At 42.4% G+C, this 123,602-nt stretch overlaps 1 long non-coding RNA gene across 2 annotated transcripts; it reads right to left on the reverse strand.

Moving 5' to 3' along the window:
* Positions 1-18,573: 18,573 nt before the first annotated feature.
* On the reverse strand, positions 18,574-118,837 carry LOC116557450. 2 transcript variants are annotated; one of them, XR_004271525.1, is made up of 5 exons: positions 117,779-118,836; positions 116,521-116,630; positions 23,132-23,591; positions 21,157-21,260; positions 18,574-19,001 (listed from the first exon to the last, which is right to left on the reverse strand). It is a non-coding gene; the product is annotated as an uncharacterized LOC116557450 (long non-coding RNA). The 2 variants fall into 2 exon arrangements; XR_004271526.1 differs by lacking the exon at positions 18,574-19,001 and adding an exon at positions 19,925-20,427 and having other exon boundaries at positions 117,779-118,837.
* Positions 118,838-123,602: the final 4,765 nt, after the last annotated feature.

Consider the following 123,602-nt stretch of genomic DNA (forward strand, 5'->3'; position numbering starts at 1 on the left):
TTTTAAAGTTTTAATTTTAGTTGACAAATAATTGAACATATTTATACGGTGCAAGGTGATTTTTCAACACATGTATATTTAATACTGCCTGCTACTTTCCAGTAATTTCCCAAGGAATCCCAAGGAAATGACAAGCATCTTTATTCTTAAGACATTTAAACTAGAGCTGGGGAGACCAGATATCTGTTAAGTGAAATTCCCAAGGCAGAAGAGCAGGAGTCCTGAGAGAGAGAAAGGGTTTTATAAATAAGGCCAGTCCTAAGTCTTCCCACTGTGCCTGGAATCTTCTCCATCTCCTCCCACCACTATCCCATCCGCCTTACCTAGCGACTTTCATATTCTCCTGCAACACTGAGCTCCCAAGTCAGCTGCTGGATGACACCTCCCTGAAATGTGGCTGCACCACCACACACACGTTTCCCTGCTCCTTGGGCACTTAACACAAATTCTTCCACACATCTGCTTTTGCCACCAAACTATCACAATTTTTGGCATGTAATGTGTGCTCAATTAATATTGGTGCCCGTGAAATGAAAGTCTGGGCTTTAGTTTATCTGAAGGAGCTCAAGGGGAAAGTCATTTCCATAAGGGAATAGGGGAGAATATGAGCAACGTGGAGCTGAATGAAGCAAAAGCAACTCTTTCTTACCATGTGAGACATTAGCCAAGTGTTTTTCATGATATATGGAATGGGAAAAAAAAACCCTAAGATTATTCAAAATGTAACATTTTTATAAAAGCTGATTTTTAGGGGCCATGGGAGAGGTGAGATCCACGGAGGACGGAAGGCAGGGGCAGGTGTGGGAAGCTTGGAGGATTTAAAGGAATTCAGTTCCAAGACATGAAAGGGGAGGAGAGAAACACTGTGTACCAGGTATGAATATCTAGAACATTCTCTGGGCAAAACTCAGGGCGTTCATTATCTGATGTGAGATTATTTCAAGAAAGGCATTGTCATCCTAGAATCAAGGGGAAACCTAGAAGCCGTGAGATAGAATAGGGAGCTCTGAGAAAGATCTTCTCCAGGAATGAGGCTATAGAAAAAAGAAAAAGTGAGGGAGGTGAAGGAAGATTAAAAATTAAAACAGCCTGCTGTGTAGGGTTAACCTGGGCCAAGCTAGAAGATACAAAATGGCCCTGGACAGCAGTGGGGATACCTTGTCCTCCAAAAAACTTATACTCAGCACAAAGGGGGTTTGAATTCTAAATCTCAAGTACTGGCTTTGAGAAGGAAAAAGTGATAGTGAATTACCACAAGAGCACCTGAGGAGACTATTCACTCACCCATTCATTCATTCATTCATTCATTCACAGAACAATTTTTTTTTAATAGCAAATATGTGCAAGATACTCTATTGAGTGCTGTGCGGGCGGAAACATGACTCTGCCGGTATCCAGACCCTCAGACCCTACAGCTAAACACAGGATATCAAGAATGCTTTATTAACTAGGCTACCAGGTAAGAAAATCAATGTCCTAGGCCATATGCCAGGAAAGTCCAGAGGAAGGTGAGGTTGTTCCCATGAAGAGAGGTCAGGAATGACCCCAATGACACTACTGGGGGGAATATCATTGGGACTGGGTTTTGATGGATAGAAGCATTTTTAAAAAGCTTGAACAGGGCCTTGCACGTAGTTAATTCTATAGGGGTTGTTAGTAGTATTATAATTCAAGCTGATATACTTGTAATTACCCAAGCAATATGATGCCTTTCCTCATAATGGTCCTTCTGCTGGAATGTATGTATTTTGAACACTTGATAAAAATAAAATGCAATTATTTGTTCAAGTGTTTCTTATTACTTTTGTTATTTTTAAATCCATTTTTTGAGGTCTAGCTATACACAAATGCCTCCACTTTAAGTAGACAATTCAATGTGTCTTGACAGTTGTGTACACCCGTCATGTAACTATCATCCCAATCAAGAAATAGACTATCCTATCACCAAAAAGTTTTCCTGTGTACTTTTAGAGTGAGTCTCCCCCATCTCTAACCCCAAGAGACCTGCTCAGCTTTCTACCACTGTAGATTAGTTTTACCTTTTCTATGAGTTAATGTAAATGAACTCATACATTAATATTATGTAGTCTTTGGTATCTGGCTTCTTTCAGTCAGCATCATGAATTTGAGATTCATCTGTGTTGCTTCAGGCATCATGAGTCCTTTCCATTTACTGCTGAGTAGGAAAAGGACATCCATTGTGTAGAATCCTATAATTTGCTTCTCTACTCAGTGGTTGATACCCATCTGGGCAAACTGGAAACATCCAGTTTGTAGTGATTATCAATGAATTCATGCATAAATTTTTGAGTGGACATATGTTTTGGTTTCTTTTGGTTAGAACTGTAGTGGAATTTGAGTAATATGGTAACAGTATATTTAACTTTATAAGAAATTACTAAACTGTTTTCCAAAGCAATTGGACCATTTTTGCATCTCCACCAACAATGTATGAGCATTCTCATTGTTCTACATCCTCACCAATACCTGGTATTGTGAGTCTTTTTAAACTGTAGCCATTCTTAGGGTATGTGGTGATACCTTGCTGAGGTTTTAATTTCTATTTCCTTGATGACTAGTGATGCTGAACATCTTTTCGTGTGCTTTTTGGCCATGTATATATTTTCTTTTGTGAAGTTACTACATTAGTCCATTCTTGCATTGCTATAAATAACTACCTGAGACTGGGTAATTTATAAAGAAAATAGGGTTAAGTGACCCACAACTCCGCAGGCTGTACAGGAAGCATGGCTGTGGAGGCCTCACAAAACTTACAATCATGGCAGAAGGCACAGGGAAAGTAGACACATGGCCAGAGAAGGAGGAAGAAAGAGATAAGGGGGAGTGTGATATACTTGTAAACAACCAGATCTCTTGAGAACTCACTATCATGAGAACAGCAAGGGGGAAATCCACCCCCGTGATCCAGTCATCTCCCACCAAGCCCCACCTCCAACATGGGGACTATAATTCGACATGAGATTTGGACAGGGACACAAATCCAAACTGTATCAGTTACTGTTCATATTTTTGTCTATTTTAAAAACTGAGTTATTTTTCTTATTATTGAATTGTAAGAGTTCATATATTCCGGATACATGTTTTTATCATATATATGTTTTGGGAATATCTTATTTACCTATTCATTTTCTTATAAAGTCTTTCAAGCAATCAACATTTTTAATTTTATCAGGTTAAATTTATCTTTTTACAAAAATGATTAGTGCTTTTTGTGTCCTAAGAAAACTTGACATAAGACATGATCGTGGAGATTTTCTCCCATCTTTTCTTCTATGAGTTTTCTAATTCTGACTTTTACATTTAGGTCATTTTGACTAACTTTTGTGTATGGTGTGGGATAAGAGTCGAGATTCTTTTTTCGAAAATAGATATACAGTTGTTTCTGCACCATTTATTGAATAAAACTGTCCTTTTCCAATTGGTTTGCCTTGACACCTTTGTCAAAACTCAATTGACCAAATGTATGTTCAATTTACTGAATTTTAAAAATTAAATATTAAACTTTGAATCTGAACTTAATTTAAAAAATTAAGTTAAATGCTATTTGAGATGGATCAAAGAGGGGAATATGTTCAGAACATTTGAAAAAGTAAAAATAACCCTGAAAAAAACACTGCCTGCGTGTGTGTACACCCTCACCAGGACCCCGGCCCTCAGAGAGCTGAAGCTGTGCCTGACTTAAGCTTGTCTGCCCAGTGCCTGACATATAATAGGTTCTCAGTACAGGTAACTGAATAAACCAAAGAATCAATGGATGAAGGAATGAGATCACCTTTTTATGGGGCAGAACCAGGAAAAACAACAAAGCATCAGAAATATCACTGCCTTCTTCGGAGGGACTATTTATTTCCAAAAATTTATTTGCATTCACCACAGTTACCAACTGATCCTTTCCTTAGATGAAAGAGCAACTTGAATAGAATGAGGAAGCGCTCACTGCCTCTGGGAGAGGACAGAATCTCAGCAGAGGGGCTCCTGTGTGACTTCCTATCTGGCTCCACTACTTTACCTGCTTTTACCTCCATTTTCCAAACTGCACGTGACAGCACTTCGGTGCAGACTCACTGAGCTAATAATGCCTCCACAATCTTAGGTGAGCCAGAAAAAAATGCTCATAACTCAAGTCACTTTCTGTGAAAAGACGGCACAGCAGGCAGCTAGCTCACCCCACATAGCCTGCAATGTCGCTGCCCGAGGGTCTATATTCTTGCCCAAATGGCCCATCTGGACCTGGCTGCTCTGGCTCTGAGCCATGCAGGTGGCAGGAGTCTCTGTGGGGATTCCCCAAGCCACTCCCCTTCTGGGCTGTGGGACACGCAGGCAGTATCTCTGCCTAGGAAAGCAGGTGCATGGCCCCGCCCTTGTCCTCCATCCTGTCCACTCACATCGCCTCTCACAAAACTTCTTTCTCATCTGAGGATCGAAGCCTCTTCTTGTTTCTTCCAAACATTTGCCCATGACCCCACATCCTCTGCACTCTATCCCTTTTGTCCCCAGAGGCGACCAACACAGCTGTTTAAAAAGAAATGTCTGGGGCTAAAAGAACAAAGGAGAAAGATTAACCTTATCTTAATAAGACAAAGTGTCATGAACTTGTAATCAATTAATGTAAGTTGTTGTTGTTGTTGTTGTTGTTGTTAGACGGGGAGCCAGAGAATGAGGAGCCCAGTTTGTGATGGGAATTAGAACAAGGCTCTGCCACCATGCTGGCCACAGCCAGGGCCGCCTTCCTCCCCCTGCTGCTCAGGGAGTGAGTGCCAGCCAAGTTTCACCCATGTGAGCACACTTCCATCCAAAACAATTTGAATTAATTTTGTGCATGAAATTTGGTGGGATGCAATGCCAAATGTTTAACTGAAATCAAGATGCAAACTTCCCTTCATCTACTCGTTTTGTAAATCCTGTCAAAAATAAAATAAAAGCCATTAAGCTCGTCTGGCAGATTTGTCCTTTATGTACCATGCTATTCATTGCCGCTGCCTCCCTGTCCTCTGCACGCCCCTCCTGCTCTCCTATATTTGTTCTGGTATATTTACGGTCCCTGGGCAGGCCCAGCACACTGTCAGCTCTACTGACTTTGCCAAGTCTAAGATCCCTTTTAGGGACTTATTTTATTTAAAGAGCACCCCATTAATGGGTTTAATGGCCTTTCAATCACTTAGGATGCATTGTCAATGAGGGAGAATTGATTTTCTGAGAATTCCCGTTCTGGGAGGAAAATAAACAGCCCTTCCTTCCCATTGCAATTTGGCCAATGAGCAGATGACATAGAACTCAGCTCTACCCCAGGCTCACAGGGCTCTTCTTGCAGCGGGCCTGTGGGGGTGCAGGCTCACCCAGCACCACGCTGAGTAAGATGCACTCCTTTCTGTGTGGCTGTCTCCTTTTAAATTGTGACCTATCAGGTCATGGGGACACCCCGCATATGCTGCCAATGAACTCTGAATGAGCACGACTGTTGCTCTCAGAAGACCCACTTCTGGGTTTGTGCCACCTTCTTTGGTCAAGAATCAAACCATTACCCATGGAGATGTATCAGGTCCTCCTGGTTCACAGTAATGGGTGGGAAAGAATGGCCGGCATTGCAGAGACTCCCCCCACCCCATACCCCCATCCCAGAGACATCAACATTTTTTGGAACACCAGTCTTGAGTTCCAGAACCTTGAAGAAGTGATCAAGCACATATATTCTTTCTGAGGTAACTCTAATTCCATCAATATCTGTTGATGACCTCTGTAAAAGACATTATGCTTGGCACCGTGGAAGATACATTCAGGAGACACATGAAGGGTAAAGGCAGTCTCAGTCAAAACTGAGGGTTATCTTTTCCAAGTCAGGATCTCTATTAGGTGGTGTTGAGCAAAACTCTCTACCCAACCCGTTCCCTCCTCCCCCATCTCTTCAGCTTTCTCCCAAGAATGCTGCACTAACCCCCACCCCATTCTCAATACCAACAGCTACAGTTAATGGGGACTGAAGGTGTGACAGAGTCCCCATCTGGGCACTCAACATGCACAGTGGGCCTCACTACAACTCTGCAGAAGGGCTATTGTCATTGCAATCCTCATTTCACAGAGAAGAAAGCCGAGTTGGAGGGAAGTCAGGTCATTTACTGGAAAACGAGGTCCGTCTGACTTGATCTTTTCTCTTAAGCTTTAAGCTGACTTTGTCTTTTCTAGCTTTTTTGGGCATACTTGGCTCTCCAGGGAGCCCTAACCCAACTTCCTAAGGTATGTGAAACAAATGTATTTATATTCAGCTACTTATAATAATAACAGTAATAGCTAGCACCTATGAAGGGCCCATAATGTGCCAAACACTTCACAGGGTTTTTTACTTAATGCTCACAAAACCACCTCCAAGAGATGGAGAAAAGGACATCATGGGGCTAAGTGACTTGCTCAAGGTCTCACAATCATTCAATAACGATAATGGCGAAATCGCTAGCATGGATTGAAGGCTTATTATATATCATACATTGGACTAAGGTTTTTATATCTATGCATTTTAAACTCCTAACAAGATAAGTATTATTTAGAGCTTACAGATGAGGAAACTGAGACTCAGAGATGTAAAGTAATTTGCCCAAGGTTATCCAGCCCGTAAGTGGTAGAGCCAGCATTTAAAAGGAGGCAGCTTGATGCTTGTGCTTGTATTAACATGGCCATGGTCACACCCCAAAGTCCATGTTATTTATATTGCAGTGAAGCTACTTCTGACCACCCTCCCCTACAGCCCCTTGGAAAATGGTCCATGAGTTTCCCCAAAGCAACAGTTGAACACAAACTGGGAGATTTCAGGTGTTGTGGCAGGGCTGCCTCTTAACAAGCTCCTGCCCTGCACTGGAATCGTATTTGCATTTGTCCTTCTGCAGTAGTTTCCAATTCCCAAGCAGAACACAATTTAACTGTAAAATGTGCTTTAAATAGGCAGCTGTCTGCTGCAGTCAAGCACCAGGCTCAGGTGCGAATTCCCGTAGGCTCTCCTGAGTCAGCCCACCAGCCTATGTAAAGCAAAGTCAAGTTACCTTCAAGAAATCAGATGCCACTTGGAGGAGGTGTGTGCTGCCATGCACACTTGTTGTCTGTTCGGAACACTGCAGGGGGTGCCAATCATGACTCAATTACTCCCAGGATTTCTATCCTGAAGGCTTCGCTGTCATTTATGAGAACTGGCACAGGGGAGACTATCAACTGTCCCGGACCAGGACTGTTTCTTGGGACAGCATCTTGGAGGGGAGGGGTTATAGATTCACTTGGCTTCCCTTCACTACAATGTCAAGGGGCCATCAAAACAAGGGATCCCACTGGGCATGGTAGTTCACACCTATAATCTCAACACTTTGGGAGGCCTTGGCAGGAGGATCACTTGAGGCCAGGAGTTCAAGACCAGCTTGGGTAACACAGCAAGAGCCTATTGAAGCAGCGTCACTGTCTGGGTTAAATATCCAAGGTTCGTTGTCTCACACCAAGGGAATCGAGGATGCAGACACACAAGAAGTGAGTTTAAAAGCAGCAGTTTAATAGGCCAAAGAGAAAAGAGAAAAACTCTCTCTCCTGCAGAGAGAGGGGCACCTGAGTGGGTCTTCTAGCTTTGTGATAAAATGCATGAGGTTTTACAGACAAGCTTGAGGAGGCAGTGTCTGATTTACACAGGGCTCAAGAGATTGGTCGGACCAGGTGTGACATTTCATAGTGCACGAAAAAGCCGGCCATCCCACCCTAATCTTTTATTATGCAGATGGGGTCTCTACCTGGCTGGTGCCATGGTACCCACTCCTTACTGTACACATGATTGACAAAGAAAAGGGAAGATGGAGCCGCCATGTTGAACGTGCCTGGCCCTCAGGTAGGCTTTTCCTATTGGCACAGCTGCTGGCATTCACCCATGCAAGCTTCCAGCCTGCTTATCTACGTCTGCTGCTTGACTTTACAGGCTGCTCTTAGAAAAGAAATGATTTGGGGGCTGCTTTCATTAAAAAGAACACTTTACTGAGGACCTCCTTACCCTCGCTATCTGCCTAAATAATTTCTTTTTAACTCCTATATCACTATCTCTACCAAAAAAAAGACCAAAAAATGAGGGATCCCAACATCCCACCCTCCATAGGTTGGGGATATAAATGCTATTCAACAAGTATCATCTACCTTATTTAGCACATTATGCTAGGGGGCACTGAGGTCAATCAAAAGCACAATCTCAGCCTGACATGACCCCACAACTTAGGCACCTCAGAAAGGCCTGACCAATGAAGCTCAACGACATCTGCTTAGAGGCTTCGGCTGAAACAGAGGAAGCAGATGAGACTATTGGAAGCAAGACTATACACAACAGGAAAGAAGAGAAAAACGCCCAGGAGGGAACTTCTGCAGAGGCCTAAATCTGTGGGGCAGAGGCAGTGGCAAAGATGTCCCAGAAAAGGAGAATGGGAAAAGAGTAACAACGCAGAACCCCAGGAAGTACGGGTGACACAGGGGAGAGACGTGTCCACAGTGTCCAGCACAACAGAGACGATGATCCAGGAGAAAAGGCTGGGGCACAGCGATTGGGAGGGCGCTGGCGGCGCTCAGGCAACAGTGTTGGGAATGCGTGGCTGGCAGTCGGCTCAAGGTCAAGGAGACAGGTCGGTGGTGAGACTACTCTTTTTACTAACAAAAGGAAGGCGGGGTTGAAGTCAGGAGGGTGACTGGAGAGCAGGCCTACGGGATGCGTTTTGAAGGAAGAGGCCATCCGAGCATGCTTACCAGTCCCGGAAAGGAGAGCCAGAAGATCCAAGGGGAGCATGCGTTCCTAATGGAGTGAGACTCTAGGGCAGCAGGAGGGACCAAGGGCACAGGGGGATGGACTCACAATGGAAGTGGAGAGATTCTTCAGAGACAGGAGCTCGGAATAGGCAAAGAGCCGGAGATGGAGAAGGGGATGTGGAAGGAACTTACAGCGGGTGCCCTTGACTTTGCTGTAATATCAAAATGATCTCCAAAAGAGTGATGGTCCTGTCACCATCATATGGGGACTGCCCTAAAATTATCATCTGAAAGATGATAAAGGAAATGGGGAGAGATTCACTATATCCATTTATCATCAAGCTAATTTTCATCTTGTTCTTTCTCATTGGTTATTTTAAAAATCACATTTGTCGTTGCAGTGGATTTCATTCCTTACCCTTCCCCGCCTTTAGGACTGTCTCATAACCTTTACCTTCAGGATTTGCTTCCTATCGTTACCATCAGCTCCAGAGCCCGCAGGGACTGGTTATCAAGTCTGAAGATCACCTGGGTCTTTCTCCGCCTACCCTGACTCCCTGCATCTTAGCTGTTCCATTGCTCAGCCTTTCCCCGACCAGAGATGGGCAGTGGAAGCACAAAAAGCTAAAACTAAAACCAGTCCGTTTCATTATTACTTGGACATCTAGCCAATTATTTTGAAGCTATTAGCTCAAGTGAGATGGGGGTCCACAGTTATTTTATTCTCCGTGAACAGAACCACCACCCATGATTACTCCTCAAGTCAGAAAGACAGAAACGTCTAGGTGAGAACAAGTCACGCGGAGTGCCGGTCCCACTGGCAGAGGTCTAAATGAATAACTCTTGCTTTTGACCATCTCCTTGCCCTTCACTCTGCATCTCACTTTCTCATCAGGGACTCTTAATTTGAAATTCCAGATGCAGCATTTTCAGGTTGGAAGCACTAAGCGTGGGTGTTGCCAGTATTAACGGATCAGTGGTTCTTGCGGTCCCTGAAATGGGATTCTCAGAGTATTCATCCGCATTGTGGTTAGAACAACTTCTGATGCTTCGGGCTCTACCTGTCTCATTGACAATGGAGCACAAGACATGATCTGATGGTGCCTGTTTTCTGTGACTTCTTACCAACTTTGAGAGGTGTGTATTTTTAAAAAGTCTCCAATAGGTTGTGATATTCTACTATAGGTTTGTGAAACGTTACCTTTGAGGGAAAGTGGGTAAAGAGTATACAGTATATCTCCGTATTATTTCTTACAATTGCATATATATTTATAAGTATCTCAAAATAAAAAGCGTGATTTTAAAAGGCTCCTGGCAAAGGTGAAATGAGGCGTTGACTCAATGGGTATGGAACTTCTGTTTGGAGGATGAAAACATTCTGGAGAGCTGTTGTAGAATAATGTGAATATACTTAACCCTGGTGAACTACACTCAAAAATGGCTAAGATGATAAATTTTATGCCATGTGTTTTTTATTACAATTAAAATTTTTTAAAATATATTTTTTAAGGCTTTAAGATCTTGCTACCAACTAAACCTAACAATGACTTTTCATATACTCAACACAGCCACTAAAATGGCTAAAATTTAAAGGACTGACCACAGCAAGTGTTGGCAAGGATGTGAAGGAAGTGGAACTCCCATATGCTGCTGGTGAAAAACACAACCACTGTGGAAAACAGCTTCTTATAAAATTATACATATACTTACAATATGATCCAGAAATTCCACCTGCAGGTATTTACTCAGGAGAAATGAAAACTTATGTCCACTAAAGAAGACTTGAACTTAGCACCTTTATTCAAAATAGCCCAAAACTGGAAATAGCCCAAATGTTCAACTGGTCAATGGATAAACAAATGATATATACAATGAAATACTGCAGTGCAATATAATGCTAAAAACTACTAATACAACATGAATGAATTTCAAAAACATTATGCTAAGTGAAAAAGACTTAGACACGGTAGCATATACCGTGCAATTCCATGTATTTGAAATTCGAACACAGGCAATACCAGTCTATACGACGGGAAGCAGATACGTGGTTGTCTGGGGCATGAGGAATCAAGGGTGGGGACTGGCTACAGAAATCACAAAGGAAATTTTTGGCTCAATAGAAATATTCGATATCCTGATTGCGATAGTGGTGGTTACTCAGGTGTATGTGTCTGTATGTGTATTCGTCTGTTATCACACCACTACAAAGAACTGCCTGAGACTGGGTAATTTATGAAGGAAAGAGGTTTAACTGACTCACGGTTCTGCAGGGCTGGGGAGGTCTCAGGAAAGTTTCAATCAAGTGGGAAGGCGAAGGGGAAGCAAGACACCATCCTCACACGGCAGCAGGAAAGAGAATGATCGCCGCAGGAACTACCAAACACATAAAACCATCAGATCTCGTGAGAACTCACTCACTATCACAAGAACAGCCTGGGGAAAACAGCCCCCATGATTCAATTACTTCCACCTGGTCTCTCCTTTGACACGTGGGGATTATGATGATCATGAAGATTACAATTCAAGATGAGATTTTGGGTGGGGACACAGCCAAACCTTATCAGTATATTTTATTTTATTTAAATTATACCTCAATAAAGTTGATTGAGAAAAAAGAGAAGGCTCCAAGCATCTCTAACCAATCAGGAAAAAAACAAAATAAAGCGTAGCTAAGATTTTCTTATTCTCATAGCTTAACTTCTTTATCTGAAATGCATCTTCAAAAATTGTCAGGTACCTGAATCAACAGACTCTGGCTTAGATCTGCCAGTAGAGGGAACTCTTTCTCAAACTGAGGCTCCATCATCTTGATGACCTACTAGGTTAACCTCAAAGCTGTGAAGATGGAACTCTTAATGTCTCCACATCTGTGCCCTCTCCAAAGGAACAGCTACTTAGCTCCAAGTAGAAGGAGCTCAGAGTATCCCAGTTGAGAAACCAACCCTGTTCCCTCTGAGTGATGGGAAAAAGAAAGATTTCAGACCAGCTTGTCAGAGCTTCAGTATCCAAGCTTCCAATGGTTGTTCCACCGTGATCTTACAGATGAGGCCAGTCGTTATTCAGGACGCTTATAAACATGGCCTCCTCCTATTGCCCAGCCACAGCAGCAGGATCTCTGCCTTAGTGCTTGTGTCTGTGCTGCCACCTCAGGTGCCTGAGAGTGGGGTCCTTTGCCAGTTGTTCTAACCTGGAGGCCCTGCACTACCCTAGCCTTCTGGACTGCCACTCATCTGCCACCAGGTTCCCATCATACAGAACTTTGCCCACCTATGGGACCACACCTGGGATACCATCTGCAGGAACTCCTGGAATCAAGCCTTGCCCACCTCTGCTCTGCCACATCCCTGGCATGCTACCTGTCCATCCCGAGTCCTATCACCAACTCCTGAAGCTTCCTCAGATTTATGAATGCCACATCCATCCTCAGGGATGCCGCTGATTACCAACTATACTCTGATTCTCAAAGGCATTTCTTCAAGTCATTATTCACCAGGAAACATCTTAGTGAGACACCATTATTAAGTTCTTAGAGGGCAAATTCTAGGTCACTGTAAATTAATTATATTGCATCTAGAATCATGGAACTTTGGGTCCAGAAGGGTTTCAGAGCCCATCTGCTCAAAGTACCCCACAGCAGAAATTGCTCAGTGGACATAGAGTGCTTACTTATGAGCATTTCCAGTAGGGGAGACTCACTAATTTTCAACACTGCCACTATTAGGTAGATGGGGTTACTAAAATCTCCTATATGTGAACTTCAATTGTATCTCCTTGGAAACCCACCTGCTATTTTGGTTTCTACGTTTTTGTGAGGAACACAGAATTTCCTCTTTTATGTAATAGCACTCTCATTGTTCAGAGTCAGCAACCACGTGGTCCTCCCTCTCCTGCTTCTCACATTATTCTCCTGGCTGAGGAAAAAGTCAATTCAATACAATTCAGTTCCCACTGTTCTAGGCAGCTTCCTGGGTGCTTGTGATACAAAGATGAGTACATCATGATTCCTGCCTTGAAAGAGCTTATAGGATGGAAGGGAAGAATTACTGGATCTGGGATGGACACTCAAAGGAGATAGCAGCAGTGGATAGGGAAGGAGAAAGTGAGAGGCTATTCCAAGCACTGGGAACAGTAGGTGCAAAAGCCCAGTGGCATTGCTGGAGAGGTTTGGTGGTGGGGGACAGAGGGCATAGGGTGGTGGTGTAATAAGAGATAATGCTGGAAAGGAAAGCCAGAACCAGATTGCCAAGGACATTTGAAAGTCATGCCAAAGAGTTTTAAGCAGGGAGATAACATAATAATATCTCAGCCTGAGAAAGATTTTCTTGACTACCGGGTACAGAAGCAACTCAAGAGGGACAAGTTGACAGGGTTGTCCATGAGGAGGTCATGCTGAGAGCAGGGGGAGAGATGACCCTGGCCTCACCAAAAATAGCAGCTAGGGGGAATGGCAAGAAATGGATGCACTAGAAATGTGCTGAACATATTGAATCAGTAAGACTTGAATCTGGGTGTGCAGGAGAGGGAAATTCATCCCCATTTTTCTGGCTTGAGTGGATGGTGACATCCTAAGACGAAAGACAAGGAAAACCAGTTGTGGAACAGGGAGCTAGGGAGTACCACTTTGCATGTGTCAAGTCTGCAGTGTCTGTGGGACACAAGTGATGTTGAGCGGGTGGTATCAGGCCTCAGAGGAGAGATCTGGGCACGAGACTTGGGTGTATGAATCACAGTCCCATAAATGCCATTAAAAGACATGGGTGTAGGCCTGGTGTGGTGGCTCATGCCTGTTAACCCCAGCACTTTGGGAGGCTGAGGTGGGTGGATTACGAGGTCGGGAGATCAAGACTCTCCTGGCCAGCATGGTGAAAACCTGTCTCTACTAAAAATACAAAAATTAGCTGGGCGTGGTGGCGCATGCCTATAGTCCCAGCTACTTGGGAAGCTGAGGCAGAAGAATCGCTTGAACTCGGAAGGCGGAGGTTGCAGTGAGCTGAGATTGTATCACTGAACTTCAGCCTGGGTGATAGAAAGAGACCCTGTCTCAAAAAAAAAAAAAAAAAATATATATATATATATATATACATATATATATATATGGATATGGATGTGGATGAAGTTAGCCAGCATACAGGGACTGAGGACCAAATCCCGGTAAATAGCATTTTTGTGATGGGCACAGAACAGGAAATCTAGGGAGTGGCCAGGAGGCATGAGAACAAACAGGATGCAACTGTAGCAAAATAAAGTTTCCAAACACTTGACCATCCTGGGCACTTCATCCTTTGTGCTTTCTGTTGTTACTGTTTTTTGTTTTTCAGTAACCTTCATTAGGTAGGGAGCTCTGAATGGACACAATATTCCACATGTAATAGAGAGGAACCAGCTCCTACAGCTGAAACCTATACTTCTAAAAATGCAGGCAGCATGCCTTGATAGCTCATTTTAAACTTGTCAAATAGAATAATCCAAAGTATTGCAACAATTAATCAATCAATAGTTATTGAGCCTGATTGTGTCGAGGTTTTATATACAGGGGTATAAAACCACCTTTTCAGACCTTTCTAGAAACATACACTTTGGTTAAGGAGATCAGAGATAGATAGATGTGAATGACCTTCTTCTGGTTGTCAAAATAAAAACCTGCCACTCCCAGAACCTGACACATCCTCTCATGCCTTCTCGCCTTTGCACATGGTATTCCCTCCACCTGGAATTCTTTGCTTTCTTGTGCTGGTTATCAATATATTGCCTCTCTGCTCCAAATTCACCCTTTTTGCATTCTCTGTGAAAATAGATCTGAGCCCTTTGATGATTTTTTTTTCTTTGTCAGCCCACACGATGTTAAGCTTTGTCAGTAGAGGGTGCTGGAGAGACACTGCAGAAGGAAAAGGGTTTGCTTCCTGCTTCCCATGAGCTTACTCAGCAGGCCTCTCTAGCACTTCCCAGTGCCAGGGCCCAGCTCCTGCATGCCCTGTAACCAGTAGCTTCCCCTAGCATCCCTCAGCTTGGGGCAGTTTATATCAGAGTGCCTCCTGTGAGACACCTTCTCATGAATAGCCTTCCCCAATACTCTGCATGGGGGGATTTCTGGCAAGTTCCAGGTTCCAGAAAGTTCCACCAGCACAGCAACATAGCATCTTCTCTGCCAATCTGTAAGCCACGGCCATGTCCCCTCCAACAAGATCTGAATTTCAGGTCTGGGGGCAGTGGCTTCTCCTTGGGTCTGCTATGCTTATTTATTCAAATTCTCTTTACTTATTTCTAGCCAATAACCTGTTACTCCAATTCCTGATATAGTGAACAATTCCTCATTTTAAGCTTCTCCTGTTCAAACTATAGTGTAGCTTTGCTCTCCTGATTGGGCCCAGATTGATAAACCTCCCTTGTCTACCTGACACACTGCTACTTATTCCTTGAGACTGGACTTAGGCATCATTGCTATACTTTGGCAAAAAGCTCAATAGATACGTATTAAGGTTATTTACTCAGGCATAAATGCAGGAATGAATGAATTCTACTACTGCTTGGAAGTTACTTAGGAGGCAGGCTGGCAAATGAGACTCACCTTTTAGTTGATTAATGACCAGAATGCCAGAGAGGCCATGGTTGGGAGACCCTGGATTTGGCATCTTAGAGACAGAGTTTGGCCCTCCAGGGGTCTGCTCAGGCTGAGTCTTATCATCCACCCAAGCCAGGCTTCCTGACTATCTCCCCACACAGACAACTCTAGCCTGTCACCCTGCCTGCTTCAGAAACATAGTGAAACTCAAGGCCCCACACCCCAAGCTGGATTTTATAGTCTAACATCATGGCACAAAGATGGGAACCAAAGGAAAAGGCCCCCAAAACATTTATCTTTGACTTGCTCTGAAGGTCTTAGTAAGAAAATATCTTTAAATAGTCAGTTTGAATATCAGCCAGGTAGGTATTTTGTCTAATAATTCTCAAACCTTGGTTTCCAATACACTTGGGTGTTTCCAGGCACCTCAAAAGGTTTTGCAAACCTCTCTAAAAGATTATAATGGAGAGCCTTAATTTACTTTATGCTAAAAATTAAATATATGCTTGGTGGCACTTTTAGGAGGCGTGAAATAGGAGTGGGAAGGTTACAAAAAGGAAATAATAATAGGGTAGGAAAATTTCAAAGTGTGGGAATTATTCATCTACATTATAGCAAAAGGCATAAATCAATTCACATTATCCTGGTATGTGCCACACCTTTAACCCCTCCCAAAACAAAGGCATAAAAAATAATTAAACACAGACACACACACACACACACACATTTACCTTGCTTTATCTTGTCAACATAGACTGTATATATACATAAACATTTTTATGTGTTGACAAACATATTTCTCCGATTATATTATTCAGCACAGTATTTTATTTACCTTTTTGCTACACCTTTATTTCTATATTTTTACCTCAGTTTCTCCCATCTGCAGAATGTTGTAAGGATTGAAAAGTTAATATTTGTAAAGTTTTCAAATAAAACCACACACAAATTTAGCGTTTAGTGTTAAAAATAAATTAAATAGGAATAAATTTAACCAAGGAGGCAAAGAACTTGTATACTGAAAACACAAAATGTTGCTAAAAGAAATTAAAGACATAAATAAATGAAAAGATATCTTGCATTTGCGGCCTGGAAGACTTCACATTGTTAAGATGCCAATAATACCCAAAGTGATCTACAGATTCAGTGCAACTCCTATCAAAATTCCAGCCACAGTTTTTATAGAAATAGATAAACCCATCCTAGAATTCATACGGAATCTCAAGGGGCCCAGAATAGCCAAAACAATCCTCAAAAATGAAGAGCAAAGTTGAAGGTCTCACACTTCCTGATTTCGAAACTTGATACAGAGCTACAGTAATCCAAACAGAGTGGTGCTGGCATAAAGGCAGACACACAGAACGATGAAATCAGAAACAAACCTTAATATATAGGGTCAAACAATTTTCTACAGGGGTGCCAAGACCACTCAATGGAAAAAAGACAGTATTTTTTTCAATGAATAGTGCTGGTAAAACCAGATATCCACATGCAAAAGGATGACGTTGTACCATTACCTTACACATATACAAAAATTAACTCAAAGTGGATCAAAGACCCAAACATCAGAGCTAAAACTATCAAACTCTTAGAAGAAAATAGGGGCAAAATTTCAGGACATTGAATTTTTCAATGATTTCTTGGAATTAACACCAAAACACAGGCAATAAAAGAAAAAATAGATAAACTAGACTTCATCAAAATTAAAATCTTTTGTGCATCAAAAGACATGGCCAAGGCAACCCACAGAATAGGAAAAAAATTCAAATTATCTATTTGGTAAAGGATTAATATCCAGAATAAAGAACTCCCACAACCCAGCAACAACCTCCATTTAAAAATGGGCAGAGAACAATGGTTCCCAGAGGCTAAGGGGAAGCAGGAATGAAGAGTTATTGTTTAATGAGTAGAGTTTCAGTTTGGGATGATGGAGAAGTCTGGAGGTGGACGGTGTTGACGGTTGCACGGCAATGTGAGTATATTCAATGCCGCTTACACTTAAAAATAGTAAAACGGCAAATTTTATGTTATGTATATTTTACCACAGTAAAAAACCTAAAATAAAATAAATCAGAAACATGAAACAGAGTACTTATTATGTGCCACTTGTCACCTGTTACTTGAGTTGATCCTCTCAACATTCCTATGAAGCAGTCACTTTTACCATTATACCCATTTTCTGGATGAAGAAATGGAGGCTCAGAGAGGTCACGTTCTTTGCCTTTGGAAATGAAGAAAGCAAGTGGTAGAGCCCAGAGAGTCAGGCTCCAGCCTCAGTCCCTGTAACCGGTACCCCACACATATTCCTTGCTGGCTGGCAGATGATGAACATGACCTGCGTTTGGGTGGGGTGAGGCAAAGCAAGGAGAGGCAAGGGCCAGGCCTCCTCCCAGCCACCGGCCTTAATTGTGGGTTTCTGACTCAGCACTCACTCAGCCAAACAGATCCGGTGTGTCCTGCGCCAGGGCCTTCTCCTGACTTTTACTGCTGGTAGCAGAGCACTTGAAAGAGGTGTAGCCCCAAATACCTTCACTGTCAACATAAAGGGAAACCTGGTTGGCCTCTGATGGGAGGGAAGAGGTTTCTTTAAACTTTCTCCAAGAAAAGGCCTGAGGGAGCGTGTGCCCTTTCAAGATGTCTGGTGATTACCTGACCCCTCATTCAACTACAAATCCAGTGAAGTTTAAACAAAAATGTAATAAGTAATGCTGTGGGGTGACTCATTCACTAAAATACCTGCACAATCTGGATTCGGGGGAAGTTCTTGGATTGGAGATTTGAAAATGTTAATGTTTTACCAATGTGTATGGTGGTTTTCCATATAATATTAATTAATAGTATCCTGGTTTTTGATATAATAGTATATTGAATTAATACATTATTAATTAGCAGTATTATGCTTTTAATATATTAATATATTTTTCTTTTCTGTAATCTTCCTTTCTCTCTCTCTTTCTGGCTATAAAAGAGAACAGTGCCAACACAAGAGCTCTGTATTATTCTTTTTTTTTTTTTTTTTGAGATGGAGTCTGCTTCTGTCACCCAGGCTGGAGTGCAGTGGCATGATCTGGGCTCACTGCAAACTCCGCCTTCTAGGTTCAAGTGATTCTCTTGTCTCAGCCTCCTGAGTAGCTGGGATTATAGGTGCCCACCACCATGCCCAGCTAATTTTTTGTATTTTTAGTAGAGACTGGGTTTCACCAACTCCTGACTTGAAGGGATCCACCCACCTCAGCCTCCCAAAGTGCTAGTATTACAGGTGTGAGCCACTGCTTTCGGCCAGTATTATTAATGTCTGTTGAGAGCTTACTATATGTAAGCTCTCACACCATTTGTATGTAAGCTCTATGTATTTATGAGAAAACACACAGGGCTGAATAACCTATCCAATGTCAAGCAGCAAGTACAGGGAGAGCTGAGGGTCACACCCTGCTGTCTGATCCAGATCCTTGCTATAAACCAGCCTCATGACCTCAGGACATCCCCACTTCATTCTTTGGGGCCCATTTTCCTTACCTATGAAATGAGGGAATTGAATCAGACAAATAAGATTTCCTTCCAGCTCATACATCTCTATTTCCTTATCTCTGCATACAAATGGTCCTCCACCAGGTCCTCCTAGGTGTATCCACCAGCACTGCCTGCCTGGATTCTGGGTACCATCCATGCCGTGAGCCTGGGAAAGAGAGCTGGGCCTGGCTGAAACTGACAGCGCTCCTGAGCACTGGCCTGAACTGCAGGGCTTTGACTCGGCACTCACTTACGCTGGACAGATGAGGTGTCTCTGTGCTAGACCCTTCTCCTGACTTTTACTGCTGGTGGCGGAGCACTTGAGAGAGTGCTACTACTCTTTTGTCCGCCCCAAATAGCCTTTACTCTTCAACTGCACTCACCCCTCTACCTACCTAAATACCTCAACTGTCTTAACAAAGTCTACTCACACTCTGAAACGACCCGATTAAAAAGGCAACAGATAAAAAGATTCAAGTTGATATTCTCATTACACTTCCATCACCTGGAGTCACAGAATTTCTTCTCACTTGTGAATTTCCTCACGAGTCTAGGCAGTGGTATGCTGGTAAGTGCTTAACACCTAGCTCCAGGAAAACAAAAAAAGCTCTGTAATGTGAATCATTTTCTGAGTTTAAATGTTCCCACCATGGCTGATGTCACCTTTGCCAGTGATGGCAAAGTCACTGAACACAAGTGGAAAAGAGATGCAAGCCAGTAAGCGCTGGTGCCAGCACAACACTGAGTCTGTTTCACACGACTACGTCCTCTGAAAGCCTATAGCCAAAAGCATTGCTCATTCATTTGTTCTTTAATTCATTCAATGAACTTTTTAAAAAGTATAGGAATTGAAATGACATTTATTAAAATAGTTATTTATTACAAATCAAAAGCCCTACTAGGCTTATTACAAAGCATTATTTTTCCAGTACTTCCCTCAGAGGTTCCTTAGGTGGAAGGGTAATTCTTCTACTTTAAAATAATTGGCTTACCCAAATCAGATGCGATTATTTGCTTCTCCTGGATTAGCAATTCTCATTAACATCCTTAACATTGGGAAAGGTGACATCAGAATAGCTTTGACTGATATAAAGTCCAACCTGCTTTATTGTTGAAAGTTTATAAACCCAATGCAAAAAAAAAAAAAGTCACCTCTGGAAAATGCTTACCTAGACATGTACTTTCTACAATTCATTTTCTCTATATTGTTATATTCAAGATACATGTGGTATGTGAAGAGTATGAACTCTGGAACCTGAATGCCTGGATCCTAATCACAGTTCCACCAATATTAGCTGTGTAATCTTGGGCAAATTACTTAACCTCTCCATGTTTTGGTTTTCTCATGTTAAAACAGGATTCATAATAGTAGCAATAGCTGTTGTGAGGGTTAAGTAAATATACATACATACATTTGTATGTTTGTATACAGCATATAGAAAGTTCCATGTAACTGTTAGCAGCTATGTGTCATCAAACACAATCAGTGTTCCTCAAATGCTGTCTAGGCATCTTTCCAACAAGATGGTGCAGCCCTTGAAATCTTTTTGCAGTCCTCCACAGTGCCTAGCATACATGACTTTAGTAAATTCCTGCTGAAAAATTAATTGATTAAATGCAATTGATCAATGCAAAATATCCTTGCCACAAATAAGCCATCTATTCTATTAACAGGATCTTAGGCATACTTTATGTCTCTATAACCCCTCCAAAGGCAGGGAAGCTGATCAAGAATAAGGGCATGGCTGGGCACAATGACTCACACCTGTAATCCCAGCACTTTGGGAAGCTGAGATGGGTGGATCTCTTGAGGCCAGAAGTTTGAGACCAGCCTGGCCAACATGATGAAACCCCATCTCTACCAAAAAATGCAAAAATTAGCCAGGTATGGTGGCATATGCCTGTGGCCCCAGCTACTTGGGAGGCTGAGGCACGAGAATGGCTTGAAACCGGGAGGCGGATATCATGCCATTGTACTCCAGACTGGGTGACAGAGTGAGACCCTGTCTCAAAAAAAAAAAAAAAAAAAGAATAAAGGCATAGAGTAATTTCCAGAGCTGTTAGCATGTATTTATGTTCAAGAGTGCTTATTTTATACAAGCAAGAAAAAAATAAAAGCAACCTAAATGTTCATCAAAAAAGGAAAGTGAATAAATTATGATGTAACCATTAGATATTAATGTTTTCAGGAAGTATTATTAACATGAAAAAAGTCCTAATTGTAATAAGTGAAAAAGCAGCATTTAAAGCTGTATAAACAATATAATACTTTACATTCTTTAAAAATGTGTTTGCATAAAGAGAGAAATAAAGAAACTTACAATAAATATACCACAATCATTAATAGCTGTCTCTGGTTGGTGGGATTCAGGTTGATTTTTAAATTTTTTTCTTCTTGATATATTTCTGTATTTTCTAGTTTTTTCTAAAATGATAAACAGAAAAGAATTGCTGTTAAATAAAGGAATTGCTGTTAAAATGGGGACACTAATTCCAACTTTGGAATTACATATCCACCCAATTTGATGTTACTCACTGCCACCCATCCCCCTCCCATTCCCAACCTCCCAAAATGTCCCAAATCTGACATGATGGCGTAATCTATGCATTGCAAATATGACACCATCATCCAGCTATTTGGAGGCATTAATAATTACCTTAATTTTTAACACTCCATTCAGGTATCTGGCATTGGGTAAATACAGTTAACCTCACTAGACATATTTTCAGCTATTAAAAACCAAGCACATTTGTGTTATCTCCTGCCCTGGAGGTGCCTGATACAAGGGAAGCATGATTGAGTACCTTACTGATAAGGCTGAACAAATATGTCTTTTGAAATAGACTATGGGAAAACCTCAGATTGGAGATGCCTGATGCACAGTAAAGTCTAGCAAAATTTGGGTAAAAGGTGGGTCTCGATTTAATGAAGTGCTCATGCTGGAATATTTGTTTTTAAAAAGCCACTTTTATTACTTTCAAATCCAATAGGCTTGAAGCACAATATTGTCGAAACAGAGGTAGCAAGTACACAGCAGCCCCCACTTTTAGGAATAGGTGAGAACTATTTATAACGAGCCAATCAGTCAACTATGATTTGGTCCCTCTGATGCGTTTAAGAACAAATTATTCAAGATAATGAAAAAAGCAACTTATTCCCTTAAGTGGTGCAATTTTTGGCAATCTTATTTTTATTCTTAATTTGCTTACCTGCACCATTCTTCAAGGCAATCTCAGGCCAAAGCCTATCTAAAGCATCATAAATCTCAAACAACTGAGCTAAATCAATAAGGTTTTATAGGACATCTTAAAGAAAAAGAAGAAAAGGCATTACTTCACTAAATGTAGCTAGAGAAATGCACAGAAGTTATTTCTGTCCAGGCTCCCTCGCTATGGATGGAGGAACCAGACAGTTCTATTTTCATTCATAAGGAGCATCTCAAAACCTGGGGCGCATCATGGCATGCAATCAGCTCCAAGGAAGAGGAAACAGGAGAGCCGCTTGGCAGCCCCTGAGATACTTTAGGAGAAGAAATTATTAATAACAAGGAATATTTTACTGTGGACCAAAATGTGTTCCCTCTGTTGGTGAGTCAGCGATTTCATGGAAATAATTTATTTACATTAGATTTGTTAATTGCCTCATTTACCTACTGGGTATTGTTCTCCATGGCATGTATCATGAACACATATATTTGACTTTATTATTTTTATTTTGTCTGTCTCCCCCAATCCAAAAGCAATCTCCTTGAAGCAATGGGTTTTTTGTTTGTTTGTTTGTTTGTTTGTTTCACTATGGTTTCACTGGATGCATTTAGAACATGCCAGTACATTGGAGGTAGACAACAAATATTTGTTGAATCAAGCTCCCACATACTCGAGGGGCATATGTCTATGGTGAAGTAGAAAGAGCACTGGATTCAGGGTCCAAAGTAGAGAGCACTTTGTTCGGCTCATACTAGACATGAAATGACCATTTTGGAAGTGGACAAATCAGTGGATGGATGGATGGACAGATGAGTGAATGGATGAGTGGGCGATGGAGCAATGTTATAATGGTAACTCTGTATCTGTAAAATGAGTATAACAACTCATTAATAAAACTGCGAAAACAGTTGTGACATCCTAGTTGCTCAGTAACTCCTTTATTTTTCTTGTAGCTGATATAGAGAAAGAATAAACAGGGTGATGAAAACCCTAGCAGTGTAAAACAAGGAAAGAAAGCATTTAATCTGAGTGAATGAGAGGAGACAGAGGTATATGTGGGCAGAGGTGTCTGTTTTCACTCTGTCTTACAGTGTTCCCAAACCATGGTAGTGTTTGAGTGGAGGCTGCAAGAGGCAGGGAAGTGGGGCAGGTGGACAGGCTGCTGGCTTCCAAGGAAAACTAGACTTCAGTTTCACCTCAGTGGCCTCCTGGAGCTGAGAGGCATTAGATGTTCAGGAACAAGGTGATGAAAGTCCTCCATAGTCACTCTGGTTTCGGGGGTCTCAGCTCTGGTCATTACATCTCCAGGGTAGTCCAGCCCTGCGTATTTGTTAACGTTGCTCTTCCTGCTACAGGAGAGGAAGCCTTCACTGAGCAGGCTGCCTTGCTTGATCCTTCCAGACCTGCAGTGTGGCTGGCTCTGGCGTCTTCTGAGTGCGGCAGCATCTTCTCTGGGGTCAGGGGCGGGGTGGGCCAGGATGCCTCTAAGCATATCCACTTCGGGTCCAGATAGCTGGGGTTGCTGGTGCTCTTGGAGATATTTCTGGTCCTGGGAAGCAGAGGAGAAGGGAGATCATTATTAACCAGCGTGGGAGCGGGTCCCTGGCGACTTGACTCTCTTGGTTGGCCATCCCCCTTCCTAGTGATGGTGTCTTAGGCAAACAAGCTAGGGTGAAAGGGCAGAAGAGAACCACAGGCCGGCAGTGGGGTGGGCCTGGACCCTTTCAATAGTAACAGATGGGTCTGCAAGGTGTCCCAGGGCCTAGGGACGCAGTCCCTCCAGAGGAACTCTGAAATCCCCATTGGTAGCACACTGGGGTAGCCTGGCTGAGACTGGAGTTTTTTCCCTGCTATTGTTGCCTCAGGCCTATACCTAAAGTGCCCCAGAGCTGTGCCCAATGCTGCGATGTGCTAAAAAAAATCCCCTCATTTGGGGACCTTGGCCCATGCTTCCTTATTAATTGGTTCAAGAAGCGAACTTTCTTCTGCTACCGATAAGAGACTGTCAGGCTCCCCTGGGCCCCAGCCATCAGTACTGTGCATGTGGATTGCTCTAAATATCTATTGCTGCAGGATATTTGGATATCTAAATATCCAAGCCCTGACACAGGAGCTGCTGGGAAACTCCAAATATGCCTTTTTCTCAGAGATCTGCTAACACAAGCTCTCCTGTGTCAGGAGGTGACATTCCTGCCTCTGTCCACAGGAATGGGAAAGCTGCACAGATGTCCTAAAATACAGAAAGGATGAGAGAACAGCACTGAGCTTGGCTGGTTTCCCACCTGTAATCGACATGGAAACTACACCTCTTAATCTCCAACAGGCAAAACGACTCCTGTTGCTGTGTGCAAGATCTGTGGCTCCTGCGTCCTCTATGCCTTTTTGTGGTTGTCGTCCAAGGAACCGTTTGTGGAAATGAATGCGCCACCCTAACTTCCACAGGGTCACCTCTGTCCCTAAGTCTCTTAGGTGCTCAAATCTTGACCCCTGGGAGCAGTGGCTAGCACCATGGTAAACCAGACAAGGCACATGGAAGGAAAGGGTGAATTGAGGAAGAGATCTGAAAACTGCTTACAAGTGAAGCCTGTGTATAGTTCCATGCCTAACTAAACCCATTCTTCTGGCAGTGCTACTGAAACCCAGAACAAGAAGAGAAGGCCCACAGCAGATTCCAGGGAGAGGCAGCTGGGGCCAACCTGAGCTTGGGGGAGGGGTGAGGGAGGCTCTCGACCACATCACTGGGTACCCCCCTATCCCATGAAAGGACAGGGGACCCATGCACTCGACTCAACTGTGGGGTTTTGTGTTCCAGCTACCAATGGGGAAGGGACCCAGGTCTCTCTGAGGGTGTGGGCAATCATGTGACCCCCCCTCATTCTCCCTTCCCACTGCTCACTCTGAGGTTCAGTAGAAATAGTATATGGAGATACCCTATCACAAGCTCAGCCACGCTTCTCTCCAACCTCACACACAGCACACCTCACCAGGATTCAGGCTGGCTGGGTCCCATAATACTAGCCACCATTCACTGATGTGGCCCAAGTACCTAGAACAATGCCTGGCACATAGTAGGTGCTTAATAAACAGTTGCTGAATACATGCTCCTACTGAACTCCTCCTATGTGCCTGACACTATGCTAAAAGCTTGACAATTATTATTCCATTTATTTTTCACAAGAATCTTGTGAGGTAAATGTCAACTCATTTTCAGATGAGGAAACCAAAGCTTGGAGATGTTGAGCAAATTATTCAAGGTCCTACTGCCTGGTGTAACAGGAAGTTAAACCTGTCTCCTGCCCTTCCCCGCTGCTGTCTCCAAAGACTGAGCTCCTAAACATAGCATTTTTCTGCTTTTCTCTCCCATTATTCAAGGCCAGAAACAGGAACCAGAACATGCAAAGGAAAGAGGGACAGAGAGTGAGCTGGATTTTCACACCCCCAGCCCTGGCAGTTGCTGGCCCTGGGGCAAGTGGCCTGGAGGAGGCAAGTCCCCTGCAAGGCTCCAGTTGAGTGGCCCATGACCTTGAGATTCTACCCATCAAGATGCTCCCCTCCCTCCTCTCTGACTCTTGGCCCCATCTTTCAAAAGAATAGGGTCAGAAGGGATGGTGCATGGAAGTATAATTTCAAATTATAGTTCTTAGGTGAGGATAATGTCACAGATCACACCTCATCACTTCATTTACGGGTTTCTTCGTTTATCCAAGATGGTTGCATACAGCTGCCTTTAAAGTGGGTCACTAAGTCCTTCACTATGAATAATCTCACTCTGTGTGTGTGTGTGTGTGTGTGTGTGTGTGTGTGTGTATGCGTGCATGTTCCTTCAGAGTAGATTAGCTGAATCCACCTGGAATTATGCCAGCAGAGCTTTTAAACAAATTTCTCTGTGCAGCAAGTTGCTTCAGCATATAGCAGGTGACACTTATGGGTGGGAATGTCCTATCAGGAGAAGATGCTGCACCTCCAGGGAGTTTTCCACTGTGAGGCTTGAAGAAATCAAGCCCCTCTTCAGTCTCTGGAAACCTACTTGTGATCCAGTCTGTGAGCCTTCATGGGCTGGATAATCCCAAAAAAAGCATATGGATCAGGAGAGAACTGGAAATGGAGCATTCCCAGAAGCTGCAAGGTTTCTCAGTGTCATTCAGTCAACCAGGTGTCCTTAGGGAGCATCCCCTGAGAGGCATGGAGAGTGTGAAATTGTCGAAGACCCCACCCTCCCTGTCATGCCATCCAGTTACGGAGACGCCGGGTGCATATCCAGCGAGCCACCCAGGCAGGGATCAGCCATGAGGACGAGGAGTGTTCAGGGGCCGGAGAGGTTCCCCAAGGGCTGGGCTTCTGGAAAAGCTTGGGGAAGAGATGGAAAACACCCGCTGCCTTGAAGAATGGCTCAGGGAGGTGGAGAAAGGAAGAGCCCCGGGAGCGATGGGGACACTTTGTACATGTATGACAGGAGCAGACTCCCAGCCCCGTGACTGAGGCTTGGATTGGGCAGACTTAGCAGGGCAGCTGTTGGGCACGCAGCTACTCCTGCCTGCTCCTCCATGGCATGGGCACCCAGAGCTGCCCCACAGGCTGCTGAGTTATGTGTTTTAAGCCAACACTTGGCTTCTGCCCTGAGCTAAGCTTCTGACTGGCTTTGGGAAGGATTACTGTGGTATTTCCAATCCTTCATACAGCATCTTTGTGATCCAAACCAAAAGTGCTTTAGGATCAAGTCTCGCAGGTCCCCAAACCCACCCATCACTCGTATTCTTTCTTCTCTGGGCATCTCAAATTTGCATTTGCTTTTCTATGTCATTCGCCACTGTGGCCCCAGCTGGTCTTCATAAGAAACTCATTCACTAAAAGATTTGAAAATGTGCACACCCTTTGACCCGTTAATTCCATTTTTCAAAATTACTATTGACTGACTTTTCTCTTCTTCTGTTTGTTCACTCAGTGTGGACAGATTTGCTAGGTGCTGGGCTACACAATGATGAGCAAAAAGAAACTCAAGGCCCTGACAGAGCTTGTAGTCTAGGTCATTTGTTTTTCCCCTAAATACATAGATAGAGGCTCTACAGGCAAGTCTGTTGTACTCTGGGAGAGAGTATACAGTCACTGTATCATCCCATAAAATAAAATCCCATTGACCACACTGCAGACACAAAATGACAGTTGTAGAGGGAATAAAAAGGAAACTTTCAGGTTAGGTTTTGAAACAGTGTGCCACACCCCAAGAGCCTCAGGGGTGGGCTGGAACTGGGTGGGGTGTGGGCACCAGCAGAGACAAGAAGGAACATTCATTTGTGTATCCCCTGAGGGACTCTCCTGTTCCCAGCACCCCACCCACCTCTCCAACCAAGCAGTTATTTGTCATTTTCTCCATGGCACTGGGGGGTTTCCTAGTAAGATCTACTACTATTTGAACAGAATATTCTGTGACTGAAAAAGTTTGAAACCACTAGTCGTCTCAAGGTTCTTAAAGTGCTTCTATATTTAGTCTGGAAATCTTCCAGACTGGACGATTCCCCTCACCTTACCCCAATTCCCTTTAAATTCTCTAGTTTTTTATGTTTCATTAATGGGCTTTAATGATACCTGATACATGCTGGGTGTGTAATTAATGGGCAATAATACATGGACATGGACATGATAAGTAACAAAATCTCATCAACCATGCAAACATGCCGGACACTCAAGGTCCTCAAATAATTTTGCTCTATATTTAGCAGAGGGAAAAACTAGCTTAGCTAGGAACACATCAAAAACAAAAAAAAATGTAAGCAGTTTTACCAGTTTGACATGCATCCTAGATGGTGTTATTTGGCACTTTATGTACTGTTTGCTAAGTTTCCACAATGTGCTAGATAGCAATCTCTCTACTCTAATTCTTGAGCCAATAGATTCTATAACTACACTTTTGTCGTTCACATACCATCACTGCAATGATTTTTTAATAATATCTGAAGGCCATTTGTACTATTAAATATTTAATTTAAACAGTTATATTGTATTTAAATAAGTTTACTTTAAAAGAAAACTTTTATATCACTTTATATCACTACCTATAAATAGAAGACCAAAAACTGTAACAAATTCATAACAATGAAAACAGTAATTTTTCTGTGTAGCATTTACTATCCCCTTTGGTTTCACCAGGGATATGGACACTGTGTTTTTGAAACATTGTTTGAGCTCACACCATCACAGTATTCAGCTAAGAAACTAAAAGTAGGTGTCGTTTGTCTCTGTTCCTCCACCTAAGCCTACAAACTCCCTGCTACCTGCAAACCCACACCCCCACTCCCCTGTAAGCATTCCCTTGCTCTAAGCTATCCCACAACTAGTCCTTGTTAAGGTATTAAACTATCACCTTATCATTTTTGCATGTGGATAAGAGAAGAATCTTTCAAAGCTCAAAGATCAGATCTTTATTGGAATTTTGGATATAATGCAAGAGAATTGTATCATTTAATTCAAAGCACATGCAACAGGTGATCAACTAGCCACTCCTATTCACAACCCAGTCCTCATGCCTCCCCACAGGCTCATTTTTAGATTTCCCTGCAGAACACAGAAATTTGCCCAAGAATGGATTAAAAGGCTTTAGGATTAGACAGATAATGGTAATTTCAGATTGTGATGACATTCTAGAAATATATATATATGGCTCAACCATCTCATTAGCCTACACCTTATTGCAACCACATCTATAGCTACCTTCTTCCTCCAACCCACCTGGGAGAGCAGGAGGGGAAGCTGGTCATGGAGACTGAAGATTGAATTTACATCAGTGGTGTGGTTGGCACACATTGTTCTCTCTTACATTCCAAAAATCTTTTCTCCCTGGTCGTTCATTAGGAAAGCCCCCTCCCAAGGGACTTTGGGGGCATTGCGGCATGTCAGATTTTCCAGGAAGCAGACTCTGAGATGAGATTGTGTCCAGGGGGCCTATTGGAGAGTTGTTCTGGACCACACCTGTGAATGAATGCAGGCAGCAGGGTTGGGCTGCAGGAGAGGTCTCAGCCAACCACACAGGGATTGTCATGGCCCCTAGAGCTGGCCCAACTGAGGCAAAGGGGTCCAGCCTTTGTACCCCCGACACTGGCCAGTCATCGAATGCAAGATACCCCCAGGTGGGGTCAGAAGCTTGAGCAAGGCAGCCCTCTTTGGTCAAAGGCCAAGAGATTCCACTATAAACCACCAGCAGGCAGTGCTCCTGGTAGCTAAGGGAACGATGCCTTGGTCCTGAGGGAGAATCTGGGTAGAGCCCCACAGCATCCACTGCAAGAGTAAACCCACTAGCACCTGGCTTCCTGGACCCTCCAAGTAGTGGCAACATGGATAAACCATAGGGCCTGATTTCTAGGCAGCTCCTCACAGTGATAAATGATGGATCAGCAGGCCTGCTGGCTGCAAGAGAAGCTAAGAGGCAGGTAGTGTTGGTGTGTATGTGGGGGTAGGGCAGGGGATCAGAACATCTTTCGTGGACCTTGATATTGTGCTCTACCTTTCTGCATTCATCCCTCCTCCCCCAAAGAAATCATGGGCAGGAAACAAATGTAGTCTTGATGCCTACTGAACCATCAATCTTGAGATACAACATTCAATTTCAAAGTTATTTGACCAAAGCCAAGTTACAAATCTTGAAGGAAGCTGGCTTTGCAGAGAGACAAGGGCATTTGAAGGCATGAACTGGGGTGAACCTTATAAGAAAAATCTCAGAAGTCCTTGGTCGCCAACAGTTAGCCAAGCATTTCTGGACTTGCTTTCTTTCCTGGGCCAATGGAAATTTTACATGCCGGTGGAATTGCCCATGCAAAAGCCTGAGAAGTCACCCTGGAGGAGAAGAGTGGCAGATTCCCTCCCTGGTCTGCTTTCTTCCCCTACAGCCAAACCACGCAAGGCAGTGATAAAGCCAAGGTCATGGCTTGTCTCCATTCACTCTGCTCTTTGGAAAAAGGGAGGAGACTGGAGCATTTCCCCTTCTACATCTCCTTAAATGGGTCTGACTCAGGTAGAGAGGAGACCACCATTGTGTAGTAAGACAGGGTGGTTGTGATGAGTCTTCCATAGTTACCATTTGCTGAAGCTTACAGTGTGCTCAGCACCAAGCTGAATCTGCATATATCTTCTCATTTAATCCTTACTAGCACCCACAGAAGTAGATTATTCTCTTTTTCCCTAGAGAAATCAAAGATCAAATAAAGTAATTTGCTACAAACTCACAGGCACACACCTACTGAAAGGCAAAGTTGGGACTGAAACCCAGGTCTGCCTTGCTCCAGCCCATTTCTGTTAATGCTTAAGAAGCCCTTCCCAGAACTTTGGGAGGCCCAGCCAGGTGATCACCTGAGGTCAGGAGTTTGAGACCAGCCTGGCCAACATGGTAAAACCTCATCTCTACCAAAAAATACAAAAATTAGTCAGGTGTGGTGGTATGCACCTTTAGTCCCAGCTACTCGGGAGGCTGAGGTGGGAGAATCGCTTGAACTCAGTTGCAGTGAGCCTGGGCAACAGAAAAAGAAGCTCTGGTTCTCCCAGGGCCATGGTACCACTCTGCAGTTGTCCTTTCACATAAATAGGACATTTAATGGCAACTTTTGGTGCATCCAGAATTCCGTCAATCTCCACACCCAGCGCAGATCCCCTGGGCTCAGTTTGCCTCAAGGGGTATCCCTGCATCTCGTTAACTCGCCCAGTCACCCACTACAGCATCCTCAGCACACCAAGAACCTGACTGTGTCACTGACTGACTGGTTGATGCACAAGCGGGCTGAAAGATAAATTAGCCAAGAAGAGAGCCAGCCCGTATCTTCACAAACCGTCAGTGTGCCATTCCAAATAAAATGCTTGTACGTACCCTGTTGGTTCTCTGGGCCCAAACCTCCTATACTTGCTCTGAATATCTGGATCACCATTTGCTTGTGTTATACTGATCATTTATTAAAAAACAAACAAACAAACAAACAAACAAAAAACAACTTTGTTGAACTCAGGGAGAAAATGTCACTGGTAATTGAGCCTGAGATGATAATTAATTCCTATTACAGATGAGGCTCTTCGTCCTGGTGGAGGCATGCTGACCCGTGTAGACCCAGGTGTGAGTGGTCATACCTGTTTATGTATTGCTTGTCCCTCTCCATATTTCACAGATGATAGGATACGGCTCTGCATCTCTTCATGTTAATTCTATTTGAAATACTCCCCACCAACATCTTAGGGCTCTGCCATCTAATAAGTGCAGCCAATTTATTGATAGTAAATCTAGGGCAAGACAGACTCACATTGATGTGGGCCACAGGGCATTTAAATTAAACAGGAACTCTCCAGCCATCTGTGTTTTAACTTTTTTATGCCTTGATAATAAGCCCTGTTTAGAATAATTTGCTGTGGAAACTGGGACTTCGTGACTGACAGAGAAAGGCCGGGGATAAACAACCCAAGCAGGCCCCTGAATTTGCGAGAATGTCAGGCGAATTTAGACTCATCATAAAAGAATTCTCAGTGACTGTATTTCAATATGACACTTTTATGGTTTTTTATTTTCTAGCCCATTGCAGCCCCAGAGCCCTGGCATGATTTATATAGCCTGGCAGTGCATAATCTTTTGTATAAGATATACAGGCCTCCGGAGGTTTAATTTCTTTCCTCACCGCCACTGACAGCATTTGTGCTTCCCTTCTCTTCTATTTTCATTTCTAATGAGATATTGGACTTTGCTCAGTGAGAGGTGATATTTCCACATTTGCAGCCTGACAGGCTAAATCACCAGATCTCAGTGGTGAGGATACAAACCCATTTAAACTGTGTCAAAATATTCATGGAGCCCCATTGATTTGGGCAACGGTTATTAGGAAGCTATTTGGAAAGTTCAGGTTTAATTTTTGGAGCTTTCTGCTGCAAAATCACTCAGTTACATCACAGAGAAAATGGTATCAAAAGGATAAAGAAGAGCGGGGGTATGAGTGTGTTGCTTTTATTTTGTTGGGATTATTTTTAGTACATAGATGACCTTTGTTAAAAAAAAAAAAAAGAGAGAGAGAGAGAAATCCCAAAACGATGTATTGGTAAATATGCAGCATGAAGCAAAGTAAGTTTTTCCTATTGCATATAAATGAATAATATGTCAAGCTATTGAAATGTTTTTTTTAAAAAGCAACAGTGAAAGCATCTGACATTGGAGATTAATGTTTTGCATTGCTACACTGACTTTTACCTCTGCCTTTGATCTTAAATCTAGCTGAAACTATTGCAACAGGAGTTTGGCTTCTAAGTGGGATGGGTTCAAAAAGCACTGGTTCACTTAGTGTTCAGAAGTGTCACAGAGGAAAATTCTCATGAACAAGGGAGGCAAACGTGGCTATCCCTGGGAGGGGTTGTCAGGTTAGAAATGCAACAAACGGTCAACGGAGGGAATTTAGGAGCTCCTAGCAGAACTCAGGGAATATATATGGCTGAAGGAACCCTTAATATGGGGTCATTGGAACCAAGTATTGGGATGTCCTTGGACACTGCAAAAGATCTAAGTCCTTTGATGGAACCGAGCACATTCGACCTCTATATGGTAAGGTCATTTGCAATTGTTGCTTGATTTATGACATGGGACTTTATATGAAGTTTATATTTACTAGGGTTCCCAAGTTCACAGAGACCTCATTAAGTGATACACACAACATACATACACACAGGGAACCTGCTTTGGCAATTTACGGGCAATAAAGTGTTTTCTGCACCACTTTACAATAAGTGGACATTAATGAATGCTAAATTATAGCAGAATTCCTATGGAACAGCATATTACATTCACATTAATAGCAAATGAGTTCATTGTGAGACACATTATGGCAGCAAACATCATAGGAATGAGAAGGAATTAGGAAATACCACTGCAATTAGACCTGGGTGGCGAGAAGCAGCCACCCATCCAGATGGTGGGCTACTCACACAGCAACACTTTCTGGCCTGGCTTGAGGGAACGCTTGGGTGCCAGGAGGCTTGCAGAGCCCTCTGGGACCACAATATTTCTGTGCTACCACGCTTGAGAACGTCTCATAACCCAAGATCCACAAAATCCCCAAGGGCTGCGGCTGTGCGAGTTCTCTAATCTGGGAAATACACTCAAATACAGTGAGAAAATCAGAGAAGATGTAAATTGGAAATTCCTGGAAGTAAAATTTTTTAAACAGTGGAACAAGCCACTTGAGGAGCGTTCCGGAGTCTCCTTCTCTTGGGTGCTTTAAGGACAACTTTGACACGGAACAGGCTTCCTTATGGGCCCCTCTTTCTCAAGTGCCTGAGGACTTGACCTCCATGAAAGAAGCCAGGAAAATTCCCAGCACAGGCACCATTAAGCCATCTCCAGAAGAGCAGAGCGCTGTAACAACTCCAGAAAAGTCCCCAATGTGCTGGTGACACAAACAGCCTCAAAAAAGTCCAGATATCCCCGTGGGGCAGGCTTGTATACATATATACCACAATATAATCCCAAACATTATCCATGGCCAGGATCATGGGCCATGAGAAAAGAAAGGTCTATATTATTGCCAAAGCTCATTCAGTCAGGGAAGCAGCCCACCAGGCACGGCCAGTACCAACCCTCCTCTGAGCATCCCAGCTCTGCTACAGACTTGTCTGCTTATTTAACTTCTCTAAGCCTCAATTTTTCTAAACGTAAAATGGAGTTGATAATATGGCTTCACAAGGTTGATTGTGAGGTTTAAACAAAACACTGTGTGTCTAGTGTGCAGCATAGTTGCTGGCACCTGACAAGGAAATGAGCTAGTTGCGTAATTAGTATCACCTCCCCGCACCTTCTCATCTTTCTTGTCTCTCCTTCCTCATTCCAGCGGCAGTCTTCACCATGCTCCAACACATTGGCACTGCATACCAAACACAAGGTGACTTTCAAAGACCGCACCATAAATAGAAAAGATGGCTGAGGGATGGAGAGCCTGGCTCAGCTACCATCCCAAATGGAAACAAGCAGAGAGCTTCTTGCAAATGAAGCGGCAATTGCATTCTAATTGCTAGTCCCAAATTATAACGGACCAGGGGGCCTAGTGTTTTACTCTTGCCATGGGTATTTTATGGAATTAACAATTAGTCGACATGCTCCTATTGAGATATACTATCTGTTCAGCATTTTTAGCACTTACTGAGCACAGGCTCTGTGCTAGGCAAAATAGCAGACAAAGGATTGAATCAGACATGGGCTCTTTACTCAAGAAGCCCCTCAACCAGTAGGTGAGATAAGACCCTGAATAAGTTTGCTCCCTGCTTGGGGATCATTTGTAAATGTGATTAAGGCAATGACAGGCCAGCAAATGTTTAACGATTGTTATGGGGAGGGGAAGAGGGAGGAAGAAGGAAGCTGTCTGTATGTGGAAGCTGTAAATTAATGTGCACATAAGTTTATTATGAATTTTACTGATTTGAAGGATGTGTACTACATAATTTACAAATAAAAATAAAATTAGTGGACTCTCTATTGTAATTCCTCATAGCCAACTGAATCTCTTTAAAAGCTTTGGAAAATTTTTGACAAACTCTTATATCCGTACCGATCCTAGGATGCGAGTAATAAACAGTATAATTCGGACATGAATAGGGGTTGATATTTTCATTTACATCAATGAGTAGAACAAAGGTGAAAAATGAAGACATATGTCAGAACTACATTGTTTCATCAATGACCTGAGTGACGTCTTTGCTGAATCAGATAATAGTTTCCATGCACTGGAAGAATATTCCCTCAAATTTTTACACTATTTGTAATGTAACAGCTACAGACATGACAGCCTTTTAAGCTTAATCTGCATCATTAAACATTTTCTTCATCACTTTTTTAAGTCTAGTCAACAAAATAAATCAAACACTGATTTGCAACATATGCTGATTTCAACAGTGTAAATACTCCTACCGTGGTCAATCACAAGTTGCCAAGGTAATGTCACTGAATGCAAAACTGGGATAAGACACATAGTAGCCCACTCTTATATATTTCCACTGTGCAATTATCATAGATGTAAATAACCTCCAGACACAGATGAAAGAAAAATACAGTATAATAAGTAGGAATCAGACAGTTTGGGGTATTTATCATCTTCGTTTTTAATATAATTTATTTATTTGTAGGTGTTCCATGAATTTTCTTCCCAGTTTCCATTGGGTCCTCATGGATCTGCCCCATTCTCTTCTGGGCCCGCCTTTCAGTGGGTGTTACCCAAGAGCAAAGGGAGTCTGTGGAGCTGTGAACCGAGGAAAGTGCCTCCCACGGCAGCACCTTCTTGCATCTGGCCCTCCCTGGATGCCTCATGGTTTCTCCCAGTATCACAGCCTCGCAGAGGTCAGTCTGTTGCTTCCTTGGAAGTGACATTTTCCTCAGGTCCTGGAGGGCTTTGTTACTGAGCAATGGTTTGCATGTCTTTATTCTAGAATATTTTTCTTCTTCCTCCCTTCTCCCTTCTGTCTCTTCACCATAAAATTGTATTATGCTGCTAATTCTTTTGGAAGGAAGAGAGCAACATTAATATCAATTCTGATTTGGGCCTTTCTCCTGAGTGGTTATATTCTCATCTGAAATACCTCTTGAGAGCAGAGCCAAAAAGAGGGAGTACAAGAAGAGAGAAGACTGGGCAAGGGAGAGGCCAGGAGAGGACCTGGAGGGAGGAGGGTGGAGTCTGAGTCCAGGGACACAGTCTGTGGCCTCCTGCCAGTGCCCTCATCGCAAACCACCTGACCCCACCCCCACTGGCATCCCAAGCCTTTTCCTGAGCATCACCCAAGTGATTATTTAAAAGGCAGCTTCGTGGGCCCCAACACTACACCTGCTACATTTCTGGGGTTGGGGCTCAGGAGTCTGCCTTTCAATAAGCTCCTGCAGGTAATTCCCATGCACACTCAAATTAAAGCCACTTAAAGCTTAAGATTCTGTGCTCGGAGACCAACTGACTTCTGGTTACCTTGCAATTTGGGAGTTTTCACATGGCAAGTGAAGATGGCCTTGATTGGTTGGTTCACAAGGTATCAGGCACCTTCAGAAATTAATAGTACAGAATGATGGGGCAATTCTATCTGTAGGCCAAAATTGTAGATAAAAGAAAGAAAACCTGGCCTAAATGACAGGGGAAGGCAATAATCAATATAGTAACATAAAACAATAATGCAGCTGGTACAATCAAGCCATCCCGTCGGGAGCCGTAGAGTGCATCATTAGTGTCCCGTTGTAATGAAGCCCACAGAATGCAGCTCACATTAGCCAGGGCAAAGCCTCTTCAACACTGAATATTCTGCCATGCTGCAGGCACATCTATTTTATTTGAAAGAAGAATGGTCCTGTTGCCAAGCCATCAGATGGTAAAAAGAGATATATTTGATGGATAATAAAAAAGGGTCTGCCACAGCCTCACAAAATACGTTTCTAATGGAATTGTTTCTAGTACGTGGAATTCATAGCCCTAGTGTGTAGAGCTGCAGACGAGATTCCTGCAGACGAGGTAAGCAGGGGCGGGGAGAGCAGTGTGGGGTGAGTCAGGAATATAGCCGCAGAGATCGGGCGGGGGGGGGGGGCACATTATTTTTAACAATAACAAACAACAACAAAGAGCCCACTTGACAAACATCACTCACTCTTTCTCAACCTGTTCCCTTGATGCAGATTGACAGCCCTTTTAATATGAAATAAATCAGGCAGGAGAAGGAGTGTCTGGAAGAACATACAGATTGAGGGCTGACTGACACAACGCCTCCGAAACACGCTACATTTGCATTTGCCTTTGTAACAGCCAACTTGAAAGGATGTCAGACGCTTTGAAAGGCTGCGAGGATGCGCTTTGAACTTGGAGAGTGAATGTGTGGCGCCTTGTGATGCCAGAGCCCCACAGTGTGCTGCCAAGAACGGGAGCAGGCAGACCCCGCAAATACAAGTGGCCCTTCCAATCTCCCTCCCGACCTTGGGGTAAAAAGACATTTTATCTAATAACTGGTTTCATACTTAGTTAGGACTAACAAGTCCTCCTGAGTCAGTGGGCTCACACCAGAGCATTAGGATCAAGTCACTTCTCACCAAGAAAACTGGCTGGTAATGAGCCACGACACCTTTCAAGGAGGCGTGCGGTCAGCGACCATCCCTGTCAAGCACCCCCCCACCTCAGTCCAGTCTTCCAGATGCTGAAGTCCCTTTGGTTAGCTGCCTTCTTGGATTTCCTGGACTGTCTGGTGTTCACAGTGACCCTGCAAAACAAACGCCAGTCCCCATCAGTCCTGAGACAACTAAAGTCAGTTTCAACGTCTCTCCTGGCACAGGGAGAAGTATTTCCACTGTGAGCAAGAAAATGCTTGAGGGGTGTGGGGTGCATCTAGAGTGGGCCCAGGAGGAGAAATCAGAGAACAAGGCAGTAGGCAAGCACAAAAAAAGCAAGCTCTACTGGAAAGGTGTCTTCCTTCTGAAGCCCATACCTATCCTCTTCAGCACCTTTGCTCCCTTCCACCTGGAGAGCCCGCCCAGGCAACACACCAGCCAGGCACCCCATCAGCAGTTTTGCTCCTGTTAGCTTAGCTTCTTGATCATTCAGCAGTTGTGGTGGAGCACCTATGAAGTGCTGGTCACTGTCCAAGGTGCTTGAGTTAAAATGATACTGAAGTCACAGCTATCCTCAAGGACTTACGTTCCACGGAGAGATAAACAAAACGCTATTGCAAACAAGATAGGTATAGATTGTGAGAAATGCTATAAAGGAAGGAGAGTTGACAGAGTAAGTAGCACTAACCCAGCTAGCCAGGAGGCTTACTTTCCAGGGAGTGATCAGGGACAGCCTGCTCAGAACAGCAACATGTGAGCCGACACTTAAAACATGAAAAGAATCCAGCCACATGACAATGAGCAGGAAGAGTGGGCCAGGCACAGCAAACATCAAGTGCAAGGGCACTGAGCAGGGGAAGCCCTTCTAAGGGTGGCGAATCAGCAAGAGGCTGTGTGGCTGGGATATGGGAGGGAGGGAGAAGAGGAGAGAGGTCAGGTGGGAGACGAAAATGGGGCAGCTATTGCAGGGCCTCTGCTGGGCTTTGGAGCCAGTGTGTCTGCCTCCCAGATACCTGTGTGACCTTGGGCAATATAACTGACCTCTCCAGTGGTCTCCAACTGGGCCAGTAACACCTGGCTCATAATACCTAACCCATGGGGCTGTCGTGAAGGTTATAGGAGCTGAGGCTGGTGCATGCAAACTGCCTGACGCAGTGCCTGGCAGTGTCAGCATTCAAGACATGTTCACTGCTACCATTATTTTCAAAGCTGGGTTCATGTGGGGTGGGATGGGAGTATTAAATCAGTTTCTTGGGGCCCTACTGAGCCAGTGTACCTGAGTTCCCCATGATGTCAGGCTACCAAAAGCATTCGAGTGCAATTATAAAGAAATTACTTTCCCAGCAATTAATCACCAGTATAAGATTGCCAATACATATCATTGCGGCATTATGACACATTGCATCACGCGATCAGAATGTAGAGTAGGAAGGGGGCCATTTGTAGCTGACCTTATTCAAGTCAAATCAGCTCAATCAGTGGGAGTTTGAAAGTCAGCGGGAGTTTTGCCTGAATAAGGGTCAAGACCAATTCTCGAAAGGCAAAATAAAACAAAAGGATGTTTTTAAAGCTATTAGATCTTATAGTAATTTTTCACAGTTCAGGGATACGTTGAGATAGTGCCTCTGTAATTCAGGAAATACATTGTTCATAAAGGTTTTCTGTCTAGTCCTTTATTTTTAAAGAGTCTATCTGCATGTTTTTTCTTTTCCTTTTGAGATGGGGTCTTGCTCTGTCACTCAGACTGGAGTTCAGTGGCATGAACTCGGCTCACTGCAACCTCCACCTCCTAGGCTCAAGTGATCCTCCCACCTCAGCCTCCTGAGTAGTTGGGACTACAGGCACATGCTACCATATGCAGCTAATTTTTTGTATTCTTGGTAGAGATGGGATTTTGCCATGCTGTTCAGGCTGGTTTTGAACTCCTAAGCTCAAGTAATCCTCCTGCCTTGGCCTCCCAGAGTGCAGGGATTACACAGTGGGCCACCATACCTAGCCCTGGATCTTCTTTTTATAGACTCAAAAACACGGTTAAAAAGTACAAAATGGCTGAGATATGTATCTAAAACAGAAGACTTCTCACCAACTACCAATTACACTACTCATTTGTATTATCTGTGCCTCTCTGGTAGCCAAAGAGCAGCAAAATGCTGGAAAACTACAACCTAATTTGAGCCATCAGATTTCTCCTCCATCTTGCAAGTCCCTCTGTGCTTTGGAAACTGACTGTAATTTAATCGTAACATTGGCTTAAACAACTTTTAAAATTATAAGTGTACCACCAAAAAAAATAGTTATTCTGTACATTTCAGAGCCAACATGGTCTATGCATGGCTTGTCATTTTTGTATTGTGTGTGTGGCTCTGCCCCCTTCAAGTCTCCTTAAAATAGCAGCCAGGCCCTAGAGAAAAAGCTTCCTGAAACCTGCTGAGGTCTCTCACTGCCTCTAGCTACTGCCTCTGTCCTTCTCTGCTGTCTCCAAACTTGGTTTGCACCTGCTGGCTCATCACCACCAAGATCTGTAATGGCTCCAACCAGAACATTTGAATTTTGGAACGTGTTGATTAACAGACCTTATAAAATTATTTCGAATGTCTAATTTGGTAAATGTATTTTCAATTTTATGAGGGAACTGAAAGCAAAAATACTTGGTACACTGTGAGCATTTTGAGAGCAGAAATCATGTCTTGTATTCTTCATATCCCTCACCATGCCCTGAACTTACAAATTTTCCAATAAATAAGTGCTACATAATTGGTCAGTTACAAAGTCAAATTGCTTTGTCTAGACAGAGAGGATTGATTTGGGCTATGTGAGTCAAGCTGACAAAGTTAAAGTTCAGATTCTATGTACAAGTGGTAATAACAGTACCTGACACTGAAGCTCGGAACATAATATACAACTGGTTTTTAAAAGGTCAGAGGGAAGCAACTGAAACATTGCAGTAAGAGGATCTTGAAATTATATGAGTACAAAGTTGAGGGTGTGTGTTTTGTACAACAGGCTTCTGGCTGTTAATCAGGTTGAAAAGGGGTTTGCAGGCTGGGTGCAGTGGCTTATACCTGTAATCTCAGAACTTTGGGAGGCTGAGGCAGGAGAATCACTTGAGCCCAGGAGTTTGAGACCAGCCTGGGCAACAAAACAAGACCCCATCTCTACAAAAAAAAATGTTAAAATAAAAATTATCTGGGCATGGTGGTGTATGCCTTTAATCTTAGTTACTTGGGAGGCTGAGGTGGGAGGATCATTTGAGCCCCAGAGGCTGAGGCTACAGTAAGCCATGATCACACCATTGCCCTCCAGGCTAAAGGACAGAGCAAGACCCTGTCTCAAAAGAAAAAAAGGGGGTGATTGCTAGTTAATCAGATATAGTAGGCCAAGTTCCTAGAAACATGAAGCCTGAAGCCAAAGTTTATGTACTGAGGCTTTGCTGCATCCCAGGGATGTAAAAGTGAGGGAAAGAAGGAGATAGTCAGGGAGAAATGGAGAAAAGGGAGATGAGATATCAAGTTGGGCTCCACTTAAATGCAAGGACAACCTCTTGCTCAATGGTGCAGGTGGTCTTCAGAGCAGCCACATGAATTACTGCATTTCAGCCCATCTGGTAGGGCAAGGGCAACTGGTGGGGTAGAGGACACGGGAGGACAAGAGGGAAAATGTATCGTCTGACTCCCATACCTCAATAGTGGAAATTTTGTTTCAAAGGGTATTAACCCCTTCTGATGGTTAATTTTATGTGTCAACTTAGAGGGTGCTTTAGGATGAGACTAATGTTTGAATCAGGGCCCCTCTGCCAGCTTTTACACTGTAACTGTACCATCAGCTCCACTGGGTCTCAGGCTAGTTCACGTTGCAGATTTTAGACTTGCCAGCCTCCATAATCATATAAGCAAATGCCCAAAAATAAACCATATATATATATAATTGGTTCTGTTTCTCTGTAGAACCTGTTTCTCTGTAGAACCCCTGAACTTCCAAGCTGCTCAAACAGAGGTGTAGAGCAGGGTTCTGAGTATTCTCATCAGTTTCCACAGGGTGGCCATGGACAGCCATGAGAAGGCACTGCCTGGTTTTGGCCCTGAAAGGCAGTCGCCATGGCAACCAGGGTGAAGCAAGTGGCCAAGGGCCAGGAGACAGTACAGGTAAGAGGATCTCAGATGATGCCTTGGGAGTGGATAGTACAGAGGGAAAAGCCAAGAGCAGGTCCTGACCTTAAAAAGGTATGTTTATTTATATATATCTTTTATTTTATATAATAGTCTTATGAATAAAATGAAGAAACATGTGCTGATTTTATAGTGAGATGAATTTTCAAGTAACAAGACAACATACACTCAAAGAGCATTTGTGGTTTAATGCCACCATCTACATGTATGACTTTGGGAAAGTGATTTGGCCTGGCTAGTTCTTAGTTTATTGATTTTTAAAAAGAGAGCATTGGATTGACAATGTGCAAAGTTTCTCCAAGCTCTGGAATCACTATTTTTCTCTATGATTTGGACCAAGATATCAAAATTTTAAAAATATACAATCTGATACATCAAATGTCAGGTGCAAACTTTTAAAATATTTTTATTGATAGAAATGGACCAAAATTACCCTAATGAAATTTAGCATCACTAAATAATGAACCAAAATAATTTTGATGAAACTTCATCACTGATGAAATTTAGCATCACTAAATGTCAAGCACTACATTTGTATCCAAGCAATCCATTCCACAAGTACCGACTTTGGGAGACATTTGGCTTGAGAGTCATTCATATTACAGAACAAAAAAATAACAACCAACTCGGGATTTCTGTTGATCTTAGAGTCAAAAAAATGAATCAATTCCTAAATAGTCATGTCCTTACTGGGATTCCTTCACGGAGAGGGAGGCTGGAGAAGACGGACCAGATGGCCTTTGATGATCCATCTGAAGACTCCAAGTTTCATCCATTCTTATCCCTTCCCTCCCACCTTTGCCTGGGCACAGTCAGACAGGGGCATAGGACACAATCACCACAAGGTCAAGTGCTCTTATAGTGGTGCAAGGCCACTCAGGGAGCCTCCTGGCTTCTACTGCTCCTCACCCTTAAGAGATGATTGTTCCGGATTGTGAGTCCAATGCCTGGTGTATAAAGTCACCTAAACACAAAGCTCGTAGGCAGAAGGCAGCTTCAGGATCCTCACTCAGCTCTTCAAGAGTTATGGGCATTAAAAGGTGGCCTCTGGAGTGTGCTGCTGCCACTCTGCTGACTGGAACCAAATCTATCTTAAAGTTAGAAATATGATCCAGTTGGGGACAGACTGTGATTTAATGCCATCCAAGTACTACAGGGCGCACTTCTTAAAGAAACCATTGTAAATTATTTGTGGCTAATTCTGCTGGCAGATGGAGGGCATGGGATATTCTCAAGTACAAGAGCCCAACTTGTATCTAATAATTGTTATATCTTTTCTGAAATTTACTGCCGATGTCTCAATTTTAACAATTTAAATAACAAGCTTAACCAAGCGGAACGAGGCTCAGGCAGGCTGGCGCTCTTGATGAAAGCAGGACAACTCTTATGTCTGAGCGCATTTTTACTTTGACATGAGCAGTGACACACAGAGATGAAATCTGGTTAAAGCTGCAGCCTTCTCAACCCCATGACAGCTTCTTAGGCTAAGCAAAACAATTTCAAGGGAGTGCACACATATAGTTGTTAACTTTACTTAAGAAGACTGATTAGAGGCCATGCTTATGAATATGATAATAAGAATTGGGTGCTAGGAAGGTAAGCCAAGGAAACTGGGTAAATGGCATTGCTGTTGTCTTCATTTTTAATGGGCTGCTCAGTGGTCTGAAAATCTCTGGGTCCATCAGTTTGTTCAGAAACTAGGTAGACCTCCTCCATGCTCCAAGGATCAACGAAGATAACACATTTTTATTTTACTTGCTTTTGCATTGATGTTGATACTGTGAGTGCTCAGATATGATTTCCTGTAGATTATACTCCTATTACCCTTTTGATTCTCTTTACTCCAGGTCTTGACAAATTCTCAAATTTCAAAAACATGTCTCATGCCCAAAGTTATGTAACACACAAGGTGAAATCTGTGCCCTTGCAGCCAAAACACAAGGCTATGTTGGGAAATTGCAACATGGCAGGTAGCATTGCTCCCAAATTGCAAGGTCTTATAGAAGAGTGAAGAGACTTGCCTTGAAGCTGAAAGACCTTAGAAAACTCACTTTGTTTTTGTGGATCGCTGTTTCCTCTTTTAGCAAAGAACTGGATGCACGCTTTCAAGTATATTCTAGATTCCCTGTTCTATGATCTTATGCTCTTAATCTAAGGGCTCTTAATCTAAGGGCACTAAGTCAAATTCACCTGCATTATTTAAAATTAAATATCAAAACTTTTTAAATGGTACAATGTTTTCTCAACTTGGCAGTTTCTTAAGAAATTAAACATATACCTACATATGACCTAGCCATTGCACTTGTGGGTATTTACCCAAGAGAAATGAAAGCTGAAGTCTACACAAACTCTTGGACACAAATGTTCAGAGCAGCTTTATTTCTAATCATCTAAATCTAGAAATAACCCAAATAGCCATCAGTAAGTGAATGGATAAATAAATTGTGCTCTATCCATTCAATTGTTGATAAACTCAACAACATAGATGAATTTCAGAATAAGTATACTGGATGGAAGAACCCAGGCAAAAATAGCACATACTGTGTAATTCCACCTATATAAAATTCCAGAAAATGCAAACTCATCTATAGTGGCGAAAGCAGATACATGGTTGATTCAGGACACAGTGGGTGGACCAGGTAGAAGAATAATTACAAAGGGATACAAGGATGATGGGTATGTTCATTACCTTGATTGTGATGATGATTCCATAGGTGCAAATATATGTTAAAACATATCACAGCATACACTTTAAATATGTGCAATTTATTGCAGGCCAATTATGCCTCATTAAAGCAGTTTTTTAAAAAAAATCTAAATATTATGCATACACCTTAATTTCCACTCTGAGATTTTATCACAGATAATCAGAGATGTATACTAAGGTCTAAAACATAAGGGCATTCATTGCAACACTATTTATAACTTTTTAACAAACTGGAAACGGCCTAAATTGAAGAAGAGAACTGGTTAGGTAAAGTATGGCACATCTATATGTTGGGTTACAATGCAGCTATTAAAAGTCATGCTGTAGACAAAATAGTTATTGTCATGAAAAAAATGTTTGTGATTTATTTCCGTATGAAAAAAGCAAAGTACAAAACAACATGTGGTAGAATAGTGCAATTCTTTAAAGTCTATGTTGGAGGTTGATAATTAATCACACTTCTGTCTTCAGCTCCTAGTTAGAAACAATTGAGACAGACTAAGGAGTTGGTCAGGTGAAGAGCAACATATAGCCTTTGTTACTAAGAGACCTGACTGGAAAAACATAATTTGGAGCTAAGGCAAAGAAACATCTTGTTTATAGGAGGTGCTAGAACAGAGCTGGGCTGTTCAAGTCAGTCCCTCTCTATCTCAGGACGTTGATTTCCCAGCATATTTGGCAGTAATGCTTGAGAACTGTAAGAAGAAAGGGAGGAGACGCCAGGCGCAGTGGCTCACACCTGTAATCCAGCACTTTGGGAGGCTGAGGCGGGCAAATCAACTGACGTCAAGAGTTTGAGACCATCCCGACCAACATGGTGAAACCCTATCTCTACTAAAAATACAAACATTAGCCAGGTGTGGGTGTGGTAGCATGCATCTGTAATCCCAGCTACTCCAGAGGCTGAGGCACGAGAATCACTTGAACCCGGGAGGCAGAGACTGCAATGAGCTGAGATTGTGCCACTGCACTCCAGCCTGAGTGACAGAGCCAGACTCTGTCTCAAAAAAAAAAAAAAAAGAAAAGAAAGAAGGGGAGGAGAACTGAGTCAGTCCAAGGACACCTGGAGAGCTGTCCTGCACTCTGCCTGATAGGCCTTTAGAAATGGAAGTTCTCACTCAATTGCCCAACGTAGAAACACAGGGAGAAGAAATGAAGGGTGCCCCTTGCAATCTATATGTCTCTGTAAATAGACTACAGGGGCGTGTGCCATGCCACCAATGATGGCTGCCCTGCGGGGCGGGGTACGGGGACTAAGAGAGAGAGAGAGAAAGAGTTGTGGGTGATTTTTTATTTCCTTTGGCTTTGAATTATTTTTAGATTTTCCAGGTTTTCTGAATATATGGCTTAAAGGAAGAAAAGATTCTTTTCTTAAACAGATAAAGTAAATTAAAAGGAGAAAGAAGGTCTCAGCTTTCGAGTGCTGCTGTGGTGGGCAGTATTTGGCCTGAGGCTTCCCCTCCCCACCTCATTATTTCATATACTTTGTGAAGATGCCATTTGGGTACATGCTGCCCGTCATCTGTTAACATTGCTAACTGAAAATGTTGAAAGCACTCAGTAAACAGGATTAGATTTTGCTTTTACTTTTTCCTTAGCTGACGAAGAGAGTGGCATGAAATGATTTTTCTAGAATAGCCTCCACTTAGCATTCTCGTGGGATTGACATTCAGGCATGTCCTGGATCCATCTTCTCAAATTGATCAAACAAAGTCTCATAAGCTTCAGTCTATTACAAAACTAAAGTTACAAAAAATAAAACACATTTGACTATCTAAAGCTTTTAACACCAAAAAATAAAATTTAACACCAAAAAATAGCAGAGCTATTTATAATTGCATAATTTTAAGGTATTAATTTATTAAGACCTATCAGTAGCTTTGTCCTATAATAGGAAACAAAGTTGTGTGCAAACCATCTCCTCCCATCCTATTATCTTGTACCCTCACTTTGAAGATAACACCAAAAGTCTGTATTTGAGGCCCTCTTTGAATGGAAGTCCAGCTCCCATATCCCTTCACACTTTACTGCACCCCCAGTGTTATCTTAGATTCAAACTCCAGCTGTCATCCAGACTCCATCCCTATGACAAGCCCAGCACTTGGCGTGGCAAGGATCCCAAAGGAAACTTGGGAGACGTTGCTAAAAATCCAGCCAAGAAACGTGGAGAAACTCTCCCACAAGGTCCCCCAACACAGTCATCACCAATCCAGAATTTCTGAAGACAGAAAAATAGAGGCTTCTTCACGTTACTGACTTTCCCATTTGTGATAGTAGCAAATGTCACAGAGACCATCTGAAACTATCCAAGGGCTAAAAACGGTCTTTATAAGTACTGCTTTTAGAAATGCTGGCCGGCGCCACCCCACAGAGGAGCTCCCTGATTCTGGGCACAAAATGTCCTCCCCCAACAGAGGCTCGTTGGAGTGAAGGGATTCAAGCCCATCATCATTTGGCTTGGAGGTCCTGATGTTCATGTGCTACCCAGGTCCCTGCCATCTAAGTTGCTGACTGCCTTCTCTTTGAGCCATATACTTCCAGACGCCTGGCCCCAGCCTTCCCCTCCCCACCCCAATCCAGGGAGAAGGGCAGGAAAATATCTTAAAAATCACATACGCTGAATCCTGCCCAGCAAGCACAGGGCAACCAAGAGCACTGAAAGACCAGAGCTGAGAGCCTTGGAGCCAGAGTCAGTCTCAGTCCTGAAGAGTGCTGGGAACGACACCTCAGATTCTCCAAGAACTTTTACATCCATCTACTTAAGAGATAGATTTTATACTGTGATCCAGTCTACATGTACCTTCAAGTGGACACAAAAACATATAACTGAAACCAGCTCCTTGAACTCAGCCTGCTACAGAAGAGCTACTCAATAACTATTTGCTGCCTGAACAAACCAAAATAAGACTAGTAAAACAGTACTTCCTTTCACCATGCACTCTGATAATTTCTCTTCTATTGTCTTTCTTTCTTTCCTTCTTTCTCTTTCCTTCCTTCCTTCTTTCTTTCTTTTTTTCAGAGTCTCCCTGTGTTGCCCAGGCTGGAGTGCAGTGGTGCAATCATGGCTCAATGCAGCCTCGACCTCCTGAGCTCCAACAATCCTCTCACCTCAGCCTCCTGAGTAGCTGGGATGACAGGCACATGCCACTATGCCTGACTAATTAAAAAAATTTTTTTTGTATAGACACAGTCTCATATATTGCCCTGGCTTGTTTCAAATTCCTGGGCTAAAGGATCCACCTGCCTCAGCCTCCCAAAGTGCTAGGATTACAGGCAGAAGCCACTATGCTCAGCCTTTTTCATTTCTTTGAGAAAAAAAAAGTCTTGAGTTGCAACCCACTAAAGTGGTGTCAGTACCACTAACGTGCAGACTTCAGCTTGAAAAGCCCTGGAATGAGGAACCCACAAACACCCAATTCTGAAAGGAGTTTTATGCACAGGAGTTTATGCATGTTTTATGCACATGCCTGTTGTCCCAGCTATCCCTCATTGCAAATTACTGAAACCTGTCAAGTAGGAAGCAGGGGTTTGGGAACACTGGGAGCAACCAGGTTAGCCCTAGGCCATAACGGGGTCAGGCAGAGGAGGACTGTGGAGCAGTGAGGCCACCACAGAGCAGAGGGAAGTGGTATCATGGGCCAAGGGTGAGGGCACTGCTCTCTGGATGCAGAGCAGCATCCTGGGTCTTGGCTCCAGTCCCCACACTGGCCCACTGGCCCCCCACATGAACCCATTCTTCAAACTAGGAAGATTCTGCAAATGAAGTTGGAAGTCAGACTGGCAATTGCTTTGCTCCTCTATCAGTCAAAGGATTGGAAAGGGGGAAGACAATGGTTATTTAAGTAGCTATGAAAATCATGGAGAAACTTGGTAAATGAAAATTCCACTCAGACCCACAAGGACCACAGAAGTAAGGAATTAAACAACTTTGTAAATAAAGGGATCATTACTCTCATGCATTAATACACACTTAAGACCTATTGGAAACTTCCCATTTCAAGATGGATGAAGAGCATTATCAGCTCATTTCCCAAGCTGAATGGTCTGTTTCCACAGCCCAGCACCAGGGGACGGAGCCTGGGTCAGCAGGGCTGGCTGAGGTGGCGTGCTGATGGGCCTACACAAGGTGACGGTCCCCACATCCCCTTCACATCCAATCGTGAAGATTGGAGTCACAGCCCAGTTTTTCACTGAGGGGGGCACTTCATCAGTGCACACCTGATGAAGTTGGAAGGCAAGTTCTACGCTGGCGCATTTGCCTCCTCCAAGTTTCATCATCATTCACCAAATAAGCATAATTGCTCCGTGTTTAAGAGGTGCTGGGAACAGAGGCACTGCTGGTAATTGCCTAATGGGCCAATGAAATGAGGTGTGAGGCACATCAGTATGAAAAAAGCAATAGCCACAAGTTTATTAACATTGAAAATTAAAATAAGCGCGGCCCCAGCCAGGCAGTCCTTGCTGAAATGAATCCCATTATCCCTCTAATAACTGTGCGGGGCTCAATTTGATGCCACTCAGGGGGTAGAGAGGCCTCAATACGGGTCACCTCTCTGCCAGCTTTGGGAAGCTGAAGATTCTCTGGTTCACCAATAACTATCACAGAGGAAATACAAACACCCCCAGCCTACCTTGCAGCTCCTCCAATTCCACTTAAATCCATCCAGTGTTTGAAGAGCTGTGAAAGGGGAAGGTCAGGGAGAATTATATGTCACTCTGACCTGGGTGTCTTTTTTTAATAGCTGCTGAATGGAATTTGCAAAGGTGCAGTTGAGCTGTTCCGGCCTTGAACATTACCAGGGCCATGAAAAGGAAGCCCCGCCTGGGCCTCAGCAGCCAGCCTTGCCTTTTTTTCTCACCTTGGTCAATTTGTCAAATATTTGTAGATGCCTAGTGCTAGGAGGAGAGCTGCCCTTGACCTCAAGCTCGTCTAATCTATGCAGGAAATGAGGCTCTCCCAGTAAAATAATCAGAAAACAATCCACTGTTCAGTGTGTGCTACACCTAAAGTATAATGAAAATGCAGAGACAGGACAGCTGGGCGGTCAGGGGAGGATGAAGCTTAGGTAAAGGAAAGCAGAGGAAACTGGGCGAATGGAAACTAAAGATGTCAGAGGCGCTGGAGGACCCAGGAGACTGCCCAGGGCTGAGATGGGAGCCGGTGGGCAGGAAGCAGGGCTGGGTTGGGAGAAGAGCCCTGGGAACCCCAGCTGCTTGGGTTTGGGTTTAATCACGGATTTAAAAGAAATCAGTGGAAATTTCAGAAAAAAAAGAGGAATCATGTCACTAAAGAATTTAAATCATTTTACAGTGAATTTACATTTCAAAATATGTTGGAAGTTTACATTTTAATTCACTTTAAACTTCGTAAATTTCCTTCACTTTATAGGCTGCCACTTCCTTCAAATGGGCCTTTGCTGCTTCCCAGAAACCCACCTGTCTTCCCTGGCCCCTTCACTTCCTTAGCTGTGGGATGGCTCTTCTGTGCCTTTTCCTCTCTTCTCAACCTCCCAGCACCTCTGCTTCTGCCCTGCTCCCCACTGCTGGCCTGGGCTCCAGTGCACACCCCTGGCGCTTCTGCCTCTGCCTCCCACCATCTCTGCCAGCAGGTCTCCCCGTGCTATCCAGGCTGAACCCCTCCTCTGCACCATGGCTCCCCGCTCATCACCCCCAGGATGCTGTTCCAGAACTTTCTCCTCTCCCCTCGACCCATGAAGCATACATTCTTCATTGTCTGTCCCCTATTATATCAATGCCATCAGCATACAAACTTGCAGCAATTTCTCTCATCTTAAAAAAAAAAATTCTTATGTAATTGCGTTTTTCAACTCCTGCCCCATTTCCCTCTCCTCTTTGCCGCACTCTTCTTCAATAGTGTCTACACTGGAAGACCCCACAGTCCCTTCTCCCATCCTCTCCTGAAAGTGCTCCATTCAGGATTAGCCCCATCTCTCCCTGAAACTGCTCTAGCTGAGGCCACCGATGGCTGCTGTGGTGGAAATGCAGTGGCCAAGCATCCATCCTCAGACGGCTTGAACGCTCAGTCATTTCTTCACCTGGTTCCCAGGACATTGCTCCTTCTCTATCTCCAACTGGTTCCTTCTCATTTCTCAGCCTCTAAAAATTACAGTGCCCAGGGCTGAGTCCTTGGTCCTCTTTTCCCTCTGATTATATCCCCAGTTGATCTCACCCAGTGTCATGGCTATAAACACTAATTGCTAACACTTCCCAAATTTCTATCTCCAGCCTAGACCACTCCCCCAGATTCCAGAGACCACTACATGGATGTCAACAGGCATCCCAAACTTAGTAGCTCCAAGGCTGACCTCCTGGTTCCAGCCCCACTTCCCATCCCAACATAAATACCCACGCACACCGGCCTGTGCCTCCAGCAGCCCTCTCCGCCAATGACAGCTCCTCCTGCCCTTTGTTCAGAAATGCAAGCTTACTCATTCTTGATCTCTGCCACACTCCACACTGCAATCCACCAGCAAACCCAGCTGACTCTGTTTTCAAATTACCCAGACTCTGACCACTCCTTGCCACCCCCACTGCCAGGATGGCTGCAACAGCCTCCTAACTGGCCTCTCTGCCTCCACCCTTGTCCCATTACAGGATATTCTTAACACAGCAGCAGAGCGACTCTTCTAAAATAAAAGTCAGATCATACCGTTTCTCTATTCAAATGTTCTGCTTCTAATGACTTCCCTGACAACCTCCTAACTGGCCTCTCTGCCTCCACCCTTGTCCCAGTGCAGGCTATTCTTAACACAGCAGCAGAGCAACTCTTTTCAAATAAAAGTCAGACCATGTCACTTCTCCATTCAAATGCTCTGCTTGTAGTGACTTCCCTGACAACCTCAGCATAAACGCCGTCATTCTCACAAGGCCTATAGTCCTGTGTTCTCTGGCCCCAGCTACCTCTCTGACCCATCTCCTCCTGTCCTCTCCCTCTTTCCTTCTGCTCAGCCCCACTGAGCCCTTGCTGTGCTTCAAACACCACATACGCCCTGCCTTGTGATCATTGCACTTACTGTTCCTTCTGCTGAAATGCAGTTTCCCAGTAGTCACATGCTTGCTCCTTCTGTTCCTTTAGATCCTGCTTGGTATTGTCATATTAGTGAAGCCTGCCCTGACAACCTTATACAAAACACATCCGCATCAGCCCTCACGCTCGCTTACTGCACCGTACTTTGCTCCACTCAGCTGATAAACCATTCACCTGTTAAACCAGGGTTTACTTGTTGATTTGCTCACTGTCTCCCCACTAGAATATAAGCCCACTTGGGGCAGGGACTTTGTTTTGCTTATTCCTGTGTCCATGCCTAATAGGTAGTAGGCGCTCAACAAATGCTTGTTGAGTGAATAATGTTTATTTGAACCCACTTTTTAAAGCATCTGCATGAACAAGAAAAACAAAACCTTTGTCTGCTCTAGCCATTCATTGCCAGGTGGCTCAACATGTAAGGCCTTGATTATGCCCACGAATGATACAAAAATGACTTTGAACACAGAGTTGCTGGCGTTCCCCTTTCATCCATCCCTGCACCCTCGGAATGACCAAGATGAGTTTATTTCTTCCCTCTATTCCCTTGCCTAGGAGTTTTCCCATGCCAGTCGCTGCCTGGTTGGCTCTCTCCAAAACAAAAGTAATTGACCAAAGTCCACAGTTAACTTCCATCATCAACCTGAGAACGCAGCAGCTCGGATATCCAGTCTCAGCTCTTCCATTTAGTTACTGTGTGTGATCTTGGCCAAGTTTTTAAATCTCTTGAATCCCCATTTTCTTAGAAATAGAATGAAAAAGTAAAATTAGCTTCTAGAGTTATTGTGGGGATCAAATGAAATGAAGAATGGATGGTGCTTGGAACACAGTACTTGCTCACTAAATGTTGGTTTCTTTTCTCTTCCCACAAGAAGGTGACCCTAGAATCACTCTAAAATCACAACATTTTTTTTTTTAGACAGAGTCTCACTCTGTCACCCAGGCTGGAGTACAGCAGCGTGATCTTGGCTCACTGTAAACTCTGCCTCCTATGCTCAAGTGATTCTCCTGCCTCAACCTACCCAGTAGCTGGGATTACAGTTGCCTACCACCTTGTCCAGCTAATTTTTACATTTTTTTGTAGAGATGGGATTTCATCATATTGGCCAGGCTGGCCTCAAACTCCTTACCTCAAGTGATCCACTCACCTCAGCCTCCCAAAGTACTGGGGTTACAGGCATGAGCCACTGCCTAAAATCACAACTTTTAACCTGACACTTGACCATGGGCCCCCAGAGATGCCTGGACAGCACTCAGCAGTAATAACTGTAAACAGCACAGGCTTTCTGAACCTGTGCAGGCCGTCCCCATCCTCCCCTCCTTCTCCTTCACACAAGCCAACAGAGGGACAGGCTGCCCTTGGTACCCCTCTTGCATTTACGGCAGTCCTTCTCCGTCCTGCAAGGGTGGTGAACTGAATTCAGAAAAATGACAGGTCGTTACAAATATATTGCACGTTGTAAAATGAAAGGATGTCCTTGTTGGAAAGCCAAATGACTTACTTTGGGAGCAACTTTAAATGATAGGCATAGGATATCGCAAATGTAGAATGCACATGTCACACTTTGGTATAATACTTCAAATAGGCATGTGGCACTCTATCGATTGATACACACGGATGCTGGCATTCACCCTTTAACTGGATGTTCTCCAACAGTAACTCTCCATGACTCAGCTCTCTATTGATTTGGATTCATCTCTAAAAGTTCCGACTTGGAGGATACTCAGGCCAGGTCTCCACTGAGAACAATGGCATGGAGAGTTGGTTGTTATCCAATGAATTCCAGTAATGATGCCATGAATTACAAACTGTCGATAGCAGTGTTTCCTGGAATGTTTAATTCAGCAACATACATGTGAACTTTCCAAGACACATTTCTGGGAGGAGGCCAGGGAGGAGGGCAGGGTGTCCAGTGGGGGGTGGTCTTTGTCCAGTTAACACTGTCCTAGTACTTGTCCATCTCTTCTCCTCACCCCAATACATTCTTACAAACACACACCATTTACACAACTTTTGGTTTCTGTCTGCCATCAACCACTTCTGCTTCTAAGGTAAAAACTACTAAAAAGACTTTTAAGGCTTTCATACTCAGAAGAATGGAAAGCAGGGACTTGAACAGGTATTTGTATACCCATGTCACAGCAGCATTATTCACAAGAACCAAAAGGTGGGAACAATCTCAATGTCCATCAGCAGATGGATAAACAAAATCTGGTTTATACATACAGCAAAATATTACTCAACATTAAAACAGAGGGAAATTCTAACACATGTCACAGAGTGATGAACCATGAGACATTGTGCAAAGTGAAATACACCTGACACAAAAGGACAAACATTGTATGGGTTCATTTATGTAAAGTATCTGGAATAGTCAAGTTCATAGAGGAAGTAGAATGGTGGCAACCAGAAGCTGTGGGGAGGGGACGTAAAGGAGTTATTGAATGGGAACAGAGTTTCCGTTTGGGAGAATGTTCTGGAGATTTATGAAGTTCTGGAGATGGAGGGTGGTGATGCTTGCATAATAATGTGAATGTATTTAATGCCATTAAACTGTCTACTTAAAACTGGTGAAAATGATAAGAAAAAACCAGTTTCAGAACAGCAGCTGTACCAAGGTAGATGCTGAGGTGAAGCAGCAGCAGCTTTTCCATGGGGAGCCTCCTTAGCAGGCACCAGCCAGGGCCGGTATTCAGTTCTAAGTCAAAGGCTCACCACCCTGCTTTCGTCAGCAGGGTGACAACCAGTGAGAACTGGCCCAACTCTTCATGGATACACCTCAGAAGCACAGCATGTGTGTGTATAAGATCAAAACACAGCATTCACATTTTTAATTAGAAATCACTATCAGGGATGGTCTATATCAGTGTCATTATCCTGTCTGCTTTCTGTTGGCAAATGTTTAGCAGCAACAAGGCAATCTGAAGACAAGGTTTGGTGAATATTGAATTTAGACAGGAAAAGTAAGTGTTTAAGTGGCACCATGATAGGATGGGATGTTCTTCCCAAAGGGACCTCAATCCTTGAAATCTGTCAATTACAGACATGTGATATCTAGGTTTCTGTCACCCTACTGGAGATGCATCTTCCAAGAGGCCTAGAAATCACCCAAGTCAATTGATTTCACTTCATTCTCTCTTGGACAAGGTTTGGGCAGGCCCTGCTAACATTTGCCTTTGAGTCCCTCTGTTTGTCCTGCTTCCATGCTAAGTAAACCATCTCCTTTCTGACCAAAGCATTATTTCTTCACATTTGCTAACAAAATGTTCAAACAAGTTACTTAAGGGTGTGGACTCGGAAACTATTTCAGCTCCTTTGGGTGACTTCCAGCACCTCCACTCTGATCCATTTTGTGCTGAAGGTTTAAATCTTAGAGAAATGACAGCCCCTCTTTAAAGAGTTCTTAGGGACACCTTTTGGAGCCCCCAAATACTTACAACAACCATGATTACCCAACTTTTTCAGTTTTCTCCGCATATGGGTAACTACAGAGAAGCTAGAAGACCTCTTTTCTGTGCAGTTAGGCTGGGAACAGAAACCAGAGATGTCTCTAACAGTGACTGATGCAAAGATGATGATCTCACTAGAGAAGCAGAGCCTTCCCTCTCCTGCTTCTCCTTGGCTTTGTATGCCAGTAATTGCCCAGCGTCCATGAAAAATTGCAGCTAAATCCCAGGCTGAGAGCTCAAAATGGACTTTGGACATTTCTCTTCCTGGCAGGCTTCTGTAGAAAGAGCTGAAGGATTGCTGGCAGCAAGAATGTCTCCATGAAAAGTCACCTGGTGGAGGTCAAGGGTGAGGGCCCAGGGTGAATTTTACCTTAAACAAGCCAGATCTGCAGATAAACAAAGGGAACTATGTTTTGAACCTGGTCAGTTTCTTAATCCTCTGTAAGCACACACATCATTCACTGCAAATTCTTCTCCCAAACTGGAATTCACCAGAAGAAATCAATTTATAGAGGCAGCTGTTTCTTCTCTTCTATGTCTTCTGCTAAACAAAATAAACTGTGAAACTAGCAAGATTGATGGTAATAATATTAAGTCCGAATAATCCAAATCGATTCTATCAAGACCGGGAAACGTAAGCTGGGGATAACGTTATAGTAAAGGCATTGTTCTTGGGAGACAGTGAAAGTGTTACATTCTGTGCTACCTTTAACCTAGAGAACATGTTCTTAGGAGTCAGGCCAACCTGCAGCTAAATCCCAGCTTTGCTATCAGGTCATTCTGGGTCAGGTTGGGCCATTTTCCAAATCATAAAGTAGGATAAGGTTTGATGGGAGAATTCAATCAGAGAGCATGTATCAAGAGCCTGGGAGAGTGCATGGCACAAAATGGGTGCCTAATAAGTGACAGTTTCCAGCTCCCTTTCTTCCACTCTACAACAAACACAGCCTAAGCTTGCACTTCTAACAAGTAGCTCCTGCCTGTCACAAGCCCATGTCCTTAGATGATACAGCAAATTCATACCCTTGATGAATGGCTTTACAATGGGATGCCCTTCTGCTATATATCCTAAAGCCGAATGGACAGGGAAGCATCTAGGAAATCTGAAAGAAGCAGACTGCCTGTCTCCATGACTCTGAAGCAAATCGCAGTGCCAAGGGCTGATTTGATGGGAAATCCCTCATCCATCTCCACAAGGAGCAAAGTTGTGCCTGAGTCAGCCCAAGAAGTAGCCATCCAGGAAATGCAGGTATGCAGGGGGTTGCGGGGAGAAACCAAGAAGAAGCTAGAGATCATTGTCTTGTCCTTGACCTCTGGCTACATTCCAGGGCCACCTTTAGTATATCCCAACCCCTCTTCATAAAACAGAAAGAGGACTTTGAAGATGTAGGCAGTGTCCCAGCTCCAACAGGGCAGGTAGTCCAGGGACAGACCAAGAGAAGGAGGTAGGAAAGAATTGGGGGTATCCCATTGCTTCTCTTGTCCTTTCTTGACAGCCTCAAAATAATTATAGATCCCCCAAGAGCAAACTGTTTCCTTTTTAAGCTGTCCTTACATTTGGAACTCCCATAAAGAAAGCAGTAAAATGAGAGGTACCCTCAGACTGCCATGTGCAGGTGTTCCAAGCCGCAGCGAGTCATTTGAATCCCCCTGTAGGCCAGCAGATTCATTCCATCTGTGCTTGCAATTCAGTCGAGACCAGAATTTTTGGATACATGGCTTTTCTGAAATGTCTGTTTCTCCATTGTTTTTCACATTCCAAAGGAGAAAAATCATCATTTCCATCCACATTAGAACCAAAACTAGCCCCTCTTCCCCCCAGCCCCTGTTATTGCCTCATTACAAATATATTTTGTGCATCAACCTTAAAGGTTATGTTTCCCTCCTGCTTCCTCCTTTCATTATACAAGATTTCCAGTTATCCAGTATTTTGTTCTCATTAGAACACTGCTTGTCACATGTTTTCACCAGAGACATTCATCACCAAGGTCAAAGGGTGAATATCGTGATCTATTATGCTTAGAGGAATCTAATGAAAAGCCACATAATTATCCAATTTAAAGAGAAGCAAGTAAAAAAGAAGGGGAGCACTTGCTATAATTTAAATTGTTTTGTTTCCCTGAAGCAAAATTCAGTACCTGATTGACAGGACCTAATGATAATTCTTATTGATATGATGATGTTAATTGTGGAGAGATATTTAATAAGTCCCATATTCCGGAGGTAAATGCGTGCTCTTAACCTGCACCTGAACCTGATTTTTGATGCAGCGTGGGGATGAGGTACAGATACAGATAAGTGAGCACAAGTGGATTTTCAGTCTTGTGTGGCAGAATGGAAATTGGAATCTTCAGAATCTATTAGGAGAACAATTCCACAGTTGCTCACACTTTTATAAATTATACTGTATATTATAGAAAGACACAAAGTCAGGGGAGTTGCAAGAAAAGGATACTGTCATGACTTTGCAGAGAGGTTTTTAGAGTGGCATTTGATGATGGTGGTGGTGGTGGTGTTTTCAACTAAAGACTCACACCAAAGAACGTGATTTGTATTCATTTTTAACACAAGGCACTAATGAAATCCATGCCCTGAATCACCTCTCTGCCACCCCCAGGTAAGGCTGACCTTGCAGAAAATGAGGCCAGCTCTGAAAACATAGGTAGACTCTTGGAAGAAAATGACTTCTTACACCATGAACAAAACCATTTGAGAAGGCCTTCATGGGTCTAAATTACAAAAGGAAGTGATCCGTGGGGGCTGAAAACAGCAACTAGATCTGCATCCCATCATGAGATGGCTGGGAGGCTGGAGACAGCTGCTGGGGCTGTGGACAGGCCTGAGGTCAGCTCTTTCTGAGAGGCCATTTCAAAGCCATTATCTGGACAAGTGATAATGGGTGACCAGATCCAGCTCTGTGAGATTCAACTCTACGCCAGTGAGCCATCCCTCACGGAGAAGCTGTGTGTTCCTGGTGTTTTTTATTATGTGCTAAATACCAGGACTTTAAAACTGCATCTGTGGTTGTCATAAGACAATGCCATCATTTTGGACCTAATATTCACACAGCCATCTTTGTGCAAATAAGGCAGAAGAAAGAGGAAGAAAGAAAGAAAAGAAAGCTGCTCCAAAGACAAATAGACTTGAAAAAAAAAAGTCGACTCAGAAAAAAGAAGTAAGCAAAGTGGTTTAAATCTGTGGAAGGGCAAATTGTTCAAATTATTTTCTTTCAACTTTGTGTTAACTCAGTCTTCCATTTTCACTTATGAAAAAAGAATACCTGGTGAGTATTCTAATATAACCTGCTCAGTGTAATTATTCATACCAAAGCATAATTAACTTGAAAATAATCAAGCCACAGATAGTTATAACCTGCATCACAGTGGGTCACTGTTACTAGAAAAGAAAGCTCTCAATCTACAGATGGGAACGTGAGAGTCAAAAACGTAACCATTAAAGGGTGTCAAGGAAAACAAGTGTAATTTTTAATGAAGAAAATATTTAAAATGTCCTAAACATTTCAAGATACGATTCTTCTTGAGCTTAGTTAGTAGTTGGGGTCTGGCACGTAGGGCATGATCAGTAAAGGAGCAAAGACCAAGACATTCTTTTTTGCTTCCTGAACTTGCTTCATTTTTGTTTTGCTTTTAATACACACACACATACATATATTCATATCCTTGGAATTGTCCAGATGTAAATTATATTGACTTTGAGCCAGGTACTTACCTTCACTGAAAAAAAAGTTAACTGGAGACGACCAAATTGATCACGGGTTATGAAACCAATAACAGCTGGAACTGCCGCTATGATTTCCAATTTCCTAAGCCAAAGCATTACATCATGCACAGGAGATTATAATTTCTCTGAAGAACACTTCTGGTATCTCACTACCCGAAAGGCGATATGCCAGCAAATTGAAGAGACTTCAGAGAAAAGCAATAAAAATAATTAAGGATTGACTGATGGAAAAAGATGAAAGGAATTCAATGTGGGCTGCCTGGCCCAAAAATGACCTGAGTGGTTATAGAAACATTACCCAGGTATCTGGAGGGACAAGACTTCTGTCTGAGGCAGGCATTAGTCCACACAGAAAAACAATGCAATAATAAACACAACGAAGCTGTTGGATAATTCACCCCATGATTTGCTCTGGAAGCTGGTGCTGCCCAGGCCTGAAAACCAGGGTCATGTCTGCTCTGAGCAGTCACCAACAGTCACTCTGTGCTTCTGTGTGTCTCTTGGTGTGGGCTCAAAGCTGACATGGAGGCTGGGATGTCACTGTGGTTCCCCTATTTCCTCTCTGGTGCTATCTAATCATGCACTTATCCTATGACAGACACCTGGGTCCTTGAAATGGCCTCCAACACAAAAGAGAAAAGGTAAAGACTGGTTATATGGTTAAAGACTGGGTTCAAATCTCAGCTCCAATACTTTCCAGCTGAGTGACCTTGGGAAAGTTACTCAACCTCTCTGAGATGCTATTTCCTCGCTTGTAAAATAGAGACAGGAATGGTGCCTTCCTCCTAGGACTGTTGAATGAAATCATTCACATAAACCACTTCTCAGTGCCTGGCATGTAGTAAGTGCTCAACACATGGTCGCTATTGTTCTTATCTATTATAATTAGCAGCAAGGGCCAGGAAAACCTGAAGCTACAACAAGGGTCTGACTCTTTTAGTGGGGGTTGCAGGCCCTAAGACATTCTCCATGCGTCACCTGGCCAGTGCCTGAACAGATGCTACAAAACTTACATTATTGATGTGCCTCTCCATCCCCCACCACCCATATCTATTATAAAGGAAACCTGCATGTTTGGGCCATGGAAGATCTATTACAGGCTGAGGGACCAAATGTCCTAATTTGTCCTGGACAGTCTTTATGTATGCCTGTTGACCTAGGGCAATTACTAACAGCACGCTCTTTCTCTCAAATGAGTCACAGTTATGATGATGAATGATATGGTCAGCCTAGTTATGAATCTCTCAACATCTTTTTTTCTAAACCTTTTCTATCCTGCACCATCTCTTTGACAATGAGTTTCATAAGTACACTGACGTTACTGTGAGGAAGTATTTTCACAAGTCCTGACCTTACCGAGATCAACAGTTTTGCCATCTCAGGAGCTGGGGAATGGATCCATGGTCACCCTAGTCCCGTACTGTCCACACTTTACTGTGCTCAAGCTAACGAGTCTAGCCAGTCATTCTGTCCTGTACTGATAAGCCTTCTGCATTCTCACTTTCATTTTAGTTTATTTGCTCTGGAAAATGTCCAGTGCCACTGGATCTTCTTTAATTAAGAAGCATACCTGAAACTTTACTTTTGGTTTAAGTGAATGAAATAGTCCCTCTTTTTATTCCAGGGTTTGGAGTCAGGGGATTTAAGTTTGAGTGCTGGCACCATCCTTTATGTCTGCATGACTTCACACAAATCACTTCATTTCTCTGATTCTCATTTTCCTCATCTTTATAATGGCAATAATGTGTAGATATTCATGAAATCTACAAATGATAGCTTCACTTCTTCCTTTCTAATCTGTACACCATTTTTTGCTTGCCTCATTTCACTAGCTAAGATCTCCAGTACAATGCTGAATAGAAGTGGTGAAAGTGAACACCCTTGCCTATTCCCATTCTTATAGGAAAAGAGTTTACCATTTTACCACTAAGTACATTACCCATAGATTTTTCATAGATGTCCTCATATCAGGTTGAAGAAACTCCCTTCTAGTCCTGGTTTACTGAGAGTGTTGAGTTTTGCCAAATACATTTTCTATATATATTGATATGATTACATATGTTCCCCCATATTCTGTAACTTATTAAATTATAGTAATTAATTTTCAAGTGTTTAAAGAATCATATTCTTGGGATAAATCCCATCTATTGCTGGGCTCAATTTGCTAATATTTTGTTAATGACTTTTGTGTCTCTTATTGATATGATGCTATAAGAAGAGTATCTTACTCCATTCCTGTATCTGAGAATCCAATGAGATTGTGAATGTTAACATGTTTTGTAGACTGTAAAGTTCTGTTCACATGTGGGCTCCCAAGCTGCTGCATCTGCTAACAACGATAGTAAGGAATAGCACAAAGATGACCCTTGCCAAGGCAGCAGCCTGCAGGCAAGCTGGTCAGGAATCAGCCTCCACAACTCATTCCCACTCTTACAAATTCAGTCATTACCAATAACTCAGAACCCTCAGCTTGTGAGCCTAGCAACCTTGCCTTCTGGATTTTCCAACAAGGCCTTAATTTTAAATAATTCCTTCTATTGTCAACCTCATCAACCATGTGTACTGATTTCGAGTTTAAGAGTATTTTTCCCTGAGTGCATTGACTTATTCTTGCCCACAAGGAAACACATCTGCCACTTTTCTGATGACTCCAGTAGACTCAAAACATTTTCCCACTATCTGGCCAACTCACGAAATGGTAGGGCTTATGATACGTGTATTGTTTTACTACATCTATAAGGATTGCAGTCTCTACTTAGATACTTAGGAAGTTTAAAGTCAAGGAAGCTGTCTCAATTTTGACAAAAGTCACTGAAAGTATCCTATGTTGTATATTTCTTGCATGATCCTGCATGTTCTTTCTTTCATTTATCGGCAAATCTGAGTCTAAGTGGAGGATGCAGAGCAGAAAGTAAGCTGGACAAGGCACTGGCCCCGAGTTCAGATTCCTTTTTTTTTTTTTTTTTTTAGAAGCAAAGTTCCGCTCTATTACTCAGCTAGAGCACAGCACCGCGGTTCTATCTTAGCTCACTGCAACCTCAAGCTCCAGCGCTCAAGTGATCCTCCCACCTCAGCCTCCTAAGTAACCGGGACTACAGGCGCACACCACCACACCCAGCTAATTTTGTATTTTTTAATTTTTTACATTTTTAATGATGGAGACTTGCTATGTTGCCCATGCTGGTCTCGAACTCCTGGCCTCAAGCAATCCTCCCATCTCAGCCACCCAATGGCTTACAGATTACAGGTAGGGCCACTGTGCCCAGCCCTGCTATCTTCTTTTAAAATGCTACCTCTGGGAGGAGGTAAGAAATTAACTGAATGGCTTTATTAAACATCTTTTGTCAAATATAGTAGAATTGAAAAATATACAAGGACCTAAGTCAAAAAGTTCATTGCAAAAGAGGAAATATTTTTCCCCCCAAAATTAAAGCCATAACTGGAAATTCTTAGAAAAATCATTACTCCCAACTAATATACACCCACAAGTTTAATCAACAAGCAAAACCACCCACCATTGTGGACCAAGAGTTTCAGAAACATTTACCTAACATTAGAAGTTCAGGTACATAGTCACAGACATTAAATTTGGAAGCATAGCACTATTCAGTGGACGGAACTCTCTGCTACGATGTGGGTCACGAACTGCCACAGTCTATAAGATGGCATTTCTGTCTCACACAAGATCTTTTATAACGGAACAACTTAGAATCTTCACATGAAGAGCATGACTTACATGTTGCATGCTTCGTGACATTCTTTCAAGTTTGGTTTCTTTGGGATGGCAGAGAAAAATTCATCAACAGTGCAGTGAGACATCATTTCAGGCCAGAGGGAGCTTTCAGACAGGAAAAGATGAAGATACCCAACCAGACAGAAAAGTTCATGGTGAGTGTTTTCCAGTACACAGCAGGCGCTCAGTGAATGACTCGAAGTGATGGCCACCTCCTCCCTTACCCCTGCGGTAGTGATGGCACAGGGTAAAATTGGCGAGCCTCTGATGATTCAGTCATTCATTCAATAACTATTGATTCAACTGTCTGGCTGAAAGCTAAGCCACATAACAAAGAGACCAAGTATAGCGGCTTAAAGACACGCAGTTACTCTGCCACCCTCCAGAGTGTGTCCTTGTCTGCACAGTCAAGCTGATCATGGGTACCGCCATGCTGCTATCCTCCAGAGGGATAAGTGAGCGCATGTCTAGGGCTAGGGAATGCCTTCCAAGCAAATGAGGCAGAAGCTAAACACATCACTTCCTCTCTCGTTCCTTAGGTGATGACTTAGCCACCCAGCAGCACTGCCACAAGGAAAGCTGGAACGTGTGGCCCGGCTGGGCCTCTAGCAGTGCTAGCAACCAGCTTAGAGCAGGGCCTCCTGCAAGGCCCAGATGACTCAAGTACCTGCTTTCATGGAGTTTCCAGTCGATGGGGAAGCAGAGAGATAGGTAAAGAAGTCATGGCCAAATATAAAGGCCCAGAAGATAATGAAAATGGTGCTGAGATGAAGACCAATGTGGAGTGAGACAACACAGAACGGTTTGTGGGGAACCAGTGTAGACCAGGTAGTCAGGTGAGGGTTAAGCTGAGACCTAAAGGGAGGAATGCATGGCTGCAGGCCAAAACAACAACAACAAAAAATAAAACAAATAAACAAAAACAAGAAAAGAATATACTAGATAGAAATACCTGATGCACAAAGTCCCTGGAGGCTAAAAGTTGTCTGAGGCCAGAGAGTGGTACTGGAGCAGAGCAAGGCTGGGAGGGGAACAGCTTCAGGCCAGGCTTGCAAAGGGAGCAGGGCAGGATCCCAAAGGCCCTTGAAGGCCTTGGCAAGGAATCTGCATATCTGAAGTGCATTGGGAAGGCAGTTTATGGGACATAATTTACATTTTTAAAGATCCTGTGGCGGCTGCAGGGAGAATGCAGCCATCTGTGTAATCCACCTGTTATTCTGAGAAGGGAACTCTAGGGCCTAGAAACTGAAGGTTTACATCTTGTCTCTAAAGAAAAAGTTAAAGATGAGACATGAATCTCCTGGAAGCCAAAGCTTCTTTGGGTTTTTAGAGGATCTTCTGAGAAGAGCCATGCAGGACAGCAGCCTGAGGCCATAATGGAAAGTCTAGAGCCTTCAAATCAGCTTTGCTGGAAGAAAGATGAGGTGGGAAGCAGGTTGTGGGAGGGACAGTGATGGGATTTATGTCTAAGCCACTTCTTACCTCCAGCAGAGGTGCTGCTTGGATTTCAAGTTTGTTTATTTGACTTGAATATGCAGATAGCTGGATTGCAAAAGTTGGTTTCTCTCAGTATATAGGATGTAAAAAGTAGGAACACATGTTCTGGTTCTGTTTATCTTAATATGAAAAATAAGATAGATTTATTTGTAACAGAATGGTAGGCAAATACATCTATATTGTCTACACCTTTTAAAATTCAGTCTTGCATTTGCAAATACATGCCGATGTCAATAATACCTGACACAGTTTTTACTAGTTTACAAAGTCATTGCCCACATTACCTTATACAGGTACTTGGTTGAATTGAATTTTCTATAAATGACTCTTACTAAGGAAATGAGATCAATGGACTAAAAATTGAAATTTGTAAATGTCTCCATTACCTATTCATGCATCATAAGCACTTAGTCTTTAAAAATAATTAGTAGGCCCTGATGATTCCAAAGGCCTTGATTTCTTGAGCCCTTCATTTGTAAAATGGTGACAACTTTGGATGAAATGCTGTGTGTTGGTAATATTGAAACCTTACAGATAAAGGGTTATTTCAAACCTTTCTTGTGAGAATGTACATGCAAACTGTGTTTGTGTTAACTCAGATTTTAAATTAGTTGCATTGTGAACTAATCATTTCAAGCATTAAAGCTTGGCCTTGGGATGAAATTAAAGGAGAAACATTTAGGCAGCATTATTGGAGAATTACCCTCAAAGTAAGATCACTAAATCCATAAATATTTCCCTAAGGGAAAAAGTGAAAATATCATCAGTTTCTAATTCTACATAGAAAAAAAATTTGGCCTGTGGACCAGAGGAAACAGCCTTGTGTTAGAACACTGAATTATGCTTTTTCTACCTCTCCTTTTCATTGTAACTAATGTTTCCTAATATATTCAACAAAGACATATAAAAGAGAAATCTGCATTGTAGATCTCTGATTTATCATCTACAGAACAACTGAAGTAACTCTTCTGGGATGTGGGTATTACTGGGGTGTCTATGCCCAATTATACAAAGCCCACTGTGGCAGGTATTTCTAAAAAATTATGCACGAAAGAATGGGCTGGGTGCAGTAGCTCATGTCTTAATCCCAGAACTTTGGGAAGCCAAGGCAGGTGGATTGCTTGAGCCCAAGAGTTCAAGATCAGCCTGAGCAAATTAGCAAGATGCCATCTCTATTTCTTTTTAATTATTTTGTTTTGTTTTGTTTTTAATTATTAAAAAAATTTTTTTAAATTTAGAAATGTATTTTCAAAACGAGTGTGAGAGGAGCAATGCAAGAGAAAGACAATGAAAGAAAAACAGCAGAAGAAAAGGCAGTAGAGGATAGCACTTACAGACCGCTCCTGACTGACCGCTCTTCCTGGAAAACATTCGCTCAGGGATTTGCTGGGGAGCACACTCCCTTCCTCCCAGACATCCATTCAATCATCTAAAACATTTACTGAACTGGACACAGAGCTGGGCTCGGAGACTATAGACATGAGTCAGACATGTTCCCTACCCTCCAGGAAATCACAGTCTTGCCAAAGTATGGACACAAAAAATGAACATCTGAAAAGAGCTCTGAGAAAGGAAAGTGCTGAGCGAGCCTAGAGGAGGAGGCTATTCCTCTGCCCACAGCTGTTAGGACAGGCTGGGATTGGCCGAACCTGAATGAGGAGCACGCTTTCCCCAAGCAGCAAAGAGGCATAGATGTGGAGCTGCTGGGGAGAGTAACAAGGCTGGGCTGCAAACAACCTGAGCAATGGACTCAGCTAGATTCTGAAGCCAGAGAGGACACAGGAGTGGCCTGATGGCGTCTGAGTTTTGGAAAGAACAGTGGCAGCAGCATGAGTCATATGACCTTGGGACATGCCCTGGACAGATGATCCTTTTCCCTGGGGCAGCTCTCCTCAGCGTGCGGCCCTTTCCCCATTCTACATCAGTGACTTCATCCTGGGAGACAACAGCTGCCTGTGCTCAGATTCTGGGGATCATTTAATGGGCAGAGTGAGGGCGGCTCATCCAGGATCTCAGCAGGAAATGCCCAAAGCCTGGCGTGACTCCATGACTAGGAGCTGGAATCATCTGCAGTCTGGCCTGGGATGGCTCAAAGTCCAGGACTGCTGGCTGGAGTTCCTCACAAGGGGGTGCCCAAAGCTCATGCCCGGTGCATCTCACAAGGAGTCAGGAGTCAAAAATCTGGAAGCTCAATGTCTTTTAGTACCTTATGTCTGAGAGGGATCTGTAAAAGGATTGCTTGCCATATTTACTTATTTTTGTTTTATTTCTTACTGCATCATTTAGTGGTAACCTACTCCATAAAAGAGGTCTCCAAGATGTGACCTGTTCATCCCTTTTCAACCTCAGCTCCCACCCACATGCCCCAAACTCTGCAGCAGCCAGTTGCTTGGAGTTGCCCATAAGCACTCTATCCTTTTTCCCATCTTGCCTTTTCATAGACTGTTTCCTCCACCTGGAATGCCCCCTACATGCCTAGCAACCTCCTACTTCCCTTTCACGATTCACCCCTAACATCGTCTGGTCTCATACGCCTTTGCTGAGTCCCCAGGTGCAGTTACGCCTTCCCTCTCCCCGCAGCCCTACACCTGGTATTCCGTTCTGTTCTATACTTAGCACTCTGCTGCAATTAATTGTCTTCACAACCGCCTCTCTCTCTAGCCTATGAACCCTCAAAACTCTTGAAGCGTGGAGAATCTGTTATCCTTCTTTGTCATCTCTCTAGCTCTCAAACATAGAAAGCACATTGGGGATGTTTAACCAATGTGGACTTTTCATAGTGACTTTCAAGATAACCTTTACATTTTTATAGCATTTCACAGGGTTTGTATTAAGAAAGCCCTCTTCAGCTGGGGCAACATCGTGAGACTTTTATCTCCACAAAAAATTTAAAAATCAGCCAGGCATGTGGCACATGCCTATAGTCCCAGCTACTCAGGAGGCTAAGGCAGAAAAATCACTTGAGCCCTGTTAGAGGCGGTAGTGATCTATAATGGTACTACTCACTGCACTCCAGCCTGGACAACACAGCAAGATCCTAGCTCAGGGAGGAAAAAAAGGAAAACAAAGCCCTCTTAACATCTCACCGTCTATATGCAACAATCCTGCATGTATTGGCCCCATTTAGAGATGAGAAAAGATTCAGGGGGATGTGGTGATTTGCCCAAAGATACTGTCCATGAAAGTGACAGAGCTAAGACTTGTTCCTCTGCCATCTGATCTACTCGGAGCTCTTGGATAACTTGGTGCCACTGAGTGCCTAACCTCAAGTTCAAAGACTTACTTTGGACATAGGTTCTTTCCAGTACCTAGGGCTGTATCTGCTCCTCTGCATACCCTAGTCCCCAACCATTTGTTGGGGGCAAGCCCAAGGGCAGGACTCTCAGAGCCAGGGCAAGGGGGCATTGCGGGAAGTTACTCAGGAAGCCTGACTCAAGTTCAAATTGTGATCAAGTCAGTGAGCTAAGGCTGTAGCCAGGACTGAGTTGAAGGGAGAGGGATGAGATCTTGAATTACCTCTTTGCAACCTTATCCCTGGCATCACTTTGTGTAGCAAAGCTTAGAGTCCATGTCCTATTGAAATCACCATAAAATCAGATCTATCAGAGCCCAAATTAATGAGATCTCTAGGTGTTTATGAGTTGTCTTCATTTTAATTCAATTTAGTTTTTGAACATGAAATATATTTACAGAAGTTGAAATTCCAAAGGCACAAAAGGATATACAGTAAAAACTGTCCTTCTCACTCTTGTCTCCCACCACCAATTTCCTTTCTACAAAGTATTTCATGAATATTCAAGGAAGTACATGCATTTATATATGCATACATATATACACACACATATTCTTTTTCTCCCATTTTTATATGAAGGGCAGACTATTTATACAGTGTGCTACATCTTGATTTCCTTTTCTACTTAACAATGTGTCTTGGGATTCCCGCCACACCAGCACACAAAGAGGTGTCTCCATCATTTTCACAGCTATACTGGATCCCATTGTATGGCTGTGCCAAAATTGGTTTAACCAGTTCCCGGTTGAGGGGCATTTATTTTCTTTCCCATCTGTTGCTATTATAAATAATGTTGTAATGAATAACTTTATAGATACATCATTTTGTTCACATGGGAATATATCCATAAGCCAGATTCATAGACTTGGAACTGCTGGATCAAAGGGTGTATGCATCTGTAATTTCAAAGGGGAGTGTGCTAAATGACCTTCCACAGACTTTGTACTAATTTAAAATCCTACCAGAGTTGTACAAGAGGGCCTTTTTCCCCACAGAAACCTCTTTGCACATAAGCCATCAGGGATAGTCTAAGGATTCAAAGAAGCCATAGACCAAACAACTCTTCAGAATTTAAAAAATCAAGGCAGGGTAGGGGAAAATGCAAATCAAAACCACAATGAAGAAAAGGCAAAAAACATGCAATGAAATACCACTTCACACCCACAAGGATGGCTATAATCAAAAATAAACAAAAAGTAAGTGTTGGTGAGAATGGAGAAATCGGAATTCTTTGCATTGCTGGTGAGAATGTGTACAATGGTGTAGCTGCTTTGAAAATCAATTAGGTGGTTTCTCAAAAAGTTAGATAGAAAACTACCATAGGACCCAACAATTCCATTTTGGGGTATACACCCAAAAGAATCAAAAGCAGGTGCTTAAGCAAATAGCTGTACACAAATGTTCACAGCAGCATTATTCACAATAGCCAAAAGGTGGGAACAATCCAAATATCCATCTGGGGATAAATGGATAAACAAAATGTGATATGTACATACAATGGAATATTACTCAGACATAAAAATGAATGAAATTCTGATACATGCTACAAAATGGAAGAAACCCCAAAAATAATTTCATATATATGAAACATTCAGAGCAGGTAAATCCACAGAGTCAGAATGCAGACTGATGGTTGCCAGGAGCTGAGGAGTCGGGGAAATGGGGAGGGACTGTACCTTGGGTATACGGTTTCCTTTGGGGATGGTGAAAATGTTTCGGGACTAGATACAAGTAGGGGTTGCACACATTGTGAATGTACTAAATGCCACTGAATTCTAGTTTAAAATAGTTAATTAGTATTACATAAATTTCACCTCACCCAAGAAGCAAAAGGAAAAAATAAAGGTGGGGGTGTCTTCATGTCACTGTTCTAATATTCTTGGTTGCTGACTTTCTGAATACTCCACTTTGTGATCCTCTCCCAGTTCAGTCTGTCTACAGAGGGACCCCTAGGTTGGTTACAGACATCAGCTAACAGCATATGCCAGGCAATGAGCCTTGGGCTTTTTATGCATTTTCCCATAAATTCTCCACCACAACCCTGTGAAGTAAGTATCATTATCTTCGTTTTACAGATGAGGAAACTGGGATTTGGAGAGTGCAAGTAGCTTGCCCAATGTTACTCAGCTGGAAAGTAGTGAAGGGTGGCTCCAACGCCAAACTCTTTCCATTAAGCAGCCAGCCTAAATGTTTTACCCACCTCAGCAAGAGTCAAGAGACAGCAGCCCCTTCCCACCCCCGAAGGCCATTCCTCATGACTCAATGACCTGGGCTCTGGGCCAGCCTACTCCTCTGGGAAGCACACGGCTTCTTCTCCTTCTGAGATCCTCTGTAACCAGCTCACCACAGGCATTTCCCTGAAGCTCAGCTCTGTCCCTTTCTTGCCCTCCTATTTAACATAGTGAATGAGTTCATGGCATCCCATAAATGCTACATGAATTAAATTGATCTCAGTAGGTTGGAGCCCGTGAAATAAAAAGAATTCATAGTGTTCTGGCTTTGGCCTAATCTGAATTACATTGTTTGAATAAAGTAACCTCATTTATTTCTGCTGTAATAGAAAGAATGAGGGCTTTGCTGCTACATGGACTGATGCAAATCCTGGGTCTATCACTCCCCTGCTTTGTGTTCTTGGAGCCATAGTTTACTCATCCATAAAATGGGGTTCCAAGATTGTAAGGAGGGTTTGACAGCACAGTGTAAGAAAATACTTAGCATATTTCATTCAAAAAATATTCATTAAGGACCTACTATGTACAAGGCAGCATGCTCTGTTATCCTTTTAAAGTAGTTTTTTAATGTGATTATGACAAACGCAATCCCTGAATTCAAGAAACTTCCATTTTAATGGAAGAAACAGACATTACATAATTAATTGTGAATGAGGAGCCTGGCCTATCTGGAAGGGGCTTGTCTATAGGCTTTTGAGGAAGTGATGTAGGAACCAAGATTGAAGGGTTAGTAGGTGTAGGCTGGCGGTGGGGGCATTGTTCTAGCAAAGGGCACAGTGGGTGCAAAGGCCCTGAGGGAGAAATGAACTAACAGGGGACCAGTGTACCTGGGCCTAGACATCTGGGGGAGAGGCGGAGAAGATGGTTATCGCTCATGGCTAAACACAGAGTAACCCACCTAGCTTTTACCAACCTTGCAGCCACGCTGCAGTCTCTCAGTGACCTCCTAGATGGTCCTCCTCCTTGCTTCAGTGTGCCTCTGCAGCTCAACCTCAGAACACAGCCACATGGATTCTTCAAAGAAGCAACCCACGGGCCAAGTGTGATGGCTCACACCTGTAATCCCAGCACTTTGGGAGGCTGAGGCAAGCAGATCACTTGAGGCCAGGAGTTCGAGACCAGACTGGCCAACATGGTAAAACCCTGTCTCTACTAAAAATACAAAAATTAGCCTGGCATGGTTGCGCACACCTGTAATCCCAGCTACTCGGGAGGCTGAGGCATGAGAATCACTTGAACCCAGGAGGCAGAGGTTGGGGTGAGCTGAGATGCGCCATTGCACTCCAGCCTGGGTGATGGAGTGAGACTCTGTCTCAAAAAACTAAAAAATAAAAAGGAAGCAACCAGGGTCAGGTCACCCTCCACTTAATGCCCTTCAAGGGCTGCCTATTATTTCTAGGAGACTCTCAGACCAGCGTCCCGCATGTGGCTCTACACAGAATAGTCCCTTCACTGCCAGCCCCAGGAAGGCTGCAGTGCCACAGGCTCTACTAAGGAAACCTGCCCCACCCACAGGCGGAAGGGGAGGGAGACAGGCAGACCGAGGCAACGACTGTTCACATAGACCATTTATCTACAGGCAAATACCAATTAGCACCTGCTCAATCACTAAATTTGGCTGATGATCATTATTATATCACACATGGGATATGCCCCTGGCTTGAGAGTCTACATTTTCCTCTATTTGGCTAGTGGTGTCCTTTCCTTAAATAAAATATTTTAAACTTTGCCTGAGGAAGGAACTTCCCCGTAATGTAGTTGTGCCCTTCTTTTCTTGCAATGGTCTGATGCTCCATTTTTCTGGTTATTACTATTTTAACCATGTGAGCCCCAGTCACAGTGTACCCCTCTATTCTGCGAGCACCTCCAGCTTGGCAGCACCCTGACAGCGTCAGGCTATAACATTTTCAGATAGAGACAGGTGATAATCCCTGTGCCTGGCACAAAGCCAGGCTACCTGAACAGTGGTCATGAAGCCCTCTGGAATCTTGCCATTAACCAGAGACAGGGTTCCACCTATATAGGAAATAACCCACTGGCATGGCAAAAAAAAAAAGGAAAGGAAATAGTCTGGTTGTCATTTTCTTCTTATTCTGTATAAATGACCAAAGGCCTTCTTCCCTGGGCATTATCTCATGTTGAAATTCATGAGACAATATGCACATGGGGTAAGATGCAGTGTAGAAATAATTTATGCTCACCAAATAGCCACATGCTTTCCTCATTTCCCAGCCTGCCTTCCTGTTAGGGGGTCACATGACTCATTCCAGCCTATAGACTGTGGGAGTCTAGGCAAAGGCAGTCAAAATCCAACCTGTTGGTGGATCTCATCTCTCTCTCTTCCCCCACTGTAATCTCTCTGAAAGCCACCCACTCCTGAGAGCATAGCTGCAAGATGGGACAGAGATGCCCAACACACATCCAACTTTACAGGAACAAGAAATGAACTTTTTCTGCATAACGTTGCTGAGATTTCAAGGCTTATATGTTACCACAGCACAGTCTAGCCTAGCCTGATTCATTCCTACTCTGAGCCTCACACTACACAATTATAGGTAGGAAGCACTGAAAGATAAGAAATGGTCCTGCTTTCAAGAAGTTTACAGTCTGGATGGGAAGACCAGGTAGACAGAAATTCCATGCTAAATGCTAAAGTTCAGGCCACAGGCATAGACAGCATTCAAACAGAACCAGCCTCAGTGCAAGGTAGAATTTACACGGGAAGTAAAAGCACAGCATGTCGGGCAAACAGGTAAGGCCCACAGAAATACAATTGTACTGAACAAGAGGTATAAGTGTAGTGATCAGGCAGTCCTGAGCTGGCACACCAACTTCTTCTAACTTTGCAATATAGAGTATTTAGAAACATAGAGAGAATAACGTACTGGACACTTACAATTATCATCACTTGCCAGTGTGATTTTTATCCATGCCTTTCTTTCCTGTACTATTTTGTCAATTATCTAATAACCAGTTGTAGGCAAATGTTACCAGTTATTTAAATATATATTACATATCTTTTCAGTTAGTTTGTTCAAATTAGGACCTGAATCTTGTTTATATGTCCTTAAAATCTGATTTTGGCTATAATCATTTACCCATACACGTTTTTAAATGCCATTTATACACATTAACTTTATAAACACAAAATAATGTGTTTTTAAGGCCCTGTCTACTCTGTTTTCACAAAAGGGCAAAATGAATCTTGTAAACATCAGCTGAAATATCAAGAATCACCAAATCGTGTTGGGCTTGCAGAGGCCAGGCAATAAAATGTGCAGCAAACATACATGACATGTGGCCCCCTAGGAGAGTCAGACCTGAGTCCAGATGGGCCCTTCAGAAAGCGCCTTCCCTAAAAGAAGAGACCACACAGGACATGTGTCCATCTGCTTAGCACTTGTAGGTACCATCCCAAGACACGGGAACCACAGGGGAGGTTGTAATCTATTCGACAAAGTAGAGAGTGGCCTATCTTTGATGTCTCACCAGGAAGACAGGGCTTCTGTGAGGCAGCAGTCAGGAAAGGAGTTTGGCCCATGATTCTAGAAAGGAGTGACTGTGCCCAGGCTTGAACCTATGCATTTGGCGTAACAACTGCAACACTCCCACCCAGGGGAGCAGATGCAGCCCAGGGGTCCCTCACACAAGACTACCTCATGGCCAGATTCCAAATTCAGACGATCACCATTTACCGTTTTTGTAGAATTGGGGAAGATTTTGAAATCTGAGAGCATGAGAGAGACAAAGAGTGAGGGACAAACAGACACAGAGACACAGAGGACAAGAGTAGGGTAACATCCATCCACCCATCCGCCCATCCTCACAGGAAAAAGGCAAAGGCGCCAGAGGAAGGGCCAGGCACACAGTGAGGACGTGGGAGGCAGCAGAGCGAAGCAGAGTGGAGGCAAATGCCGCCTTTTCAAGTCTGACAGCTCTCTGAATGCCACCACTCCAAAAACAAGCCGCTTCAAGAGAAACTAACAGGTAAGCTGCAACCTCAGCCTTTGCTGTCACACAAAGAACACTTCCCAGTCAGCGCTGCTGAACTGCCTGTGCGGCGCTCCTAGGATGGGTTTGAACAACTGGTCTTTGTTCTATTTTCCCCTGCTACAGTGGAAATGAACAGGAGCAACTGACACAACAGCATGTCAGATGCGGATTATTGGTTTAGAAGGAGACCCAGATTCCAGAAACCCCACCAAAGGACAGTGGAAAGGTCTGAGGCGAAAACAGAAGGCTGCAGCAGGGTCACATGCCAATTAAGTGGGCTGTTTGGAGCGGCATGTAAATGATCAAAAGCATTTGGGACCCTCTCCCATCAGTCACAAAAGATGCTTAAGGCCAGTTCCTTTGAATGCTGTTTTAGTAGTGGTCTCATACAATACATCTTAAGGAACATTTATACTGTGTTCACTGTGCATTCAACTGTGGCCACTTCAAAGGTTTAGCCAAGTATTTTATGGCCATGGTAAAGGGTTCTTATTGATTTAAATTACAAGCTTGGCTCCTGTCAGCTCCACTTGAGGGCAAAAATGCAATAAAATATCCCACAGCACAAGAGACAGACATATCGCATTGAAAATCTTAAGAGATCCTTTTCACTATAATCACTCTCAATGATATTTACTTATACAGGCAAGGTTATCAGAGAAATTTGTCTACAATCTTTAGGCTTTAGGGTCTCTCTCAGTTTGGGAGTTTGCTTTTTAAAAAATCTAGTTCTGACCTGGGCCATAAAAAGGTCATAAGTGCATGCTGCCTTCCCTCACTTAACGACTCCCACCACTCCCCAGCTACTCACAAGATGGCTTGTTCCAAGAATAATGGCGTTGACATACTAGCCATCACGGCTGAGGGATTATGATTTTCAGTCCTCCTATCATTTGCATATCCAGCAGGCCAGACTCAGATGAACTAGAGATGTCAAGGCATGAATGACAAGCCTATCAAGGCGATGGAAGGCTGTCTAGGATTAACTGTCAGGGAGACAAACTTCACTCTGGAGACAGAGACAAGAACAAGCTTTCTATAGGAAGACTCTAAAATTGAGAGGGATTCAAAAGCTGTCAATATGAAACGTTGCTTATGCTACTTGCTAATCTCTGTGATGATCAGCACAAAGGAAGACGCCTTATACTAAGAAAAAGGGAGAAAACCAAAGCAGCAGGCTCTGGTTCGCTTCGTTCCTGGTTTCTTCATAATAATTTGCCTGAAACATACTCAAGACAGAGCTAACACCCAGGCATACACAGAAAATAGCAAATGACTATTAGGTATCTGACATTTGAAATAACATGTTTCTGGAGGGTTGGCATTACAAGAGTCATTTCACTTCAAAATGTTATTCCTAATGCAATTTTTTTAAAATTCATAAGAGGCACTTGCTAGAATTCAGTGTAGCACTAAAGTCACTCAAAAGACAGAGGTCAAATTCATTTCATTTCTTTTATGTTTTCTTCTCTCTGCTAGATGAAATAAATGATTAAGCCTAGAACACTTGGCAGTTCAGCGAATGTGCTCCGTGGCACCATTACAAGATCGATTTTCTCAATACAGGAGTCTTTCTAGGGTGCACATTGCTTAGCTGACATCTGTCGCCGTTGTCATGGCAGCGCTCTCTCCAGCATAGTGAGAGGTCAGGCCTGACAGGGAAGGCCTCGCCAGCCCTACCCCAGTCACTTCAAGGTTAACAGCCAATGGACCAAAGAAATAGGCAATTATAGTACAGTCAATTCCGGTTAAGGAAATATCTGAGAAGTAAATACGTCTGATAAGTGAATGGAAATGAAACCGCCAATGCTATTGATGCAATCCCATAATATCAATGCCTTTTTGTGGTTCAGTTTGGTTGTTTCTTGTAAAATTTTCATGCTCAAAGAAATCTAGCAAGAGAGAGGATAAGCAAAGCTTCATTATGCTGCCATTAGTCTCTGTACTTGAAGAAGAGAATTCCCACAGATGGGTAGATGAATGGCAGAAGAACAAAGTTTCTTCCCAGAAAAAGTGCAAAGAAAATCCCCAGGTCTCCATCTCCTGTTGGTTTAGTCCCTGCTATTTCCAGCTGCATGTCTGTCTAAAGAAGATTCTCAGGATTTCACAGGAAAATGACTTTAAAATAACATTTCTCATTGCCACCTCATACTTACTAAATTTATTACATATCAGAATGAAGCTCCTTCATATAATTTCAACAACTCTGAAAAACAGCAAATGATTCCAAAAAATCCCAAATCACTGACATGTGGAAATTGCTAATTTCTAATGATATACATTCCCAGTAAAGCATAACTTTTGATAGAAAAGATATTATTATAACAGACATTCTTTGAATAGAATTAGAAAAATGACAGGTGGAACTAAAATGTAAAGATTTTCAATTACAAGTTGCATACCCCAGAAATTCAGTTACTGACAATGTCTGCAGGTAGTAATACTTGAAATTCATTATGGTAGATACATTCATATTATCCCCTCCTGATTAAATCTTGCAGTTAGTACAAAGAGAGCTTTAGATTTCATCAGACGCTTGAAGGAATGGCAATGACTTTTCTTCAACTGTGGGATTTTATTGCAAAGAGGAATAAAAAATTAAGAGTTACATATATACAAATAATATTTATAATATATAACATGGGCATTACATACATATGTAACTCTTAATAACTCAATAATATATATATGTAACTCTTAATTGTTTATTCTTCTTCATGAGTAGAATATGTAGTCACTATAGTTACTCACCTCAGATTTTTGCCAAAATGTTCTCAGCTGTGGTCAGCATTGACCATAGTGACTGCTGAGGTCTATAGCCCATCACTGATCATATCGAGAGGTAGAATCTCTTCCAACATTGGTCAAGTTGTACTTGCTACCTTGTGTTGGAAACAGATGCTTGGTGCCACAAAGAAAAAATTAGCACTGAGACAAAGGATTTTTTAGCAATGCAATTTTTACTTCCTGGGCTGCAGGAAGGGTACTCTCACTAGCCATTTTACCATGAAAGTACAACGAACAAAGGAAAGCAGACATATTTATCCCTTACATATTTGGGGTCGCCCTTACTGCTGTTATCTGATCTCAGTTGGCTGGAGCCAGACCTTACAATCTAAACTAAAACCTGATTGGCTAACAACTTAAAACTTTCCTAAACAGGTAAAAGCAAAGGAGAGCTGGGATATGCCTGTGAGCACATCCAGCATAGACATCTTTGTTAAAGTACAAGGACATAGAATGTACTATGGGCCTGTAAGCATGGCAGGTCTAACAGCTACATAGGATAGGGCTTAACAGAGTTATTAGCACATTTATGATTTATTCTTTAACAAGAAAGGAAACTTTTCTACTTCCCACATCTTGTTTCCCAGAGTTCCCACTAATAAACTCCATGCCTCCCTCTTTCTTCATGGGTGGAAGTTGGTTTAGCACCCAAACTAATGAGCTGACATTACTCCCTTCAGCCCGACATTCTCTTGAGAACCAATGGCTTTATTTGCAAACTCAGCATTACTTTAGAAAGGTCATGTGTGGATGCAAGAAAAAGTAATCCACTCAAATAACCTTAAGTGTGGAAGATTTTACTGTTACCAATCAGCAGGAAATCCTGCAGTGGATTAGAAATAGATAGGAAACAAATTATATGCAGACCAAATTGGAACTAAAATTGGAATTGGAAAACTAGAAACCAGGGTGATTCTATGTGTATTTCACCTCTGCCATGCTTTTCTTCTTCTCTCTTCACCTCTGTCTTTTAACCAGCTTTCTCTGCATTCAATGTGGGCTAATTTGGCATGATCTTTCAGTTCTAAAGCCATCCTCATCTTTCTCAGTTTCTCAACTTCCCACAAGAGAGAGTCTGATTAGCTCAGACCAGACAATGGGTTGGGTGTCCCAAGGTTTGGTGCCAGTCGGATTTAATCATCCAGGGTGGGGACAAGAGTGGGTAAGAGGCTCTGACCAGGATCATGCAGTTTACATATGCCTTCCCAGCTACAGCCTTCAGCAAAGGCAAGGCACACACTAAAAATACGTCTTCTGTGTCTCTACAAAAATCAAAGACGATACATGAATTAAAAATTTCCCATGTGCTCAGAAACTTTACAGGTAAACAAGAGCTCTTCAACAAAATGATGCTGAGATGGTTATTCAACAATATTATCATGACTTTGTGTTAGTTGCAGCCTTGTAAAAATTGTTTCCATCAGTATAAAATGACTACCCCAGCAAAAAACCCACAGAAACACTTCCTTCCTAATTATAGGGGATAAAACACAGAGGGGAAAAAAAAATGCCTTGGCCTTCACAATAGGCCATTGCCAGCCTTGCATCCCATATCCCACTGCACCCTGTATACCCTGACCTTTACCTAAACTGAACTATTTCCTGTTCCCTCTTGAAGCCCCACACTTTCTTTTCTCACGCCTTCCTCCACACAGTGTTTCCATTCCTTCTTCAGTCTGCACCACCACACCGTAATTAAATAGAACTAAGAGGCTGGGAGCAATGGCTCACACCTGTAATCCCAGCACTTTGGGAGGCCAAGGCAGGCAGATCACGAAGTCAGGAGTTCAAGATTAGCCTGAGCAACATGGTGAAACCCCATCTCTACTAAAAATACAAAAATAAGCCAGGTGTGGTGGTGTGCGCCTGTAATCCCAGCTACTCAGGAGACTGAGGCAGGAAAATCACTTGAACCTGGGAGGCAGAGGTTGCAGTGAGCCAAGATTGCGCCACTGCACTCCAGCCTGGGTGACAGAGCAAGACTCTATTTCAAATAATAAATAAATAAATAAATAAATAAATAAAACTAACATATAGAGGCTCTCAAATAATAACCATGGAGTAATGAATGGCCTCTGGAAGCAGGGAATTTTCTCAAGCAGATCGTTTAAGTAGACACTTGATATCATTTGTTAAGAGAAGGAACACAGGGTCTGTCCTTGAGGGCCACCTAGGATGGGTGGCCTTCCCTTGGTTCCCCAGGTGAAAAAATCATTACTCTCTCCTCCAAGGAAGCACTTCTTGCTTCTATCACTGTTTTCCAAATGTAAGAACTTGTAGATCCTTAAAATTACAAGCGCACACACCCCAGTCTGAGAAATAATGCATTACAAGTTAAACTCTGTCACTTAGGGGCCATGACTCATGCTGAGTCATAAACTCGAGACCCGAAATCAAATGGCAGTTCTAAGTTTTTTGTCTAACCTCCAGAGGACCCATAATATTCCTCTACTAATTATTTAGATGATCATCAAAACAAAAACACAAATCATCATCATCATCATTAAAACCCAATTTTAAACACCTAATTGTTCAGACTTGTGTAGCCTGGCATATCCAGAAGGCTCTTATCCCAAATTTCTCGGCCCACATGGAATTAATCAGATACTACTTCCACCATTTTGATTTGACTTTATAGCTCTGGCTTAAAGAGAGTTTGGTGTTTGAAAAACACCAAACGCTCTCTACAGCTTTATAAATTATATATCTTCTGTTTACACTTGGTCAAAACCATAAATCCAACACTTGTTTTAGATAGTGATAGATTTCCAACTTGTTTACCTGTAAACCTACTCAAAATACCCCTTAGTCAATTATAGACCCTGTGATTCTAGATACACCATCTAAGCAGGAATGCCTATCACTTGCTAAAACAAGAGTGCAAAGAACTGGCTTATATGCCAATATGTGGTGGAAAAATACAGCATTGACTCTATTTGAGGATTTTCTGCTTATTTATAATCTCTGGTCAAAACTGCGAATTACTTTGGCAGAGATGGAGATGGCTATTTTTTATCCTTTGTCTTTCTTATTCTTCTCTGATTTTTTACAACTTGTAAGTAGCTATACTTTTCATTCTTTATCCAATATATAAGATGCCAAGAACTGTGCCAGATATCTGAGAATACAAATATCTCATAGCCTAATGGAGTAGAAAGATACGTAAATAGATAATGCAGTGGAATAAATCCTGAAAACAAGGTACATATTAAGGGCAATAAAAAAGAAAATTACTAACACTCAGACATTTCAGAAGACATCATAGAAAATAATCTTTTTAGTGGTTATCATATTGGTTATATATTGTTGCATAAGAAATTACTACAAAACATAGCAAATTAAAACAACAAACTCTTTTTTTTTCCCTCACAGTTTCTGTGGATCAAGAATTCAAGAGCTGCTTAAGGTTTCTCATGAGGTTGCAGTTAAAATCACTTACATGGCTGTTAGCAGGAGGGCTCAGTTCCTCTCATGTAGACTTTTCCATGGGGCTGCTTGAGTGTTCTTATGAAATGTCAACTGGCTTTTCCCAGAATGAGTAAACCCATAATGTTTAATGAGTAAGAAACAGAGAGAGGGAGAAAGAGAGAGAGACAGAGAGACAGAGAGACGCCACAGTGCCTTTTATGGCCTAATGTCCTCCAAATCTTGGACATCAGATGCCATCACTTCCTATACATTCTACTCATTAAAAGTTACTAAGCACAGTCCACACTTAAGGAATGGCAATTAGGTCCCATCTTTTGAAGGAAGAAGTATGGAAGAATGGATACAAGCTTTACAGAGAAGTGGAAACAAAGAGCTAGCTAGCTAGGCAAAAAGGATATAAGCATGCCCACGTGTGGAAAACCATGGGAGCCAAGAAAAGTGAGGGGTTCACTGTAGGTTTTCAACTTATTTCAGCCTTTTAATTAGACAAAATCTTACAAGGAAGCCCAGTATACAAAACAAATAAAAAGCTCTGCTATGGCTTAAGCTAGGTGAGGGGGAGGAGGCGGGAACTCCCAGCCCAAGGTGCCTTTACAAGAACTCCCTGGAGACCCTAGAATTTCACAGAGTCAGCTGAAAACCATTGCTATATGCAATAGCTACGAGTGCTTATCTGTAGGTACAAGCCATACCCTCTGTTAACATTTATCTTATCAAGTAACAAATTATGCCCTTAACTGTGGGCTGACACTAAATACAAAATAGACAAAAATTCTCATTAAAAAGAGAGTAGTGATCTTGTTGAAATGCAGGAAAATCCCAACTTACCAACAGGTTATAGTCCAAGAGTTCACTTGTAAGAGAGTTCTTTAGAACTGCTTGTATCAGTTAGTTATGACCACAAAGATGCTATGTAACAAATGATCTCAAAAACAGTGACTTAAAACAACTATGATTTATTCTCACATATCTGCACATAGGCTGGAGATCAACTTATTTAAGCTGGTGCTGGACTTCACAGCTCTGCTTCATGATGCAAGTCAGCTTAAGGGGTAATAGCTACCTATGGAAAGTTTAGCTCATGGAGATGGCAGAAACACAAAAGAGGACAAGAGGGCAAGCAGAGAAAGACAAAGCCTCTTAAGGCCTGAGATCAGGACTAGAACATTTTCGCCCACATGTGGTTGGCCAAAACAAGTTTCAGAGATGAGCCAAAGACAAGGGTCAGGAAAATACACTCTGCTCAATTGAGGCTAAAGCAAAGGAGTAAAGAATTGGAGCCAGTTAGTCAATCTAGTACATTCTGAATGCATTTTTCCATAAAAACAAATTTCAAGTCATAGTTGAGTACCATATTAGCTCACCAAAACCAATTTAAAGTTAAGAAAAATAGTAACACCCTAGAATCAGGTGATGCTGGTGCATTTTTAAGTTAGCCAAATTTGTCTCCCCAGCTCTTTCTTCACCTTCTTTCAACAATGTTCACATTTCTCTCCATGAGCTCAGCATCTTCATGGTTGCTCTAACCCCTCACCTCTGTGTCACTCACCCCTCACTTCCCTTTCCACAATTATTTCAGCCCCTAAACTCAGAACTCTGGATCCCTCAATGTAGGCCCTCCCAGTTGGCTGCCAAAAGGAAAAACATCTGATTAAACCAATTTGTGCTCACGTGCTAATGGCCCATTGCTTCTTAACAGTCTCTAAAACAGTTGCCTTTTTAAAGGGGGCTGTCCCGAAGCCCAGTAATCCTCCCACTGGTGAGATCTGAGTTAGTAAATACATTGATTAAATCCTTAAAGTCAGTAATATTCTTAGAAAAGCAGAACATGTCTTAGGTCTGCCCGTTACTCTCATGTTGTGAAGAAAGTGTCATTTATGCATGTGAAGCCTGCTGTATTGACTTTATTACTCTCACTTCCAATATTTTCTTTCCCTCTCTGTGCTTCTATGAGGAATTGAATTCACCAGGAGAAGACAAATGTCAGAGTTATGATTTACATCTCATTACAGGACAAGTGTTATTTCCCATTTTGGAATTTACTCTTTAGGCCAAATCTTTAAAGGCTTTCTTTTTTTCTTCCAACATTAAAATGCCATATTTCAGCATGAAATATGCCTACTGTGGCTTAGGAAGAGCTTAATGATTTGGACTTTGTATTGAGTTTTCATGTAAATATTCCTGTTTTAAACAAACAAATTATTATGCTGAGAACATTGCTATTAATCATCATAATGCGTTTACTTTTAAAGACAGATCATGAAGAAAGGTTCCAAGTATTAAGTTTTAGTAACACCACTTTTCTACCCTGTTCAAATGTATGTCTATACAGACAAAAAGGGAAGAGGAAAATTGTGGATTGGAGTTACTGTGTAAATAACTAATCTGAATAAATAGTTTTATTGATCCTAAGGTATAAATATATGTATGGTCCATCCATTTCTGCTGTTTCCATGACAAAAATAGTTACACCTATATGCCTATGATAATATTATGTTATATTTTAGTCATTTTGAACAATTTTTGAAATAGTCAATATCCTCCCTCATCACTTTGCCCGAAAAACAGTGGTACCTATCATTAGCTATGTGAAGATGAGCTGTTACAAACAGTTATTTCTCTTCCAGTCTTGTCAAGTGCCAATAGCCATAACATTGATTTCAGGTAGGTTATGTTAAGTTAGGATTTGAGAAGCTTTTGTTTAAAAACACCTCACATTTTTTTTTTATATTAGCCAAAGTGGTCATCCAAATTCCATGTTATCCAAGAAAGAATGCTTTTCCCTTGCTTCTTAAGAACCAAATTCTGATTAAATCTAAATACAATCAAACCCCTCAGTGAAGAGAGCTGTAAAATGGAGTGTGTAATAAACAGTATGATTAGAAAGGTAAGTCCCACCCTTCAAATGGCAGAGTAATCAGTCATCCATCAATCAGGCAGCTGCCCTTATTCCCAGTGTGTTTAGAGTGAACTTATAAGTGAGTGGCTAAAACGAGGCAAGGACAATGTATAGGTGTATCAAAATACTGTATTGGACCCCATAAATGTATACAATTACCATTTGTCAAAATAAAAAGAAAATAACGTTAAAAAATAAAGTTCATGAATGGTAATGCTAAGAACAATTAAATTTTTTAATGAAGCATGTGGTTCAGAGCAACCACTCAAATTCCAGCTTCCCCGTGTATCAGCCATAACTTAGGCAAGCTTCTCAACCTCTTTGTGTTTCAGTTTCTTTACCTGCTAAGAAGAGATTATAGTACAAATCTCCCAGAGTAATTGTAAAGATTGAACGAGTCTTTACTATGTGCCAGGCACCAGATGTGTGAAGTGTTCAGAACAGTGCCTGGCACACATTAAGCACTATGGGTTTGTTGTCCTTGCTCTTGTCATTGCTATTATGGTAACATCATTATGTCATCCTGACTGTGGTAATCATCACCACCATCACTGTTGTCTGGGGATTTCTGTTAGCCATGCAGTCTCTCTTCTCTGTTAACTTTTGCTCTTAGTTGTGAAGAGCTGAATCAGCTCATAGTTGATAAAAAATTCTTGAGTTCCTTCATGAATGTTGCTGTTGGAAATACAGATTGGACTAAGATCTTGACAAGATCTAACAAAATTAAAGACACTCCTTTCTTTTTTTTTTTTTTTTTTTTGAGATGGAGTTTCGCTCTTGTTACCCAGGCTGGAGTGCAATGGCGCGATCTCGGCTCACCGCAACCTCCACCTCCCGGGTTCAGGCAATTCTCCTGCCTCAGCCTCCTGAGTCGCTGGGATTACAGGCACACGCCACCATGCCCAGCTAATTTTTTGTATTTTTAGTAGAGACGGGGTTTCACCATGTTGACCAGGATGGTCTCGATCTCTTGACCTCGTGATCCACCCGCCTTGGCCTCCCACAGTGCTGGGATTACAGGCTTGAGCCACCGCGCCCGGCCTTGACACTCCTTTCTTATGAGCTAGCAATGCTACTCTCAGGCAAATACAATGGAGAAACTCCTAGATCTGTGTACAAAAAGATGTTTATATTAGAATATTCATAGCAATGTGGTTTGTAATTTTAAAAATGGACACATCTAGATGATCATCAGTAAAAGAATGGATTAAGTCTTAGAGTAATTATAAAACAAATAGCAAACCATAGTGACAATGAATAAAATAGGTTATGAGTATTAACTTGAACAAATCTCACAAACACTAGGTGAAGAAAATCAATTCATAGAATTATATCGATATAATTCAATTACATATGGTCCAAACACATGCAAAACTTGTTTTTAAAAAGCAGAAGAATGATATGCACAAAATTATGATAGTGGTTACCGTGGGACTAAGAAGGATATTATTGGAATCTTAATGGTAGTAATTATTTGTTTCTTTCTTTTTTTTTTTTCAAGAGTCTTGCTCTGTTGCCCAGGCTGGCATGCAATGGTATGATCTCAGTTCACTGCAACCTTTGCCTCCCAAGTTCAAGCGATTCTCCTGCCTCAGCCTCCCAAGTAGCTGGGATTTCAGGCACCTGCCACCATACCCAGCTGCTTTTTATATTTTTAGTAGAGACAAGGTTTCATCACGTTGGTGAGGCTGGTCTCAAAATCCTGACCTCCGGTGATCCACCCGCCTTGGCCTCCCAAAATGCTGGGATTACAGGCATCAGCCACTGCACCTGGCCAGTAATTATATATTTCTTAATTTAGGTGGGTAGATACATAGACATCTATTCTATTGCAAAGTCTTAAAATTCACATATATTATGAGCTGGTAAATATGTTAAAAGTTCTTCATTGAAGAAAAAAAAGAAAAGCATCCCCATTTCTCTCAGGTGGCTCTTGCAGCCTCGGTTTCTCACCTTCAGTGTGCCAGGGCAATCTTCTGTGAGTATTTCTCTTTAGGGATATGCAGTAGGGTTAAGTCATGAGATGTTCTGCCTGTATTGACATTTTTGTTTCTAAATATAGGAATGCAATATCATGCCAAAATGATATGGATGCCTCTTCTCACAAACATTACTCTACCTATTACTTTACACAGCAGGAGGTGGGTTTGCTTTCCCTATTTGGCAAAGAAGAAATGGAAGCCCAAAACAATCGTGAGCCTATTACCCAAATGTTACAATCACTCTGGTGCCTGGAAGCATCAACACATCCTGCTTCCTTCAGATAGCTTCTCTTCTGTTTTCTCCTCAAGGGTCCCTCATTCACCACTTTTGCTGCTGTAAACCATCCACAAGTTCTTTTGGAAGTTGGAGAGCTATAAATCTTAAATTTAAAAAACAATAAGGGAACAGCACATCTGGGATTAAAACCCACCTCTCCTGATTACAGGTTCCATAACTGAACATCCTGTAAATGGGATTTCAGTCCATACATGGTGTTCACTATGCACCAACACGCAAGATGAGCGCCGGGGACCAAGAATTGAACCACTGAATGCTGTAGCCCGAGACCCGATGTAATAATGGAAATGAGTCCTCAATGAAGGCCATGGACACCCAGCCACTGGCCCCTCCCATGCAGCCACCCAGGGCTTTTCTTTGCATTATTTATTTCTAAGACTTGGGGGTGGGAGAGGAAAGAGGAAGAAAAGGAAGTGATTTTTCTTCTTAATAGGCTTGCTCTTGTTGCTCTGGGTAGAATCAATGCAAGTGGGATGAACTCACTCCCTAATATCCCCTTCCCTCCAAACTGCTTCCTTCCATTGTAAATAATTCAGACAAAATAAAATAATCATGTGCTGGTAATTACCACTACCCCCTCCCCAAAAACAAATGCTTGCTGAAATGCCGCCCTCCTAATGTTGCAGCGACCGTGCCTGGGAACACAGTGATGGCGAGTTGACACTGAGATGTGTAGCATGTGAAGGTGAGGACAGGAGGCCCGTGTGGTTGTCTTTCCTGAGCAGAAGGGCACTGAAATGTTACTGCTGTGCCTCCCTGGAAATGGCTGGAGCTCTGCTAAAGGCCTGGCAACAGCACAGATTTTAAGAGGCTACTCTAAACCCAATTGCCCTTATTTTTCATTCTAATTTCCCTATTTCTATTTTTGTGCATGGGAGCAAAGCTTTGACAGGCAGCTCTAAGGCACACGCAGACACACACACACAAGTATGCCTTTTCTCCCAGCCTTGTCTCTTCATATAATTTTTATTTAGTGGGTTTATTTCTTCATACAAACACCTTGTTTACCTGTGCACGCCTCATTAACAGAAATCTTTAGGAGAGGGGTAAATGGTCGTTTTGCTTTGAAACATCAATAAGGTTCAGGAAGAGATGGCACAAGGTACAATATGAGAATCAACATTCTTGATCCTGTAGAACAAAGTGGTGGCAACTCACCAAAACAGTGGGGAAGAAGAGGCTCCCCCAACAAAACAATGCATGTGAGCAGAATGGGCTGTGTGGTAGAAGGCATCTCATTTGGGTACTGGTAATTTACAGGGAGATTTCTACTTTTTGTTCTTTGCAAAAAGATTGTCCACAGACTCATCATCTTCATGGAGAATTAAAGAAACTATAAATAATAATTTAGAAAACAGCATGGATAGGACTGTTATGATCCCAGCTTGTTATTGATACTTGGTAGATGGCCTTTAAATAAGATACAGGAAAAAAAGAGACTGAACTCACACACATATAGACAAAATCCTGGTTCTTCCTTCTAACCCTCAGTCACTCCTCTAAAGCCAGTGGGGAAAGCCCTGGGGAGCAGAGGGAAGCGGCCTTTGAAGCCCAAGTATTCTCCAGTCTGCCCCAGCAGAAAGAGAGAAGTCCATTCGTCCTCTATGACTCTTTTGTCAGAGTCAACAGTGGCAGAAAGAAGAGGTTCTAAATCTGAACTGTCCAGTATGCTGGCCACTAGCTATGTGTGGCTATTTATACTTAATTAAAGCTAAAAACAATTCAGTTCCTCAGTCACACTGGCCACATTTCAAGTGCTCAATAGCCACATGTGGCTAGTGGCTGCCGTACTGAATGGTGCAGATATGGAACATTCCATCACCTTAGAAAGCTCTATTGGACAAGGCTGCTCTAATGTCAACACACTAGAGAGCCTTAGCAGGTGTGCTGAGCATCTAGGGAAAGTCTTTCGGAAGAGAGGATGTATTAGTCCATTTTCATACTGCTATAAAGAACTGCCCCAGGCTGGGAAATTTATTTATTTATTTTTTTAACTATTGAAGCTGGTTTAATATATCACTTTTTATACTAATGTATATGTCATCCTTAATAAATTACTTTTCAAAAGAAAAAGAGAGTATTAGAGATAATAGCCAAAGTTTGTTTCTGTAAGTTCCATTTTAATATGTCATTAGGTAGATGATATGATTTGGCTGTGTCCCCATCCAAATCTCATCTTGAATTGTAGCTCCCATAATTCCCCATGTTGTGGGAGGGACCTAGTAGGAGATAATTGAATCACGGGGGTGGTTCCCCCATACTGTTCTCATGGTAGTGAATAAGTCTCACAAGATCTAATGGTTTTATGAGGGGAAACCCCCTTTCACTTGGCTCTCATTCTTTCTCTTGTCTGCCACCATGTAAGACATGCTTTATGCCTTCTGCCATAATCGTGAAGCCTCCGAGGCTGGGAAATTTATAAAGGAAAGAGGTTTAATTGACTCACAGTTCAGCATGGCAGGGGAGGTCTCAGGAAACTTACAATCACGGTGGAAGGTGATGGGGAAGCAAGGTCTCTTCTTCACAAGACAGCAGGAAGAAGTGCCAAGCAAAGTGGAAAGAGCCCTTTATAAAACCATCAAATCTTGTGCAAACTCACTCACTATCACGAGAACAGCATGGAGGATGCCCTCATGATCCAATTATCTCCACCTGGTCTCTCCCTTGACCTGTAGGGATTATGGGGATTACAATTCAAAATGAGATTTAGGTGAGGAACAACGCCTAACCATATCAGAAGGGCAGGAAAGGGATCCAACCCTAAGTCACTTCCACATTTGGAAGTGGAATTTATTTGACTGCTCAAATAAGTAAATACACATGGGAAATTGGTGCAACACCCAGGGTTTTAAAAATCCTGCCTCACCCCTTATGAGTCTTAAGATATAACAGCAGGACATTTTCAAGTGTTTAATAAATGTATCTCTTCTATTTGTTGTTTTAATTGCTAACATAAAGAAGTCTTTGGAGAGAGAAAAAGGAACATATTCTGCGTGGAATTTTTTAATATTCTAAAAAGAAAATAGTAATTTCAATGAAAATATTTTTTAAATTGTATTAAAATATTGCAAAATATGTTAAATAAATTCCAAAATATCAACATTTTATGAAAAGCCAGGATATGACTCCTATGACTGTCTATTCTACCAGCAAGAGGATCAGGGCCAGGCCTGAGGTTTTCTGTCCCCCGCCTTCACCTCTGAATTTAAGGTGACTCCATCAGAGGCCAGAAACGGGCTGAATTTAGGGGGACCAATGAGCCAAACAGAAAATGCCAGCCTCACAATTAATCCCAGAAGTGGGAAGAAAAGCACTGGAGGCACTGGAAGGGCTTTCAGCTGGGAGGGTGTGAGCCCAGGTGAACTCTTAATTCTGTGGGTAACACTGGATGTGTTTCCAGACAGAAACAATTCTGGGACAGGCACGGTGGCTCACACCTGTAATCCCAGCACTTTGGGTGGCTAAGGTGGGCAGATCACTGAGGTCAGGAGTTTGAGACCAACCTGGCCAATATGATGAAACCCCATCTCTACTAAAAATACAAAAAAAAATTAGCCAGGTGTGGTGGTGGGTGCCTGTAATCTCAGCTGAGGCATGAGAATCACTTGAACCCAGGAGGCAGAGGTTGCAGTGAGCTGAGATTGCGCCACTACACTCCAGCCTGGGCAACAGAGTGAGACTCCATCTCGACAAAAAGAGATATAAACAATTCTGGACCTCATATTTGTTAATGCCACACTTAAATATTAAGATACTGATACCTTAAATATTAGTATTTTAAATATTAGGATACTGAAAAACATCAGTATTTTTACTTTAAAAATAGAATGGAATATAGAATATTGGTATATCGCATTTAGTATCACCATCACTAGGGGAAAAGAGGCATTCATGTTTCTTATTCTTACATTTTGAATAGGAGCAGAAATTTCAAAAGGTTTCTTCAGACATCCAGAATGTTCTCCTTGGTTTCAAGTGCTATTCATCCAGAGTCCCTTTTTTAAAAATTTCTTATTTATTTCTTATTTCTTATTATTATTTTGAGATGGAGTGTCACTCTGTTGTCAGGCTGGAGTGCAGTGGCACGATCTCAGCTTACTGCAATCTCTGCTTCCTGGGTTCAAGCCATTCTCCTGCCTCAGCTTCCCAAGTAGCTGGGATTACAGGCACCTGCCACCATGCCTGGTTAATGTTTGTATTTTTAGTAGCCAGGGTTTCACCATGTTAGCCAGGCTGATCTCGAACTCCTGAACTCAGGTGATCTTCCCGCCTCAGCCTCTCAAAGTGCTAGGATTACAGGTGCAAGCCACTGTGACCAGCCCAGGGTCCCTTTTTAAAGAGATTCTGGTATCTGGCATGACTTGTGTTTACCCCAATTTTCCACCTCAGTATCCCAGACAATTGTCCAATCATTTGTTTATTCATCCACTCTTTATTCCTTTGTTCACCCACATAAGTTTTTTCTTTCTAACAGAGCCACACTGAGCGGCTGCTATATGTAAAGCACTAAGGGAGATGCTGAGGCAGATACAAATATGCATCTGAAATCAACCCCGCTAGCCGTGTAGGTCAGACACTCCTTCCTGCATTCATCAGTCACTTTCCCAGCCAGTGCTGACACTGAGGATTGCCATGTGCCAGCACTAGGCTAGGGTCTCATAAACTTTCTTTTAAGGTTTTGCAGTCTCAAAGGACACAGAAAAATATCATGATTATTAGCATAAAGGTAGTGCATGGTGAGTACCATAAGAGAAGCACGGAGAGAGAAAGTGCTTGAGGATTTAGGAGCAGGGGAGCCAGGCCCAGCTGGGAAAACAGGACAGCCTCATGGCAAGGGTGGCATTTGAGCTGGACCCTGGAAAGGAATGTCACTGGAGGTGTACCAAGTCAGACAGACAGGAAAAAGGGGATTGTGTTTGGAGAACACAAACTGGGTACCCCATTTAGCTGGATGACAAGCTGAGGAAAGGGAAGTGGTGGGGAAAAGGCTAGAAAGGTGAGTCACAGGAGTAGCAGAGGACCTGAATGCCAGGTGGGGCCAATACTCACACTGATACTGTCCCAGTTAATAGTGGGAGGTGGATTCCAGCGCCTGCTTGTACTGATAAAGGCCAGTCACTTTAGCCATACTTGTAAATACTTAAGGGCCTCTGTCTATTAAACCCACCCTGTGATTGGTGCTCCACATTATGGGAAGTAATTATGTCATCAGTTATAATGCCAGACATCTACTTACATTCCAACTTAGCTCCTCTACTTTCCTTAAATGTTTACCTGATGGTCCAATTCATCTTCAGGGTGATTGATCTTTTCCAAAGCCACACAATTACCCCAGGAACGTGAAACAAAGGATTCACCCTCAATGAGTGAGAGCTGTAGCATGAGTGGTGGGAAGAACCGTGGATTTGAAGCCAGAAGACAGCTTAGGCCTGGCTCTGTCATTTAGCAAATGGGGATGCTGGGCAAAGCATATGCACGCTCTAAACAGCAATTTCTTATCTTTCTATAAAATGGAGAGAGATAATGATGTCTGCCCTCACTAAGCTACAAAACACTGGGAAAACAGAAACTATTATTATGCTTAGATAAGAGTTGAGAATAGTTAGCATTGATTCATCATCTGACAAAAATAAATCCAGGATTACTTTTTCTTTGTGAATAATGTCCTTTTCCTCTTCAAAGTGCCAATGTTCTTTCAAACATAAAGCTACTATTTCTTTAGGTCAGCTTTTTAAAAAAATGTATGAATACATAATAATTGCACATATTTTAAAGCTACTATTACTTAAGAATAGTTTATATGCACACAGAGATGACATCTGCTTTTTTCTGATTCATTCCTAGCTTTAGTTTATTTGTTATTTCATTTAGGAAGTAGCAAAGGATTTATTCTGTGATTTAAATTGTGAACCTGATTACAAATTTCTTGAGTACCTTACTTCTTCACTTACTGTGTGCTTAAAATCTTATTCCTGGCCAGGCAGTATACAGAAGTAATGTTGGACATGGGCCTGACCACAAAGACATTACAATCGAATAAATTCCTTAAGATAATTTAGTTGTTGCATTATGTATGCAGTCAGAAAAACAAAGTAAAAGAATAACTGAAGGTCCAGTAGTCATTGAGACTACCCATGCTTGAGAGTGTAGAAAAAGAGTTCATCAAAGGCAGGAGCGGCTGGGAAAGGCTTTCTGCAGTGAGTGAGTTTCAGGAAGGCTTCCTGCCGCAGGTGAGCTCCAGGTGAGTCCTGACAGCCGAGCAGGGTTGAGTGGAGGGCACCCAGGGCACTGAGAAGGTGTGGCAATGGTTTGGAATGGGACGTGACTTGAGGGATAATGAGAAAAGTGGCAAAGTCTAGCGGAAAGTCCAGGGAAATTAGACTGGGTCAGATTATGAAGGACTCAGAAGTTTATCTCTGTTCAACAAACGCCTTTAAACAATGTAGACTATTTGGGGCCACTCACTGCAGCGGATAGACCATCGGTAAGATACTCTCTCTGCTTCAAGACACTAGTTGTCAGGGACAGAGGACCAAGTCTCCTGAGAATTAATTATTTACAGCCACCAATATAAATAGGAACTGAGCTGAGGAACCTCCTGGGGAAAACCAACAAACAAGTCGAAGGAGTTGAACTTCGTTTTTATAACTGTTGGTCAGACAATTGCATACATGTATCGAGGCACCAGAAGCCAGGTTGTGAGAGGGCTGAGAGATGACAGGAGAGAGTTCCCCGTGTGGCATGGGGTCTGCTAGGTCAAGTCAGTCTTTGCAGAGGGCCTGAGAGCTAGATATGAGTGGTGATCTTGGATAACTGGCAGGCCTAGTGCCTGGAGCATCTGTGTCAGCTAAGCTGATGGTGTCTACATACCTGTATAGGAACTGAGAGGGGGCTCTCAAAACAGTTCTATAATACCTCAGTGTGCAAAATAATGCTCTGAGACCCCACTGTTACCACAAGACAATGGACAGAGCATTCTCACTTTGGGATACCACCAAGTGGTCATAGCCCTCATGAAAACAGATCAGTGGGGGCAAGCCAATCTTTCAATATCTGTACTTAAGCAAGGAAAGAGGGCCCAGAAAGCAGGCCAGAGAGAGATAACATAGGCCAGAAGTATTATGCTAGATTAGATATTATCAAACAGATGTACTGCAACCCCACTGCCCTGACTTTGGGCGTGGCCAAGTGAATTGCTTGGACTAACAGGATGTTAGCCAGCAGGACACAAGCTTAGGCTACAATGTGCTTGTGTGGTGGCACCTGCCCTTGTGAGTTTCTGTTCTCACCTTGAGAAGACTATGTCCCAGTTAGCTCCTTGGTCTGAGACAGAGAAGACCCAGACCTGCAGATTGAAGCAGAGCCGACCTCAGCCAGCCTGCAGATGCATGAGAATAAACAACATAGTATAATTCACACAAACTGGGAATCCAAGTCACACAAACTATGGAATTCCATATTCTACAAACTGGGATTGTCTCTGCCTGCCTTAATGAATGCACCTATCAATAAAGAAGTTACTCACAATAAAAAAACTGTGAAGAAGAACCCCACATGAAGAAAAGTTGTTTTGTTTTGTTTTTTCCATCAAAAGCAATGGTGTATTCAAGCTTCTGCCAAAATCAAGCTTAACTGTGTAAGATAAAAAGCTCAAAGTAACACAGACTACAGGCTTGGTTCCGCAGTAGTAGCTACTGGAATTTATGCAATATTTTTCCTTTCAGTGCATCTTTCCCTGTTTTTTTTTTTTTTTTTTTTTTAACTTTTTATCTTGAAATAACTTTTGGAAAGTTGCAAAAATAGTACAGACAGTTCTGTGTTCCTTCATCCAGCCTTCTCCCACTGCTCATGTCTTACATAATCATAGTTTCTTTATTAGGTCATTTTTGCATTGCTATTAAAAAATACTTGAGGCCGGGAGCGGTGGCTCATGCCTATGATATCAACAGTTTGGGAGGCTGAGGCTGGTGAATCACATGAAGTCAGGGGTTCGAGACCAGCCTGGTCAATATGGTCTGTTTCTCTACTAAAAAAACAAAAATTAGCCAGGCGTGGTGGCACATGGCTGTAGTCCCAGTTACTCAGGAGGCTGAGGCAGGAGAATCACTTGAACCCGGGAGGCAGACGTTGCAGTGAGCTGAGATCACACCATTCCACTCCAGCCTAGGTGACAACAGCAAAACTCCAACTCAAAAAAATTAAAAAAATACTTGAGACTGGATAATTTATAAATAAAAGAGGTTTAATTGGCTCACAGTTCTGCAAATTTTGCCAGAAGCATGGTGCTGACATCTGCTTATGGTGAGGCCTCAGGAGTTTAAAATCATGGCAGAGTGCAGCAGGGAGCCAGAGTGTCACATGACGAGAGTGGGAACATTAGAAAATGAAGGGAAGGTCCCAGAATCTTTGAAACAACCAAATCTCTCATAAACTAACTGAGCAAGAACTCACTCATCATCCAGGGAATGGTGCTAAACCATTCATGAGGGTTCCACTCCCTGAGTCAATTGCCTCCCACCAGACCCCACCTCCAACACTGGGAATCACATTTCAACACGAGAATTGGAGGGGACAAAGTATCCTGACCATATGAGTATCATTACCAAAGCCAGGAATTTAATTGGCACAATACTAGGCTTCAGCCTTCATTTGCATTTCACCAGTTTTTCTACTAACTTCCTTCATCCAGCTTCCTACTAACTTCCTTTTCTGTTGTAGGATCCAATCCAGAATCCCACACTATTTTGTCTCTTTAGTCTCTTCCAGTCTTTACCAGGTCTTTAGTCTTCCGTGACATCTATGATCTTGACACTTTGGAAGAGTACTGGCCCGCTAATGTGTATAACAGGTTTGTCTGATATTCTACATTTTTAGTAGATTGAGAGTAGAGTGAGATTCTACATTTTTAGTAAGAATACCACGAAAACAATGTATGTCTTTCTCAGTACATCGTATCTGGGAAAGGGGTCAGGGGTCTGGGGGACACCATCTTGTTACGAGTGAAGTTAACCTTGATCACTTGGTTAAGGGGGTATCTATCTGCTGGGTTTCACCATTGTAAAGTTAGTGTGGTTTTTTTTGTAATTAATACGTATCTTGGGAAAGATACTTTGAAGCTATGCAGGTGTCCTCTTTCTCCTCAAACCTTCACTCACTGATTTTAGCATCCACTGGTGGAATTTACCTGCAACAGCTATTATTATAGTGGCATCTGCCTAACAGTAGCTCACACATTCAAACCTAGAGGGAAACAGCTAATGAACCATCCCTTAGCTTCACAACCCCAACCTAGCCAATAATGAGTTGTGAACTAAGTGTGCAAAGGGGTAAGAAAGGCCCACTTCCCGAAACTAAGGAGTCTCAGCCACAATTTCTGGGCTGCTTTGGGAGGTCAAGTGAATAGCAGCTGACAGATTTTGCTTAGAAGGCAAAGAGGAGAACCGCCGGGGAGCACAACCAACTTCCATACTAATCAAGGTGAATAAAGCCATGACATAGAAGAGAAAACCACAGGATTCTGTTAAACACAACCAGGGACTGAACTTTTTCAGCCAGCTACCTTGTTTTCCATTTGCAATTAGAGTCACAAAGCAGTAGCCTCCCTCCGTGCTACCTCACAAGCAGAGCCCCCAGACAACATCCTCATTTTCAATAACTCTTCCCCTTTATCTCACGCTGCCTGATGCTTAATAAGCTGATTGCTATTTACTTTGGACCAACAGCTAATCTGTTAATGATTGATTTTAAATTTTTACAGTCATTTGTCTCTGGCAGGACCTGGGACCACGAAAGGCAGTCCTTTCCTACCTGATGAATTGGCTTTTTCTTTAAAAAAAAAAAAAAAAAGAAAAGAAAGAAAGAAAAGAAAAAGGGGAAATTTAGTCAAAAGTCTTCATGGTTGCATTCTGCTGACAATTGGCATTCAAAAAGAAATTTCAATGCAAAAAAAGAAATGGTAATGCTTCCTGTGAAATTTATCTGCCTGTGAAATTGTCAGCAAATAATATAAGTGGACATTTTTCTAATGGTGGCATGGGGTAAAGACTGGCTTCAATATGAAGTCAATTGTAATTGTACCATAAATTTACAGAGCCTAAAATTCTTAATTAACAAAATTGATGCTCATTGCCCAACTAGAATGGGATATCTAAACTAATGCCATTACGGCCCTTTAAAACGATCTAAATTGCATACCATATGATGTATGTGTTTTTGTAGGATATATGCGGAAAAGTGAATTTTGCTTTCCATTTTAAAAAAAGACAATTGAATCGGCAATGGTTATTGTAATTGGTATCACACAGCAGTGCTCTGCAATTTAATCATTGCTTCTAAAAATGGAACCATGGATAACTACTGTGTTCTGAAAAGTGGCAGCCACCCCGTGCATGAGAGTGCTGTGCACATTTATAAACACCGTCTCTTCAAAGTTAAGCTTTCCTCAGAGATGCCATCTCTAATTTTGTAAATAAGAATGACCCCCCAAGGCTACCATTCCCATCAAATATTTATTAAAATGCACCCCAAGACCTCTCATCTCAAACTGGAATTAAACTCCTCCAAGTGTCTCTGAGAGATGAGTGAGTGTGACTTAAAACGTGAACCAGCACACTGGCAACGTGAAAAAGAGGGACTCTGGGCAAAGCGGTATTTTGGTATCCGTAAGTGGTGTCAGGTCTTCCTGGAGAGCCAGTATTATAAATTAACAGATGGGACATTGTGCAGAGCCTCTAAAAGGAAAGGCTAAACCGTTTGAAGGATAAAAGCCCTAATCTTATTAATATTTTAGATCCTGTAAGACATTGAGGCTCCATCTGCTGTCTGTAATACCTGAGAAAGAATCAAGTCAGCTGGAGGACAGAAACCACGGCCTCCCAATGGTCTGCTGACCTTCTTGAGAGGCAGATATCATGTGACAGCAATTGCCTGTCTCAGCAGACATGCTGGAAACAGGAGAAAGTGTTAAATATAACCAGGTAGACAGTGATGAATTGACATACTGAAAAATCGAATGCTTCAGTAATCAGCCTAAGGATCTGATATCAACAACATTTTTCAGTTTTGTCCAAATTCATTGAAAGGTGTACTTTAGCAAGTTCACTTCTCATTGGTGAGACCTTTCATCTTTATGCTGCTTTTCTGATTGGATTCGGTGTCATCGTCGGTTTGGGTGGTTCTGTGCACAGAAAGCAGACAGACTGCTTGTGAGAGGAGGAGGGCTGGGATGAGCACAAATAAAAATGGGTTTTACCCCAACATTAATTTAAAAACTATTAAATATCTATCAAAATGGTTATTTAGAAAGACTTATTGAAGCCATGCTATATGAAAATGCATCAGGTACTGGGCAGTAAACCTGAAATATTGAAATATTACCCTCTATTTTGCAGCATGAAGCTTCTACAACTATAATTCTAATTACAGAACTCTAATTAATGTCTACACGGCTTCAGATAACTTCATTAAATCTTTAGAATATTTATATTCTCCAAAGACAATCTCTATCCATTAGAATAAAAAAAATCCTTTAAAATAACTTTTTTCAAATGCTACTGATATGCTTTTTTTCTTTTTATGAGACACACAAGTCATCAAATTTACTTTAAGATTTCATTCATCTCTATAACAGTATTACAAAAACGTGTTAACTCAGAAACACTTTCTTTTCTGGTACAGATGTATAGTACAGCTATCAGCTGAGATCACTCTCTGCCTTGAGGTTTAAACAAAAACTGGCTTTTAGCCTCCTTCCCACATCCTGTGGAAGGCCAATGTCCTCCCCTAGATGTCTGAGAATTCCTGACAGTTTATATTCCCGTGGTCACTTCCCTCTCTCTGGTGGCTTCTTTTGGCTGGATTCTTGACCTCACTTGTCTTTCGTCTCCCATAGCTACCCCATCCCAACCTAAATTTTGAATGTAACCCCTTTTACTTGATTTCTCCCCCATCCCCCAAAAAACCCTCAGTTTTTGTGAAGCACAGTCTTTCCATCTGTTTAAGGCTCTCATCAGGTCCCAGGGCCTGCCGCCATCTTGCCTTCTCACGCACTTCATCGCTCTCCTCCCTTATTTCTCCTCTGCCTTCCACCCGCCCCCAAATTCCTGTAAACGTCTTCCACAGAGTAGTTTGCCATCTCTCAGTCCAGCTCCAGATTGTCCAGGCTATCTTCTGAGGGCCTTATCTTCACAGCCAAATGCTTCCCTTAAGGTGACAGGCAGTCTCCTCCCTGAAAGGAATTCCTGGCTGGCTCCTAAAGTAACAGCATTTTCCTCCAGGCCGCCCATATATTACAAGCAAGATCTGACTCATTCCTGAAAATACTCAGGAAAAGAAACACAAAGGACAACTAATTTTGTGATAAGCGCCGTAGGAAAACATGGAAAGTCTACAACAGATAGGAATATAAAATCAGAAATTGGGTGCACTATCACTTGGGGCCAGGGCTCAGAGGGGATCCTGCTTTCAAAAATTCAGTGCTTGGGGTCAATAAAAGGATTTATTCATAGAAATACCAGAGGGCCATGTTAAGCTGGTCATGAGTCTTCATCCTGATGTCTTCCTAAGACTACATTTCTGGCTTTTCCCAGAAAGTTTAGTGTGGGAGCTCCATAAATGGTGTCTATGTGCAACTGACTGACTTCCCATTGCAGACTGAGCCAGAACCTAAGAAGAGACAATGCTTGCATGGGTAGAAAGAATTCCAGGAACTGACAGGAAGTCAGTTGCTTTCCCTTCACTCTCAGCTTGAATATAGAAGATAAAAAGCACTTTTCCAATAACCATACGATTCACGCTGCTCAGAACTATGTGGATAACAACACAACGTCTGACACACACTCACGTTAGAGGAAGAGCCTTAGAGTGTTAAAGCCCGGGATCCATCAACACAAATAGAGTGTGACTCGATTCATTGGCAAACTCAGACACATCCGAACCTCTATGGGGATAATTCACGCAGGAGACTTTTATTTTAAAATATCTAAATAGGTTACTATTTAGTGCAATTTTTTCTGGCTCTTATAGGAAAGTAATGACAACTTCCAAACAAGTGATAGAAGTTAAGTCAACCAGGTTCAAGCCTAAACAAGCATTTTTATCTAAGTTCAATGCTGGACATGTATATTCAATGTCTGTTATGTTTAACACAGTAGGACCCAAAAGTGAGAATGGCCTTCAGTATACATTGAAATAAAACCACTGCAAACTGCTTCAGAGGGAATTGAGTAGTTAACTAATAACAGATTTAATTTAAAGACTGCAACCCATAAGACATTTCCTCTGTTACAGTATGGCTGCTGTATAAGAGGCGAGCTGGGCAAAACTTGCCTGGGCATTGAGGGAAATGCTGCATTTCAAGGGACCTGGGAAGAAAGTGACTTGCCACACACTTAATAATAATTGACTAAACAATGTCCTTTGAATCATAATACATATGATTCAATTTATTTATATTGAATTTATATGTTTGATATATTATCAAAATAGCTAACATTTTTATAATATAATAAATATCAGACATGTGATATTACTGTGCTGTCCACTGTTTCAGGAACTTAATGTATACTAATTCAAGTACTTATCACAACAACACTATAAGGTAGCTACTACTACTATTCCCATTTTACAGATGGGAAACTGAGGCATGGAGAGATAATATCTCACCCAAAGGTCACACAAATAACTGGCCAAGCTGGGATATGAAACTGGCCAGCAGGCAGTCTGGCTATCCAGGCTTTACGATCAGCATCTGATGTGTCATACGTTGCTTCCACTAAATGTGGGCCCACAGCTGAACCTCAACAGTGTCATAGTAGCAGCATTAGAAACAAGGACAGGCTTCCTGTGGTTCGATTACCAAGCACCCTGAGGTCTGGGGATTCAAGAAAACCTCAGAAATTCAAACTAACTGCAGGAAGGGTAATGGCCAAATTAAGGGAATTTGCATTACAAAGTATTTTAGGCTATACTGGTGTGGTTAATTCCAGATGCATATAGTGCCTTCAACCACAGGCTGTTATGTGTGCCAAGGATAGGTTCCAGGGGCTAGTTTAAATAGATATTTTTTGCACATGAGATTTGATAAGCCAGAACACTTAAAATCATTTAACACATTCCTTATACTCTTACTTGGACTATTTGTTTCCTTTGCAAATCATTTCTCCCTTGAACATACCAGAGTAAACAACTAGCCTGGTCAAGTGAACTAGTGCATGCAGTGAATTAGGTGACGCATTAATGAGATTATTCTGCAACTGCTGTAGTGGGTCTGAATCTCTAACTTAATCCAAAAGCTATTATAGCACTGCAAAGTATATCTTATCCTACATCATCTTGCATTTAAGCACCCCCCTTTTACATAGCCAGTTGTCAACCCTAAATGCATTTGTGAATCAGGCAGCCGGAAAGGGTGTATTTTCTCCCAAGCTCCCGAAATGCAATTCCTTCTTCACTTATTATTCCCAGTTCTTGGTTTGCATATAACATAAACACTTACTCATTCACATATGTGCTTAATCAAACAAGTTTAATTAATTTTTGCTTAATAATGGTTTTTTTTGAGACAGAGTCTTGCTCTGTCACCCAGGCTGCAGTGCAGTGGCATGACCACAGCTCACTGCAGCTTCGACCCGCTGGACTCAAGCAATCCTCCCACCTCAGCCTCCCAAGTAGCTGGGACCACAGGTTACACCATCACACCTGGCTAATTTTTTTATTTTTTGTAGAGATCAGGTCTTGCTATGTTGCCCAGGCTGGTCTAAAACTTCTGGACTCAAGCAATCATCCCGCCTTGGCCTCCCAAAATGCTGGGATTACAGGCATAAGCCACCACTCCTGGCTCTTTTTTTTCTAAGACTCCAAAGGGTACGTGGATCTGATACTCTTGGTTGCCCTCTCTTCTTCCTTTCTGACAAAAGTCAGAATCTTTTTAGGTATTAACCTTTCCCACATATAACTCAGGGTTAACCCTTACTGCGCCAAGCTTGTGATTGCTAAACCAGGCATAGGCAAGTGGACAACAGTCAAGTAGAGGATTTGGGGAACAGATTTCCACATTCTTGAAAAGATCAGCCGGGCACAGTGGCTCATGCTTGTAATCCCAGCACTTTGGGAGGCCGAGGCAGGCAGATCATGAGGTCAGGAGTTCAAGACCAGCCTAACCAACATGGTGAAACCCTGTCTCTACTACAAATACAAAAAAAATTAGCTGGGTATGGTGGCACACGCCTGTAATTCCAGCTACTCAGGAGGCTGAGACAGGAGAATCACTTGAACCCAGGAGGCGGACTTCAGATCGCACCACTGCACCCCAGCCTGGGTGACGGAGCAAGACTCCATCTCAAAAAAAAAAAAAAAAAAGAAAAAGAAAGGAAAAGATACACAAGGAAGAGAGAGGTTCTCTCTGCTTCGGGGGGATGTCACTACCTAGATGTGATGCCCAGGACTGCATCAGCTGTTTATGACTCTGAGGGCAGCCAGCCTGAGAAGGACAGAACAGAAAGGTGGAAGGACTTGGGCCAGAGATGATGCTTGTGAGCCGTCAAACCAACCACCCACAGAACCTCTCTACTTCCAGACCTTTCTGGTTTATAAATAATCTGTGTCCTCTTTGGAGTCAGGGTTTTCTGTTGCTTAGTGCTGAAAGTATCCTAAAGGAGACACCAAGAAATGTGACTGTATAACTCATTTTAATTAATTTGTTCAACATATATTAATTAAGCACCTACTGTCACCAGGCATTATTCTTGAACTTGGGATAGAGCAAAAAATAAAATGGGCAAACCCCTGCCTTCACGGAACATATATTCTAGTAGGGAATTCACTTTGTACAATGGCTTGTAGAGTAGTCCCCCTTATTCTCAGGCGAAATGTTCCAAAATCCTCTAGTGTATGCCTGAAACTGTGGGATTGCAGCCAATCCTACATATACTATGTTTTTTCTATACATATATACCTATGATAAAGTTTAATTGATAAATTAGGCACAGTAATTTACAAACTAAAGGTAGTAAATTAACAACAATAAGCAAAATAAGTAGAACAACTACAACAATATGTCAGCATCACTGCTCTGCACTTTGGGGACATTAGTAAGTAAAATAAGAGTTCCTTAAAATAAGGCAAAATCAGTGCCCCAATCATCCCTGCTAGACAAAGGGAGGATTCCCATCGTGGGTGGGACAGAGTGTGACAGCTTGAGATTTCATCACACTTCTCGGAATTAAGTGTGATTCAAAACTTAGGAATTACTTACTTCTGAAGCTTGGACCAAGGTTGACCACGGGTAACTGAAACCATGGAAAGCTCTGATAAGGGGGCTACTGTATGTACACTTAGCACAGCACTAAGAGGCAGAGAGAAGATCAATACTGGCAGGATGGGAAGAAAGTTGCATGTGTTTTGCACTAGAACACTTCAGCGGCTCTCATGCAGTCACCCCATAGTCACCCAGCAAGGTTGGTTGGTGTTACGGTCCCCATTTTACAGATAAGGACACTGGGGCTCAGGGATCATAAGCAGCAGAGCCAGGATAACAATCTAGATCTTCAAACACCAGCTCCGACCCTCTTTCTGCTCCTCCCCCTTTATCAAGGCCGCAAAGTAGGGAGTGGGTCAACAGCAGTAGCAGAATGAGGGTCACGGTGTGCCAGGATGTGGATACGTCATGGATATACAGCTTCTCCCTGGGCTCAGGCCATTGTGTGTCCATGAGGACTGTAAACAGGACAGGGCAATAAAATTCAGGACAACTCAAAACGATAGACATCTGGCAACTGTGAGATAAACAGAGCTTTTGCTGAGCCACTGGCAGTGCAGGAAGGAGCAGAGTTGGTGCTCTAAAGGGTCTGTGATTTCCTGGCCTTTCACCTCTAATCCAGACTGTCCTGTAAGGGATGTGGCCCCAAACTCTGTAGAAGACAAACACAAACTTCTGGATCACAAATAGGCTGATAAAAAGAGGGGAATGCCGCTTCGCTCAAGAGCTTTGGGTTTTGCAATAATAACAAGGAAAGGAACCCTTCCACAAACTTCTGCTTGTGTGATGTTTAGTGCTGTAGTGAAGGTAGCTTCTATTTACTGAGCACTTCATACATACCAGGCCATATGCCAGGTCCTTTCTCTGTAGGATCATCTTATGAAGTTAATACTATTGTTATTTCTGTTTTTAAAACTGACGAAACCAACACACAGTGAGCTTTAGTAATCTGGCAAAGATCTCAGAGAAATGAGGCAGCACTGGGGTTTCAACCATATCTGTCCCTTAAATACTGTTTGCACTCCTTGCTCTGGAGGTTTTAGGAGTTTCTTCCATCCTCTACTCTTCTCAGTATATCTCAGGTGAAGGACCAGTTGTTTGTGTGTTTTCTACAATTTCCATGGGCTGAAACAGAATCCTAAAATGCCCACAGAGTCCCTCTACATAAAACTCATGACCTGATCTATTGTATACACTGCAAGAGCATCCCCTGACCACTTCTTGGATGCTACAGCAATGTCAAATTGCTATGAAGGTTTCTAAACATTTCCCCATGGTTTCTGTATCTGTCTCATGTGGACCAGTGGCAAATCATTCAGACGGGCACTGGCCCACAGACCACAAGCCACAGTTTGCACAGCCCTGATCTAGGACATTTAAACCAGCAGAACCCTCATCCTGAAAAGGCAAGAAGCCCACTTAATAATGATGACTGTTTGTATGCACAGGCCTATGTCAGAGAAGGAAAGCCCAACATTTAAAAACCCAAAGGAAAAAGGGAAGGAAAGCCATCTATCAAAGGGTAGTTCACAGACCTAACAGTATCTTCCATGTTATAAACTAATAACTGTCCAACAGTGGAAGAACAGAAAAATAATTCCAGTGAGGACATTCATTGGAATAGTATGCAGCCACTGAAGGGTGTATTGGTTGGTCCAGGCTACTATAACAAAATACCACAGACTGGTATTTATAAACAGAAATGTATTTCTTGACGGTTCTGGAAGTCCCAGATCAAAGCCCAGCAGGCAGTTTCCGGTGAAGGATCTCTTCCTACCATGCAGATGCCTGTGTATCCTCACCCAGGCTGAGAGTCTCTCTAGTGTCTCCTCCTAGAAAGACAGGAATCCTCTTGAATCCGGGCCCCATCTGTGTCACCTCCTTTAACCTTAATCACTTCCATAAAGGCACTGTCTCCAAATACAGTCACGTTTCGGCTTAGGGCTTCAACATATGGATTTTGGAGCAAATACTATTCAGTCCATAGCAGAGGGATAGTATCAAAGACTTTTTAATGAGAAAATACCTATGCTATATAATGTTAAATAGAAAACAAGATTATCATACAAAATTATATAACCAGTATGATCCCATTTCTAATACATCAAAATCTACTATCAAGAAAGACTCTATAAACGATCTTATCCTTAATTGTAAATTGGTAGATTATTTTAGCTTGCAGCCTGCACTAATTTTTTTTTAGTACACTTAATAATATCTCCTATACTTACTTTAAGAAAGCCAAGATTGCGCCACTGCACTCAAGCTTGGGTGAGAGTGACACCCTGTCTCAAAAAAAAATATATATATATTGCTATAGTGAAACAACATGTGTAGTTCACATCTCATCCGAGGGGAGAACATTATCTTTTACTCAGTAAAAATGTGCTGACTGATCGTTATCTCCCATAGCACTTCCCATAGTAGGTGTTCAAAATGAACAAATTTAATCAACATGCATCAAATTAGCTATCTCTTCCTAAGAAAACTTGAGGAAATCAATACCCAAATGATGAAGTATTTTGTAAATTCTAAAGCAATAGCTGATCCTGATCATTTTCTTTCTCTGCTAAGCCATTACAGCATCCCAGGCCTGAAGTATATTATGTGTTATCGCTTTATAATGTATTTAGAACTCAACAGACTCCCCTTCCCCTCACCTCACCATTAGATGATCCACATAGTTCAAATTTTGTGTCAAGCAAATTAAGGTGTTATTTTATTATCCAAAGTAATTGTTTCTGGATTAAAAGGCCATTATGCTGAAATGGTTATGTTGGTGATTATGCCGTTAAGAGTGTGGGGCTAACTATTGGTTTAGCTGAATGCCCGTGTTCGTGAAAGTCTTCTTTCAGCTCTCCTGTACGTGGCAAATCATTCTTAACTGGGTACTCCAAATGGTCTGTGTGCCTCAGATGTACTTTATTAAGGCATTAACACATTGAAGCCCCTCCCCTAATTCCCCAATCGACCATTAATTAACAGTGTAAGAAGAAAGAACCAGGTCCCCCATTGTGATGGCTGAGATGAAACCTTTCAGCAGTAATGGTACTCAGAACCAGATAGTCATTGGATAAGCTCTCTTCATCACATCAAATATGCCATCAGAGAGGGGGGAAGGGACTGTTAGAACAGTGCTTTTATTACAAACATATTTTTAAACCTCTGCCAAGTATAAATAGTTTTTCAAAAGCTTCAAGGAATCTCAACATTGCAAGGAATTTTGAGACAGACTTATTAGCTTGGCCTTTAAACAGCTCCCATATCTGATGGCCCACTATGTGCTAAGTGCTATGTCAGACGATTCAATGCTTACAAATCGCTTCAAGATTTCCTATTGTATACATGTGGGAAAAGGAGCTTAGGAAGAAGAATCTACCCAAAGCCTCACAGCAACTTGTAAGCTGTGTCAAAGATCCATTTGGGTTTGTCTTTTAAGACACCGGCTTCTATCACTTACCAATTCCCTAAAACCACAGCAATCTAGCTCCAAGCTTACATGTTAGGCCACACGTAGGTCTACACACATACCTTAGAACCATGTGGTTATCATAAGCCAACAAAACCCTGTAAAATTCCCCAGAAATAAACTTTACAAGAAACAGGCAAAATCTATTTGTGATCACACATACACACACACACACACACACACACACACACACAAGAATGCTTCAACAAAGGTTTGAGCAATTTGAGAAATCATGTCTTTTCTTATATTATCACAAAGGTGACTCAGAATTATAAAAAAGCCAATTCTCCCCCAAGTTAATTTATAAATTTATGTAAACATATATTGTGTAAGTTACATAATTCTAATGAAAGTCTCAACAGGATCTTTCGTGAAACTTTGAAAAATAATTTTAAAGTTTATCTGGAAGAATAAACATTCAAGAATAGTCAAGAAAATTCTAAACACGAAGAGTAATGAGATAATAAAACGTGTGGTGCTGGCACAGAAATACACAGACCAACCGAATGACCATGGTAGGGCCCAGAGAGTATGTGTAGACATTTAGTACATAATCAAAGTAGCATTTTACATCAGTGGGACAAAGATAAATTATTCAAGAAATGGGAAATGGTTTTCATACATAGACAAAAAGAAATTATCTTGAAAAAACTAGCCATTTGTAAAAAGTAAACGGATCTGGATCCCAGCTTTATTCTTTCCACTGCATTAAATTCCAGTGGGATCGAGGCCGGGCGCAGTGGCTCACGCCTGCAATCCCAGCACTTTGGGAGGCCAAGGTGGGCGGATCACAAGGTCAAGAGATTGAGACCATCCTGGCCAACATGGTGAAACCCTGTCTCTACTAAAAATATAAAAATCACCTGGGCATGGTGGTGTGCGCCTGTAGTCCCAGCTACTTGGGAGGCCGAGGCAGGAGAATCACTTGAATAAAGGAGGTGGAGGCTGCAGTGAGCCGAGATCGTGCCACTGCATTCCAGCCTGGTGACAGAGTGAGACTTTGTCTCAAAAAAAATTCCAGTGGGATCAACACTTTAAATGTGAAACTTGGAAAAATGGAAAAGTATGGGAGAAAAACACATGAAGATTTTTATTATCCAGGGAAATGACAGTCTTTCTTATCATAAGTCAAAGGCCAGAAATGAAAAGAGAAAAACCTGATAAATTTTTTTATAAAAAATGTAAAACTCCTATATTTAAAAAAAGCTAATGACAATCTCAGAAAAATATTTGCAACAAATAAGACTTTAAGGGGTTAATATCACTAATCTTAAAGAGTATATAAAATACTTTCTTCTTTCTATATATACACACACACATATATATACATTGTGTGTGTGTATATATATGTGTGTGTGTGTATACGTATATACACACACACACATACATATACATATATATGTATATGTGTATATACGTATACACACACATATATATACATATATATGTATATATACACACATATGTATGTTTTTGTTTGTTTTTTTCAAGACAGAGTCTTGCTCTGTTGTCCAGGCTGGAGTGCAATGGTACAATCTCAACTCACTGCCACCTTCCCCTCCCGGGTTCAAGCAATTCTTCTGCCTCAGCCTCCCAAGCAGCTGGACTTACAGGCATGTGTCACCATACCAAGCTACTTTTTGTATTTTTAGTAGAGACGGGGTATCACATGTTGGCAGGCTGATCTTGAACTCCTGACCTGGCGATGTACCACCTCAGCCACCCAAAGTGCTAGGATTACAGTCATGAGCCACTACACCCAGCCTTTTCTCTATATTCCAACATTTTTTTTTTTACAATAAGCCTATGCCATTTTTCTATAGAGGAAAAAAATAAGCCTGTTTTAATTTTTAAAAATAAATATTTGCTTAACCATACCTACTACCTCCAGCATGTAATTCCCAAAATGTAAAGGAACTAACCAACAACTTTAGATCAAATAATCACAACCCCTAATCAAAGTTCTAAAAGTTCTCAAAGTTGGATGGGCTTACGAATCACCCAGGGAAGTTTTACTGCTTTTTCAAGGGTAGAAAAATTTGCCTTTAAAATTGAACATATATCATGATGTATCAAGTCTGCTAACCTCACTTTGAAAACTATTTTAGTAATATATTCAATCATGGAACATTTAAAACTGCAAAAAAAAGTATGGGAGACTACCTCTGAATTTACCAGATATACAAATACCCAGTGCTTCCTCAATATACCCATGTAACAAACATGCACATGTACCCCCTGAATCTAAATTTAAAAAAGAAAAAAGAAAGAAATGCCCAGTGCTTCTTAAAGCAGCTACAATGGCCATTGAAGAATTGCTTTCTCTGTCTTACAGTTTTGGTGGTCCCTTAAGATCGGATGTTAAAAGGTTGATGCCAAATGAAATTTACTGTTTTGAAATTTCACCCTCAAGATGTCTTGCATTTTGTGCTGGGAAAACAATTACTTGATACGACACTGAACTCTCTGTAGCTCCATAGTATAAAATATGTGGTTGTGTCTTCCCGGTTAAGTGACTTTTACAGAAACTCAGTCTTCCATGTGCAATTTTAATTTCATTTGCTGAAGATGTTATGTGTTTTCTAAGGTAGAAAGAAAATCTGATTCTTCCTTGGAATCTTCCTGCTTCACTTCGACAATCTGATTTTTTCATAAAACTTGGAATGATCTTTGCAAGTGTCTATTGGGCTCTTGTTCCCACTCTATTTCCTCCTCTATGTTAGGAGCTACACAGGTTTTTAACATTGAGACACTAGTACAGTTCATTAGGTATATATGTGACATATTCAAAGCTATCTCTTTAGATTTGAAACTGATGATTTCAAGTTAATTGATGACATCTCCAGAATTAAATGCAGTTGACTTTGAGAGATCTTCCTATGACTGTGTTTTTCAAACAACATGAAAGCATTAGAGATTGATCATTTTTAAAATTTGTTTCCCCTTTTTACAACTTCTGGTGAAAAGCAGTCAGTCAGGTCCTATCACCTACACATTTAGGCTTGCAATGATTTCTCTCCTTGTACATAGGTATCATCGAACTAGATAAAAACAATTCTGAGGCTGGGCATGGTGGCTCACGCCTGTAATCCCAACACTTTGGGAGTCCAAGGTGGGCGGATCCCCTGAGGTTGGGTGTTCAATACCAGCCCGGCCAACATGGAGAAACCCTGTCTCTACTAAAAATACAAAATTAGCCAGGCATGGTGGCACATGCCTGTAACCCCAGCCACTCAGGAGGCTAAGGCAGGAGAATTGCTTGAACCCAGGAAGTGGAGGTTGAGGTGAGCCAAGATCATGCCATTGCACTCCAGCCTGGGCAACAAGAGCAAAACTTCGTCACAAATTAATAAATAAATAATTCTGGAATCATTTTATTGTTTATATAACATTAGGTCATTCCTTTCTTCCTTCTTCACTCATTCATTTGATCAGTTCTTATTGAGCATCTGGATATGGTCCAGTTACTTTGCAAGATCACAAGCATAGTAACACTTTTGGGACTCTAATTGTGATTGACCCAATAGTTTCCTAAGTTTTTCCAAGAAGGAGCCAAACGCCACAACTGCAGCATAGCTCCAGAAATATCAACTAAACAACTATTGTGATATTAGTTTCAATAATCTTGGTAAATTGCCAGGAAAATGTCTCACCAACTGGGGACTATCAACCATCATTACTTTCATCTGGTGCTCATGGCCCCAGATGGGTACTTTTGGGTCTCCTGGTCTTTACTGATGTAGAAACACTTAAGTTTCCTGACACCCAATGATATGTATGACATACTTTGTTAGTAGCTCTCTTGATACTGGTAGAGGGACATGCCCTTTCACAATGAACATTCTTCCAAAACAATCTTTGGTAGTAATCTGGGAGTTAATTATGGATGAAGAATTCTGCTGTCTGAACAAAAACTGTAGGTCCCCAAAATCCTGACAGTAATTTGGGATTGGCACCTGCTCACCCACACAGTAAGAGCCCTCTCTAGTCATACTACCAATAATAACCCTGTGCTGCCCTTGGATTTTTGAGGAAATCAGAAATTTATTCTCACCGGCCAGTCCTTGCTCCATGCCAATGAAAATATCAAATTTGGTTCCATCAGGAGTCCCCCTGGAGGTGTCAGCCATGGATTCCACATGCAAGGTGATCTTATAGGAAGCTATTTTGGAAATCCCCAATATCACCATGAGACAGATGGCTTGACTGCGAGGTTTTAGCAGAGCCTGTTAGACCTCTCACTTTCCTTTGCAAAATCAAAGACTCTAGTGACTGACAGGGCTGGCAAGGCATCCTTCTTCAGTAAATCAAAAAATTCACCAAACTCCCTTATTTTAGGTGAGTCATGGTCACAAGAGATGTTATGATGGCACATGTTTGGTCTTATGGGCTATCTGCTTGTGTTTATTTTGTTTGCTTCTAGATAGCCTCAAATACCACTTGGAAAGGCTATGTCTAAGGAGGGACTATGTAAAGTTCATCTGAAAGTCAGCACAAACTTTAAACAAGTCCTTCATTGTTTTGGGCAAGGTGGGCTTGGTAATAATTCTCAAAGAGTACTGGTGTCAGCTTGAAGGGAGGTCTCTAATCAATAGGTCACAGGGTTCTCTCTATCTTTAGACACTGCCTCAGTCAGAATGTTTCTCTTTGCCACAGAGGAGGACATGATGGCAAGCTTATCACGTCCAATAAAATTCATTCAGCATGTGAATCCCAAGAAGGAGGACACTTGACATCCAATTCTGCAATGTACTTCAGAGAAACCATTTAAGCAATGTCTGTTCAACTTCCAGAGTAGAGACAGGATTCAGCTGCATCTAAAGAGTAATTACCAGAAGATTTCTATGTCCTGCTTTTCACTTTTCTTAATTTTTTTTTTTTTTTTTTGGAGATGGAGTTTCGCTCTTGTTACCCAGGCTGGAGTGCAATGGCGCGATCCCGGCTCACCGCCACCTCCGCCTCCTGGGTTCATGCAATTCTCCTGCCTCAGCCTCCTGAGTAGCTGGGATTACAGGCACGCGCCACCATGCCCAGCTAATTTTTTTGGTAGTTTTAGTAGAGACAGGGTTTCACCATGTTGACCAGGATGGTCTCGATCTCTTGACCTCGTGATCCACCCGCCTTGGCCTCCCAAAGTGCTGGGATTACAGGCTTGAGCCACCGCGCCCGGCCCACTTTTCTTAATTTTCACTAGTATCCTCTTCTTTTCCTTTTTTCCCCTTTTTTTCTTGTATTTCTTTCCTTTTCTATTTTGCCAAAAGGTGTATGAAGTCTTTGAGGTCACAGTAAGTGCCGATGGTTGTTAGTTCTGGCAAATTATAAGCAGCAGCCCCTTACTACCATAGTAAAGGAATACTCTTAGGTATTACACAATGCTCCCCAGTAGGCAGATTAAAAGATAAAATCCTTTCAGGCAAGTTCAAGTCCTATGGCTCAAAAGCCATAAGATTTTTGAGCTCATAAAATATTGATCTACCCATTTTACAAATGAGGCACATTAAAGGTATGGGATGTTCATGGCTTACCAGTGCCCCACTACAATTCAGATACAGGGCCTGAAAGGGAACCCCCATTCCTTCCCTATGTCTCTCCCTTACACTCCTGGCACCTTGTAAGCAGGAAGCATGTGCCCTCCTGCTCTCCTTTCTCCCTGACACACAACCCAAGTGCCATTCACATGAGCAAGAATAGAGAAAAAAAAGTGAAAAGAAATGAACAAAGACTCCAAGAAATATGGGATTATGTGAAAAGACCTAATCTACATTTGATAGGTGTAACTGAATGTGACAGAGAGAATGAATCCAAGCTGGAAAACACTCTTCAGGATATTATCCAGGAGAACTTCCCCAACCTAGCAAGGCAGGCCAACATCCAAGTCCAGGAAATACAGAGAACACCACAAAGATATTCCTCAAGAAGAGCAATCCCAAGGCACATAATCGTCAGGTTCACCAGAGTTGAAATAAAGGAAAAAATGATAAGGGCAGCAAGAACGAAAGGTTGGGTTACCCACAAAGGGAAGCCCATCAGACTCACAGCAGATCTCTTCACAGAAACCCTACAAGCCAGAAGAGAGTGGGGGCCAATATTCAACAACCTTAAAGAAAAGAACTTTCAACCTAGAATTTCATATCCAGCCAAACTAAGCTTCATAAGCGAAGGAGAAAGAAAATCCTTTATTGACAAGCAATTGCGGAGAGATTTCATCACCACCAGGCTTGCCTTACAAGAGCTCCTGAAATAAGCACTAAACAAGGAAAGAAACAACCAGTACCAGCCACTCCAAAAATGTACCAAATGGTAAAGACCATCAACACAATGAAGAAAATGTGTCAACTAACGGGCAAAACATCCAGCTAGCATCAAAATGGCAGGATCAAATTCACACATAACAATATTAACCTTAAATGTAAATGGACTAAATGCCCCAGTGAAAAGACACAGACTGGCAAATTGGATAAAAAGTCAAAACCCATCAGTGTGCTGTATTCAGGAAACCCATCTCACATGCAAGGACACACATAGGCTCAACATAAAGGGATGGAGGAAGACTTATCAAGCAAATGGAGAGCAAAAAAAAAAAAGGAGGAGTTGCAATACTAGTCTCTGATAAAATGGACTTTAAACCAACAAAGATCAAAAGAGACAAAGAAGGGCATTACATAATGGTAAAGGGATCAATGCAACAAGAAGAACTAATGATCCTAAATATATATGCACCCAATACAGGAGCACCCAGGTATATAAAGCAAGTTCTTAATGACCTACAAAGAGACTGAGACTCCCAAACAATAATAGTGGGAGACTTTAACACTCCACTGTCAATATTAGATCAACGAGACAAAAAATTAACAAGGATATCCAGGACTTGGAACTCAGATCTGGACCAAGCGGACCTAATAGACATTTACAGAAATCTCCACCCCCAATCCACAGAATATACATTCTTCTCAGCACCACAGGGCACCTACTCTAAAACTGACCATATAATTGGAAATAAATCACTCCTCAGTAAATGCAAAAGAACGGAAATCATAATAAACAGTCTCTCAGACCACAGGGCAATCAAATTAGTACTCAGAATTAAGAAACTAACTCAGAACCCCACAACTTCATGGAAACTGAACAACTGGCTCCTGAATGTCAACTGGATAAACAATGAAATTAAGGCAGAAATAAAGATGTTCTTTGAAACCAATGAGAATGAAGACACAACGTACCAGAATCTCTGGGACACACTTAAAGCAGTGTCTAGAGGGAAATTTATAGCAATAAATGCCCACCAGAGAAGTGAGGAAAGATCTAAAATCGACATCTTATCATCAAAATTGAAAGAGCTAGAGGAGCAAGATCAAAAAAACTCAAAAGCTGGCAGAAGACAAGAAATAACTAAGATCAGAGCAGAATTTAAGGAGACAGAGACACAAAAAATCCTTCAAAAAATCAATAAATCCAGGAGCTGTTTTTTTGAACAGGTCAACAAAATAGACCACTAGCCAGATTAATAAAAAGGAAAAGGGAGAAGAATCAAATAGATGCAATAAAAAACAAAAAAAGGGGATATCACCACTGACTCCGCAGAAATACAAACCACAATCAGAGATTACTACAAACAACTCTATGCACATAAACCAGTAAACCTGGAAGAAATGGATAAATTCCTGGACACTTGCACCCTCCTAAGCCTAAACCAGGAAGAAGTTGAAACCTTGAATAGACCAATGACAAGGGCTGAAGCTGAGGCAGCAATTAATAGCCTACCAACCAAAAAAAGTCCAGGTCCACATGGATTCACAGCTGAAATCTACCAGACATACAAAGAGGAACTGGTACCATTCCTTCTGAAACAATGCCAAACAATCCAAAAAGAGGGAATCCTTCCAAAATCATTTTATGAGACCAACATCATCCTGATACCAACACCCAGCAGAGACTCAACAAAAAAAGAAAACTTCAGGCCAATATCCATGATGAACATCCATTTAAAAATCTTCAATAAAACACTGGCAAACTGATTGCAACAGCACATCAAAAAGCTTATCCATCACGATCAAGCAGGCTTCATTCCTGAGATGCAAGGCTGGTTCAACATACGCAAGTCTATAAATGTAATCCACCACGTAAAGAAAACCAAAGACAAAAACCCACATGATTATCTCAACAGATGCACAGAAGGCCTTTGACAAAATTCAACAGCACTTTATGCTAAAAACTCTCAATAAACTAGGTATCGAAGGAACATATCTCAAAATAATAAAAGCTATTTACATCACACCTACAACCAATATCATACTGAATGGGCAAAAACTGGAAGCATTCCCTTTGAAATCCAGCACTAGACAAGGATGCCCTCTCTCACCACTCCTATTCAATACAGTATTGGAAGTTCTAGCCGGAGCAATTAGAAAAGAAAAAGAAATAAAGGATATTCAATTAGGAAAAGAGGAAGTCAAATGGTCTCTATTTGCAGACAACATGATTGTATATTTGGAAGACCCTATCATCTCAGTCCAAAATCTCCTTAAACTGATAAGCAACTTCAACAAAGTCTCAGGATACAAAATCAATGTGCAGAAATCGCAAGCATTTCTATACACCAATAACAGACTGAGAGCCAAATCATGAGCTAACTCCCATTCACAATTGCTACAAAGAGAATAAAATACCTAGGAATACAACTAACAAAGGATGTAAAGGACCTCTTCAAGAACTACAAACCACTGCTCAAGGAAGTAAAAGAGGACACAGACAAATGGAGAAACATTCCATGCTCATGGTTAGGAAGAATCAATATCGTGAAAATGGCCATACTGCCCAAAGTAATTTATACATTCAGCACTATTCCCATCAAGCTACCAATGACCTTCTTCACAGAACTGGAAAAAACCACCTTAAACTTCATATGGAACCAAAAGAGAGCCTGCATAGCCAAGACAATCCTAAGCAAAAAGAACAAAGCCAGAGGCATCACACTACCTGATTTCAAATTATACTACAAAGGTACAGTAATCAAAACAGCATGGTACTGGTACCAAAACAGAGATATAGACCAATGGAACAGAACGGAGGCCTTGGAGGCAACACCACACATCTACAACCATCTGATTTTTGACAAACCTGACAAAAACAAGCAATGTGGAAAGGATTCCCTGTTTAATAAATAGTGTTGGGAAAACTGGCTAGCAGTGCGCAGAAAGCAGAAACTGGACCCCTTTCTGACACTTTATGCTAAAATTAACTCCTGATGGATTAAAGGCTTAAACATACAACCTAACACCATAAAAACCCTAGAAGAAAATCTAGGCAAAACCATTCAGGACATAGGCATAGGCAAAGACTTCATGACTAAAACACCAAAAGTATTGGCAACAAAAGCTGAAATAGACAAATGGGACCTAATTAAACTCCAGAGCTTCTGTACAGCGAAAGAAACAATCATTAGAGTGAACCAGCAACCAACAGAATGGGAAAAAATTTTTGCAATCTACCCATCTGACAAAGGGCTAATATCCAGAATCTACAAAGAACTAAAACAAATTTACAAGAAAAAAACAAACAAACCCATCCAAAAGTGGGAGAAGGATATGAACCGACACTTTTCAAAAGAAGACATATATGAGGCCAACAAACATATGAAAAAATGCTCATCATCACTGATTATTAGATAAATGCAAATCAAAACTACATTGAGACACCACCTCACACCAGTTAGAATAGCAATCATTAAAAACTCTGGAGACAACAGATGCTGGAGAGGATGTGGAGAAATAAGAACACTTTTCACTGTCAGTTGGAGTGTAAACTAGTTCAACCATGGTGGAAGACAGTGTGGCGCTTCCTCAAGGACCTAGAAATAGAAATTCCCTTTGACCCAGCAATCCCATTACTGGGTATATACCAAAAGGATTATAAATCATTCTATTATAAAGACACATGCACACGTATGTTCATAGTAGCACTGTTTACAATAGCAAAGACCTGGAACCAACCCAAATGCCCATCAACGATAGACTGGACAAGGAAAATGTGGCACATATACACCATGGAATACTATGCAGCCATAAAAAATGATGAGTTTGTGTCCTTTGCAGGGACATAGATGAATCTGGAAACCATCATTCTCAGCAAACTGACACAAGAACAGAAAATCAAACACCGCATGTTCTCACTCATAGGTGGGTATTGAACAATGAGAACACATGGACACAGGGAGGGGAGCATCACAGACTGGGGTCTGTTGGTGGGGGCCAAGGGAGGGACAGGTCGGGGGTGGGGAGGTCAGGGAAGGATAACATGGGAAGAAATGCCAGATGTAGCTGATGGGGGGTTGGAGGCAGCAAACACATTGCCATGTGTGTGTACCTATGCAACAATCCTCCATGATTTGCACATGTACCCCAGAACCGAAAGTACAATTAAAAAAAAAAAACATTAACATGGAGCTGAAAAGCTCCTATAGCCCAGTGGCAACATAGCCATCATAATGTTGTAGAGCAATTACCTTTTGAAAAATAAATTAGTGTAGCCTAAGGGTACAGTGTTTATAAAGCCTACAACAGTGTACAGAATGTCCTAGACCTTCACATTCACTCACTACTCACTCAACTCACCCAAGCAACTTCTAGACCTGCAAACTCCATTCATGTTAAGTGCCCTATACAGGTGTATTTTTTTTTTTTTTTACCTTTTAGACTGTATTTTTACTGTACCTTTTCTATGTTTAGACACACAAATACTCACCATTGTGTCACAATTGCCTATATTGTTTTTGTTTTGTTTTGTTTATTGTTTTTATTTTGTTTTTGTTTTTGAGATGGAGTCTTGCTTTCTCCCCTAGGAATGCAGTGGCACCATCTCTGTTCACTGCAACTTCCGCCTCCCAGGTTCCCATGATTCTCCTGCCTCAGCCTCCAAAGTAGCTGGGACTACAGGGGGCGCCATCAAGCCCAGCTAATTTTTGTGTTTTAAGTAAAAACGAGGTTTCACCATGTTGGCCAGGCTGGTCTTGAAGGCCAGCCTCGGCATCCTAAAGTACGGGGATTACAGGCGTGAGCCACTGTGCCGGGCCAATTGCCTTCAGCGTTCTGTTACAGTACCATGCTGTACAGGTTTGTAAACTAGGAGCAATAGGTTATACCATATAACCTAGGTGTGTAGTGGGTTACACTGTGTAAGTTTGTACAAGTACACTCTATGATATTTGTGCAACGATTACGTCGCCTAACAATACATTTCTCTGAACATACTCCCATCATTAAAAGATGCATGACTATATATATTTGTATGCCTTTTTAACTTCCTGGAAGAATATACAAAAATATTAATAGTGCCTGTAACAGTGAATGGTATGGAAGGAAGGAAGGAAGGAAGGAATGGGGGGAGGAAGGGAGGGAGGGAGGGAGGAAGGAAGGAAGGAGAGGATTCTTTTTTTATTTCATACAGTTCTGTAGTGTTTGAATTATTTTCATTGAATATATTATTTTCATTATTTTTAAAAGCGTCTTCTTCCCACCTTATTGTCTTGTCTATTTCAGCCTAGCCAACTAGATTTTCTCAGGACTGAGTTTATTTCTCAGGACTGAGTATTTTAACTCTTGTCTCAAGCTCATTTGCATCTATCTCCCAAGATTATTCTTCCCAAACCACTTCAGGTTTGAGTATGACGTTTCCTAGGTCTTTAACTTATGATTAACCAAATGAAACTATCAATAGATGGACCCCCTAATCCAGGTGTTGAACTGCAAAAATGACATTTTGGGGAGTGAGGAGATGCTAACTCAATTGTGTCAGTTGAAACATCAACAAACATTAGCAATGCCACATTGTCATGAAGCGGAAGGTCAAAGATCCATACATCCTTCACTGGGCGGCATGATGGGACTTAACTGGGGCAGTTCCGGTTCTGCCATTAGGACCACGAGCACTCCAATCTCAATGAAAGTGTATAAGACACTGCCATTAACCCCGGATCATTGCCACGATAGACCCAAACAACTCCAGTCTATCGTGTCAATGTGTATTTGGGGAGTCTTTAACACATGGATCGTTGGCGAGCTGCGCCATAAGAGCCCTGTAGGAGCTGCGGCCGTGTATGGAATCAATGCACACCCGGGGACTCCCCGATGCCCGGATCATTTGCAGTGTATCGTGTCAATGCATACTCCGGGAGCCCTTACTCCAAAGCTTGAGTGCGGAGGAACAGTGTACACCAAAAATACTTATGAAATAGTTGTTACAGTGCATAGACAATATTCACTTTTCCAAATGGCATGTCAGCAAGTTTAATGTGCCACAAATAACTCCTAAAAGGCACAAAACACTCCTAGAGGCCCACCTTCACACATGAATGGTTGGCCCATGGAATTGTGGCATGGCTGTGGGGGAGTGTGAGTCTTTTAAATGAACAAAGGGAAAAGAAACAGACATCTGCTACTTACTGTCGTCAGGGTTTTCAGCAGAATCCCAAACACCTCCTAATTATTTTCCTGGGCGTTTGATGTTTAAGATACAAGGACCTTCCCTCCATCCCTGCCCTGTTCCAAAGCACCTGCAGAGCAAGGTGAGAGGGCAAGGTTAGAACATGGGTTGGATTGGGTCTTAAGAGCAGTCCCATAGAAATATAATGTGAGTCAATCCAAGCACTTTGGAGGCCAAGGCGGGCGGATCACCTGAGGTCGGGAGTTCAAGACCAGCCTGGACAACATGGTGAAACCCGGTCTTTAAAAAAAATAAATAAATAAAATTTAAATAAAAAAAAAAGAAAGAAATATAATGTGAGCCACGTGACTAAATTTAAATGTTCTTTGTAGCCACATTTTTTTAAAAAAGAACCAGATTTAATTCATGATACTTTATTTCACCCTATATACCGAAAATATTATCATTTCAATATGCGATAAGGGTTGTTTTTAAATGATGAATAAGCAAGTTCACATTCTTTTTTTCATAGTCTTCTTTACAATGGAGTGTGTATTTCCCACTTGGAAAACATCTTGGTCTGGCCTGGCCACGCTGCAAGCGCTCAGCAGCCTCTTGTGGTCATGGCTGCCCCAGTGAGGAGCACGGTTGCAGAGGCCCAGGAAAACCAACCGGAGGAGCATGGGTGTTCACTGCCTTCCTTCACCCACTCCAGGCAGTTTCAACCACCTTTCCGCCTCATTTCCTCACCCGGGCAGCCTTTTTCTCAGCAGCCTGACAGAATAGCTGTGTGCTGGGTTTCTGAAATCATAAAAATGACCACAGATATGCATTCGGAAAGAGGGCTGAAAACTCCTCTAGGCCCAAACGGTAATGCCAGTACTAGGTCATCGTTCCTAGAGATGTGGATGAAGGGAGAGCTAGGGGCCCCTCCCGAAGGAAAGAGGGGGCGGCCTTGCTGCAGCCGCAAACTTCACCAAACCTGCCGCCAGCGCACCGCCCGGGGTGAAGGGTACCGGCGTGCGGGGACGCAGAAGGGTGGCTGGTTTCTGGAGCTAAGTCTGGCGGGACACAAAAGACTAGGGAAAGGAGAGGGAGACGGAGACAAAGGCGCGGGGGAGGACAGGGAGGCGCGCGGTCGCGGGCGAAGCGGGGATGCGGGGCGGGCGCGCGCAGCCCGGGACTCCCGGGACCCGCGGGCGGGAGCAGGCGGAGCGGGCAGGGCGATTTGAATATCAGGCTCTGCCACACTCGGGACGCTGCTGACAACTTCATTACCTCCGCATATAAAAATGACTGCCGGGGAATGCAAATAGCTCGCCCGTCTCAGCCGCCTGCCCCCGTTCCGCTGCCGGCTGCAGGCGGAGGCCAGGAGAGCCGCGGCAGCCCGAGGCGCAGACGCGCCCTGTCCAACGTAATGAACTGCTGCGCCGCGGCTCCGCCCACGCCCCCGCGCCCGCGCCGCCGAGCCCGGCCGGGAGGGGGAGCCGGCCCGGTGCGGGAGGGGGCAGGGGGCAAGGGGCAGGGGCGCGCGGCCGGGCGCGGTTCCGAGGTCGGCGTTGCTAGTCAGTGTCGGCGCGAGCCCTGCCTCTAGACTCTGTCATCCAGTTAATGCTGTGAAAATGCCAGGGAAGTAGAGTGCTCGGTGGGCTCCACTCGTGACCGCGAACCCTGACGGAAAATAGGGACCCCCGGCCTCCGTCCCGCGCGGCCTGGTGATTAAATTGGACGCCAGCCTCCCGGCGCCGCGCTGTCGCCTCTCGGGCAAGCCGGCGAGGGGCGTGCGGCGCCATACTCTCCAGGCCTGCGGCCACACGGAGGAGGCTGAGTCGCTGTGCAGGACCCGCCTCCCGAACCCCCGGCCTTGCTGAGCTCCCCTTGTGGCCACCGAGGCCAGCCGCGTGCGAAGGGGAACGCAGGCTTGGCGGCGCCTTCTCCTTGCCCTAGCTCCCTCTTTGGCAGGAAGTCACCTCCTGCCTTCTCATAGCTCCCCCTGTCACATTTGGGCCCCTTGTGAACTTCTCGAGGGGAGGAGCTAGGTCACTTTTATTAATAATATCAATAACGACAATAGTAAACATCTGAGGACTATTCTATGCAAGGCACTGTGCCAACTGCTTACCTACATTATGTTTATCACAGCGACCTTATTGCTGTCCTGGAAACCCAGGCTTAGCAGAGCCTTTCAAGGGGCCCTGGATAACCCAGCTAGGATGAGAGGGCGCACAGATGAGAACCCAGGCCCCTCTGCACTCTCAATCACTCTGCAGTATTTTCCGAGTCCTTCTGACAGCTCACATAACTGTCCCACACCCGTTTCTTCCCCTGCCGCCCCCACCCATCTTATGCCAGCCCCAGACCCCATTCCCTCCCTCTCCTTGGCCCAGAAGTAAATCCGAAGTAGTCTAAATCTGTTATGACTAACCCTTCCCTTGCCCAGGCATTGGCTTAGAAAAAGAGCATGTGACCAGTCCTGGCCAAGGCCAAGTGAGGGGACATGTGCTGGGGTTTTCTAGGAAATGCTTCCTTGCTCTAAAAAAAGACACCCATAGAAGCGATTCCAGTTTCTTCTGCTTTATAATGTGTATCCACCACCTGGTAACCATGGAGGAGCCAGGGAACAAAATCTTTGCAGAGATTTACAAGGTTAAGTGAGCTAACTCAAGGGTTAAAGTTTAGGAGAATCATGTTTTAGTCTTATCTCTATCTGCGATGAAGTCATGCTGCCTCGTGTTTATTCAGGGACATATTTAAAGTTAACTCCTTTTTGAAACAAAACAAGACGTAAAGATGTAAACAAGGAAAACTCCAGAAATTTGCTCTTGTCCCCATTAAAGAGTGTCTGGTTCTAGGTACTTCAATGGAACCTCTCACTTCCAGCTTCTCTTCCTGGGCACTCACCTCTAACTCATTCAGCCTCGAGGCTCTAAGCCGCTTTTTTCCCCCAGCTCCCTTTTCCCTCAAAACAAATCTTTGCCTACACAGGCAAGGCATCTCTTCCCTCCAGGAACATCAGAACCCCCTTCTAACCATCCTGCACCCACACACCCAGGCGTCTGAGCTTGACTGCCTTTGAAATGTTTACTGGCCTTCAAATAGTCTATCTGAAGAATTTGCATCTTGTTCTTTGGGAAAATCAGGCATAACCAGTCACTTACTACTGGTTTCCTGGCAGCTGTTTTAAAACAGAATCTGAATTGTAATAAAAATGGATTTTTATGGTTTCGCTAAAATCTTACACACTTTTCATGAAAATACGCCATAAAAACTATAAAAAGTATATACATACTATATGTTTTATTAATTTATGTGGAATCAATACATGGTAACTAAAATGTCTCTGTTCCCCACTGCTATGGAAAGGCAGCCCACCCTGCCGTAGCAAGACATTTAAGACCCTTCACAGTCTGCACCTAACCCAGCTCCAGCCTTATTTGTCTACTACAGTACACCACCGAATCATGCCATTGCATTTCCTTTCCCATGACATTCTCTAGAATGCCCTTGAACTCCATATCCAACTGTTCAAATACCACCGATCCGTCCAAGTCCAGATTGGATACCATCTCTTCCAAGAAGCTTTTCCCATTCCTCACATATAATTACACAAATTGAGTTACTTAGTGTTTATTTTCAGCAATATTTAGCATGTTTTATTTACTGATACCCAGTATTGTTAAAATAATGCACATTTCCAAACAGTTGGATGGCTTAAATATTACCATGCAAACAATTAAAATGAGTAATAAGTATTATCAGCAGAATTGTATAAATCTTCCTCCCATCTTAAGGCTGAGCTGTTCTCTCAGATGTGATAAAATAAAGCTTCATACACCGCTTATTTTTGTTAGGATAACTTTCATTTCAGTAATAGAAAACCTGTCTGTAGTAGCTTCAAAAACGAAGAAAATGTAGTATCGGAAGTCCCAAGGTAGCAGATGCTAAGTTTGGTTAATTCAGTGGGTCAAAAATGTTTAGTGTTGTCAAGTTCTTCTCATCTTTCTGAAACGCTGCCATCCTCAGCTTGTTGACCTTGTCCTTAACTAGTTCTCCTCAAGGTCTCAAAATGGCTGGCATAGTTCTGGGCATCACTTAAGACATGGCAAAGGCTAGCCAAAAAAGTTGACTGTTCTCTTAAATGTTTTAAGAGTGGAGAAATTATACCAAAGATCCCTCAGAAATTATACCAAAGATCCCTCGGATATTTTCTCATTGGCCAGAACCAGGGCACACAACTATCTCTAAACTACCACTGTCAAGGGAGGCAAGGTTATCAGAATTGATACTAATCAAGATTTAGCCTTGGATTATATTGGGGGTGAGAGGAACAGGGCAGGAGAGCAGGGAATTGACAGGAGAGGCAATGCCAAAACAAAAACGGAACTTTAGTCAGTTTCCCAGTCATCAATTTCTGCATCTAAACTATCCCAAAGCTTACTGGCTTCGAAAATTTTTTGGTTTTTTTCTAGAATCTGGACTGGGCTCCCAAGGAATGAGGGAGAATGGCTATTGAGTAGGCACTAAAAGCATCAGCAACATTTTTTTTTTGAGACAGAGTCTCACTCTGTTGCCCAGGCCAGGCTAGAGTGCAGTGGCGATACCTCAGCTCACTGCAACCTCTGCTTCCCTGGTTCAAGGGATTGTGTGCCTTACCCACCCTGAGTAGCTGAGACTACAGATGCATGCCACCATGCCTGGCTAATTTTTGCATTTTTAGTAGAGATGGGGTTTCACCATGTTGGTGAGGCTGGTCTCAAACACCGGACCTCAGGTGATCCGCCCGCCGCAGCATCCCAAAGTGCTGGGATTACAGGTGTAAGTCACTGTACCAAGCCAGCATCAGCAACTTATGATGGCTTATTATTTGAAGATCAAAACCCAATCACACTTTGATTATTCTCTTATTGGTTCTTTCTACCAAAAAAAAAAAGTGTTTGAAAAAATGATATATTGATGTAGTCGATAGTAAACTGATTGGCTGAACTCAACTGATAATTTTCTTAGGGGGCAGTAAAATCATGTTTGCTCTTTTGATTTGCTTTCTCCCCACTAAATAACTAGCCATGTTATGGATCCCACATAGGGTTTTTCTTTTAACAATATGAATGCTTGATGGAATTAAGCCATTTTTCCGTTAAGTTCCTTAGTTTGTAGACATCTGAGAATTAAGTCAGGAGAATAGCAAATAATTCTTTTGATTTACCAAATAATTTGATAACTGGATTATTCACCATCAGAATATTACTCTTTGAAAACATGTAAATCACAGACGAGTTTGAAGATAAAGTTATTAAATAGCCATTTCCCCCCTTGAAGGCAGATAGGAAAATTGTAACATATAGTCTTTGTTTTGTAAATGTCACTTCCTTATTCTAAATAGGCCTTCTGGTTCTCTTTTAATTTTTATATATGTAAGGTAAGAAAGTTCTTAAGTAGTGGCTATAGTCAGACTCATGTCATTTACTAAAATGCCACATGGACTTCCTTTTGTCATCATGTCTTCCATCTTCTAGTAAATGTGTAAATGCCTCTAGAACAATACCTGGTCCGACGATGAATGTTCATACCATCATCCTCTTCCTTTCTTTTCAAGACGCTCATGAAACTGCTTACACAAAATCTGATGTATTCCAATACCATCTCTGTGAAACATAGACCTTTAAAGCCAGATTGACAGTCCTCTAATTTGATAGGCGAAGAAACTAAAGCCCTAGAATTTAGAGAACTTTCTCGAAGTTGCCAGACTAGTTAGTAAGTTAGTGGGATCTCATTATCTTATTTTTTGGTTGGTTGCCCTTTAGGCCATACATAGTATTAATGATTAACATGAAGCACAGACCTATCTCTAACCAGGTTATGAGTCAGATTCTTTAATATGGAGTTAATGGCACCCACTCAGACAGGTCCCTGCAGGAGCAGAATTCACACTATATTCTCCAGGACTGAGAGCACTTACTTTCTCTAACTTCCAGCCCAACATATCCAGAGATCCCATCAAGCCCCATTCCCAGGTACCTGAGGTCTCCTCAAATCCCTGTTTCATTACCTGTGCCAGCAGCCCAGGCAAACCCGGTGTTCAAGGAAGGTACTTGACAAGGTGCTTCCTCCCATCCCCATCAAGCTGGGGCAGGCAGGGGAAATGGAGGAGATGGCTGGTAATGCATCGCCTGCCATCTATGCACCTTCACAGTGAATTTACAGCTGAATCTTCAGATTCACATCTGACAGTTTAATCATAAAAGAAGGTTTTTGTGGCCAGGCGAGGTGGCTCACGTCTGTAATCCCAGCACTTTGGGAAGCCAAGGCAAGTGGATCAGAAGGTCCAGAAATGGAGACCGTCTGGCTGACATGGTGAAACCCTGTCTCTACTAAAAATACAAAAAGTTAGTTGGGCATGGTGGCATGTGCCTATAATCCCAGCTACTCGGGAGGCTGAGGCAAGAGAATACTTGAATTAGGGATGCAGAGGTTGCAGTGACCAAGACTCTGTCTCAAAAAAAAAAAAAAAGAAGGTTTTTGCTTCTGAAACGTTAGTTGAATTTTCCCCCGAGAAGAGTTGTTTGGATTTAGAAACCCTGAGGCCTGTGTTTTTTCAGTGTCGAATTAGTCCATTGGCAGCATGCATTCGAACCCACAACTCATGTGTTTAAATCATATGTTTCTAAAATGAGAAACTCTGATGTGCTCCAATTCACTAATACTTTTAAACTATTAAAAGACAACTATTAAGAAAATGAAGCCTAACCACGACTATTTGTACCCTTCTTTTTCTTCAACCAACAATTGCCATACTCTGCACTAATGAGGTAGACTGTGTTAAGAATTTTCTTCACAAGCTGGGCGCGGTGGCTCAAGCCTGTAATCCCAGCACTGTGGGAGGCCAAGGCGGGTGGATCACGAGGTCAAGAGATCGAGACCATCCTGGTCAACATGGTGAAACCCCGTCTCTACTAAAAATACAAAAAATTAGCTGGGCATGGTGGCGTGTGCCTGTAATCCCAGCGACTCAGGAGGCTGGGGCAGGAGAATTGCCTGAACCCGGGAGGTGGAGGTTACGGTGAGCCGAGATCGCGCCATTGCACTCCAGCCTGGGTAACAAGAG

The sequence above is a fragment of the Sapajus apella genome, unplaced genomic scaffold (genome assembly GCF_009761245.1).
Source record: "Sapajus apella isolate SASKATOON/1434 unplaced genomic scaffold, GSC_monkey_1.0 scaffold19, whole genome shotgun sequence".
Taxonomy (NCBI): domain Eukaryota; kingdom Metazoa; phylum Chordata; class Mammalia; order Primates; family Cebidae; genus Sapajus; species Sapajus apella.